Raw genomic sequence first — 142,396 nt, forward strand, 5'->3', positions numbered from 1 at the left:
CAAGTAGAGCTGTTTGGGTCCAAGAGTCTTCTGCATGACACGTGGCAGCTTCCGATGCCGCTATGACCAACGAATATGTGAAGGGACCCTTCTTTAAGAGTTCCTTTTCTAACTTGGGATGATTGGTGTTTTTCAGGGTAAGTTTTTGTAAGGGAGGAAAGGAGGGAGGGAAGGGGGGAGTAGGGGGAGAGAAGGAAGCCAGAGGAGTAAGTAGAAGGAATACTCAAGAAGAGAGACTGACTGAGGGATTTGGTACACTACCAATCTAATCTTGCCTTCAATATGCCCTCATAGTTGTGTGGACCCCTTCTAAAAAACCTTTTTTTTTTTTTTTTTCAAACAAATTCTCCCACATATCCCCGGCTGACCTTGAAACTGTAATCCTCCTAGTGGCTTCAAAAATTATCTGGGCCCCAATACTTAAGGAGCATCTGTGACACGAGCCCAGGCCAAGCTCTGCCCACACTTCCTGCACTTCCTCTGCTCATGGCCCTGCTTAGCCTGACCTTTACCCCCACGCTTTCCCGCGGACCTCTGACACCTCAGCCTCCAGATGAGCTTAATCTATAGACTCTGCCCCCCGTTGAGCTTAATCTATAGACTCTGCCCCCGCTGGTTCCAGCAGAGTTGCATTATTTGTTAAAGCCCTGGGAGTCTTTAGTCAACCTAGGACCTGGGGTGCAAGAAGAAAGAAACTGATCTCGGTCAGGCTGTGCAACTGGTGGGCGGGAGCGGTGCGGGGGAGGGGAGGCGGCATTTCGGAGCCTCCTGGTTCTGCACTAAGAGATGCTGCACGCTCTCCCCTCCAGCTCGCTGTGCAGAGGAACTAGGGAGGTGTTCTCCAATAGGCCTGGCTTGAATCTGGTACGGTGGACCCTGAACTTTGGTGTTTGTTTTTTTATCGGCCAACCCTTGGCCTTAGGAGGGCAGGTTCAGTTGTGAATTTGGAGTCTCAAGGCGCTTCTGTCCCTGGTTGAGACAGAAAGGGTTGAAACTTGAGGATCCCTGGGGCTGCCGGAGCCCGAGACTCCCGGCCTGTTTCGGTCTGTTTATGGCTGGACCCGCCCCACTCACATTGACCAACTGCCAAGGCCCTGGTTGCAGCTGGACCTGGTAGGGATTGGCTGGCTCAGTCCAGCCCCAATTCTCCACGCAGCTTAGCTTCCGGCAGGTCAGACGCCAGGGACAAAGACAGTTCAGAGAAGACAGGAGGTCCTGGAAGAATCGCTGCTCTTGAGAGAAGGTGCCAGGCTGGGAGGCCGCAAAAAGGGTTCTGGTCCTGAACAGGGAGAACTCTGCCCAGGGCTGGGAGGGCTGCAGGGTGTCTGCTGGCCTTGGAGATATCTGGTTTCCTGGTCATCGCACCCAGGGCCTGTGCTTCAGGCTGAGCTATTCTACAATGCAAACAGTTCCTGTCTGCTGTCCCTCCCTCTCCTGTCGTTCCTCTTCTCTCCCACCGTGTGGTCTTTGCATTTCTTCCCGCTCTGCCCGCCCCCCCCCCCCCCCCCCAGTCATTCCAGTCTACATGGCTATAACCCTCTCCAGGGCCGCAGAAGCTCACTCTCTGCCCATCTGCCCTGCAGGATGCTACAGCTGAGCCTGTCCTGGCTGGGACTGGGGTCCACGGCTGCCTTCCCATGGCATCTCCTGTTGCTGGGTGGGGCCTCCTGGATTCTGGCCCGAATTCTGGCCTGCATCTATGTCTTCTATGATAACTGCTGCCGCCTTCGTTGCTTCCCTCAGCCTCCTAAACCAAACTGGTTTTGGGGTCATTTGGGCATGGTGAGTGTGGCAGAAGGTGGGTCTCGGGGTGTCAGGATAGATGTGTTCCCAAGGACTGAGGAAAGGCGCTTATAGAGAAGTCTAGAACACAGGACTTTAGAGTAGTGAGGGAGGGCCTAGGGAGCACCTCTCTCCTCAATCCCAGCATCCCTTGGCTCCTATCCACTCCAAGCTATGAGGCCCTTCTCTCTCTCTCTCCCTTCCCTGCCCCCATTCTACTTTAGGTCACATTATGACCAGGACTCATGGTTTGAGGTCTCTTTTATATAAATAAATATATACATTTATATATTTATACAAATCTGTCCTCCATAGGAGCTCCCAGGGAGGGGAGCACACAGCATGAACATCCCTGGTCCACTCAGTTTCCACTGATGGATTTGAGGCAGCGGTGCCAAAAGTCTGGCCCCTGCCTGGCCCATCCTTGTCCTTAGGCCAGTACCTCTCTGAACTGCCATTTGCCCTTTAGTAATAAGCTGCAATCCCCATGTCCACCTCCAGGGACTCTGGGCGGGGGTGGGGGGGTGGGGGTGGAAGAGAGATGTGAATAGATCTTCAACTCCTCAGGCCCTGTCCTTTCTGATCTTCCCCTCCCCTCTCAGGATGTATCAGTGGACTCCATTGTCCAACCTGAGCACTTTGTTTGTTTGTGGTACTGGGATGAAGCAAGCTTTTCCTTAAGGACCACCCTGGCCACCCCCATAATAGCTACCCTTCCTAGGAGGGCTCCTTCCTCTGCATGCCCCCTCATTCCCAGCACTCCTTGCTCCATGCTGCACGGTGACTATTACAGAGTCACACATTTCTATGTCACCTGTAATTACGGGCACCATCTCCATTGTCATTGATTCACGTGATGCTTTCTCTCCATACAGACAAATCTCCATCCAAAATCCTTCTTCACCCTTGGCTTTCCAGGCTCCCCCATGACCCTCTTCCTTTCTGCATTGCAGTCCAGCTGCTTCCTTCCAATCCTCCTAAGTCGAGTCCTGTAGGAGAACAAACCCGGAAATATATGCATATACACACATATGATATATACATACACATATACACACATGCATATACATACACACATGCATATACATACATACACACATGCATGTACATACACACATGCATATACATACATTTATACACATACATACACATATACATAATACACATGCATATACACAAACATACATATACATATGCATATATATCATATAAATCATATACACATATGCATACATACACATATATGCAATGCATGTATTCATATACACATACATATAATGTGCACATACATTTACAAACATATACACACATATACATGCATATACATATATACACAATACATATATACATACACACACACATGATTTGCTAGAGTGGTTCCCAATCAACAGTGGCCATCCGCACACTGGAGAGAACACAACAGTTACACATCTATAAAACTGAAGGCCTCCGCAGTCCCAGTCTCATGCTCAAAGGTCTGAAAGTCTCAGAAAATTTCTGCTCTTCAGTTCACAAGGGAAGGTCCAAGAAGCAGAAGTTAATGTCGTTAAAGATGGATGCACTCATGTGAAAGAGGCAAAAGGCAGGCAGGCAACACCTTTTTCCTCAAACATTTTTTAATAATTTATTTTTATTTTATGTGCATTGGTGTTTTGCCTGCTTGTATGCCTGGGTGAGGTTGTCCATTCCCCTAGAACTGGAGGTACAGTTGTGAGCCTCTGTGTGGTTGCTGGGAATTGAACCCAGATCCCCTGAAAGACAGTCAGCGCTCTTAACCACTGAGCCAATTCTCTAGCCCTCCCTCTAGCCCCTCTTCAATAATTTTATATTCAGGCTATCCATCAGAAAGTGCCACCCACTCAAGATCTTCTCCCCTCAGTGTGTGTGTTTCTGGAAACATCCTCACAGACTCACCTTGATGTTTGCCTCTTAGTTTCAGATCTTATCATATTTATAATCAAGATTAAATATCACAAGTCCACTCCTTGTTATCTTGACCCCAACCACATATCCTTCTATCATGGTTAATTTATCTAAAACAATACAATAATAAAGTCATAATTCCACCTGATGTAACTATCCTACACACAGCCAATGATACGCTAATTCTTTCCCCTCCCCCAAATAGGTGGAAAAACCTCTTGAGGAATACTTAGCCTTTTAGTAGAGTCTTTAAGGTAAAAACGATAGTACAGGTTTGCAATTCTTAATTACTGATATTTCTTTTCTTGTTTTTTGTTTGTTTGTGGTTTTTTTTTTTTTTTTTTTTTTTTTGAGTTTTTCGAGACAGGGTTTCTCCGTAGTTTTTGGTTCCTGTCCTAGAACTAGCTCTTGTAGACCAGGCTGGCCTCAAACTCACAGAGATCCACCTGCCTCTGCCTCCCGAGTGCTGGGATTAAAGGCGTGCGCCACCACCGCCCGGCCTGTTTGTGGTTTTTGAGGCACAGATTCTCTTTGTGTAGCCCTAGCTGTCCTAGAACTTGCTCTGTAGACCAGGCTGGCCTCAAACTCACCGAGATCCGCCTGCTTCTGTCTCCCAAGAGCTGGGATTAAAGGTGTGTGCCACCACTGCCTGGCTATAAATCTGTTCTTCACAAAGTAAGAACGACCTACTCATAACAACTGTAATCCTTGATTTTTTTTTTTTTTTTACCTGTGACACAGCATTGGCTATGTTTTAAAAGATTTATTTTTAATTATATGTGGGAGGGAACAGGCATGCATGCAGGGGCCTGCAGAGTCCAGCAGAGGGTGTCAGATCTAGAATAAGAGTTACAGAGGGGTGAGAGGGGCATAACATAGCTGTCTTGTTATGAGGCAGAAGGCAGGATTAACTATTGTGCTCCCCTGAGCGTATCTAACTTAAGTTCCCGCAGGACTCATGGTCTTCAGTCTCCTGCCCATTAGGTTTTCCTTTATCAATATTTAGAAATCTTTACCTTGGATGAATTCAGCCAGCCATAGTTTTCCAGGTCTTCTTCACAGCAATGTTGGAGAATATGATAAAACTGGAGACTCCCCCATCCCTGCCCCACCTCCAGCATGTCTCCTTCTGTGCGAAACCTCCCATCTGCTTGCTCTGTCATCCCCTTGTGGACATCATCTTCACTGGTTGTCTCCTGTTCCCTCCCTACTCTTGTGATTCCCCGAATGGCAGCCCCATGTCAACTCTCTCCCCACCGCTCTCCATGGCAATGACGTCGCCATCCTTCCAGGAGTCTCTTTTCTTGGTTCCAAGAGACACCCACACTGCTCTCCCCTGAGCTCTCTGCAGGTCCCTCTGTGTCTGCTGCTGGTTTCTCCTTTCTAAGCTGGGGATCAGGACCGGAGCTGCCACCACGTTTTTTACTGCAGTACAGGGAGGCAGCTGGTGGCAGGAAGGTGTGCTGGGATTGGAATAAAATTAACCGTGAGAGCACTCTGAATGGCAACAAGTGATAAGGTGTTGAATGTGGCGGTGGGAGAGATGAATTGGGAAGAATTCGGTGGAAAGAATCCAATAGAAACAAAAAAACAAATAGTAGAACAATGCATAATACATTATTTTAATTAATAATTTACTAAGTGAAACGTCTTCAAATAACATTTTCATACACACTTCATTTTGGTTGATTCTCCCCCACCTCCCCACAGTCTCTTACTCTTCCCACTTGGTTCTATTGTCTTCCCCATTCCCTCCATTAAAGCCTTTCCCCCATCCTCATGGGCCTCTTTCCCGTTTCCCAGCCTTTTCTTAGATTTACTCCTATTTAAGCACATTTATTTAATAGTGAAAGGCTAGGATCCACAGAGAACACACGTTATTTATCTGAGCCTGGGCTACTTCACCTAATACAGTGTTTCTCGGTTAGATTCATTTCCTGGCAAATTGTACAGCTGAATAAAATTTGGTTGTGTGTATTCCACATCTTCATTAGCCAGTCATCTGTTGATGAGTGTCTAAGCTGGTTTGTAGCAACAGGTCGCTTGTTCAACTCAGCCACCCAGAACCAAAATAACCACACAGAAACTGTATTAATTAAATCACTGCTTGTCCCATTAGCTCTAGCTTCTTATTGGCTAATGCTTACATATTAATTTAACCCATTTCTATTCATCTTTATATCGCCACATGGCTGTGGCTTTCCAGGTAAAGTTCCATATGGCACCAGCAGGCTCCATAGCTTCTCTCTGACTCTGCCCTTCTTTCTCCCAGTATTCAGTTTAGTTTTCCCCGCTTCCTATGTTTTCCTCTATTCCCTATGCAGGCCCAAGACAGTTTCTTTATTAACCAATGGTATTCACAGCGTACGGAGGGGAATCCCACATCACTGGTTCCATTTCCTTGCTATTGTGAAAAAGACCAGAGATAAATGTGGATGAGCAAGTGTCCCTGTAACAGACTATAGAGTCCTTTGGGTACGTGCCCAGGAGTGATATAGTTTTATCATAGGGCACTTCTACTTTTAGTTTCTATGAAAAGGCCCTACATTGATTTACACAGTGGATACATTAGTTTATAATTGTGCCAGTGGATAAGGGTTCTTGTTCTTCTACATTCTCGCTGGCATTTATTCTCACAATTTTTCTTTTTTCTTTATGTGTGTGGTGTTTTGTCTGTGCACCTCATGTGTACAGTCCTCCAGAACCCAGAACAGGACATTGGATCCCCTTGAACTGGAGTTGAAGGCATTTGTGACCCACCATGTGGGTGCTGGGCATTGAACCAGGTGCTTTGGGAGGGCAACCAGTACTCTAAACCACTGAGTCATCCCTCCAACCCCAGTCGCTTGTTTTCTTGGTGGTAACCATTCTGACGAGGTTGAGGTAGAATCTCAAAGTGAATTTCTTTGGTGAACAGAAGCATTTAAAAAACACTTTAAGATGTTTACTGGCAATTTTCATTTTTTTTTTTTTTTTTTTTTGGTTTTTCGAGACAGGGTTTCTCTGTGGCTTTGGAGCCTGTCCTGGAACTAGCTCTTGTAGACCAGGCTGGTCTCGAACTCACAGAGATTCACCTGCCTCTGCCTCCCAAGTGCTGGGATTAAAGGCGTGCGCCACCACCGCCCGGCCCAATTTTCATTTCTTATTTTGAGAGTTGTCCAGTTTGTTGGTCCATTTATTGATTGGCAGAGTGTGGGTATTTAACTTTTTTTCAGTTTCTATATTTTAGATATTGAATTCTTGACTCCTATAGCTGGCAAATATCTTCTCCAGTTCTGTGCACTATGTCAATAGTTTCTTTTGCTCTATAGAGCTTTTTACCTTCATGTAACCTAATTTTTCAGTTCTTGGGAATGTTTTTTTTTCCTTCTTTCTTTTTCTTTATTCTGAGACAGTGTTTCTCTGTGTAGCTTTGGAGCCTGTCCTGGAACTCACTGTGTAGACCAAGCTGGCCTCAGATTCACAGAGATTCGCCTGCCTCTGCCTCCCAAGTGCTAGGATTAAAGACGTGTGCCACCACTGCCCGGTGGGGATGTTTCTTGTACTTCTAGGGTTCCATTCAGAAATTTCTTATACCCGCATTATCTGAATTTCAGTTCTAGATACTATTTTTTTAGCCCGTTACCATTTACCCATCACATGTCCTTGTAACAACTTTGTTATCTATCAAGTGTCGTATCTATAAATCATTTGTGTGTATTTTCCTATTGATTCATCGAGGCACTGTTTAAGGTAAGAAACATAAAAATAGAGAGAGTGAGATGTTGGAAAGAGGCATGTAGATTGAAAGTTGAATATTGTAAGAGAAACATGGATGAACTTGAGGTGGCTCAGCAAGAACCATAGATTAGTGTTGCGAGTAGAAGGGATGAGAGAGGTTGGGAGTGATTGGCAGAGACCCTTCCAGGACTACCCTCTGATTTCTCATTTCCTAGATGAAGAGCAATGAGGAAGGCATGCAGTTTGCAGCACACTTGGGCCACTACTTCCGTGACATCCACCTCTGCTGGATTGGACCTGTCTACCCTGTCCTGAGGCTCATCCACCCAAAGTTCATTGCTCCCCTGCTCCAGGCCTCAGGTATCTCTCCCAGGATCCCAAGCCCTGGCCTCTCCCCGGCTTCTTCTCCCAGTCCTCCTCACATGTACACAGACCAAGCTGAGCAGGGGGTGAAGCCATAGGGAACAGATGTCATGACTCTGTCACCCGTCTTCTGGATGACCGTGGACCCGGTCCTGGGTCTCCTGGGGTGTTGAGGTCTGTCTAAGTTGTGAGTGATGGACATCCAATCTTATTCAACAAAGGGAATCTACTGTCTGGGGCTGTAGCTCAGAGACAGAGCACTTACCTGCCATGTACAAGACCTGAGGTTCACGTGTAGTACAGAAAAGGAAAGTAAAGGCTTCTATTGTTGTTGGGGTCAAGGAGGGAGATCTTCAAGCACGACTATGCAAAGGGAGTAAACAGCGGCTCCAGGAACCTTCATTTCTTAGCTCTGTTTTTGTGGTGGCTTCACAGATAACTCTTAGAAACTCAGCACCCTTCAGAAAGTCTGTGTAGTACTGGGCAGCGTTCTAGCGGCCTTCCAATTGATTTTGGTGGTAGGACTGGCGACTTCCTCTAATCACTGGCTTGATCACTGAGGCTCTGGGCAGCATGGCCACCTTTCCAAATAGTGGCATCAAGATGGGGAAGGTGTGGTGAGGTTGTTGACCTGAGAGAACAGAAATGTGGAGGCAGACACCACGAGTTGTCCATCTGTTACAGAACACTGATGCTATTTTTGTTCATCGGTGTAAACGACGACGACGGTGCGCAGAGTTGCTCGTTTGAGTTGCTCTTTATTTGGGTACCTGGTGACCTGAGGAGGCACTAGTTTAACATGCTTAATTAGCTGCTTTTCTATTGCTGGGTTAAAACACTATGACCAGGACAACTTGCAAAAAGAGGGCTTTATTTTGGGCTCACGGTTCCAGAGGGATGGGGCTGTGACCGTGATGTTGCGGAAGTACAGCAGCAGGCCCGCACGGTGACCTACGCTGAAAACTGAGCGCTGTTACGTCACACCACTAACAAGAAGCAGAGAGAGAAAACTGGGGGTGGTGAGAGACTTGTACCCCCAGTGACTCACTTCCTCCAGCAAGGACACATCTAACTTAACCTGCCCCAAACAGTGCCACCAACTGGGAACCAAGAATTCTAGTGCCTAAGATATGAGGGACATCTCACATAAAACACCGCCTTGCTAAAAAGCTGGGTGTGGTGGTGCGTGCACCTGAATTCCCTGTACAGGGGAGGCGCATCCTGGAGCGCCCTGGCTGGCCCTGTCAAATTGGTGAGCCCTAGATCCCAGTGAGAGACGTTGTCTCAAAAACAAACAAACAAACCCAAGGTAGATGCCTCCTCCTGAGATTGACTTTTGGTATCCACATGCACAGACAGGAGCCCCTCACTCCCACGCATACATCTTTCAAGCGAGCAGCTTATATAGGGAAAGAGAGAAACAAGACAGTCAATATTTCCAAATCTCAGGTTTGCCCCTTTGGCCTGGGGTTCAGGATATTAAGCCCTGTATAGCTAGGCCAAGACATTCACTTGGATGTTGAGTTTTGTCAGTGTCTGTGGTCTGTGTTGCATTCTTTTTTACTGTTCCCTAGGCTGAGAGCATGTTACTTCAGATAACATACCATTGACTGTGTGTGTGTACAGCTCTGTTTACAATGTGTAGATTTTTTTCCTCAATATGGAGTGAAAATACTTCCTTATAATATAAAATATAAAGTCCCCCTAACCAGCCCTTTTATCTGTACCACTTTTCACTACTATTAAAAATTGTTACATCTTAGCTGGGTGGCGGTGGCATACGCCTGTAGTCCCAGCACTCAGTAGGCAGGTAAATCTCTGAGTCTAAGCCCAGTCTGGTCTACAACCAGGGCTCCACAAAAAACAAAACAAACAAACAAAAATCCCACCAACTAGTTTGTGCTGCCCATATATTCTTGAATGGTGAATGGTCCACTGGAGACCATCATCTGGCCAAGGTGCAGAGGATGAGGGCTGTGGAATAACCTGCCCTAGGAGACATCTACGTTACATCTCTTCCTCCCAAGGCTCAGGGATCATTGCAGAACAAAGAGCAGAGAGAGTGGAAGAGGCAGTGGATGATTGTAAGAAACACTGTTTTTTCAGACACGGCAGGGCGTTTGCACAGATGGACTCACAGCATTTGTGACACCTTTCATATGTGCAAGCTCAAGCCGAACAAAATCCCAGCCTGCAGAGGGGAGGAGAGGGGAGGTGGGCACAAAGTCCCACCCTAGCCGAGGAGCTACTGCTAACTGATAGCTGTTGGGAGTTAGGGGGATCAGTCTTCTTCTTTTTTTGATTTTTTTCTCTGTGTAACAGCTCTGGTTGTCCTGAAACTCTTTTTATAGACCAAGTACGCTGGCCTCAAAGTCACAGAGATCTGCCTGCCTCTGCCCCCCAAGTGCTAGGATTAAAGTCATGGGCCACCACTGCCCAGCTAGAAACCTTTCTTAAGAGTGGTTGTAAATCTGTTTATTTAGACAGCTGCTCAAACATCCTGGCTGACTTCTATTTGGTGAAGATAACCTTGAGCTCCTGATGCTCCTACTTCCAGCTCCTGAATGCTGAGACTACAAGCATTCACAGCCACACTTGCTTTATGTGGTTAAAGGGTGGACCTTGGGCTCCACGCATGCTAGGCAAACACACGATCATCTGAACTACACACTGATTTTGAGTTTTAAATTTTATAAAGTCTAGAACTATGGGAAACAAAAGAATTAGAGTAGTCCTGGTTAGACTTTTGCAAAAAAAAAAAAAAAAATTCACAATCAGAAGAATAATCTAGTTATCTTCTGCTAGAACCATCTTAAAATAAACTTGCCTGTAAAGTTGAAAACAGAGTTGCAGAGATGGCTCACTGGTGAAAATCACTCACTGCTCTTGCAGAGGACCTGAGTCCAATACCCAGCACCCACATCAGGCAGCGCACAACTGCCTGTAACTCCAGATTCCAGGGATCTGATGCCTCCTTCTGGCCTCTGTGAGCACCTGCACACATGTGACACACACACACATACACACACACACACACAAATAAAAATAACAACAAATATTCTTTTTTTTAGAAATTGTAAATAGATACTTTTAGATAAGTCTTGAATTTAACTCAGTTTTTTTTAAAGACTTATTTATTAATTATGTATACAGGGTTCTTCCTGCTTGTATGCCTTCAGGCCAGAAGAGGGCACCATACCTCATTACTGATGGTTGTGAGCCACCATGTGGTTGCTGGGAATTGAACTCAGGACCTCTAGAAGAGTAGTCAGTGCTCTTAACCTCTGAGCCATCTCTCCAGCCCTTAACTCAGTTTTCTAAGTAGTTAAGAGCCTGACAAAGTTAATAGAAAACTTACTTTGATTAAACACAAATTTTTGTGTTTTTAAATTGGTTTTGTAAATGTTACAAAGAACAAATCATTATCTTTAGAGAATCTCATTGATTTATCTTGTGGCTTGAGGTGCCGCAGTAGAGAGAGAAGCTCACCAAGGTGCTAAGCCTTCATTTTCTGAAGGAGCAGAGGGGTTCTGTCTTCTTTGAAAAGACCAACACCCAGCTAGCTCACTCCAGTTACTTTATTCAAACACATACAAGGTTAATAGAGGCTGGGAAACGTTCCAGCTACCAACATTATCTTGCTCTTGCTACCCATGAGAGCAGACAACCCACACACATTTCAGGCTTGATCAAAAGAAAGAGCTCCAGCTCTTAGGACCAAGATCAGTGCAGTCGAAAGCGCTCAGGTGGCACTCTCCAGAACAACATCTCTTCAAGGTTCAAACAGTCTCAGAACAATTCCTCAGCCTCTAATGATTTCACCCAAACAAGCATAGGCTTTGCTGAAACATTCCTCTCAGTGCCTCCAAAGGCTTTGCTATACATTTCCCTTAAAGCCAGATATGGAGCCTTAATTTACCTACTTCTACAACCCCTCTGTGATTTGCTCAGATCTTCTGTGATGTGTTTAATTCCCCTGGTTTTATCTTTTACCATTTTGAGAAAATCCAGTCATTTTATCTTCAGGCAAAATCTTATTTTTCCATGCAAAAAAAACCTATTTTCTTTAGAAATACTTTTTAAATTTTCTTACCAAAATATGCATTTTTATTTTCTCTTGTGTTTCTATCTCCCATTAAACTGTTTTGTGGTCGTTACATTTTGTAGTTTTATTTCTTTTCTCAGTATCATGAGACCCAGAAACATAACAAACAAATTTATCAGCTTCTTAGGAAACTATTCAATCTAAATCACATTTATTACATAATGTAACAGATTAAGGTCACTCACCCACATTTTATTGAGCTATAAAGTTCCTGACTGTGCAAGACCCAAGCAGATGTCACTGCTACTCAAATTTTTTTTTAAAGTCTGTTTTGCACGTTTTTCTTTTGTCTCACAAATGTTTGAGGGTTACAGAATCTTACATTCCAGCAGAGGCTTGCAAGCTAACAGAGCCTTCAATGATCTTGGATAGGGAATCATATTGTATAAGCAAGAAGGCATAAGGGAGGGGGCCCGAAAATCTTTATGCCAACCCTGTAATTTCAGTATGAGATACAAAAGGCATCTGTTACCCTGAACAGTGTGGGAGAGGGAGAGCAAACATCTGGCTTTTTACTGAAGAAATAAAAGGCAGTGGGTATCCAGTAGTGCAGACTGGGCTGTTGGGTCTACCCACCACAGGTCGTACTCAGAGAGTTTGTGTATTCATTGTAAAATATAACGTATAAAATAGAGGCTGTAAATCTGCCGCTCATTCAGAATCAGAGTCTCGAAGGCCAGATTAAATTTTATCGCAAACTGTTAAAGATACAAAATGATACATAGAAACGATTACTTTAGGATGCATGAGGTAACTTGGTGACTAAAAACACTTATTGCACAATCCTGATGACCTAGTTTGACCCCGGCATCCACTAACAGTAAAATAGCAAAACTGACTGTACAGATTTGTCCTCTGACCTCCATGGGGCTGTCACGCATGCACACACCCACACATCGCACTCACAATAAAAATAAAATAAATTTTGTAAACAATTCCACTAATTCAAAGCACACTCTTTAATGGAAACAAGGCAGGAAATTTACATCTCTTGCATAGAACTTCCTGAAATGAAAGCAAAATAGTGAGACTGTAAACTCATTATGTGTACTTAAGGTAATATCTTTCCCTTTGCTGGTTAAATTGTAAAGTAGTATATGATAATGAGAGAAACAGCTAATGGTCACCACCAACCCCCGGAATGTAATACATACAGTGGTCATAACTTTTACAATAAAATACCATTTTCCTTTTATTATAAGATAGCAAACTTAATCAGGCCAGTTGTCAAGATGCTCCTCCCTGAGTGGTTCCCACCAGGAGTGGGGTCCATGTAACCCATTATCACAGACAGAACTGTGAAGTAGATCAGAACAGTAGAACAGAACAGTGCCTTTAAACCAGGTGCCTCATGGGCCATAACCTGGGAGAGGGAAGAAACTGCACTAGAACACACTTTTAAACCAGAAGCCAAGCGAGCTGTCACCCAGGAACAAAGCTGGAAGCACAGCAGTTCAGTAATTCAGTTCACTAAGTGACAGTGACGAGGAGTGCAGAAGCTGGGACAGCATCTAGGCCGTCATTGAGATTTCTGACGAGTCAGTGACTACCTGGAGAGGCCTGAGCCATCCAGGCAGAGCTACCACAGGAGGTAACCAGAACACCGAGGTTCATACGGCCTGTCATTGTGAATGCCAATGATTGGAAATTATAATTTAATCTTTAAATCGTACTTTATTCACAGAGTCTGCAATCAGAGAAGGCAGGGAGTCCTAATATTCTAAAGACAAACAAAAACCTGCCTCACAGCTCAGCTCCAACCATCACATTATATAGCAGGGGTAGGGAGATGACGGACAACAAAAGACTGGGAGAGCTCAGCCTTTCCCCTCTGGCGGTGAACAACCCTCGTTTTCAAGGGTGGTAGGAGAAATCCCCCAGTCTCAATAATTTAGGCAAACAGATGTAATCAGCAAGAGGTGTCTTTATTGATTACAAAGGCGCCTGTGGATGCTGCAGCAACTAAGTTACAATTAAGTTACTGAGCATGCCAGGCTGATGGCACATCATGTATTTATAAGGATTTAGGAGTTACATAAGGGGCTTGTCTAGCAACAGCATTTCATTGGTTCTCAAATTGGCGGGCTTAGCTCACCCTGGGGATGGCCCCGTGTCTATTTCCGAATTTCCCCGAAAAACCCTGTAACAGGTTGACAATTTAGATAGGATGTCTTGGAGGGGGTGGAGTAGTCCCGAAAAACCACAAAGCTAGATAGAGCACTCTGCAGCAAGTTTGACAATCTAGATAGACTGCCTTGGGGGGTGGAGGATTCCCTCTTCTTAGCCTAGTCAGTGAGTCTGCAACCCATAGATATCCAGTTTTAGCATCGGCTGAGCTGAGGGGCCCAGCTAAATTTCAGCAAAGTTTAACATAGTACATGGGCATGGGGGTCTTTCAAGTATGGGGGTCTTTCAGCCATATGCTCTGTCGTTCCCCTGAGGCTCATGATGGCAATGCTGCTTTCCTTGTCGTGCCCTACACTTCTCCCTTGTTGTTCATCTGGACCCAGATGTTTCCAAGGATGTGACAAGGACTTAGGGCCAAGGACTCCCCATCCTCAAAGATACCATAGGATGCTTGCCCATGTGCCCTCCACTTAGAGCTGCCACTGCCCCCTCCAGCCCCAGGGTCAATGAGACAGAGCTGGACCCATAGAAGCTATGGTGGAGCTTCCCCTGCAATGCTCTGCACGTTGTCTTCCTCTCAATCACCCCCCAGCTGGGAGTACCTTCCATTTCAGCTGGTTGAAACAATGAGGAGTCACTGAATAGTGAGGAGTCCTTCATATGCCATTGTCTTCTCTTAACCTCAGCCTTCTCCTTCAAGAATTCTCCATCTTGCTAGAATGCTATTGAATGTGATGGGAGACAGGGAATGTCTGCGAGATATCTGAGTCACACCGGAGACATTCATAGGACTGTATTTAAATCTTGTCTGAGGTGTATCCGAAGGGCACCTTTGCTCTACCTGTTGCTACAGCCTGGTCTGGTCCCTTCCTGTGCCCCCACCCCTGTCCTGCATCCTTATTTACTTTGTCTTCATCCCCTTCTTGTTATGCTGAGCTTGAAGGAGAAATGCGCAGCCCTTGCTGAGAGTTCCCACCCCTCCTAAAGTCCATTGCCATGGGCCCTGATTGTTCTCCTTTGTGTCAGCTGCTGTTGCGCCCAAGGAAATGACTTTATATGGCCTCCTGAAGCCCTGGCTGGGTGAGTAACTGAAGGCGAAGGGTCAGGGGACTCCCTTGAGTGTTAAAGGGGGGCACTACTCTTGCCTATTGTCATGGCTTCCCTACCAGGGGATGGGCTCCTGCTGAGTTCAGGTGACAAGTGGAGCCACCACCGCCGCCTGCTGACGCCCGCCTTCCACTTTGACATCCTGAAGCCCTATGTGAAGATTTTTAACAAGAGTGTGAACATCATGCATGTGAGTTTCTTGAGCATGGGGTCCTCCTGGAGCCTTGTAGAAAGCAATTTGCTTTCCGATGTAATCTGCAGGCATGGGTACTACAAAATCCCTTTCCAAACTTCAGTTTTCTTTTTCTTTCTTTCTTTTTAGTTTTTTCGAGACATGGTTTCTCTGTGTTGCCTTGGCTATCCTGGGACGTGCTCTGCTGACCAGGCTTGTAGTGGGAGCTGCGGGCTGTGTTCCTGCCGCCCCAGCTCCTGGTCGCCTGGCTAGCTTATGCCCCAAAATAACAACACACAAACTGTATTCTTTTAAACACTGCTTGGCCCATTATATCTAGTCTCTTCTTGGCTAATTCTCACGTATTAATTTAGCCCATTTCTAATAATCTGTGTAGCACCCCAAGGTGGGCTTACCGGGAAGATTCTAGCCTATGTCCATCCTGGGTTGGAGCTTCATCGCATCTGCCCCAGAGAGGAGAGCTATCGAGTCTGAGCTTACTTCCTCTTCCTCCCAGCATTCTGTTATGTTTACTCCACCCACCTATTTTCTAACCTATGAGGGCCAAGCAGTTTCTTTATTTTTTAACCAATGACCTTCCTCCATCACAGGCTGGCCAGGATCTCAGAGGAACTCCCCCCTGCCTCTGCCTCCTGAGCTCTGGGATTAAAGGGATGCGGCACCACTGCCTGGCAATTTTCTATCTGTAATGGGGAACTAATAATCCATTCTTTTTTTAAAAAAAAAATATTTATTTATTTATTTATTTATTTATTTATTTATTTATTTATTTATTTATTATGTATACAACATTCCTTCCATGTATGCTTGCAGGCCAGAAGAGGGCACCAGATCTCATTACAGATGGCTGTGAGCCACCATGTGGTTGCTGGGAATTGAACTCAGGACCTCAGGAAGAGCAGTCAATGCTCTTAACCTCTGAGCCATCTCTCCAGCCCCTAATAATCCATTCTTAAAGGGTAGCCAAGATGACACCAGGGAGTCATGCTCCTAGCATACGAAAGGGGCTGCGAAGGACCTGTATCTACTTAGTCACAGGAGCTTTGGAAAGTCAGCACGTTCATCTGGCTGTTGCTCAGTAGGTCTTTCTACAAACTGCACTGTAACAGGCTTTTTCTTTGAGGCCACCAAACAGCTCCCACATCAAGACACAGAGACTTATTGTTAGTTTTGAATGCTTGTCATAGCTTTGACGCTTTTTTGGCTAGCTCCTTTAACTTAATCTGTTTCTCTCTATCCACCTTTTGCCTTGGGCCTTTCTTACTTCTGTATAACTTACTTTCACTGCTTTTGTGTGTCTGACTGGCTGGTGTCTGCCTGCCTTCTTACCCTAGGCATCACTCTTATTCTCTCCTCCTTCTCTTGTTCCTTTAGAGCCTAGATTTCTCCTCCTATTTATTCTCTCTCCCTGCAAGCCCTACCTGTCCATTTCTCCTGCCCAGCTATTGGCCATTCAGATCTTTATTAGGCAGGCAAGGTGAAACAAATGCAACATATCTTCATAATTAAACAAATGCAGCACAAGCAAGCGTAATACATCCTTGCATCATTAAACAAATGCAGCATAAACAGATGTAACACACCTTTACACAGTTAGAGTAATATACAGCCACATAAACAGGTGTAACACATCTTTGCCTATTTAAAATAACATTCTACAACAACATACCACTCTAAACTCACTGGCCTTAGACTCTACACAGTGACAGATATCTTTATCCCAGCACTTGGGAGACTGGGGCAGAAGTATAGTGAGTTCATGGCTATATAGCAAGACCCTGCATTAAAACAACCAGTTCTTGTGCTAGACGGTCTTCTGAGCATGCGCAAAGCCCTGGTTTCCATCCCAGTATTTAAAAAAATTAGAAAACATGGTTTGGGGGAGTGTTTGTTTTTATGTGTGTGTGTTTTGGATTGGATTTTTGTTGTTGTTATTTTGGTTTTGGTTTTGGTTTTTTTTTTTTTTTTTTTTTTTTTTTTGCTTTCTAGGGGGCAGTTTTAGACAGGGTCTCTCTCTATATCTCTGGCTGTCCTAGAACTTACTGTGTAGGCCAGGCTGGCCTCAAACTCACTGAAATCTGCCTGCCGTCTCCCTCCCAAATGTTGAGATTAAAGGTGTGTGCCAGCATGCCTGGCTAAATAAAAGAAAAAAAAATTACAACTTCACTGGCTATTCCTTAAGGAAGTCTGGGTTTTCTAGCATGGAGAGACTGGGTTCTAGAAGAGAGAACGAGGAGAAAAGCTCAGTAACTCTCCAAGCTTAGCGTCAGGGATAGCACACCATCATTTTAAAAACACTCCTCAAGTCAGAGCAAACAAGCCCTGAGTTCAGCTCAGATTCAAGACATGGAGAAACAGGCCTACGTCCCAATGGAAATGCTACAAGGGCTTGTTGCAAAGACTGAGGGTGGAGGAATTATGAAAAAAATGAAGACATTTCTGAACCTCCTGCCACTATGCTAACAAGTATGGCAATGACAACAGACATTTATCGATCACCTACTAGCTACAGAAATATTATGGCAGTTCCATGGTCTAAGTCATCTGATATAATTTCCACATTGCTCTATGACTACAACATTATAGATGGTGAAACTGGGGGCCAGAGAGGTCAGGGAGAATGTCAAATTTCACCAGCAGTAAGAGAGTAGAAGCAGTGAAGCAAGATATTTAAGTATGAAAATCAAGTCAATTTAGTTATTACTAAAGGTTTAAATGGTGAGACTGAGGAGAGGGTGATAAGCTGAACAAAGGTGCGCAGAGGTGTACTTGAACTCAGGGATCCTGACTTCCAGGCTTGCATGTTTGTCTCATACAGTAACACCGCTGTTCTCACCCAAGCCTGTCGTACCCTGGGATGGAGTGCCCAGGGCCAAAGACCAGAAGACTGGCTCAGAGCAGGGTGGGGGACTCTATTCAAGTTTTGGAAGATTCAGCCCATCTCAGTTTACTTTTCTGGCCAGGCCAAGTGGAAGCACCTGACCGCCAAGGGCAATGCCCGTCTGGACATGTTTGAACATATCAGCCTCATGACCTTGGACAGTCTGCAGAAATGCATCTTCAGCTTCGACAGCAACTGTCAGGAGTGAGTCACTGTCTTTGTTGGGGAACCTGAGCATGGACCAAGGCAGGAGGCTGGGGATGGAGGGACTGGCCAGAGGGAGAAAAGGTGGGCTATAGCTGACATTTAAGGACAGTGAAAAGAAAGAGTGACCCTTTCAGATAGGTGGGGTTGTTTAGATAAAGCAGGGAGCTGGAGACAAGCATTGCCATTAACAGGCAGTTTGGAAAAAAGACATCTGAAAATGAAGTTGGGGGGTTCAATTTGTTGTTGTTGTTGTTGTGACGAAATACCTGAGCAGAACAGCTTAAAGGAGAAGAGATATGTTTGAGCTCCTGGTGTCGGAGGTTTCAGTGCTTCCTGGTGGGGAAGGGGGTGGGAGAGCACCTCCCATCATGATGGCGAAGAAGAAAAAAGTGAAGATTGCTTCTGCTTGCAACCAACCTTCCCCCTCCTTCCCCTGTTGTCTCTGTGGGGCCCCAGCCAATGGGATATGCTGCCCACATGCTGAGCAGGCTTTGACCCACTTAGTCTGCCCTGAAATAGCCCTATAGATTCACACAGAAATGTGCTTCCCTCAACTCCTCGATGCGTCTTAATTGAGATTTAACTGTTCTGATCCCCATAAGAAGAAGGGAAATGGGCACAAAGTCCCACCCTAGCTAAGAAGCTATTTCCATTGGTATCTTCTGGGAAAGGGAAAAATCAGTTTTCTTCAATGGAGTGACACTGGGTATATCTGCCACACTCCAATGCAGACCTCATGCTCAGCACAAATCAGACACCATTTGTGTGTGTGTGTGTCCTTTGGTTTCATTTGAAGTTTTTTTGTTTTATTTTAAGAGAGAGAGAAAAAAAAAACAAAGTTGGATGGGTGGGACTATTCAAGAAGAAATTGGCAGAATTGGAAAGAATATGATCAAAGGTTAAAAAATTATTTTTAAAAAAGATTTGTCACCAGGCAGTGGTAACCAATTCCTTTAGTCCCAGCACTCAGAAGGCAGAGGCAGGCAGATCTCTGAGTTCCAGGATGGCCAATTCTACACAGAGAAATCCTGTCTCAAAAAAAAAGGCGTGCGCCACCACCGCCAAGCAAGAGGGGGCTAATCTTAGTCCTGGGTCTCTGCCTGGGCAGGGGGTTTATGTGTCCTAAGAGTTTGCTTTCTCTCTGGCCTACCCTGCAGGACTCCTAGTGAATACATTGCTGCCATTTTGGAGCTCAGCTCCCTCATAATGAAACGGCAGCGCCAGCTCTTCCTGCGCATGGACTTCCTGTACTACCTCACTGCTGACGGGCGGCGCTTCCGCAAGGCCTGTGACCTGGTGCACGACTTCACAGATGCTGTCATCAGGGAGAGACACCGCACCCTCCATAGCCAGGGTGTTGATGAGTTCGTGAAGGCCAAGGCTAAGTCTAAGACTTTAGACTTCATTGATGTGCTCTTGCTGGCCAAGGTGGGCTTTTCTGGGGTCTGAGTTGCATGGATCCTAATGTCCGATGTTAGCTAGAAGTTGAACTTAATCTAGAGCGTACTAGGGAGGCATAAACAGTGGTTGTAAAAAGGAGGAAAAGGTTAGAGATAAGTTTTAGAGGTGACTGCTGGATGCTGTGTAGAAGAAGCAAAGAACAGTAAAAAGCCAAGGACGAACTTATATGGAAGGCCCGGAGATAATACAAGGGAATCCTGTGTGCACAGTGAGTGTCAGGCCTTGTCTCAAGACAGGCTTATAAGTGTTCAGTCGCTGTATGAGCTGTGGTCTTGCTTTGTCTACAGGATGAACATGGAGAGGAGCTGTCTGATGAGGACATTCGGGCAGAGGCTGACACCTTCATGTTTGGAGGTGAGAGTTCCTATGTAGGGCTACAGAAAGGGAGGATCTGTTAGTCCCAGAGTCATCTGTCAGGGGAAACCCAGGATCTCTCCATTCCTTGCATCCACCGGTTCCCCAGCCTTCCTGCGGACCTTGCTGCCTAGACACTACCCAGCCTGTGGTATGGATGCAGCCCAGAGACATAAGTCTTCCTGTTGATCCTGCAGGTCATGACACCACCGCCAGTGGGCTCTCCTGGACCCTGTACAACCTTGCGAGGCACCCGGAGTACCAGGAGCGCTGCCGGCAGGAAGTGCAGGAGCTGCTGAGGGACCGTGACCCAGAGGAGATTGAATGGTGAGCGTAGGTCCTTGTGATCTGTACTATAACCCTTCTCTTTGGCTCTGCTCCCCAGATGGGGAAGAGAATCTCCTTTGGTTGATTCTTCCATTATTGCTTGGTGTACATAGAAGCTGAGCTCAGGGAGATGGCTAGCGAGAGAAAGACTGTATGCTTAGTGACAGAGACCTCTCAAAGCCCACATTTAGCCGGGCGGTGGTGGCACATGCCTTTAATCCCAGCACTCGGGAGGCAGAGGCAGGTGGATCTCTGTGAGTTCGAGGCCAGCCTGGTCTACAAAGTGAGTTCCAGGACAGGCTCCAAAGCTACAGAGAAACCCTGTTTCGAACCCCTCCCCCCCAAAAAAGAGCCCACATTTACCACCTCACTAATTTGCTAGTCAAAATTAGCAAACTTTTATAAATCATCTGAGTGCACTGTAGACAGGGGATCCTGATGGGCAGGCACTGGGAAGTGAGCTGCCTTGAGCTTCTGAGACCTCAAAGCTCTCAGCTCCTTCTCCAACACCATGTCTGCCTGCACACCACCATGCTTCCTATCATGATGATAATGGACTAAACTTCTGAAACTGTAAGCCAGCCCCATTGAAATATCTTCCTTTATAAGAGTTGCCGTGGTCATGGTGGCTCTTCACAGTGGTAGCTACCTTAAGACACTAGGGTGACCTCAGATCCATCTGTTGGACCCTGAAGTCTAATCACTGAGGAGGAGTTGCCCCAAGAGACCACCTCTCACACCATGATCTGTACTTTAGTTGATGTAAAAGCATGAGGATTTTATTAATTCTGTCACAACAAGGTCTTTCAGCCTTCAAGAAGCCAGAAAGACCCTGAATAGCTGGTACAGGCTACTTTGGGGGTTGTTTTCCAACTATTGGGATTGGCTTATTCAAATGGCTATTAGCAACGATTGGTCTGAGCCACGACGAGAGAGTGGTTGCTAGATCAGGCGGGGTAAAGGGGAATATCTGTGAGTCATTCTAACCGTATCTGAGGAAATGAGTCAACATCTAAGGGTTATCTTGCCCCAGTTCTAATAACTGAGTTCTATCTGGAGAACATCCACAAGGACACGGGTAGATGGACAATCCCCAACATTCCAGTATGTGCATGTGTAGTTGTTAGGTCCTTGGTTCCCGGGGGGGGGGGAGGGGGAGAGCACTAGTGCTGAGAGGCCTCAGCTTAAAGTTCTACACATCCTCATGCCCCTTCTTGAGTGCTGGAATTATAAAATCATGTCACTGTGCCCATTCCTAGATGCGTTTTTAAGTTGGTCCGTTTGTGGTGGGATATTTGCTATACTGCCCAGGCTGGTACCAAACTGACGGACTCAAGTGATCATCCTGCTTCAGTATGCAGAACAGCTGATCTTAACTGATGAAGCAAAAAAATAAAGGAAGCCAAGCTGCTTGATAGCACAGTGAACGAGGCACTCAGAACTTCTTCAGGTTAAAGGAGACATTTCTGCTATACCAGAAGGGAAGCATGCATCAGACAGTTTGACATGCTTAGGGGTCAGGGAGAGTAATGTGCCTGGATGCTTGGAAAATGCATGTGAGGACTAGGGAGGTTCCTCATGAGACTGGAGCTGGGAATACAACATTTAAAAACTATTACGAGTTTGAGCTTCCCAGTGGGTGGTGGCACACACCTTTAATCACAGCACTTGGGAGGCAGGAGGGGGCAGGCAGATTTCTGTGAGTTTGAGGCCAGCCTGGTCTACAGATTGAGTTCCAGGACAGCCAGGGTTACACAGAGAAACTCTGTCTCAATAAATCAACAAATAACTTGAGCTTTAATCAAAGGTGTGTCCACTGAAGACCTTTGGAAGTCAATGTAAGATCCAAGATAAACATGAGTGGGAAAGCCTTGTGTGGAAATTCAGGCTGCAATGTCAGAACTATGGAGACTGCTGCAGATTATAGTGCGTAGACTGGGCTACAAATAAGACTTTACTCAAGATGAAAAAAAGAAAAAGAAAAATGTGTGCTGTGCTTTTTAGGGCAGCCAGAATGTATCATGATTTTATCAAAACATTCCCAACTTAATGAACATTTGCCTAGCTTCCCATCTTTTTCTCTTATTTATTTATCTATTTATTTATTACTGTGTACTTGTGGGTTGTGCCTTTACCCTCTGAGCTTTCTTGCTGGTCCTTCAGCCTTTTCATCTAACAAACACAATGTAGCGAGTATCTGTGTACTTCAATTCAACCCTTTGTATCACGTGTGATGTGAATACCTGTGCAGAACAAGTTCCAAGACTTCGGTTGCTAAAGTCAGACCTTTAGAATATGAGCTGTTAAACTGTGTATTTAAAAATGCCTTGGGATTAGAGAAGTGGGATCAGCATCTAAGAGCACTTGCTGTTCCTGCAGAGGACCAGATTTTAGTTCCTAGCACCCACGCTGGGTGATTCACAACTGCCTGAAACTCCAACTCCAGGGAATCTGTTGCCTTCTCTGGTCTCTGCAGGTACCTTCATGCACACACACACATACATACACAACTACACATACACATAAATAATTTTAAAACATCACTCATGAGTTCTATAACATAGTAGCTCTTGGAAAATCCCCTTCCACACAGAGACCTGGAGAGTGCTCACTTCTTTGTGTCTTCAGTATATGTGTGGAACTTGGAAATGTTTGTGAATCTGAAAAGTTGTAGCTCACTCTGCTATGTGAATAAATACCACTGTACGTGCTAATGGTGTTGGACATGGCATTCATCTTTTGATCAGCCATGCATATGTCTTTTTCTTTGACAAATTACTTTGTTTTCCTATCTCTGGAATTTTTATGGTTTTTATTTTTCTTACTGATCAATACATTTTAAAAATGTTTTTAATTTTTGTTTTGAGACAAGCTGTCACTATGTAGCTTTGGCAGTCCTAGAACTCACTTATAGACCAGGCTGGAATCTAGCTCAGACAGATCTGCCTGCCTCTGTGTGAAATCACAAGCACATACCAATACATCTAGTGTTGGAGGAGGCTGCTTGTTTGTTTCCCCGCCGCTCAGACTCAAAATAACCACACAGAAACTATATTATTTACAATACTGTTTGGCCAAAAGCTTAAGTGTATTTCTAGCTAGCTCTTACTTCCTAAACTAATCTATTTCCATTAATCTGTGCATCACTACAAGGTCGTGGCATACCAGCAAAGATTCAGCAGGCTCCAGCAGAGGTTTCTGTCTCCTGTGGCAGCTACATGGATTCTCACTGACTTTACCTACTTTCTCCTAGCATTCAGCTTGGTTCTTAAAACATTTTAAATGCCGTATTCTGTAGTTTTTGAAAGATCTGAAGAATATCTATCAATCTGAAAATACCTCTCTGTACATCTAGAAAACCTAACTAACATTACTACAAGCTTGACTATTATAGATGACTCTCTATGGACCGATATTTCTTAATTACACATTATATTTTTAAATGAGCTGCACAAGCACAATACCTTAATCAATAGCAGAAATATACATATAACCAAATTGACCTTAAATTTATGTCAGTAAACCAAGATCCATACCAATGCAAAGTATTCTCTATAACATATCCCCCTTTAAATGTAAACAAACATTTATTTTAGTTGGGCAAAGTAATTTTGGGGGATGTTCACAGCGACCTTTCTGGGGGGGTTTTAGTCCATAAAACCACATTAGTCTAGAAGGAATCCACAGGTTCTAATCCTCTGTGGAAATAAAAAAAGCAACAAATCCTTAGACAAAATTTTGAAGTCAAGATACCTTTAAAAAATATATATTTAGCCGGGCGGTGGTGGTGCATGCCTTTAATCCCAACATTCGGGAGGCAGAGGCAGGCGGATCTCTGTGAGTTTGAGGCCAGCCTGGTCTAGAAGAGCTAGTTCCAGGACAGGAACCAAAAAGCTATGGAGAAACCCTGTCTCAAAAATCAATATATATATGTATATATATAGCCTATACAATGAAATGTCTCTCTGTACTTAGTTCATTCACAGTCAAAAAACTCAAAGAAAACACAATAATATACATAATCTAGACTCTCTGTGTATTTTTCATCTTTATGTGGCTTATTTTTCTTATGCTATTACTTTTTCTACAAGTTTAATATCTTTTTTATAATCTTTACTCCTTTAACCTATGACTGTCTGTGATCTTTTATAACTGTCTATACTCTTTTTTCTTTCTCTCTCAAGCCTACATACATTTATTCAACACTGTGACCCATTTATAGGTTTTTTTCATCTGAATCTGTCTTTATATCTGTAATTATATTCTGACCAGAAGCACCCTTTTTCTTTATTATTGCTAAGCAGGCATGTCTAGGACCAACTCCATGGTCCTGCCTGCTTGCTCTGCCCAGTCCAACATGGTCAAAGTCCATTCACTGCTTTGAGACTGCTGAGTGGGACCCACACTTACCACCTCAACTCTGGTAACCAGTTGACCCATGCTGCCACCAAGTAACTTGCAGCATGCTGCCCACAAACCCCATTCAAGTGCTTGGCCTTCTAAAAACCAGGTTGTGCTGGGAAGCTGCCATTTTAGAACCGCATGTTTTGGGGGTATTTGGGTTTTTTTTTCTGCTACCACTGAATCAGAAAGACCTCTCTTAAAGAAGCCATGGTGCTCTTACTTGCCACAAGCAAACAGAGCCCATCCAAGGGAAAAAAGAAATGCTCTCTCAGGTTTTATGGATGTAGTCACCCACATTGGCACCAATTTGTTGGGGGGCTGCTTGTTTGTTTCCTGGCCACTTGGACTCCCAAAATTGTCACACAGAAACATTACTATTTGCAACCCTGTTTGGCCAATAGCTTAAGCGTATTTCTAGCTAACTCTTACTTCCTAAACTAACCCATCTCCATTAATCTGTGCATCACCACAAGGTCATGGCCTACCAGCAAAGTTTCAGCAGCTCCATCAGAGACATCTGTCTCCTGTGGCAGCTACATGGCTTTTTACTGACTCTGCCTACTTTCTCCTAGCATTAGGTTTAGTTTTCCTGCCTAGCTGTATTCTACCCATCAAAGACTAGAGCAGCTTCTTTATTCATTAATCAATAAAAGCAACACATATACAGAAGAACTTCCCACACCAATCTAGCAATTATTTAACCTTTAATTTTTATACATTTTCATATATGTGTATGGCTGCATGAGTGTCTGCCCTGTGTGTGTCAGAGATGACAGAAGAGGGCATCAGATACCTTGGAACTTGAGTTAAATACCACCGTGAACCAGTTAACGTGGGTTCTGAGGACCACACTCAGGTCATCTGGAGGAACAGTAAGTGCTATTAACTATTGAGCAATCCTTCCAGCTTGAGAGCTTTAAAAGTATGTGTATGATATGTGTAAGAGGGTGGACATGTGTGTATGGGTGTTTGCATGTATGCAGACAAATGCATGTACATGTGTATGTGCATGTGTATGGAGGACGGGTGCTGACATCCGATGTCTTGGTTTTTCTCTACTTCCTTTACCTACGGTCCCTCTCTGAACAGAGCTTGCCTGATCTGCCTCTGGGTCAGCTATGACCTCCTGGTTGGAGATCCAAACTTCACTCTTCATGCTTGCATGGCAAGCATTTTATCTAATGAGCCATTTTCCCAGCCCCCAAGAACTCATGACATATTCAAAGTCTCTTTCTGGTTCTTCTTTATTAGAGATAGAAAAATCATTCTGGTCTTATCAACCATCTATAACCCTAAGAATGTTTAGTTTACTGCTTTCTATTTTCAGTGCCAGGGATGGAACCCTGGGCCTTGGACACAGTAGGAAGTGCTATTGCTTGAGCTTCATCCCCAGCCCTAGTTCATCGTACAGACCTTGTTTTTCAGGTACCCTAGTATTGGGTCCCTGGGCTACCATCTGTCCACTATAGGTAGCCTCTGTACATGTCTACATCCCCAGGATCAATGCATGAGTCCCCTCTACCACCTCACACCTGAGCCAGTCTTCATATCTTGTTAATTCTTACCTGGAATAGACGTGATGTAACACCCCTCCCACTGCCAGAAGTCTTTCATCTTTGTTAACTCATAATCTAGTGTATTTACCCCTTCCTCCTCCCCTTCCTTCCTTCCTTCCTTCCTTCCTTCCTTCCTTCCTTCCTTCCTTCTTCCTTCCTTCCTTCCTTCCTTCCTTCCTTCCTTCCTTCCTTCCTTCCTTCCTGTTTGTTTTTTGAGACGGGGTTTCTCTATGGAGCCCTGGCTCTCCTTGAGGTCACTCTGTAGACCAGGCTGGCTTCAGACTCACAGAGATCTGCCTCCCTCTGCCTCCCCAGTGCTGGCATTCCCCATTTTCTTTAGTCACCACCTTGCTCATCTTCTTGACAAGCTCTTATTCTGTTGACCTATTAGCAATTGCATAGCCTATGCTGGGCTTGGCCTCCTTCTGCCTCAGCTTCTCAAGTCCTACAGTTATAGATGTGAGCCACAACATCTGGGATGCTGTTTGATCTTTAAAAAAAATTTTTTTTTTTGAGATAGTCTCTTTCTACTTAGCCCTGGATGTCCTGGTACTCATTATGTAGACCAGGCTGACTTGGAACTCACAGAGTTTCACCCGCCTCTGCTTCCTAAATGTTGGGATTAAGAATGTATGCCACTAAGCCAGTCTTCCTTTGGTTTTTATAGACTTGTCTATCTATGTAGCCCAGGCTAGCCTGGAATTTACCACCTTTGTCCTTTTATCTGCAGGAATAATAGACCCAACTTGGACATCTCTTTTTAGATATCTTATGCTTGCTCCCCGCCCCCCCCCCCGAATTCTTAGTTTATACCCTTTCTCTACTTTTCTCCTGGGTCATATGTTCTTTATCTGTTGATTTTCAAGATTTCCTGAGTGTGTGTATGCACGCGCACCCTCTTTATTTTACCAAATATTAACTTCTCATGTATTCATGAGCATATCTGGAGTGTACTAATATCCCTTTTATTCCAGCACTTAGAAAGTAGAAGCAAGGGAATCAAGGTTAAAGGTCATCCTTCATTACATAACTAGTTCAAGGTGAACATCAGACCTGAAAAAAACCAAAGCCAAGGAGATACAGAGAGGGCTCAACAATTAAGAGCACTTAACTATTTTTCCAGAGAAATCTAGTTTAGATCCCAACACCAACATCAGACAGGCCACAACAACCTATAATTCCACCTCCAGGGAATCTGACACCCTCTTTTGGCCTCCACAGACATATGTGGGAGACACATGCACACTCATAATTTAAAAAAAAAATAGTTATTTTTTAAGAACAATAGTTTTGGTACAGAACTGTGTATGGATCAGTCTCACCGAGTGGCAGAGAGGCTGGGCAGGACTTTTTGGTCTTGCTCCTGGTTAACTATGTGGCATGTTCCTTAGGGACGACCTGGCCCAGCTGCCCTTCCTGACCATGTGCATCAAGGAGAGTCTGCGGCTGCATCCCCCGGTCACAATGATCTCCCGCTGCTGCACCAAGGACGTTGTGCTGCCAGATGGTCGGGTCATCCCCAAAGGTGCCCTACATATCAGTGGGAAGAGGGGTCTGGTTAGGATGGAGGTCCCCAGAAACAAAGTGGACCTTTTCATCGTTGTCCCCTTACTCGACAGGGAATGTCTGTGTCATCAGCATTTTCGGGGTTCATCACAACCCTTCCGTCTGGCCAGATCCTGAGGTGTGACCCTGCCCTTTCCCCAACTCTGGGACCTGGGGAAGAGGCCTACCTGGGAAATCATCCGGCTTTTTCTATGTTTGTCTTTTCTGCGGCCAGCAGAATGTGGTGGGAGACACGACCCTTTAGCATAGTCTTGCCTGGCTTGCAGGTCTATGACCCCTTCAGATTTGACCCAGAAACTCCACAGAAGAGGTCACCTCTGGCTTTTATTCCCTTCTCTGCGGGGCCCAGGTGAGATCGGTGATCTTGGGGTAAAGGGGGCAGGAATCTGGGTCCGATGGTGGGGACAGGGGAAAATTGGGTCAAGATTCCTTACCGACCTTTGCTTGGGTTGTGGGCAAAAGCCTGCAAAACGCAGGGCTGCAAGGTCAAAGGCTCTGTACTCAGTGTCCTGCCCTGGTCTGAGTTGGCACTGAAGCTATGGTAGGCCCCAGTAATACAGAAGGCCATGCAGGGTCCCAGGCACATCAGTGCCCTTCTGCCCCTCAGACTGACCAGGCGCATCAGAGACCCGGTCAGATTGGGTCCGAGGGTGTGTCTGGCTTGGGAATGACTGCACGGGTCCCGGTGCAATCCCCACCCTGTCCTCCCGCAGGAACTGCATAGGACAGACTTTCGCCATGAGCGAGATGAAGGTGGCGCTGGCGCTCACACTGCTGCGCTTCCGTGTCCTGCCTGACGACAAGGAGCCGCGCAGGCAGCCAGAGCTGATCCTGAGAGCGGAGGGCGGGCTGTGGTTGCGGGTAGAGCCGCTAAGCACGGGTACACAGTGACCTCCACACCTGGCCTGGTTCCACCACACCCACCCGCTTACCTCTTTAGATTTCTGAATAAGTAGAACTGTCTTTTATGCCTGGGCGGCGAGCACCAATTGAGAATTTGACGCCAAGATCCTCACTGCCTCTTGCTGATGAGTGTTCTCCTGGAGCTCAAGCCTAGACTTCATCCTATGAGAGCTACCACAGGTGTTTTGAGTAGGAGAGAGGAACAGTCTTTCCGGCAGAATTGAGTCTCTGTGGTCATTGAGGCAAACCCTTAAATTCACCACTATTTGCCGCCCCTGGCATCCGTATACCCAAAGAGTCTGGAATGTTCACATGGAAGCTCCAAGCCCCCTTCTCTGTTGCTGCCTCAGTCCAGACTCCACTCCTGAGAAAGTCCGCCAAACAATGACCCCCTCCCCAGGGATGTTCAAAACTACTCCCACAGGGTATTAAAATGCCCCCGCCTCCCCCCCCCCCCCGGAACAAACACATGGGTTTTCAGTCTTCCTTTCCTATCTCCTCTCTGCAGGGCTAGAAAGCCATCCCGGAGAGTGATATGTATTAAACCTGGGCTTTTTCTAATTTGGTCTGATTTGGATTATTGCATCTGCGGAGAGGCTTATTGGGATGCAGAAACTTTCCAACTACGTTTCCACCTTTTTATCCTCTTTCGTCAAACTTAGAGCGATCCTCCTGCTTCTTCTGTCTTCTTGATGCTGCACTTACAGAAGTGGGTCGCTACGCGAGACCCGACTTGATAAGGGATAGTTGTAGAATCTGAAAACAATTGTTCCTCAAGCTTGGAACACTGGAGGATGGTGTTAAATAATTTTCAGGGCTTGAGATAGCTAACGCAGCTAAAATTTAAATGAAATCATACTGACAGGCTCCCCTGCTTTCTTTTGTCTTTTCAGCAACCTTGCTGAAATAGCGAGTCTCTCACTGTTTGCAGGAGGCTCTGGCAAGCTTACCTTATCGAATCATTTCTGGGCTTTGACTTCTCTTTTCCCCGTCACAAGACCATTAAAATTGAAGTTCAGGGGCTAGAGTGATGGCTCAAAGGTTAAGAGCACTGGTGGCTCTTCCAGAGGTCCTGAGTTCAATTCCCAGCAACTATATACATGGTGGCTCACAACCATCTGTAATGAGATCTGATGCACTCTTCTGGTGCGCAGGCAAACATGGAAACAGAACCTTGTATACATAATAAATAAATTAAGTCTTAGAAAAAAATTAAGCCTTGGCTTTTGCTGTAGGCATGCTTAGTTTAAAAAATAATTGAGTTTCAGTTGGGCATGGTGGCACATGCCTATCCTTCCCCTACTCAGGAGGCTGAAGGAAAGGATCATTAGAGACTAATGATTGAAGTCAGCCTGGGCTATACAGTGAAATACTGTCTCAAAGCCGGGCTCAGGTCTATTGGTAGGATGGTTGCCTAGCATGCAGGAAGTCCTGGGTTCCAACCACAGCATCCCATAATCGGACATGGTGTTACTAGACTAAAATTTAGTACTTGGGAGCTGGAGGTAGGAAGGTGAGAAATTCAAGGTCATTCTTGGCTACACAACAAGTTCCAAGCCAACCTGGGATACACAAGCACTGCCTCAAAAAAAAAAAAGTTATTGAAAATAAATAGTTTTACCACACAGTGGTTGCACACACCTTTAATCCCAGCACTTGAGAAGCAGAGGTAGGCCTGGTCTACAGAGCAAGTTCCAGGACAGCCAGGCTGTTACACAGAGAAACCCTGTGCCGAAAAACAAAGATAGATAGATAGATAGATAGATAGATAGATAGATAGATAGATAGATAGACAGCTTTTTCTTTCTTTTCTAATGTGAGAAATGGCTTTAAAGCAAAATTCTATTTCAAGTCCATTTAACTTTAGGTTTCTGCCCTCTTCTAAATTGTCTTTGTTTTTTGTTTGTTTGTTTGTATTTTGTTTGTGTTTTGTTTTTTAGGGGGTCAGTGATGGGGTTGGGCCCAGAACCTAACACATTCTCCCCTACTGAGCTACACTCCTAGCTGACTCTGTATTTTATTACCTTTTCATGTCATATATTCACTTAAAGAATTGGAAAAGTATTCACGTTTGAGAGTTACAAACAGCCAGAAACATAACCGAAATAATTTACCATGAACGGAAACAAGTCTCGCATGAGGTTATTTATTTGTTTACAATCATTTGAGACAGAGCCTCACTGTGGAACCCTGGCTCACCTGGTACTTGCTAGGGAGACCAGGCTAGCCTCAAACTCACAGAGTTCACCTATGTCTGCTTCCTTGGTGTGCTGGGATTAAGTTATGTGCCTCCACATGCCGCCATTATTGCTTTATGTTAAAGTACATTTACATGTTCATTTTTTTTGTGTGTGGGGGGGGTACACATGCCACCATGCATATGTGGAGGTCAGAGAACAGCTTAAGGGAATCAGAGTCACTGCCTAGAACCCTGAACTGATGCAAGCCAGCAGGTTTGGAACATACTGCCTTCCCTACTGACTCACTCCACATCCCGCAAATGAAATTTTAAATGGTCTTACTACATTGGTGACTCTACTCTTTGGTGTATTGAAGTGATAATTACCTTTGACTTTATACCTTTCAGACCACACTCACCCACATCTGAACCTGAGGGAGCATCGCACAACAAGGAAGATCTTAGACTTTGAGCAAATAAAGGGAATTGGTGAACTCTGGGTAAAATTCCCTTGGGAGTGTTGCTGTGTGCCCTTTGTCTGGGAGAAGAATAGAAAATGGGTATTTTGGTAGTCACTGGGTGGACTGTTTCAAGTGACTGTAATTGCTAGCTTTTGGCCACCATACTCAGTATTCCCATAATATTTATTTATTTATTTGAGATTATAATGTAGTTATAACACTTCTCCCTTCCCTTTTTTCCTTCCAAACTCTCCCATATATCCTTCCCCACCCTCCTTCAAATTCATGACCTCTTTTTCATTAATTGCTACTATATGCATATATGTATATACATATATATTCCTAAATATATCCTGCTAAGTCTGGATAGTTCCTTGTGTGTATGTTTTCAAGGCTGCCTGTTTATTTATGACAGGTGTAGTGGTGCAAGCCTTTATCTTATCACCCAGGAAACTGAGGCAAGTGAATTCTGTGAATTCAAGGCTAGTCTACACAGCAAGTTCCAGAACAGCCAGGACTATATAGAGATATCCTGTCTCAAAGGAAAATTTTTATTTTTATTTTATATGCTTGAGTACACTGAATGCAGAAGCATAGGTGCCAACAGAATCCAGAATTGGGCATTGCGACCCCCAGACCTAGAGTTACAGACAGTTGTAAGCTGCCTTGTGGTCCTGAGGACAGAACCCTGATCCTCTTTCATATCAGCAAGTGCTCTTAACATCTGAGCTGTCTCTCCAGCCCCATGATTCTCATAAGTGTATAGTGTGTTACTTTTATTTTCAAATAAATTTTGGCAATTCTGTGCCCTTTGAGTTTTCACATAAATGTCATAATCAACTGAACACGGTAGTGCACACCTTTAATCCTAGCACTCAGAAGGCAGAGGCAGGTGGATATAGGGAGTTTCAGGACATTTTGACCTACATGGTGAGACCCAGTCTCAAAATTAATTAATTTCAAAATGGAAGTGTCTACCTCTACAAAGAATGCTGCTTGGATTTTAAGATTTCTTTAAATCAATAGGTCAATTTGAAGAGAATCAGCATTTTAACATTGTTGAGTTATCCTATCCATGAACATTGTATGTCTCTCCATTTATTTGGTTCTCCTTGAATTTCTCGCACCAGTGCCTTGAGGTTTTCATTATAGATGTCTTGCACATATTTTGAACAACCGAGTGCATTTTTTATGGTGCCCATCATTTTTAAAAGATGGTTCTTTTCACCAGGAAATACTCCATTCTTTGCTATATGGTGGAGCAAACTGTTTCTTAGAGTAATTGCTCCATTTCATTTCCTGCTCTGAACAGGCTTTGAAGATTCTGCCTAGCATAGCAATGCTCATGACGAGTTGGGGGACCGGGATTTGCCGATCCCTGAACTCTTACAGATACCTGTGTAAATCTTGGAAGACTCCGCAGGGCTAGTGTGGGTCCTGTTTGTCTCCTGACCTTGGAGAATGCTCCCTCTATAGGACAGTTTGAGAACAGCAGGCTCGAAAGAGATGGGTTCAACGTGTCCCTGACTGCGGTGGGGATTTGGGGAAGGCGCACAAACCACCCTTCTGAGGGCTCTAGAGGCAGCCTCCTGATGCTCTTGCTAACTGAATTGAGATGGCGATGAGCAGGTAGAGGGAGATGAGGCCGTTCCTAACATCCTACAGCGTCAGGAAGCCTGACTCTACCCACATGCCGTCTCTCGTAGCCGTTCTGCTAGGAGTCTGACTCTTGGAGCACTTGCTCTCTGGAACCAATCACAAAGTCTGGACAGGGTCCAGGGTGGTTCAAGTGGGATCATGTGATCTGGGCAGGGACTTGTTAGTTCTTCTATTAAATAAATGTCTTTTCTCCTCTGGATGCCATCACTTGCGTCTCCCCCTGTGACATCAGGACTCTGGTCCAGGCTGCTGAGGAGTGCATGGTTCCTTTAGAGGAACAGCCAATACAATGAGAATACAATGAGGTGCAGCATGTCTTCCACAATTCTGGCTGAATCTGTGTGGTGCAGAGGCTGAGAAGTCTGTATGGTGAAGTTGAGAACCTTGTACTTGCTCAGTCCGTGAAGCTGTATGCCTCAGCAGTTCAAAACCTGGAGGGTACCTGAAGAACCATCGGTCTTCAGTCCACATTGGAAGAATGGCAAATCTAGATTCCAGTGTCCACAAACAGCAGCAGATTCCGAGTGGATCCATTCGCCATCAAGGCTTGAAGGTGGGCAGGAAAAGGCAACACTGCTTGTTTTCCTTCAGGTTTCTTTATATCGGGGCTGCAGTCAGAAAGTGCTGCCTTCTAGGGGAGGATCTTCCTCTCCAGTTCATCTTTCCAGGAAGTAGCCTCATAAGCCTGTCCAGAGGAATGCACCACGGTCGTCCAATATACAGTAAGCGCATTTTATGGAGAAGATGCTGCATAATGTAGTACTTTCCTGTACCGGTTGGTTTATGTGTGTCAACTTGAGACAAGCTAAAATCACCAGAGAGGAAGGAGCCTCGGTCAAGGAAATGCCTCCATGAGAGCCAGCTAAAAGGCATTTTCTCAACTGGTGATCAATGAGGAGGGCCCAGCCCATTGTGGGTGGTGCCATCTCTGGGCTGATGGTCCTGGGTTCTATAAGAGAGCAGGCTGAGCAAGCCATGGGAAGCAAGCCAGTAAGCAGCACCTCTCTGAGGTCTCTCAGCAGCTCCCATCTCCAGGATCCTGCCCTGTTTGAGTTCCTGTCCTGGCTTCCTTCAATAATGAAAAGCAATGTGGAAGTGTAAGCCAAATAAATGCTTTTTCCCCAACTTGCTTTTTGGTCATAGTATTTTGTCGCAGCAATAGAAACCCTAACTAAGACATTTCCCTACACGCTCCACTTTCTGCACATAGGACTTGCCCACAGCAGGTCCTGTAGGAATCACCAGGCTCTTCCTTCACTCCCTCTTCTTGGCCCTCCTTTCTCCTCCTCAAAGACTCTGCATGGACAGCTGCGTCCCCAGCTGTGAGATCTGCAGTCAAGAGAGCTGGCCATCCCACAGTCAGATGTAGAAAGAGGACTCAGTGGACGCCCATCTCCTCAGAAGTCTTTTCAGTTCCACCCCACATGTCCCTCTACCCCTTGCCCCGCAGCTCAGCCCAGCCCCAGCCATGTTCTGGCAGCTGGGCTCATTATCTTTGCAATCTGACCTGGGTAATCTCCAGCAGGGCTGGATTCTTTATTCCTGATCCTTTTCACCTGGACCCTAGTCTTCTTAGACTCCAAGCCTTGGAGGAAGAACGTGAATTTTCCCAGGCTGTGAGGCTGTCAGGCAAGAGCATCACAGAACCTTAGTTCCACACCAAGAAATGTTGCACAGATCCTTCCACCTTGCAAGCTGCTCTGGCACCAGGATTACCTGATCCTGGTCCCCTGGGCCTCTGAAATTCTATTCTTTTGCCTAATATGTTCTGTCCTTACAAGGGCATGGGTGTTGGGCACATGGCAACTCTGAATCACCATTGCCCACGCCTCCATTCGTGTCCCTCATCCCAGAAGGGAGTGTCCAGGTTCTAAGGATCAAGTGCTTTACAACCCCAATTGCCTTACCTTTAAACAAGGCCAGCCCTACCCCCATATCTTGGCCACCTTCCCAGGCCAGGAGCAGGCAGTTAGGGTTGGCAGCGATTGGCTGGTCCAGTCCAACCTAGCCAGCCCCTCATAAACCCCTCCAGGTCAGAAGTCAGGGACATCTCTACCAAGCTGCTGCTGGTGGGTCTATAGGATCCTCTCAGGGTGGGGTGAACACAGCTGCAGGGAGCAGGTGGTCCAGGAGATGGGGATCGCTCTGCAACTGAGTCAAGAGTCATGCCCATTTGATTGACAGGTCTGAATCCATCTGTCTTTTCCATGGCGTCACAGTCTGATCTCCCTCTCTTCCTCTTCCTTCTCCTCATTATCGCCTGCTCCCCTCTTACCCCTTCCCATGCATTTCTGTGAGTAGCCCTCCTCCTCTCTGCTCTGTCTCTAAAGCCTAAGCGGTAACTGCTCCTGTCCACTGTCCCTTTAAGTCCTTGTTCCTCTCCTGAGCTTTTTTTAAAAATATAAATTAGAAGCCTGGACTGTAGCCCAGTGTGTAGAGTGCTTACCTAACATAGAAGAGGCCTGGGGGAGAGGGTACTACAGAGATAGTGGCATGGTTAAGTGCACTGGCTGTTCTTCCAGAGGATGGGGATTCAGTTCCCAGTACACACATAGCAGCTCACACTTGTCTGTAACTCCAGTTTCAGGGTTTCTGACCTCCTCACACAGACTTACCTGCAGGCAAAACACTAATAAATATAAAATAAAAATAGATTAAAAAAAAAAGAGGGCCCTGGGTTTGGTCTCCAATTCTGCAAAAACTGAGCACTCTGGAGCACACCTGTAATTCTGGCACTCAGGGCTGGATTAGGAGGTTTAGAAGCATAAGTCATCTTTAACTACATAAAATAAAACACTGCCTCAAAATAACAAAATGCACAAGTTATGATCATACAGGAGAGTAGATACAGCTACAGTGTTATTTGGGCTCCAATTTAGAAACAGAAGTTGGTCTGGGTTCGGGAGTGCATATCTTGTAACCCCATCACTCAGGAAGCAGAGGCAGGTGGATCTCTTTGGGTTCAAGGCTAGCCTGGTCTATAGAACAAGTTCCAGGACAGCCAGGACTACACAGAGAAACTGTCTCCAAAAGATCAGAAAGAAAGAAAAAGGGAGAAGGGAAGGAAGGGGTGGAGGGGAAAGGAGGGAAGAAGAAAAAGAAAGGAAGAAAGAAAGAAAGAAAGAAAGAGAAAGAAAGAAGAAAGAAAGAAAAAAGGAGGAAGGGAGAGAGGGAGGGAGGGAGGAAAGAAGGAAGGAAGGGAGAGAGAGAGAGAGAGAGAGAGAGAGAGAGAAAAAGGGAACCAGAGAGATGACTCAGCAGTTAAGAATGTTTCCTGCTCTTCCAGAGGGCCAGCGCCAAGCACCCATGTCAGGTGTCTTACCACCATCTGTAACTCAAGCTATAGGGGAGCAGATGCCTTCTTCTGGCTTCTGCTGGTATTCACGCGTGTGAATTCACACTTACCTTTCCCTGGATCCCATATCTGCTCAAGATCTCTCTCACTCCACACGGGATACCATACTCTGTGCGCTGCCCAGTTCTAACCACCCCAGTCTCAGCTGTATTCTTGATCCCTAGCTTTGGACCCGGAAACCCCAATTGGGATTTCTTTGTGCGCCAGAAAGTCTTGTTTCTGCGAGAAGACAGGACTTGCGATCCACCAGGCTGAGCAACTGGTGGGCAGACTCTTCAGTCCCACAGCCTTCTCACTGGAAAACAGTGCCTGCTATCTATCCTCACAGTCCTTTGGGCGGAAGCTCAGGAGATGATGGGGACCAGGCTGGTCAGATTCTGATTGTGGATTCCCAAATTCACCCTTTTACTTAGTGTACCACATCCACAGAGGAGCTGGAATGCTGGGAGTACGTAGCTCAGCATCAACCTTGTCCCACAAGAGTCCTAAGATTCATGTTTTGCCGGTCTATGATGATTCCTCTCTGCACCAAGCTAACTCTACCCCCATCTTGGCCACTTTCCCAGGCAAGGAGGAGGCATCCAGGCTTGACAGGGATTGGCTGATTTAGAATGGCCCAGCCTCCCAGCCTCCAGAAGCCAGGGAGAAAGGAGTCTCAGAAGAGGAGTGGAAAGGTATGGTAGATTGCTGTTCCTGAGAGGAAGTGTCAGGCTGGGGGCGGTGAACTAGTCCGGGGTAGGGAATGTACAACCCAAGGTCAGGTCAGGTCAGGGCAGGGCAGGGCAGGGCAGAAAGCCAGCTGGCCACACACAAATGCCACAGGGAGCCAGCTGGCCTTGGGCATGGTAGCTTCTGAATAACCAAACCCCTGGTTAGTTTTGCATAATTTAGGGAGGTCTTAACTCCTGATCAATCTCTCTCCTCCCTTGTTTTGCTAGCCCTGCCCCCCCCCCACACACACCGTGCTCCTCCTTCCGTTCCTCATCTTCTTCACTTTTATAGCCCCTTCCCCTGCACTTCCCTGGATCTTACTCCTCCTCCTCCCTGCTTTGTACTCTGTCCAGTGTCTCTGGAGATTCCTGCCTCTTTCCTGGACCTCTGTTCTTCACTGTGCTGTTGATCCTCCCAGCAGGATGTCACAACTGAGCCTGTCCTGGCTGGCACTGGGGCCTGAGTGGGCCTCCCCATGGCAGCTCCTGCTGCTCATTGGTGCCCTCTGGCTCCTGGCCCGAATTCTGACCCAGATCTATGCTGTGTATGGGAGCTATCGTCGCCTCTGTGGCTTCCCTCAGCCTCCCAAACAGAACTGGCTTCTGGGCCATGTGGGCATGGTAAGTGTGGCATCAGGATGGGGAATGTCAGAGTGGATAGTCTTTTAAGGGGCCAGAAATGGGGCTCAGACTGATGGAGTGGGTTAGCTGATGATCTTGGGTATGCCTTCCCTTCTTGTCTCTCTGGGCTCCCACTCCAGTCTCCCGTGGCATTTCCAACTGTCTTCCTCACACTGGGGGACACTGAGAAGTTCTCAGGATGGGATCTACAGAGTGAAGACCCACGACATTTCCTCAGTGTCTCCTGGGGGACTGTGGCTGTTCCTTTGTGTGAGCCCATCTCTGTCCTACAGTTCTGTAGTATCGATCTTTGATCTCTCTCCCTAACTGCACAGGTGGGGCACAGCTGGGCTATAGCAGAGTGCAGGCTGACTCCCCATCTCCCTCCCTGGGCCATTTCCTCCTTATCATGTTCTTCCATAAGATAGACCAGCGAGCCTTGTTGTATTACCTGGATAAAATCTGTCCACTCATCCTCCATGAACCTTCCTTGACCCCGCCCTTTACCCCACACTTTGGACTTTGAGTTCCATCTGCTCTACCATTTAGATGGCTTAGCTGCCGTAGTTTGGCTTGCAAATGGCCAGTGTGGGCTGTGCACAGAGGTTCCAGGTGCTCTGAGACTGGTGGTCAACCAGTGGGTGCTGGTGGGTGGCAGTTGCTATCAATTCTACTCCCCCGGAGCCTGGAATGTACACTTGGGCCTTGGGCACGTCCCTGGGAAGAACAAAACAGAAAGAGACAAGGGTTCCCTTCATCACTTCAAAATTAAGACACAGGTTCACTTATGACAGAAGCTGTGTCACTTTCAGAGGCTGCAGAAGGGGCCTGCTGATGCTCCTGGAAAAGTGACTTAGTTATGGTTTTTCTGAAGAAGGGGGACAAGTAGTACACACACACACACACACACACACACTCATGCGCGGGGGGAGAGAGAGAGAGAGAAAATGAACCATCAGGAGTGATGGGGACATTCTGAGAAATTTGTCCAAAACTGGTATTGTCATTGTGCTGACATCAGAGCCTACTAACACAAACCTGCTATGTGTGGTTTTCTGTGCACCTAGGCTATCTGGTACCACTTGTTGTACAAATCTGTACATCATGGTGCTTTCCTTAACATTGTAGGCAATTTGTTATATCATGGTACTTATGTATCTGAATGTATCTAAACATAGAAAAGTATAAGAAAAATAATAAGCAACAGAGATACTTTAGCTTCATTGCAGTCATAAGAGATAAATTCACCTGTGTAGTCTGTCTTTGACACAGGATCATGCATCTACAGTCATGTGTACACACATACATATGTATCATATATGTAAAGCAGGGTAGAAGAGAGGAGGTCCATTGCATTATGTCTTTGTGGAGATGGAGGAATACCTCAATATGCCATCTGCAAATAGAAATCCAGGCTACGACAACTCAGCCTTGGAACAACAGTGTGAAAACCCAGGGGTGTGAAGGGGCTCAGGTGTAAATACTCGAGAGTTGTAATCTTTTTGTACACTGTGAAGATGTGTCACTCCCAGATAGGTTTAATAAAAAGCTGAATGGCTGCTGAGCAGTGGTGGTGCATGCCTTTAATCTCAGAACTTGGGAGGCAAAGACAGGTGGATCTCTGAGAGTTCGAGGACAGATAGGTCTATAGAGTGAGTTCCAGGACAGCCAGAGCTGCAACACAGAGAAATCCTGTCTTGAAAAACAATAAATAAAAAAAAAGAAAAGAAAAACAATAAATAAATAAATAACTGAATGGCCAATACCTAGGCAGGATTTGGGGGGCAGAGAAGACACTGGGAAGAAGGCAAAGACGTGAAAGGACACAGAGCAAGAAGGTGGGCACTACGGAGATGAGGCCATAAAGTCACAAAACAGAAAGTAAATAATAGAAATGGGTTGATTTAAGTTATAAGAGCTAGTTAGAAACAAGCCTGGGCTATTGGTCGAACTTTCGTAATTAATAATAAGTCTCTGTGTCATGATTTGGAAGCTGGCAGGTGGGACAGAGAAAGACACAACACCAGAGCTCAACATCACCTCAAGGACCTGAATTTTGATATCTGATGCCAGGAGAAGATGGATGTACCAGCTTTGGAAAAGGGATCAAATTTTCTCCTTCTCTGGGTTGGATGGTGTTGTCCACACTGCCTACCAATGCAAAGAATAATTCTTTTTGAAACACCATCGCAGATGCACCCAGAGATCATGAGCATCCCTACCTGGGCATCTCTCAACCCAGCCAACTTGATCCCCGAGATAAACCACCTCGGGAGATGACTGTGCCTGTGTTGCTTGCAGATAACTCCTACAGAGCAGGGCATGAAGACATTGACTCAGCTAGTAGCCACCTACCCTCAGGGCTTCATGCTGTGGATCGGCCCAATGTTCCCCACTATCACTCTGTGCCACACTGACATCGTCCGATCTGTCCTCAATGCCTCAGGTACCCAGGGGAGCTGGCGGTGGTGGGAATCAGAGGGGTCCAGTTCCTAACCACATATTTCAGCATGGCTACTATAGTGGTCCAGTCCCTCCTTTCTCCCATCAGCCTCTCTGCCCTCTTCGTAGTTTTACCAGCTCCCACACGACAGTCCTTTCTGGACCTACCTAGAGCTTGGTGTTCGGGGATGTTCCAGGTTCCCAGGTGTCTTCCTCCTAAGATCCTGTCCTAGAGGAAGTCAGTTCTTGAGACAGAACTTGACGAGGATGCCAGGCGGTGGTGGTGGCGCACGCCTTTAATCCCTGCACTCAGGAGAAACGGGCAGGCAGATCTCTGTGAGTTCGAAGCCAGCCTGATCTACAGAGTTCCAGGACAGGCTCCAAAGCTATAGAGAAACACTGTGTCGAACTCCCCTCCCAAAAAAGAAAAGCACTTGACAGGAACAACCCTAACCTTGTGTTGTCAGAGGGAGTGGGGCCCTGATAGCTAAGTGGAAGGGTGTGGTCTCTGCTAGAATATGTGCAAAGGCTTCCTGGGAAAGGAGGTGTTCAAGCCATGTCTGTGGGCATGAGTAAGAATATTGAAGGTAAGTCCAGGTGTCCCCATAGGCATCAGAAATATCTGAGATCAAGGCCCAGAACCAGAAAAGAACCTCCCCAGGTTCAGAGCAAAGAGAGCAAAGAGGCTATTATTTCTATACCATCCAACTCTGCTGAGTTGATCTTTCCTCCCCGTCCAGTTGGTTGATTGCCTTATGTTGACTGGTGTCTTGTCAGGGTCCAGAAATCACCCCGCAAGACACCCATCACAGCCTAGCCCCTTTCTTCTGCATTCTCATCTTCCCATCTTGGGATAGATCAGGCTGAGAAGGGAAAGAAAAGCAGCACCACAGCTCTGTCCCTTGCCAGGCATGAGCCTGACACCCTCTGGCTGCCAAATTATTTCAATTATTCCCTGGAACTTGAGCACCTGAATCGACCACCCCACTTTACTTTTTAAAATATTCATAGGAGGGCATGTCTGTGTGTGCACGTGCAGGCATGCATTTGCCGTGGCACATGTGTGGAGGTTAGAGGGCACCTTGGGTGTTTACCCTTGCCTTGCATCTTGCTTGAGACACAGTTCCTCATTGTCTGTTCCTGTATATACACACCACTTGGATAGACCTCAGACTTCAGGGGCAAGTGGACAACCCTCTTGTATCTGGCTCCTATCTTACCATGATAACACTGAGATTGCAGGCATGTGCTGTCTCATCTGGTTCAGGGGATTCATGCTCTGGTCCTCAGTTTTGTACAAGTGCTTTTATCCACCGAGTCACCTCCCCTGTCCAGACCACCCCACTTTCACGAAGCCCATGCTCTTTACTCCAGGTGGACACTGGGCTGCTGGATCCAGCTTGCCCACAACTGAGGTCTCTAGCTGATAATGTAATTTGTATCAGGCAAACAGTCTGGGCTATGAAAATGATGTTCCTACATCTTTCTAACCTGGACATGCCCTGTCTCGTGTCTGATTGTGTTGCTTATCTGGGACTCAGGGTCCTTCTGAGAAATGATAGATGCTTTATCTAGCTTGTATTCAAGGCAAATTTTTAAGAATCTCCAGGTGAGATCAGTGGGTCACAATCTGGGCCACACCTGGTTTATTAATTGAGCTTTTGCTGTTTTGAAGACAGTGTTTCGCTGGTTTTGCTATTCAGTTCAGGCTAGCTTCATACTCTGGATTTTCTTGCTTTAACCTCTTGAGTGCTGGAAATTACAAGAGCCACAATTTCTTAGTTATTTTTCTGTTTCTGTGATAAAACACCATGAACAAGGGAACTCACAGAGTGCAGAGTTTATTTTAGATTATGGTTTCGGAGGGAGAATTTATAATGGTGATGGAGGCACGGTGACAAGGGCAGGAAACCAAGAGATCACGTACTCTACCTTAAACTCAAAGAAGAAGGAGAAACCTAGAAGTAGCTAGAGTCTATGGACTCTTAAAAACCCAATGCAACTGAAGTATTTCATCCAGCAAAGCAACACCTGCTAAATCTCCCTAAACAGTGCCACTAGCTGGGGAACAAGTAGTCACGTACATTGGCCTCTGGGAGACATTCTCATTCAAAACACTATACATAATCATTCTCAGATCTTGTCAGCAGCTTGTCTGAGGTATACACAGAGGTCTGTCAGGTAGTCTCTGGTCATATAGCCTGAGGCATCATGATGCCAATGTGGTTACGTGTGTTAAGGCTATGCCATGTCATGTTAACCCTTTTGTGTCAATGTGATGTGTTCTGTATCTGTTCAAGAGATGTCAGCTACCTAGGGTGCTTAGATGGCAAGGACATGGGTTCCAATAAATGTCACAGAGTGTTGGAATGGGATTAGGTACGGCAGACATGTTAGACTATGCAGAAGCCGTGGGAAGCAGTGCTGCAGCATAATGTAGCATGTCAAGTTGTACCTTTGACTTACCTGCTGCTACTACTGCTGCCTGGTCTTCTCTTACTTTCAACTTCATTTTGCTTCCTCTGTCCTTGGGTCTTTTCATGGCTTGTGGACTTTGGAGGGCAAGGGCAGACTCCTGGAAAGTATCACAACCCATCATCTGTGGTCTGCTCTTACTCACTCCATGACCCCTGACTGTCTTTGTTCATGTTAGCTGCAGTTGCCCTCAAGGATGTGGTACTCTACAGCTTTCTGAAGCCTTGGCTTGGTGAGTATCTGCAGATGAGGGACAAAGGGATCCTTGGGGGTCAGGGAAAGGTGCTAAGTCTTGCCTAATACTATGGCCGCTCCTTCAGGGGATGGGCTCTTGGTGAGTGCTGGTGACAAGTGGAGCCGCCACCGTCGTATGCTGACCCCTGCCTTTCATTTCAACATCCTGAAGCCCTATGTGAAGATTTTCAATGAAAGCACCAACATCATGCATGTGAGTCCCTGGAACCCAGCTTCATAACATTCCCCTCTTTCCCAAACCATGGCTATTCCTGCGTCTGTGTGGCTGGAATCTAAGATAAGGAGGCTGGTTCTGGGTCACAACTTGAGATTAGGCAGGGTCTCAAGGAGTCAAGGTCCAATTCCAGTCCTCTGTCTTTCTGTCCAGGCCAAGTGGCAGCATTTGATCTCCAAAGGCAACACCCGTCTGGACATGTTTGAGCACGTCAGCCTCATGACTCTGGACAGTCTGCAGAAATGTGTCTTCAGCTTTGACAGCCACTGTCAGGAGTGAGTCCGTGTTCTGGGTCTCAGAATCCAAAGGAGGGAGGACTGGTCAGGGGATCAGAGTGGCCTCCCAAAAATGTTTCAGAACCAACACTGGAAGACCTGGGAAAGGAGAAAGTGATCCTTCCTTCCAGGAAGTGCGATTGTTTCAATAAAGCCACAAAGATGGGGACAAGCAGAACTTGTGGGGTAGGAAGTGGGAGGCACCTTGGAAGTGAAACTCAAGAGCTAAGCAGTGGCTAGATTGTAAGACCAGTGTAAGACCGGGAAAGGTGTACTTTTAGCCTGTGGTCCCTGGGAGATGATGAAGGCGTCAGTGCTTGTGTTAGTCCTATTTCCAACAATGTGGCAAAGGACTTGAGAGAGCTTGAAATGAGGCTTATTCTGGCTCAGGGTTTCAGAAGCCTTAGTCAATGGTCCATCGTCTCCACTGCATTTGAGCCAGTATAATAGCACACCACAGCCAGACACACCGGTTAAAAGAGTCTGATGCCCCATGGCATCCAGAAACAGACAGACAGACAAAGAGGCAGACTGATAAACTATCCACATTGAGAGCATACCTAATGCCCTAATTCCTCCCTAGATGCCACATCTTGAAGTTCTATGGCCTTGAATGTTCTATAGGGGCCTTGGAGAGAAGGCTCTTGCAGGGGACCTGGGTTTGATTCCTAGCACCCCTAAGGAAGTTTACAACTATCTGTAACTACGGTTTCAGGTGACCCAACACACTCTTCTGCCCTTCAAAGGCACCAGGGTCCATATATACATCAGGCAAAACACATAAAATAAAAATAAATAAATAAATTTTTGAGACAAGTTCTCATTTTATGAGTTTCAGCTGTCCAGAAACTCATTATGTAGACTAGGCTGGCCTCAAAATCTACCTGCCTCTACCTCCAGGGTGCTGGGATTAAAGGCTTGTGTCATCATGCCCAATGAAATAAATAATAAATAAATATGTGAATTTTAAGTATATAAATATATGAATAAATAAATATATAATATATGCATAAGCTTAAGAATACACACACACACACACACACACATACCTTAGGGAGATAATTCTAAGTTTCAGCAGAGCTGATGATACCTCCATCCTTAAGTTTGGACCTCCTCATTCTTTTCCAATATGGCCCATGGTTCAGCTCACCTATCAATATCAGTGCTTCCATGGTTGATTTATCTAGTCTCTTCATGAAGTCAGTATTGAGAACTGTCTGCACTGTGGTTTGGGGGCATAGGGTGTGGTGGCAGCTCACAGACATGTGATGAATTCATTGAGAGTTGAATCTCAGGGCTCATTCCACTCTGCCTCGATGGCCAACTGTTCCTGGCTACTCCATTCACAGTGGCTCATGGCTGCTGGTAAGAAGCACAAGATCCAAGTATTTTAAATTGCTGTCTCCTTTGTCCGAATCCTGCAGGAAGCCCAGTGAGTATATTGCTGCCATCTTGGAGCTCAGTGCTCTAGTGGCCAAAAGGCACCAGCAGCCTCTGATGTATGTGGACCTGCTGTACCGTCTCACCCGTGATGGGATGCGCTTCCATAAGGCCTGCAACTTGGTGCATGAATTCACTGATGCTGTCATCCAGAAACGGCGCCACACCCTCCCCAGTCAGGGTTTGGATGACTTCCTTAAGTCCAAGGCTGAGTCCAAGACTCTGGACTTCATTGATGTGCTGCTGCTGATCAAGGTGGGCTTCTCAAGAAGCAGGATGGATATTGATGCCAAATGTTAAGTCAAATAACCTAAACTTAATGCAGGGGGCACTGTGGGTACAGGGTGTGTGGGGTTGGGAAAGTCATGGCCTGCATAGGCAGGTTTTAGAGATGATCCTGGAAAGCAGGCTTCACGAGACTGCCAAGATGAAACTTTGAAGAGCCTGAGCATTTTACAGGTCAATACATCACTGTATGACATTTATATCTGTACACACACACACATACACACACACATGTTGAAGGAGCTTCGGGATGCGTTCCTGCCACCCAGCTCCCTGTCGCCTGGCTAGCTTATGCCCCTAAATAACAACACACAAACTCTATCCTTTTAAATACTGCCTGGCCCATTATATCTAGCCTCTTCTAGGCTAATTCTCACGTATTAATTTAGCCCATTTCTAATAATCTGCATAGCACCACTAGGTGCGCTTACCAGGAAAGATTCAGCATGTCTGACGTGGCGGCTGGCTGCATCGCGTCTGGCTCTGAGAGGAGCTGCCCTGCATCTGAGCTCACTTCCTCTTCCTCCCAGCATTCTGTTCGGTTTACTCCACCCACCTATGTTCTAACCTATGAGGCCAAGCAGTTTTTTTATTAATTAGCCAATGACCTTTTTCTATCACACACATACACACACACATACACACACACACACACACACACACACACACACACTGGCAACTTCACCAAATCAATGATCACAGCAGTCCTTAATTAGTCACGGCAACAGGCAAAACCAGAATAGGCGGTAGCAATGGTTTTTCCATTTCCCACCTTTCCAGGGGATGAAGTATTTAACCTGTATGTGTAGCAAGGTTTACACTGCAAAGAAAGGGCTGTGCATTATCATCTGTGGTTCATGAAGAATAACAAGTACTCCTGAGTCCAGTTCCCCTCAAGATGGTACATAGTGAGCCAAGAGAAAGGGAGGAAGGAAGGGGAGAGAAAACTTTCTTCTGGAGTTGAATGGGTTCTCTCCAGAGCAAAATGCATAGATTTGCAAACCATGTTTCAACAGGTAAGATAAGAATCCCTGGATCTAGCTCTTTTGAATATGAGTAAAAGTCTTTGGAGTAAAGCTTTACTTCTGATTTCCAAGGCAAGTTGCCCTACAGTCATCCTTCATATCAAGTTGTTGTCCATTCCTCAGAAATTCCTCATTGAGCAGAAACATAGTGTGGAGCACAATTAATAGAAACTCAGAGACAAAAATTGGGATTCAACCTGAAGGTCAGAAAAGTAAAACAGACAGTCACTGGCTCTTATCTGTACCTCAGTCTGAAATGGTGATCCTGCCTCTAGGAATCTCAGAATGAGACTGAGCCTCTACTTCTGGGATTAAAGGTGTGCACCACTATCGCTTAGTTTCTATGGCAAACTAGTGTGGCTACTGAGATTAAAGGTGTGTGTCATTGTGGCTACTGGGATTAAAGATGTGTGTCATTGTGGTTACTGGGATTAAAGGTGTGTGTCATTGTGATTACTGGGATTAAAGGTGTATGTCATTGTGGTTACTGGGATTAAAGGTGTGTGTCATTGCTGCCTGGGCTGTAAGGCTAGCCAGTGTGGCTGTTTTACTTTTCTGATCTTCAGGCAAGCTTTATTTATTAAAATACAAATGAAATGCCACTACAATGGTGACATTTTTATGTATAAGTTCCTGACCCTTTCAATTGTGAACAACAAAAGGAACAGGATAACCAGCAAAAAGCCTGGGAAGTTCAAATTGTACCAATAGTAACAGCCAAGAGATATGCAATGGTGGGTGCCCTTTGGTTTCTGGCTGAACAACATATCATTTAAGAATATCATAATTTGGGGCTGGAGAGATGGCTCAGAGGTTAAAAGCATTGCCTGCTCTTCTAAACATCCTGACTTCAATTCCCAGCAACCACATGGTGGCTCACAACCATCTGTAATGAGGTCTGGTGCCCTCTTCCAACCTGCAGGTAGAATATTGTGTACATTATGAATAAATAAATAAATAAATACTAAAAAAAGAATATCATAGTTTAAGCTGGGCAGTGGTGGCACATGTCTTTAATCCCAGCACTCGGGAGGCAGAGGCAGGAAGATTTCTATGAGTTCAAAGCCAGCCTGGTCTACAAGAGCTATTTCTAAGACAGGCTCCAGGCTCCAGAAAAACCATGTCTCAAGCCTCTTCCCCCCAAAAAAAGAATGTCACAGTTTAACTGAGCAGTGGTGGCACACGCCTTTAATCCCAGCACTTGGGAGGCAGAGGCAGGAGGATCTCAGTGAGTTCAAGGCTAACCTAGTCTACAAAGTGTGTTCCAGGACAGCCAGGACTGTTATACAGAGAAACTTAAAAAATAAAAAATAAAATAAAAAGAAGAATGTCATAGTTTAAACAGAAATTTTCAGAACTACTGAGTTTTGCGTTGTCTCCAGGATGAAGATGGAAAGCAGCTGTCAGATGAGGACATCAGAGCAGAGGCTGACACCTTCATGTTTGAGGGTAAGGGTCCTATTGTGGGACTAGGGAGCAGGCAGGGGTTTCTCCATCTTGAGACTTGTAAGGGAGGACCTGGAATCCTTCCATTCTACCCTTCTTTCCCCTTTCCATCCTTTCCTGGGCGTCTTTACCTGGGTGCTGTCCACCCGGTAGTGCTGAAGCAGTTCATGCCTGTCTGTCTGTTCCTCAGGCCATGACACCACTGCCAGTGGACTCTCTTGGATCCTGTATAACCTAGCGAGGCACCCAGAATACCAGGAGCGCTGCCGGCAGGAGGTGCAGGAGCTGCTGAGGGGCCGAGAACCTGAGGAGATTGAATGGTGAGTGTAGGTCTTCCTGGCTCATTCCTCTCTCCTTGGCTCTCCTCCCTCTTTTGAATTACTCTCCTATATTTGCTCATGGACACAGAATGTAGGACCAGAGGTTAGACCTGGTATAAAGCCTGGCTAACAAGAAAGGGCTTTTTTCTTTGGAGTAGAAAACTTGTGTTGCTGAGAAAGCAGAGATAAGTATAAGGAAAAAATGGCAACATTTTCCACGAGTTCAGTGAAAGTTCTTGCCCTAGTCTCTTCTCTTTTCTCTCCAACTGATGCTTTCTTCCACGACTGTTTATTCTTCTCCTGTACCCTAGACCTTTCTTTAGTTCTGTGTTCAGAGATTTCTAGGTGACATTTGGGCATTAAAGTGTCCTGGAGCTAGAGAGATGGCTCAGCTCAGAGAACTTTCTGCTCTTAACTTTCCAGCATCCACATCTGGTAGCTCACAGCCACCAGGAACTCAGTTCTACTGGATCTGGAGCCCTGGCCTGCACACACACACATACACACCACACACACACACACACACACACACACATTTACAAATAAAATAGCCAGGTACAGTAGGGAACACAGCTTTAACCCCAGCACTTGAGAGGACCTCTGAGTCCCTGATCAGTCTAGTCTACATAGCAAGTTCCAAGATAGCGAAGGCTATGTAGAGAGCCTCTGTCTCAATAAACTAAACTAAACTAAAATGGCAATCTATGTACTGCCCAGGGCCCCTGAGTCATCCATCCATCTTCCCTAAGGAAACCCTCCTATGTTTTGTGTTCAGCTCAATTTTGGTTCCAGGAACCAGGGAGGGAGCAGGCCAAGGACTGGTCTGAAGGTTCCAACTTGGCAGGAGATCAGTCCTAATTTAGAATACTTCTTAATTCTCTGTTGTTCCAGTTATCACATATTTGGTTCACCTTGGATTTATTTAAGCACAGTGAGAAAATATTTCATTGATCTACATGGGTTTCCAGCCTCTCCTTGAGTAATAGTTCAAAGAGTTTCTTTAGGGACGACTTGAACCAGCTGCCCTTCCTGACCATGTGCATCAAGGAGAGTCTGCGGCTGCATCCTCCGGTCCCTGTCATCTCTCGATGCTGCACCCAGGACATTGGGCTCCCAGATGGCCGGATCATCCCTAAAGGTGCCCAAGGGACAGGGAAAGAGGGTTCTGGATAGGTGGCACAGTCTTTACAACTCTCTCTTCTCCCTCAGGTGTCACCTGTCTCATCAGCATCTTTGGGATTCATCACAACCCATCTGTGTGGCCGGACCCTGAGGTGCTGCCTGTCTTACTACCTATTCTCCTATATTATGGGGAGGGGGCAGGGCTTCGACCTAAGAAATCAGACCTCACCTTCCTCAGAACACTCAGGGCTGTGTCCCTGTTTATACTGAGAGGTTACTCATCCACCTTGGCTCAATGTCTTCTGCAGGTCTATAACCCCTTCCGCTTTGATCCTGAAAACATGAAAGACAGATCACCGCTGGCATTTATTCCCTTCTCAGCAGGGTCCAGGTGAGGGCAGAGGCTTGGGTTAACGGAGTGGGGTCTGGGGCTGACATTAGGAATGGGGGGGAATTGAGATGGTCGGGTTCTGGGTCTCCTCCCTGCTCTCTACTCAACTTATTCACAAAGGTCTGGAGAGTAGGGGTTGCGGGGTGAAGGGCTGCTGCTCTGTGCTCAGAGCCCTGCTCTGGTCTGAATTGGGCGCAGAGGCTGCAAGAGCTTTGGGGCTACAGATGCCCAAGTGCTGTCCCAGGCGCGACACGGTCCCTCCTGCACCTCTGGCTGATCAGGCTTTGTAGGGACCGGTCAGATTGGGTTCTACGGTGCCTGGTTGGGTCCCAGTGTATTCAGAGTCCCTACCCCGCTCTCCCGCAGGAACTGCATAGGACAGACTTTTGCCATGAGCGAGATGAAGGTGGCGCTGGCGCTCACACTGTTGCGCTTCCGCCTCCTGCCAGACGACAAAGAGCCGCGCAGGCAGCCGGAGCTGATCCTGCGCGCGGAGGGCGGGCTGTGGCTGCGGGTGGAGCCACTGAGCACGGGCACACAGTGACCTGGGGCCACCCCACCCACCCAGCTACCTCCGTGGATCCCAGAATAATCAGAGCTGTCACCCATATCTAAACCTTGCCAAATGCCAGAAGGGGGATGCTATGTATGGTTCCTGTGTATGGATTGAGGGAGGCCGGCTGGTACCCTTGACTTCCTCTAATTAACAAGAAGTCTTTAGAGTGAAGGTGTATTCTCCTCCAGGAAAGCCGAACTACTCTCTAGACATAGAAAGCCAAGGGAAGGTAGGTCTGTGCAAGAGAGGGTCCAGGATAAAGGGCAAGTCTGAGCTCTGTTTCTCACGGCAAATCCTTTATTTCAGCTCCATTTCCACTACATTAATCTCCATTCTAACCACTCGATAGACCCGTCTTCACTCACCTAGGAATTATTTAATTATTTTTCTTAGAGGGGGAAAGGGAGGGGAGGAGGCACTAAATTACTGTGCTTAGTAAACCTAAAGCCTGGAATTTTTTTAATTGTCTTTTTTTTTGTATGTTAGGTTTTTGTTTGTTTGTTTGTTTGTTTGTTTTGTCATGTCACCATGAGCGGTCCCAAACTCATGATCTTAAAGTAAGCTCTGCCTCAGCCTTGCAAACTGGCAGTACAAATCTATGCGTCACCATGTTAGGCTCTTCCGGGGTGTTATGTAGTGATGTCTTCAGGTTTTTCCCCAGTATGAAAGAGAGCTAAGGGTTGAGGGGATGGGTACTGGGGTGTTGAAAACCACTCCCTTAGCCCTATGGACAAGGGCTGTATCTGGAAATGCCCCTCATAATGTGACTAACTTAATGATGAAGCCCTTGCTGAGCGTGTGGGGAGATGTGTTCCATCTCTTCATTCCAATGCCCCTGTATTGAAAACAAAACAATACAGAGAAACAAATAAAAAGTGAGATGCTGGCCAAGTCATGGTGGGGCATGCCTTTAATCCCAGGCAGAGGCAGGTGGATCACTGTGAGTTCGAGGCCAGCCCAGTCTACAGAGGGAGTTACACCACCACTGCACGGCGTAAATACAACTTTTAAATGTGATACAGATAGTCTCCTCGGGTGCAAAGGAGTCTGTTGAAGAGATTCCAATGGGCTTGGGATTGCTGCAAAGGTGAGGAACCATCAACAGTGAGCAGAGGACAAGGCTCAGTTGGTTTATCTTGAGTTCCATGACTGAAATCTGTAAGGAGAGGAAGTTGCAGCTGTCTGGATCCTGCTTAGGGTTTTCAACAGAACTGTAATGTGAGAGTGACTTTAGGGGATGTGGCCTTGAGCTGCCGATTAGCGTGCTCTTCACTGTCCATTTAGAGGGTAGGAGACCCTAGGGGACACAGACACAAACTGCTTTTCTTTTTTTGTTGTAGTCGTTGTTGGTTTTTGTCTGTGTGTTGTTGTTGTTTGATTTTTTGAGACAGGGTTTCTCTGTGTAACAGCCCTCGTTCTGTAAGTCAGGCTAGTCTTGAACTCAGAGATCTGCATTCTTCTGCCTCTACCTCCTGAGAGCTGGAATTAAAGGCATGGTACCACCATGCCCAGCATCTCTGTGGTTTTTCAAAGAACCAACTATGATGGGCAACAGGTTGTCATTGAGGGGAAGTCTTCAGGGTTAGAAACCCCATCCTGACTACCTGGTGGGGTCTAACTTCTAACCTCAAAAAGAGATGAAGAAAAGTATATTTTTCTCTTCTGAGAGTCATAGCTCTGGTTTTTGCCTCTAGGCTTTTCACTTCAAATACTTTGTTATTGAAATACACTCCCATCAAAGAAGGAAGATGCAGAACAGAAATATATCACACATGAATCTAATATACTAGGTAATCATTATTAATATTTTCTCAGACACATCTTTAGTATTTATTTATAACAGTATCTTAAATTAATTTTTTGTTATTGTATCATATGGATGTTTTGCCTGCATGTATGTCCGTACACCACATCTCTGCAGTGTCCACAGAAGCCAGAAGTGAGTGTTAGGTGTACTGGAATTGGGTATGGGTACTGGGAATTGAACCTGGGTCCTTGGAAGAGCATCTAGTGTTCTTAACTGCTGAGCCGTCTCTCCAGGTCCTATAATCATATTTGTCATGTGTATTTTTATTTGCCTCTAATAAACATGACATACATACAATTACAATGCAATACATACATACAATACAATGTCCTATTCTAAGATGTTATTTCATTGGCTACAGAGTACCTGGAAAGATATTCAATACCGTTAATAATTGTGAGAATGTAGAGAAACTCATATAACGTAGAGAAAAACTGCTGTGATAGGAGTGGCGGGCTGCTTCCCACCACCCGGCTAGCTTTACCTGAAATAATTACACAGAAACTGTATTCTTTTAAATACTGTTTGGCCCATTAGTTCTAGCCTCTTACTGGCTAATTCTCACATCTTTGATTAACCCATTTCTAATAATCTGTGTAGCACCACGAGCTGGTGGCTTACCAGGGAGGATCTTAACCTGAGTCTGTGTCCGGCGGGAGAATCATGGCGACTGACTTGACTTGGCTTTCTTTCTCCCAGAATTCTGTTTTGTCTACTCCACCCACCTAATTTTCTGTCCTATCAAAGGCCAAGAAGTTTCTTTCTTTTTTTTTTTTCCCCGAGACAGGGTTTCTCCGTAGCTTTTGGTTCCTGTCCTGGAACTAGCTCTTGTAGACCAGGCTGGCCTCGAACTCACAGAGATCCGCCTGCCTCTGCCTCCCAAGTGCTGGGATTAAAGGCGTGCGCCACCACCGCCCAGCCAAGAAGTTTCTTTATTAATTAACCAATGAAAGCAACAGATTAGAAATAAATCACTCCCACATCAAAAAACACAAAGTCAATTTACACTGCCAGGAAGGTTAGCATCCAGAAAGTGGAAGCAACAAGTGTTGGTTGGGGTGGATGTGGAGTAATTGGGAACCCTATAGCTTTCCGGAAGGAATGCAGATTGTTGCAGCTGTTTATGAAAAACAGTTTGTCAGATCAAGGAGAATGAAACAGAATTTCTATTTTATCCTGAAGGTCTACTGGTTGTGTACACAACACAGTGAAAACAAGTGTTTCAAGGCAGCCCCATGACCAGACAGGTGACAAAAGCAAAGTAAAGGGGAAGACTTCATTTAGTGTGTGATCTCAGAGAACTAACTAGGCTCCTCTCTCAGAGCTCTAAGTCTCATTAATAAAAGAATATAAAGAAAGCATGCAAATTGAGGTGGAGGATAATTTGACTGAAGTTTAGCAGAAGAACTGCAGGGCAGGCAAGCTCTGAAACTCCGCACAGACTGGAAGAAGAAGAATAGAGAGGATAAGCAGGGTGAGGTGGTTTGAATAAGAATGGCCTTCGGGCAGCACAGTAAGGGCTCTTGCACTCACAGAAACAGATAGATCTCTGTGAGTTCAAGACCAGTCTGGCCTGTGTAGTGAGTTCCAGACAGCCAGGACTGTAGAGAGAGACCATTTCAATCACCATCATGCCTCTACCCCCTCAAAGGAAAAAAAAAAAAAAGAGACTTAAAAGCCGCCGGTGAACTGAGAAACTCTGAACAGGAAAGGTGACTGATAACACCTGAGGAAGTTTCTGTACTCCCCCTCCCGTTGGCATCTATCACTCTGAGAGGTGAGGCGAACTGACCTGCAAATGTAATCTTCCACACCATGCCTTTCCACCTCAAAAAACTCCAAGCCCCTGTACTATGTGTAATGGATTAAATAAAAAATGCTGCAGGATCCCAGTGGCTGCAGTGGCAGAAACACTGTAGGTCCTCGAGTAGTGGCAGCAGGTATCGGGTAGAGGGTCCCGAGAGCAGCCAGTCCCAGGCAGGGACAGCGCAGTTCCCAGAGTGGCTACAACAGGTCACGAGGAGAGACAGACAGATGGGCACGCCAGGAGACCATGTGGCAGGTCTCTGAAGGCAGCTGGTCTGGGGCAGGGAGACACACGGCAGCGGGCGAGAGACAGAGACATGGATAGGCATGCCATGCAGAGTGAGGCTGGATATTTTTTATTCAGTGGGTTATGGAAGGGAAGAAGGGGAGAAGAGCAGAGAGGCAAGGGGAGGGGAGAAGACCTTTCTTATTGTTGACCTTTTTGTCTCTACACAAGTGTCTGTGTGTAGAACAGGAAAGGGAAGCAGGGACACAGGAAACTGGTGCAGATGTGACTGAAGGGGTGGTTACTGGGGAGGTGGCATTTTCTGGGTGGTGTTTTAATTTGAAATGCACAGTTACTGTGAAGGCCCGGCTTAGGGAAAGCCTTCAACAGTGTGAGTCTTGTGGAGAAAAGGTTTCTGTATTCCCAAGGTTAGGTGAAAATGTTCAAAGGAAACCCTTACCCCAAACCAGGGCCACTTGACAGGCCCAAGTCTTCAAGAAATGTGCTGCCCATGGAGTTCCTGCAAAGCAACTAGCAGCTAACCCCTATTGTTATGATCTGCTGGCCCGGGTACCCAGTCCCTTTAAGAGACAAGCCCTGCCTACTCTCCAACCCCACCACCTTCCACCAAGGCAAGCAGATCTCCTGCCTCCTCCAGCCTGAGCTCTCTTTCTCTTTCAGTCCCTCTTCTGAAGAGGTAACTACTGTCTCTCTCCCTCCACCTTTCTCCTCCATCTCTGTCTGTCTGTCTGTCTGTCTGTCTGTCTGTCTGTCTCCCTCTCTCTCCTCTTCCTCTTTCTCCCCTTTCCTTTCCCCTCCATAACCCACTAAATAAACTCTATACCCAAACTCTCTCTGCATGGCGTATCTGTCTGTCTCTCACCCACTGCGGTTCCGCTGCTGCTCTGCTGAGGCCTCTCGTGGGACTGACTGCCCTCCTTGCGGGATTGGCCTTACCGCATTAACCATCTTTAAAAAAGAATAACACCTATTACGTGCCCTGAATCCAGAGAGTCAACTCCCCCCCATATATACTTATCTCTCACTTTGTAGTTTAAATAAGGAGTAGTTTCTGTGTCAGGTAAAGCCAGGCCCTCCCCCTCTCTGCTCTCTACCACCTACACTGATCTCAGGCCCAGCTAAGCTCACTCTCCTGAACCCTGGGATACTAATTTGGGCTGCCCGCTCTCAGAATTATAAAAGTCTGTTCTTTTTAATTTGAGGTTGAACTGAGTATAATCTTTTTTTTCCTCTCTGCTGACTTTTTTTCCTCTTTTGTTTGTTTTATTTTGTTGTTGTTTGTTGTTGTTGTTTTCAAGACAGGGTTTCTCTGTGTAGCTCTGACTGTCTTAGAACTTGCTCTGTAGACCAGCCTGGTCTCGAACTCAGAGATCCACCTGTCTTTGCCTCCTGAGTGCTGGGATTAACAGTGTGAACTGCCCCACTGGGTTTGGTGACTTTTTCTTACAATGAGAAGGTTCCTTTGATAGTTATGTAGGCTTGGAGAGTCAGAGATCCACCTCTGGTACAGGAGACGTGAATGGGTTGCAGGCTTTTAGAATCCCATCCTTTTTTTTTTTTTTAAGACTTATTTATTTTTTATGTACACAACATTCTGTCTCCATGTATACCCACACGCCGGAAAAGGGCACCAGATCTCATTACAGGTGGTTGTGAGCCACCATGTGGTTGCTGGGAATTGAACTCAGACCTCTGCAAGAGCAGCCAGTGCTCTTAACCACTGAGCCATCTCTCCAGCCCAGAATCCCATCCTTGCTTTTGGCCATTCACGGGTGATCCTCCCTAGGGCTTCATTTCAGTGTTAATATGTTCCTTCAGTTTGGGAGGAGGACCTTTTGTGTGTGTGGGGGGGGGGGTTCCTTTCTTTTTAATAGCCTACTTATCTAGGTGATATCAGGTATTTCCTTCTTTTCTCTCTGGATTCATTTTTTAATGCTGGCACCTTTTATTTGACCAGTGGTGGACAATACTGACAAGCTAGGAACAATGCAAACTGAATTTAGCAAAAAGATTGCAAGTCTGGGTGCAGTGAAACCACTCCATGGGTAGAAAGAAAGCTTTATTGATGCTCCCACTACTAAGATCGTCTCACAGGGTTAGGGGAAGATGGGAAGACAGATTCAAAATGGAGTGAGAGAAAGCAGATATTAGACAGTCAACAGGTGGGGGTCTAAGTTGTTAGGATTGACTAGGATCTAGATGTTCCTGCCCAAGGTAGTTGATCTTCGGGATGGATTAAGAGATGTTCCTGACAAACAGAATCCTGCCTTAGGAGATCTGTTCCTCTGGTAAATAGAAACAAGCCTAGTTTACCCAATAAAACTCCTTCTGTTTATTCAGCCAAAGTCTTTCTGTTTAGAAAATTGTCACCACCACTGACATTTTGGGGAGCTGACTTGAACCTAACAAAGATAAAATTAGAATATTAGACAATTTACTAAACATACTGCCATGGGGTCTCAGCTGACTGCCAGAGCAAAGAACTCACTGCTTCACTGAGAGGATAGGGAAGACTTTTAGAGCAGTTGACTGAGAGGATATTTATTGTTACTGCCGGACCATTTGTATGGGGTCTATGTTCTTTAAATTATTTATTATTTATGAATGTTCAGTTTGCATTTATGCCTTTATGCCAGAAGAGGACATCAGATCCCTCTGGGACAGTTGTGAGTCACCATGTGGTTCCTGGGAATTGAATTCAGGACATCTGAAAGAGTTGCCAATGCTCTTAACCACTGAGCCGTCTCTCCATGCCTAGGGTCTATATTTGAGAGGGAGAAGCTGGATTTTCTAGCAGCCATTAGTCTGTTTACACTGGCCATTTAGGGTTAGGTGCCATGTGTCATCCTTGGGAAGGTCAGTTGTACATGCTCACAGTGGACACCGTTGTAGGGTATCCACCAGAGAAGACTGCTCAGACATAGTTTTAAGCTAACAGAATCTTTATTTGTCAGTCAATGACTACACTGGGTGTTTCAGATCCCAGGTGAGCTTTTCTGCATAAAAACCATGTCCTGTGTGGCCATACTTCACTTAACAAGAACAGTTAGCCTAAAAGCAAGGATAGTGCATTTAGAGACTTTCCCACTGATGGACTTTGGTGGTACTGTGTACATGCTGAGTTTTACAGCATCAATGGTGTTTCCATCATGAACTCAGTTGTGAAAAGGTCTAGGGACCAACTAAAGTCTGGAGACCTGTTACATCATCATGAATCATGCGGTCAAGCTGAGCAGTCAGGGTCTACTTTTTTTATTGTTATTTTTTTGAGACAAGGTCTAACTAGGTAGCTCTGGCTGACCCAGATAGACCAGGTTGACCTTGAACTCAGAGCTCAGGACTGTCCCAAGTATTCACAAGTCCAAATCCATGGCCTGTACCACAACATCTAATATCTAATTTTAAATGTGTGGGGATTTTATGCTGTTATTTTGAGCCAGTTTTTCACTATAAACTCTACTTTCTCTCTGACTGGAATAATTGTCATTGCTTGTGTGTTTTTATGTTATTGGTTGAATATGGGATTGAGAAAACCTTGGGAATCTCATTCTAAATTCTGAGGTGGAAAAAGACCAGTGTAATAAGAAATAAGTCAGTAAAGGAAAACAAACAAAAACATAGATTCAGTTAGTTTGAAACAGCATATGATTGCTGTCAACTTGACTACATCTAATCTGCATCTTTTGGGTGGGAAAACATATCTATAATCTAGTTTTTTTTTGTTTGTTTCTGTTTTGTTTGAGTTGAGAAGAAGCACACCTTTAATCCAGATCTTTAACCCAGATCTAAACTGGGTTGTGCTTCTGCTAGAAGCCTATATAAGGACGTGGAAGAAGAAAGCGTTTGCTCTTTGCCTGCTTCCTCTTGCCTTGCTAGCAAGTCCATTCCTTCACTGGCATTGGAGCCTGCCTCTTGGGATTCCAGTATCTACTGAAGACCAGCTGAGACTTTCAGCCTGTGTACTAAACAACTACTGGATTCTTGAACTTTCTGTTCATAGCTAGCCACTGTTGGATTGGATTAGCTAGACCATAGCCAAAAAATGATTCTAATAAATCCCCTAATATACATATGTCCACACACATTGCTGCAGAATATTTGTTTAACGATGAAACGATGTGTTATTCTTTTGTGTTGCATTTGTTTAACTCTGTGAAGCTGTGTTACTTTGCTTGTCTAAAACACCTGATGTTCTAATAAAGAGTTGAATGTTGAGGAAAGGTGGGCTGGGTCCCGCCACCCGGCTAGCTTTACCCGAAATAACTACACGGAAACTGTATTCTTTTAAACACTGCTTGGCCCCTTAGTTCCAGCCTCTTATTGGCTAACTCTCACATCTCGATTAACCCATTTTTAATAATCTGTGTAGCCCCACGAGGTGTGGCTTACCAGGAAAGATCTTAACCTGCGTCTGTGTGGGGGAGAATCATGGCGACTGACTGACTTGGCTTTCTTTCTCCCAGCATTCTGTCTGTCTACTCCACCTACCTAATTTTCTGTCCTATTAGGGACAAGGCAGTCTCTTTATTTAATCAATGAAATTAACACAAAACAGAAGACTCTCCCCCATCATTTCCCCTTTTTCTGTTTAAACAAAAAAGAAAGGTTTTAACTTTAACATAGTAATTACATATAACAAAACAGTTATCAAGCAAGAATTACAGTTACAATATTTATATCTATTTTATCTTTTATCATAGCTAAGGAAAACTATAACTATAACTAACCATTCTTCAATTCCATCAAAGACTCCAGAAGGATATAATATTACCTAAGTAAACAAGAAGTAAGTAACTTCTAAAATTTTAGAAATGACAGAGACATCTCGCTGTCTGGACAGTCTTCCAAAGTTCTTTTGTACTTTGGGGCATCTATTTTTAGCCTACAGGCCCATAGTATCCAGCAGACTCTTTCATGAAGCAGGAAATTTTAAAGACAGTTTAGTGACTTTGTGCTGTGTCCTGTAGAATGTCTCGTAGACTCTTTCATAGATCAGGAGCCCCGAAAGACCATCTCACCTTTTGGCAGAGAACACCTCTGCGGGTTCTCTGTGTCCAGTTTATGTAACAATCCAGGCAAGGGTAGTTTCTTGCCCAAATGGCTAACCAACTCCATAAAGAGCCTCTTCGATGCCCATCTTCCTCTTGAAGTAGCTGGTGCTGCCAAGAGCAGACGTGTCTCATTGCCATGAAAAGCCCTAAGTTATTAAAACATTAAATGCCATGTTCTGTAGTCTTTGAAAGATACGAAGAATGTCTATCCAACTGAAATATATCTCTATATATCTAGAAAATCTAACTAACATGACTACAAACTTGACTATTATTGATGATTATCTATCAGCAACCTACATTTCCTAATTATACATTACATTCTTAAATGAACTACACAATCACAATACCTTAATCAATATCAGAAATACATATAATCAAACTGACCTTAAAACCATACCAATGCAAATTATTTATACCTATATCATTTCCCCCTTTAAATGTAAAAGAACATAAACAATATTTGGGAATATGGGAGCAGTTTTTTCTCTCCAAACTGCTTCTCTCCCCCATCAGTTGAACAGTCAATAGTGAGGCAGGAGAAAGGATAGGCAGGGCTGGCAGACAGAGAGAATAAATAGAAGAAGAAATCTGGAAAAGAAACAAGAGAGATCAAGGGGCAAGGAAAGAAGGGGCCTGCCACCAAACCAGCCACCAAACCAGAGTGAGAGTGAGAGTAAGATTACAGAAGTAAGAAAAGAAGAAAGTCCGGAGGCAGAAGGTAAGATGGGATAACCTAAGAAAAGCTGGCAAGAAACAAGCCAAGCTAGGGCTGGACATTCGTAAGAAAGAATAAGACTCCCTGTGTGATTTGTTTGGGAACTGGGTGATGGGCCCTCAAGAGAGTAAAAAAACAAACATGTTGACATTCCAACGTGGGACTAGAGTAAAAGAAAATCCAACAACAACATATACATATGTGTGTGTTCTGTTACACTAAAGAACCCTGACTATCACTCAGTGAGAGTAGACATTTATTGGTCTGAGAAACTGAGACCTCAAAACCTGAACACACCGTCCACGGGCTGAGAATCAATTTTTGCAGTAGAGCAGGGAAGGGGAGGTCCTGGCTTCAAGATGCTCGGAAACTGGTTTTCTGGGCAAACTGCTTTTCCTTCCCTTCCCCCCCTTCCTCCTCCTCCTCCTCCTCCTCCTCCTCCTCCTCCTCCTCCTTCTCTCTCTCTCTCTCTCTCTCTCTCTCTCTCTCTCTCTCTCTCTCTCTCTCTCTCTCTCTCTCTCTCCCTGTCTCCCTGTTAATCGCAAGGTGAAAGGTAAACCAGATTGCCTGTTTTTGTAAATTCCATGGCAGGAAGGTTTGCTGAAGTCTTGGGCAGGTTGGTGGTGAAGAGGTGGTGAAAAGGTGATGGGGGCAGGGCATTTCTTTTAATGAGGCCCGCCCTCCTTCTCCAGCAGGACCAGCCTATTCAAGGCGGCCCTTTGAGTTGTCTCCATGGTCACCGAGTCTGGAATTCTTTAAACTCTTGCTGTCATAGCACTTTGAGGGGGAAGAAGTAGGAATTGTACCGAGCAAGTGGAGGCCAGGACAAATTATGTTTAAGCAATAGTAATTATTTCCCCCCGACATGGACAGAAAGCTAGAACCTAGAGTGTGTGATTTGCGCACTATTTCGCCTAGGAAAACTTGTGTCTCCTGTCACTAGAGCTCCTGAGCCAAGGGCTTGCTGGCCTATCAGAATAAAGGTTATTACTTTAGTGCCTGAAGTGTCCAATGAGGAGTATGCTTCTTAGGTGAGGGAATTTGCCTAACCTAGGTCTGTTTCCTTAACCCCCCAACATTAGGCATGTTTGTGTTCTTAGCAAGTACGTCCTAGGTCCCGGGGCTAGAAATCAGAGTCGTCTTCACTGACAACAGGAGCGGCAGGAGGATACCAGGACACTCCTTGGCTGGAAATGGTACGTTCGGCCCGAATCTTGGATGTGGGGCGGAGGGATGCTGAATATGGAAGCTGCTTTGGGAATCGGCCTTCCAAGGCAGCTGAGTCTTCAACTGAGTCTCCGTCTTCAACTGAGTCTCCTCTGGCTCCGGGTCCGATTGGGTGGTGCTGTGTCCACAGGCAGAACCGCGGTCCTGTCCGTTGCTGAGCGCTCCGTGCTGCGGCGTGTCGGGTCAGTGGGACGCCCGCAGCCTTTCCTGCAGTCTGGGCAGTGTCGCTAGAAGGCTGTGCGGGACCAGCCTGGGAGTTGGACCGGGGCTCAGGTGCGGGTAGGTGGAGGTGGAGTTGCTTAGATGGTGAAGGTTAGGACACTGGTTCTGTAGCTGCCGTCTCCTTCCCCTAAAATCTCGCCACGCTACATGCAGTGTCCCAGAGCATCAGTGACTCTCGAAGTAAAGAAAAAAAAAAGGAAAGGAAAAATGAAAAGGAGGCAGACTCTTATCTCAACTGACAGAGACCAATATTTTTGAGCATCGAGTGGGACCAATCTTTCCAGAACAAAGATTGAATGTCCTTAGAGCAGTGGTTCTCAACCTTCCTAAGGCTGCAACCCTTTAATAGCCTTCCTCATGTTGTGGTGACCGCCCCTCCCACACACACACCACACAACTATTTTCGTTGATACTTCATTACTGTAATTTTGCTACTGTTATGACTCCTAAGGTAAATATCTGATATGCAGGATATCTGATAGGGGAACCCTGCCCCATTGGACCCCTAGGGGTTCCAGACCAAGGTTGAGAAAGGCTGCCTGAGAGGATGTGGGGGACATGTACATACACAAAGGTAGCCACCAGGAAGTTAGAGATATTTTTCTTTCTGGTTTGACTGGGAGCAGAGGGAGTTGTTTTCTACAAAGATATATTGTATCTGCAGGACAAGAGGAATGGTCAAGCCAGGGTTGAGCAATTCTTTATGGCTAGGGGCTGTTGGCCAGCACAGCCTGACTCAGTTACTCATGGCAAGAGACTTTTACCCACCCAAAGAGCAGCTGCATTTAAAATGGGAAAACCAAACCTTTGTAGACTCTTGAATTTTGCCTTCCCTTCTGTAATGACTAAATGCAGGATGGCTTAGAGTCATAGCTCTAATCTTTGTTATTGGTTGGTTGGTTGGTTTCTCCAGACAGAGTTTCTCTGTGTAGCCCTGGCTGTCCTGGAACCCGTGTTGTAGACTAGGCTGGCCTAGGTCTCAGACATACACCTGCCTCTGCTTCCCAAAGCTGGATTTAAAGGGGTGCACCGCCAGACCCTACTCCTGGGCTCAAGTCTCTGTCAACCCCACTACTCTTTCACACTGCCAGTTCTTCGGTTAGGTCTGGGGACACTGCATATTCCTGCACCCACCCTAAACCTTTTTGAGCAGGTAAATTCCCGCACTCCTTCAGAACTGAAGGTTGTTTCTCCCTTCAGGACTTCAACATGGCTGCCTGTGGCAGATTCCCAAAATATCTCTCCTTGGCTCCCTTTCTGCCAAACCTGTAACTACTCCTTTGTGTTCTTGAACTTGGCATCCCCAACCTGTGCCCCAAGTCAGGTCCACCCAATAAAATGAGCCAAATTATTAATGAAAAGCAGAAAAAGACAAGTTCAGAGTTTGTGAATAAAAGTGTTGCAATAAAGAAACCAGAATAGCTGCTCTGTGGGGGAAGGAGGGAAATGTTTATTAGAAACTGCCCAGGCAGAAAAGCAGAGAGAACCTAAGGGGGGAAATTTCCAATGTTTTAAGGGAAGATGTGTCTGGAGGGAGGGGAGGCCCTGAGCTGGGATAGTCTGCTGTTAAAGGTATAACTGGTGTCTGTGTGTAGGAATAGGAGGAGCCTAGAGGCCAGCATAGACGTTGGCATGCTAAGAGGCACCAAAGGCATATGTGAATGGAAAAGCCATAGGTCCCTGTTGCCAGCCATAATGAGGATTTCATGTTTAAGCAGGTGAGAACTACTTTCTCAAGTTCCCGAGGGAATGTTGGCTTTTGTCAAAATGCCAAACTTTTGGAAAGTGAATTTCATAGGACTAGTCAATATGGACATTGGGAGAGGAGCAGAGAGGTCTAGGGAGGCCCCTAAGTCAGTCTTCAGGGCCCTGAAGTGAGAAAGTTTAAAGAGGACCAAGGACTTGCATAAATAATGCAGGTCCTGCAGTGCAGGTCAAGGTGAGGTTCCCCCTCTCATTGACCCATCTTGGCTGGGCTTCAATCTCTTCCCGGCAGGGGTCTGACAAGTGTTAGAAGGGTGTGAAATCTTTCTGAGAGACAAGCTCCCCTTTCTGATTGGCACCTTGTCCTTCTTTCAACTTGAGATTCCTGAGAAAACTCCCATGGGGCTGGGGAAGGGGTGTCCATTGTTTCAGAGTCTTTAGAATATCCTCAGTTCTGCCAGGCAGGTTACAGTCAGAATTTATTGACCACTTATATTCACCAGCATTGGTGGTGGTGGTGGTGGTGGTGGTGGCAATTTACCAAATAAGCTAGACTTTGCTTTCTAGCTGGGCAGTGGCAATCCAAGTTCTTTTATTCCAATCTTTTAACTTGTTTGTGTTGTGAGACTGAGTCTCACAATGTAGTCTTGCCTGATCTGAAATTCATGATAGAGACCAGACTGACTTGAAACTTAAAGATCTGCCAGCCTGGCCTCCAGAGTACTGGGGTAAAAGGTATGTGCCACCGTGTTTGGCCTTTTGTCCTAAATTTGTTGTTGTCTGTTTGTTTGTTTGTTTTAAGACAGCATCAGCTCACTATGTGCCCCTGGCTGGCCTGCTACTCCCTATGTAGGTAGAGGAGGCTGGCATTGAACTCACAGGGCTGCCTGCCTGCCTGCCTCTCCCTCCCAAGTGCTGGGGTGAAAGATGTGCACAGCCACACCTGGCCCTTTTATCCCAGTTTGAATCACTAACACTAACCAGCAGATCACACATTGGCAGTTCACACAGTGACAGACAGCTCAGGTCACAGAATGGCTAAGAAATGGTTAAGAGGCTGCAGGGACCAGAGTCTGTGCTGAAGTCCTGGGTGGGGAGCTGAGGGAGGCCTAAGGGGAAGACTGGAGGGACCAGAATTCTCAGCAGTGCAGGTGTGGAGGTGTCTATTGCCCACTGGGAAGGCAGGCTGTGGGATGGGGAGTTGGAAGTGGGCTGAGTGTTTGGCCATGAAGAAACTGCTGGAGCAAGGTTGGGGTGGGGGACATGGTTAGCAAGGAGTTGAGAAGTTTCCTGGCTTTTGACAGCTGTCCCTGTCCTGACTCATGCCTGCCACACTTTGGTGTTTTACAGTCTCAGGTTAGGGGGTTCCATCCGTTGTGGATCAAAAGGGCCCGTGTCTGGCGTTCTGGTATGATTTGGTATATTTTCCGGCGTTGTTACTTATTGGTGTAGTTAATGTCTCTTGGCGTGCTGGCAGATGGTGGTGTTTGCTTAGGTAAACAAGTTGTTCTTCTGTAAAGATCCCTCTTTCTGGGCCCTGATACTCTGTGTGTCACAAATCAGGTCAAGACTGCAGGCCCTGTCACTAAGGTGTTGTTCAGCACAGTAGTAACCAAGAGCAGTCCCTGCCCACTTCCCTCCTTGTCTCTAGGAGAGTCACAGATTCAAGGGTTGTTTCCTCTAATTCTGTAATCTGTGCCCTTGGGCCCAGAATTCTCAGGACTGGGAATCAATCTCTAACTTTCCAAGTGTTTCTGACATTTCCAAACTCACTGAAAAGGGATGGGTGAATGGACTTTGCCTCTGTCATAATTGTCACTGTCCTTGGAGTCTTTCCAACTCTTGTTTTAAAAAGCAAGTTTGTGATGGAGCTAGGCGATGACAGCATGTGGAAAGAGAGTTGCAGTAAGGAGTAGGCCCCAGTGGTAGGTCTGCAAGCTTCTCTACAGTTTGGCTGAAGAGGTCTGTTCTCTCTTAGGGAGGAGAAAACAGAGCTAAATATGGGTAAACAGAAGGAAGGAGAAGGGGAGGGTGTCACAGTCAGTGGCTAGATCAGACAGCAGTTTTCTCTGAGGTCATCCTGTCTTTGGGATTACAAGAGGAATGGGCAATCAGAGTGGGTGTTGGTCAGCAGTCACTAGCATGAAGAGGACAAAAAGAAATCTACTTAAGTGTTGTCTGTTTTCTGTTGAGTTTAGTGTTTATTATTGAAGCTAAAAGTTTGGATTTTCAAGCCCTGTTGGGGTGAAAACAATATTGTTAGGGTGATTGCAATGTTTGTTGTCCCACGTTAGAAGCACAGTGAGGCAAATCATAACACATGGAGTTGGCACCTGTAGGGGTTCTGGTATTTGAACCTGGGTCCTCCAGAAGAGCAGCAAGCCCTCTTCATCACTGAGCCATCTTCAGCCCAAAGACCTCTCTCTTAGAACAGTGATTTCTCTTTGTTTTCCCCAACAACATTGAGAGGAGACCAAGCACAACCCCTCTGTTTCTCTTTCCCTGATGGTCTCTGAGTTAACAGGGGAGTAACTTATTATTCAACTTTAGAGATACCTTCGTCCCTTGTCTATAATCACTTCCCATGATCCTGTTGGAATATCCTTCTTTTTTTTTTTTCTTGTAACAATGTTCTTCAAGGCTGAGTCTCTCACTCACTGTACGGCTGTCCACTATTCCTGAACATGGGGGATGCCCTGTAGTTCTCCGACCCAGAGTCGCTCCATTGGAAATCGGCAGCTTTCCCTCTGCTAGCTGCCTGGTTAGGACTGGGACATCGTGCCCACCTCTTCCCCATGCCATGACCTCTCCTGTCTTGGTCGTGTGCATGCTGTCAGTCTCTGAGTTCTTATGTGCTCAGCCCTGTTGTGTTTGGAGGATGTCGGTCCCTTGAAGTCACTCACTACCCTTGGCTCTTAGAAAAAGTATTTTTCCAACTCCTCTTCTGCATAGATCTCTGAGCCTTGAGAAGGAGGGATTTGAGTCCATGTTCTCGGTGTGGTTTTGATAGTTTCCCCTTTTCGTTTAAAAGAGAGAGAGACAGATTTAAAACTGGAGGGATAGGGAAGTGGAGATGATCAGGGAAGAGGGAGTAGGGAGGGAAAAAGAATATGGTCAAAATATTTTGTATGAAAAATTAAGATTTATTTTTATTTGTGTATATGTTTGTCGTGTTTGTGTGTGTGTGTGTGTGTCTGTGTGTGTGCCTGTCTACATGTCTGTCTGCGCATGTGTATGGGAACCCAAGAAGGCCAGAAGAAGGTCTTGTTGGATGCCTATCATTAGAGTTGGTGCTGGGAAACCAATCTTGTCTGTTAGAAAAGCACCAAGCTCTTTTACCCAGTAAGCCATGTTCCCCATCCCTGAAATATTATTGTTCTTTATTTTTTTCAAGATTTATTTTTGCCTGTTTATTTGTTTGTTTGTTAGTGTGTGTGCGTGTGTGTGTGTTTTTTCAAGACAGGGTTTCTCTGTAATGGCCTTGGCTATCCTGAAACTCACTTTGTAGACTAGTATTGCCTTGAGCTCACAAAGCTCACAAAGCTCTGCCTGCCACTGTCTCCGTATTGCGAGGTTTAAAGGTATTTGCTACCACACCCAGCAATTTATTTTAATTTTTAACGACATATATGTTTGTATCTTTGTGTGAGCATGTACAGACGAGTGTGGTTGCCCAGAGAGGGACAGGCGTTTTATCCCTTTGGAGCTGGAGTTTTAGGCAGTGATGAGTTGCCTAATACGGGTGCAGGAATTGATCTCGGGTCCTTCAATAGAGCAACATGGCTTCTTATCCATTGGACTCCCCCTCGAGCTCCTATTTGTCCTCTTTTGTACCTATAAAACAGAAATTTTAAAAATGCTTTAAAATATTTTGTTTTCTCTGTGGGTGCTTTACCTGTATAAATGTGTTTGCGGCACATGGCTTTTGCAACCCTCTTGGGGCCAGGAGAGGGCATTGGAAATGGCGTTGGGTGCTGTGAGTGCCAGAAAGGATGCAGATCCACTGGAAGGGTAGCCCGTGCTCTTAACCACGGAGCCCCTCACCAGCCCCTTGCCGCTTTTTTGCATTGCAAAGATTGTTATGTTTTTTTAAAAATGTAATAGCGGTTATATTCAGCTCCTCCTGGTGTAGCTTTTTCTTAATCAGCACATTGACTGATATCATAAGCATCTATTAATATGGACTCTGGGAAATTTGGAGATGACATATATAATATATATATTTGTAATAAACTTAATCATATGTATTTTATTCCCTTCTTTGTTTTTCAAGACGGGGATTCTCAGTGTTAACAGCCTTGGCTGTCCTGGAATTCACCTTGTAGACCAGGCTGGCCTCAAACTCACAGAAATCCAAATACCCCTGCCTGCCAAGGGCTGGGATTAAAGGCATGAGCCACCACTGCCTGGTTGAGTATTTTGCTTTAATATGTGTTCCAGAAATTTTAGAGATGACGTGTTGCCATGCTGATGAGTTAGAACTCTAAGAAGATGTAACATCTTTCCGTTGTTTTGTTATCCATCAGATTTCTCAAATAAAAATGGTGTCATAAGCTAGTAAGATGGCTCAATTGGTTGGCAAACTGGCACACCCGAAAAAATAGGAATCTCAGTTGAGGAATTGGTTCCAACAATTTGTCCCGTGCACTTGTCTTCATGTCATTTCCTTGGTTGTTAATTGATGTAGGAGGGCCTGCTCCAATGTGGGTGTTGCCATCCCAGGTCATGGGGGCCTGATTTGGACAGAGGATAGCACAGCAAGCCAGTGAGCAATGTTCATCTCTGCTCTCTGCCTCAGTTCTTGCCTTCGCGTTCCTTCTTTGAGCCTTCTGCCTTGGCTTCCCTCAATGATCAATTGTGAACTGTAATCCATACAATCACTTTCTTGCACAAGTTGCATTTGATCATGGTGATACAGCAACAAAAAGTAAAATAGGACACTGATAAATGAATTACTTGTCAGGGGGCTATTGGGTGTTTAACTAAGGATGAACCAAAGAACCCAGCTATATATTTTGTAATCCTGGCTTTTAGTTTAGTGCAAAGACAGACCATGTATTTAAGTTCCTAACAAGTTGTAAGAAGAAGATTAACTAGAGGCCTGCTGAGATGGCTCAGTAGGGAAAGGCACTTGCTATGCAACCCTGATGGGCAGCAGTCAATCTCTAGAACCCTTGCTACAATAGAGAGAACCAAGTCCCACAAGTTGTTGCTGATCTTCACTAGAGCACTGTGGTGTGCGCTCGCCGTGCTCACGCTCTCCAAGCACAGCACACTAAGTCAAGGTTTTAGAAAGATGTACAGATACTGTCCACCAAATCAAGTGATATATCCTTTTCATCTAGAGAGGATGCTGGGTTTTAAACAAATTACATCCCTCTGATAATCCCGTGAAATTGTTGCTAGACTCTTAGGGAGAAGATGGTGTTGTTTTTAACTTGGGGTACAGTTGCCATCTACTATTTGAGAAATCTCCCTAATTCTTCACAGCTATGGAGGAAGGGATCATTCTAGATCTCACTTCCCATTCAGTGGGAGAATTGTTTTGTCCAGCATTTCAAAGCACACATCTTTTTTGAAAATTCATCATTTTTTATTTATTTATTTATTTATATTTTCTTTCTTTCTTTCTTTCTTTCTTTCTTTATTTATTTATTTATTTATTTTGTGGCAGGGTTTCTCTGTATAGCCCTGGATGTCCTGGAACTCCCTCTGTGGATCAGGCTGGCATCAAACTCAGAGATCCACCTGCCCCTGCTTCCCAAGTGCTGGTATTAAAGGTGTGTGCCACCACCGCCTAACAAGCACACACATTCTAAGGACAGTTGCTATTGAGTCCCTGGTGAGTAGTAGACAATCAGATTTTGTGATGAGAGTAGTTAGGAAGATGAGATGCAGAAAGAGAAACTAACAAAATTACCTGCACCAGAGCTCGTGCTATCCTGATGTCTCTTTCCCAGAAAGCTCCAGTTTACTTGTAGCATTTGTGTTTGGGGAATCTTAGTCTGTATGAACAGTGTGATGACCGAGACAACTTGAACACTTGTGGAACATAATGTCATGTCAACTTCTTATTAATCCTGTGTGCATCTCCAGGACCATGAGGCTGACTGTCCTGGAAATATATGTGTGTGCTTTTAGGAGCCAGTGACCTTTGAGGATGTGACTGTGAAGTTCACCCGGGAGGAGTGGGCTCTGCTGGATCCATCCCAGAAGAAACTGTACAAAGATGTGATGCAGGAAACCTTGAGGAACCTGGCTTCTATAGGTACCTGAGCATTGCCTTTTCTAGTCCATCACAGGACAAGTGTTTCTAGTTTATCCATGCTGATGTATGAATTGGATTATGGAAGGGGGGTAGAGGTGAATGTGTCAGATGGGATCACTTATACCTTCAATTTAGCTGTTGTCTAATTTTTTCTGTTATTAATATTTCTTAACGATTTCTCTCGCTTTGCATTTTAGGAAACAACCTGGTAAACAAGAAGGTTGTAAATGAGTATGAAAATCTCTGCAGGAAATTAAGGTAATTTGTTTCCCAAGCCACATTTTATAGTTCTGTTGTGCTAGGACATTTTATGAAGAAGTAAAAGATGTGTGTGATATCCAGCATCAAACTAATTTTGTCTCAGGAATTTTTTTCCAAAAATTAAAATGTGTTAAATATCAGCAATAGTCCATTGCAAACATTCTAATTTGAGAACTAGAATATGGTGATGTCCCGTATGATGTGCTGTTGTAGTTCATATACTTGATGCCATACACAGTATCTTAGTTTGGTTTTGTATTGTTGGGATGAAGACTATGAACCAAAGCAACTTGGAGAGGAAATGGTGAATTTTACCTTGCAGTTTGAAGTCCATGATCTAGGGATATCAGTGCATAAAGTCAAGCAGGACATGGCCTGAAGGCAGAGGCCGTGGAGGAATGCTGGTTACTGTCTTGCTCCCTGTAGCTTGCTCAGTTTGTTTTCTCATACACTTCCTGACCCCCTTCCCAGGAGTGGCACTGCCCACGGTGAACCACACACCTTCACATTGATCATTAATTCAGAAAATGCTCCACGGGCTTGCTTACAGGCCAATTCGATGGGGGCATTTTCTCAACTAAAGTTCCCTAGGTTTTGTCAAGTTGACAAAATACTAACCAGCAAAATGTAGCCAGAGACTGTGTGTTCATTTCCTGGCCGCCCAGACCCAAATAATCACAGAGAAACTATATTAGTTAAAATGCTGTTTGGCCTATTAGGCTTCTTATTAACTAACATCCTAAATTAACCCATTTCTATTAATCTGTGTGTCAGCATGAGGCTGTGACTTACTGGTAAGGGTCTGGCATCCCTCTCCTTCAACAGCTACATGGAGTCTCTCATACTTTGCCTTCTCTTTATATCTTTTCCACCCTGTCTATATTCTGCCCTGCTATAGGCCAAAACAGCTTCTTTATTAGCCAATAGTAATAAAACATATTCATAGCATAAGAGGGGAATCCCACATCAGCAAAATTGACTCCTTGTCTTCATTACACACACAGACCTCAATGTTAAACCCTAACCTGCCCTTTCTGTTTGTCCACAAGATGTCATGTTATATTGATATCACAATTTAAAACATAAAAAACAGTCTTAATAAATGTCAACAGTTTAAGTCCAAGTTCTCCTTAAAAATTCAGTGTTTCTTATAAATGTCGAAAGTTACCAAACTGTGGGCCCCTACAATATCCAAACAAAAATTTAATCAGCTACATACTTTTTTATTCTAGGAGGAAAGAACCAGGGCATAGTCAAAATCAAGGCAAATCAAAACCAGTTTCCAGCAGTACAACAATCAGTGTGCCACATCCGGAGCTGAAACACCAGCTTCAGGTCCCCACCTCCGTTACTGTCAGCACAAATAGATGGTCTGTCAGGCTCAGGCCAGTTCCACATCATCACCTATGGTCCTGAATGGTTGTCCATCCTACTGGTATCACCAATATGCTAAGGTGTCCACTGTACCTGAGGCCCCACCTTTTCCTATGTAGACAGAGCAAAGGCTTTATTTGGCTTATGTGTCCCGATCATAGTCCGTCTTTAAGGGATGTAAAAGCAGGAGCTCAGGGCAGGGGCCCAGAGATAGGGACTGAGACTGAGACGGTGGAGGAAACTCCTTCCTCACTTGCTCTCCTGGGCTTGCTCAGACTGTTTCCTTTCCTTTTCTTTTCTTTGTTTTTTTTTTCCCGTTTTCTTATGTAATCAGGACCACCTGGTGCCCAGGGCCAATACCACCCTCAGTTGGCTAGTCTCTCCCACAATGTTGATTGATCACAAAAATGCTCCCACAGATTTGCCTAAACACAATCTAATGGAGACATTTTCTCAGCTGAGATTTCCCCTCAGTGATGATTCTACACTGTGATAAGTTGACAGAAAACTAAGCAGGGAACACTTCAGTATTTCAAATGGGATATAGAGGGACCAAAAGATTGCCTAGCCAGTATTAAGGCTGTTCATGCAATCATAATTGCCAGAACCCATATAAAGTGACACATATCTGTAATCCCTATACTTCTAAGAGAGACCCTCCTTCAGCGACATGGAAGGAAACAGTACTCCCAAAAGATGTTGTGACCTCCTCCCTTGTACTGTAGCATACATGCATAGCCACAAACACAATAAATGGACACATTGTTTAAACTTAATGTTGTATTGATTTATCACCCAGTCATGGAACCAAATGGGGAATGGCTAATTGTCAGTTTATTTCATGCACATGCAAGTATTTAAAAAGAAAAAAAAAAGATGATTTTGACTTATACCATTGCACATCCAAAACGTGCATAAGATTTGGTTTGAAATTTGTATTGAAATGCTATGTAAATATTTAATGTTCTCAAGAAGACATACCCCACCATGCATGAATAGCATTGTTTCTGTTATAGCTGTCCTCAAGTGATCTTTGAAAGCATTGCAGTCCAAACATGTTACAAACTTTTCCAAGCATGAAACCAACATTTCTTTCCTTCAGTCATTAGTAAACAAAGTCTTAGTCATGTGCTTTTCACCTGTTTTGCAGCAGTCAACTGGTAGAGAAATTCCGTGACTATAAAGAAAGTCTTCAGTGTCCAGAAATCCTCAGCTGTATTCCAGAGCCTTCTGTGAACCTGAAATCTTGTCCAGGACTTGCCACATGTGAAAAGCATGTGTGCGAAGAAGGAAGCATTGGCCGTTCATCTCTAGGTGTGCCCCTGAACCATCAGGAAGGACAGAAACCTCACGAAGACCAGAACTATGGACAGAAGTTGTATAAACATAAGGGGTTTAAAGGCAGCTCCAGTTCTCCTCTGTCCCTTCAGACACATAAAGGTGCTCACACTGGAGCGAACCCTTCTAAAAATAAGGAGTGCAAAGAAGACCTTCTTTGTCTCCGGTCTGGTCAAAGGAATGAAGAACAAGCCCATGCAAAAATATCTTACACTCACAAGCAATGTGGGAAAGCCTTCACCCATCCCAACCCTTTACAAAGGCATGAGAAGATTCACAGTGTTAAGAAGCCCTACGTGTGTGAACAGTGTGGGAAAGGCTTTGCTCGGTTAGGTAACCTTTTAAGACATCAGAAAACTGATACGGGTGAGAATCCTTTTCTGCCTAATCATTATAGCAGAACTTTTCCTCGTTCTGCTTGCCTTCGAAGACGTATGGGAATTCGCAGTGGTGACAAACCCTATGCGTGTGATCAGTGTGGGAAAACTTTCCTTGATTCTACTTACTTTCGAATACATAGAAGGATTCACACTGGTGTAAAACCGTATGTCTGTCAGCAGTGTGGGAAAGCCTTCACTGCTTCTCGTTACCTTAAATCACATGAACTAACTCACACTCGGGAAAAATCTCATGTGTGTAAGCAGTGTGGAAATTCCTTTACATTTTGGTATCAGTTCCAGAAGCATAAAGTAATTCACAGTGGTGTGAATCCCTATGTTTGTAAACAATGTGGAAAGGGCTTTACCTATTCCAGTTCCCTAAAAACACATGAAAGAATTCACACTGGTCAGAAGCCCTATGTATGTGATCACTGTGGGAAAACCTTTGGTAGTTCTGGTAACCTTAAAAGACATGGAAGTACTCACACTGGAGAGAGACTCTATGTATGCAAGCAATGTGGGAAATCTTTCAATAATCACAGTTCCTTTCAGTTCCATAAAAGAATGCATGCTGGGGATAACCCCTACAAGTGTAAGCAGTGTGGGAAGGATTTAGCGTCTTCGTCTTCCCTTCAGAGCCATGAAAGGAATCACTCTGGAGAGAAGCCCTTTGTGTGTTTGCAGTGTGGGAAAGGTTTCAGTTCTGACAGTTCTCTTCGAAAACATAAAATAATGCACAGTGAGGAAAAGCCCTATGTGTGCAAGCAGTGTGGGAAAGCTTTTCGGCGCTTCTTTGAGGTTCGAGTACATGAACGAATCCACAGCAGCGAGAGACCCTATCAGTGTGAGACGTGTGGTAGAGGCTTTTCCAGTGCAACTCATCTGCGAAGACATGCACCAATTCATGGCAGAACCAATAAAGATTCTTGTAAATAACCCGAGGAAGTCTTCCCTTTGCTTAGCTCTCACAGAAATCAAACGACATGAAACAGCCTATGCTATCAGTGTGGGAAAATGCCCAACAGTTTCTAGAGAAGCTATTCTTTTGAATCGATGTAGCTTTAGTCTAGAAGTTCCCTTCAAATACATGGACATAGACACACTGGAGAAAAGCTGCAAGGGATGTGATAAAGTCTTCTGTCTTCTTTTCATTTTGGAGAACATCCAAAATAGCTGACACTGAAAAAAAAAAAAAAAAAAAACCTTATGCACACAATGTAGACAGCCTTTAGTTCTTAAGGGGACCTCAAAAGACATTGTAGTAATTTTGGAGAGAAACCCTTCATGTATAATGTGGTGGCCTGAATAAGAATATTCCAGACTTGTTTATATATTTGAATGCTCAAGTACCAGGGAGTGGCACTGTTGGAAAGAATTAGATGTAGCCTTGTTGGAGTAGATGTGAACTTTCTAGGAAGATGTGATACTGGAGGTGGACTTTGAGCTTTCAAAAGCCAGTGCCAGATCCACTCACTCTTCCTCTGCACCTGTGGTTCAGGATGTAGCTCTCAGCTACTGCTAAAGTACCATGGTCCCAGCCATGATAATCATGGACTAAGTCTCTGAAGCTGTAAGCAAGCCCCCAATTAAATGGTTTGTCTTATAAGAGTTGCCTTTGTCATGATGTCTCTTCACAGCAATAGAACAGTGACTAAGACATAGGAAATCTTACAAATCTTTCAGTTATCCTTCTGTAGAAATGAAAGAACTCTCTTAGGGTAGCCTAAAGGACAGAATTTGTGAGGTCTCCTTTATCACTTTGGTAGCGTTTGAAAGAATGTATTGAGAGAACTCCTGGCATTGGAAAGCTTGTGGGAACATTTCTTGGTCCAACTCAAAATTTAAGAAATAGCAAGGTTTGGGAAATAAGTTCCATTAAAAGAGATACTTGATTTTAATGTGACAATCTGGTCAGCCATGCAGGGTGGGCTGAGATTCACTATGAAAGTCACCTCTAGGTGTGGTGGCACAAGCATGTAGTCCTACTTGGGAAACTAGTAAGAAGGATCCCAAGTTTCCAGAACTGTCTGGACTATATTTTGAGTTTCTGGTATTCCCAGGAAAACTGGGTTCCCCTTTCAGAAATTGTATCTTGTTAATCATAGAATTTAACCATTGAACCCAGAAGAAATCTCCAGGACTATTTTTTAAACTTGGAGTGAGTGGCAACCTACCAGGCAAGCTATAGGTAGTTGTATTGTTTCCCCAAACTCTTTGCCTCCCTCCCCCCCACCTCTGTGTGTGTGTGTCTGTGTGTGTGTGTGTGTCTGTCTTGTCTATCTGTCTCATCATCCTTCTTCCCTTTCTAACTTTTTTTTTATTTATTTATTATGTGTACAACATTCTGCTTCCCACACACCAGAAGAGGGCGCCAGATCTCATTACAGATGGTTGTGAGCCATCATGTGGTTGCTGGGAATTGAACTCAGGACCTCTGGAAGAGCAGTCAGTGCTCTTAACCTCTGAGCCATCTCTCTAGCCCCCCTTTCTAACTTTTAAAAAATCATGAGTAGTGTTTTGCCTGTATCCATGTCTGTCCTGCATAAGTGTACTTGATGCCTGATGAGGCATTGGGCCCCCTGGAACTGGACTTACAGATAGTTTTGAGCCTCCCTGTTGGGGTTCTGGGAATTAAACCTAGATCCTCTAAAGAGCAGTCTATGCTCCTAACCATTGAGCCATCGTCTTCCCATCCCCTCTTGGCTTCTTTGAAGTAGGCAATAGCTAGGTAGTAGCTGCTAGCTTAATTTTTATTGTAGCCCAGAATTGCCACGGACTGACTCTCTTGGAGATCGAAGACCGAGGGAGAACAGGGGTGAAGGCTTAGGAGAACCCAGGATTCGGCGAATGACAGATAGACACAACTCTAATGAGATTTGAATCTGCTGCAACTTTACTAAAATTCAAGCATCACTTTTAAGAGATTACAGAAGGAAGTTGGCAGACATAAAAGTTTCCATAGAAAAATGATTACAAACAATTAATTATTCTCAGCAAGTCTTGTGGTCAGGGCCAGATGGGCAGAGCTTTTCTTTGAAATTCGTCTCACACCACAAACCAACTGTGCTTTCTCATGGCCCTAAATCATATCTGCCCTCAAGGTAACCAAGGTGACCCAAACACCATTCTTCAGGATTCCACCCCCAGGGTTTGCTCCAATATTGAATGGCTGGCTTCATATTGTCAAGAATAGACTGCCTTTCTTTCCTATCTAAAATGCACCAGGGGTTTCTCATTCTGGCTAGCCTCTCCATAAATGGTAATTCATGCCATTCCATAGATTTTCCTTCATAATTTACCCATCTTCTACCAACTCCTATCATGGGCTCTTTCTGTTCTAGGGTATCTGTAAATTCCCCCAGAGCGAGCCAGAGTCTTAATCATAACATTAATGGCCTGAATCAAGGGAGGGAGCTGACGCATCAGTTCCTCCGTATTCAAGGAGCCGTTGGGAATGTTTCCTGGTTCCTTGAACAGATTAAGTTTTTGTCAAGAGAAAAGTAGAACAGAAGAAAAGATAGCAGAGCCAATGCAAGAAACCATCGCCAGGAACAAAGTGAATGAGATGATTGAGGCTAATCAGGTACTTCAACTCTAGCAGACTGCCAGGGAACCGCCAGGGGGCCAAGCTCCAGGAAGCACGAGCCCCTCATTTTGAGACAGCCACCACCTGAGAGGCATTTTGTCACACAGGCGAGACAGCCGTGGATGTGGCACAGAATGACTTCACATTCGCTTACAATGCTCCTGTCTTATTCTATAATCACATTTTGAAGTAGTAATTTTGACAGGAAGTATAGGTCCTCATTAAAAAAATACAGAGCAAAAAATATATATATTTTCCCATTACTTCATTTTAGGCAAACACTTTTCCCCTATATTATTGTCTAGTCTACTTAAGAAGTTATATGAATATAGTAACCTTTTCTTCCACCCTATTACACATATTTTATTAGTTTTTGATAGTAAAATGCCTAAGTGCAGCTTCAGGTTTATTTAGCCATCAATGGGCATTCGACCATCAGACACTGCTGCAGTTTGACTTGGTTATCTCCTTGCCTGTTGTTTTGGGAAGGTATAGGCTTTTTAAAGCAATCTGGATGACAAACACGATCCCATCCACTAGCCTCTGGGGACACTGCTCTCCCTTGCTCATACCCACACAGACATACGCGTGTAGACGTAATTAAAAATAAATATTTGTCCAAAGTATTTCGTTTTTAGTTTTTTTCTTGTCTTATTTTTAATGCAGGTGCGGTGGGGTCTTGGGCAGGGCCCAGGCCTTCACGCATGCTCAGCAAAGTCTCTACCACTAAGATGCCTATTTAGCCCTGTGGTCCTCCTGGAAAGGTGCTTGGCTTTTGAGGGAGACCACAAGAGCCACGGAGCAGAAAGGCAGATGCAGCCGCTGATTCTAGTTCTGAAAGGGGTTTTCCACTCAACCCCAAGGTCTACAGTTGCCTTAACGCCCTCAGGGTTTCTTCAGCACCCTGTACTAGCCCTCCATGGGGCTCAGACACGGGAGACAGCAGGATTCAGGGATTTGGAGAGGCCTAGAGTCTGTAATTTGATCTCTATCTTGCTTAGTAAAAGTTGTTTCTCTTGTCCCTCGAGCTCCAGGAGAAGGGCCTAGGGTTCGCTGGCCTATCATGGTCTTATTTGAATGTGTGGACTACCCAACGAGGAGTTTGCTCCATAGGTGAGGCTATCCGTGGTTATCAGTTTGGTTACTTTCCTTCCTGAATCCCCTCCCTGCCCCCTACCCCAACTCCCCCCCCCCCCCCGACATTAAGCACGTTTGTGTTCTTTGGAGGTAGATCCTAGATCCCAGACCTGGGTATCCAGGTCGCCCTCACTGACTTCAGGAGCCTCAGAAGGAAACCAGGTCACCCAAGGCTGGAAATGATGCGTGCTAAAGCGTCCCAGGTATGCGGAGGAGGCAGCCACAATCTCAGGCGGTAACGGGTACATGACCTCTTGCACGCAAATTATCTCATCTGGCTCTGATGTGCCACACTGCCCAGATCCCGCATGGTGGAGCTGGACCAGCAGGCAAAGCCGCGGTCCTGTCCTTACCTGAGCTCTCAGTTAGCTTAGTGGCCGCAGCCTACGGACACCGTAGAGGGTCGTGAGTGGGCAGACTTAGGAGTCGAACCGGAGCTCATGATCCGAGGTCAGGGAGTGCAATCTGCGTGGGTGGTTATCTGTTAGGTCACTGGCCCGCTCTCCCTAAAACTTCTCCGCACCCCATGCAGTGTCTCAGGGCGCAGCTATCCAGAGCACCTGTAAGTCTGAATGTAAAAATAAATGAAGCAGAGAAGCAGCCAAACGTGATTACAACGGACTGAGACCACTTTATCGGAACAGCGAGACACCCTAACTTTTCCAGGAAGATTGAGTGCACTTTAGAGGGTCTGGGGAACATGTATTTATACGTAGGTAGCCACCGGGAAGTTAAACTAATTTTTTTGTGGTTTGGCGGGGAGCAGAGTATACACAGGCGTACTGCTTCTGTAGGCGACGCGGAATGAATGGGATCGGGCTACACAGTTCTTTGTGTCTAGGACACAGCCTGACTCAATTCTTCACGGCCTGAGACTTTTATCCATTCAAGGAGCACCTCTTTTCAAAGTGGGGAACCAGCCTTTGTGGACTCCTAGTTTTGTCCTCCCTTCCGGCTCTAGTCTTTGGTTGCTCTTTGTTTTTGTTTTGTTGGTTGGTTTGCTGGTTTGCCCACCAGAGCTGAAGGTTGTTTCTCCCTTCGGGACTTCAGCATGGTCACCTGTGACTTGAGGTACAACTCTCCCAAAGAATCGCTCCTCGGCTCCCTTTCTGCTTATCCTGTAACATTATTTATCTAACAGTAACCCCAAGAGCCTTGAGGCTGGTATATGAACAACAAACAGACATGCTTGTGTTCTTGAACTTGGCGTTCCCAACCTAGGCTCCAAGTCAGGCCCGCTCACCTGTTCTCAGTAAGCCAATAAAAAGAGCCAAGTTATTAGTGAAAAGCAGAAAAATATTAATTTCTTAAATGCACATTGGAAGAGGGACAGAGAGATCTAGTGAGGCCCCTAAGTCTGTCTTCAGGACCCTGAAGTGGGAAAGTTTAAGGAGGACCAAGGACATGAATAAGCAATGCAGGTCAAGGTGAGGTCCCCACCCTCTGCTCACCACCAGTGCTGGGCTTCAGTCTCTTCCTGGCAGGGGGTCTGACAAGTGTTAGGAGGGTGTGAAATCCCTTTCTGAGAGACAAGCTCCCCCCTCTGATTGGCACCTTTTCCTTCTTTCAACTTGAGATTCCTAAGAAAACTCCATGGGGGGGGGGGTGTCCATTGTTTCAGGGTCTTTAGAATATCCTCAGTTCTGCCAGGCAGGTTACAGTCAGAATTTATTGACCACTCATATTCACCAGCAGTGGTGGTGGTGGTGGTGGTGGTGGTGCTGGTGCTGGTGCTGGTGCTGGTGGTGGTAATTTACCAAATAAGTCTGACTTTGCTTTCTACCTGGGCAGTGGCAATTCAAGTGCTTTTATTCCAATCCTGGTATTTTTGAACTTGACAAAACCGAGAGTCGTCACAGAGAACTTCAGCTGAGAAAATGTCCCCATCATATTGACCTATAAGCAAGCCTATGGAGCTTTTCTTGTTTGATAATCAATGTGGAAGTGTTTAGCTCTCGGTGAGCGGTACCATTCCCACGCAGTTTGTCATAAAGTTTATAAGAAAACAAACTGAGCAAGCCATGGGGAGCAAGACAGTAAGTAGTATTCCTCCATGGCCTCTGCTTGCAGTTCATGCCTAGAGGTTCCTGCTTGAGTCCATGCCCTGACTTCCCTTGATCATGGACTTCAAACTGCAAGGTAAAGTTAATGCTCTTCACTTTAAGTTGCTTTGACTCAGTCTTCATCCCAGTAATACAAAATCAAACTAAGACACTGGGTATGGCAAAAGGTTTGTATATATGAGCTATGACAGCACATCATACATGACATCATCATATTCTGTTTCTCAAATTAGAATGTTTGCGATGGACTATTGCTGATATTTAGCACATTTTAATTTTTGGAAAAAAATTCCTGAGACAAAATTAGTTTGATGCTGGATATCACACACATCTTTTACTTCTTCATAAAATGTCCTAGCACAACAGAACTATAAAATGTGGCTTGGGAAACAAATTACCTTAATTTCCTGCAGAGATTTTCATACTCATTTACAACCTCCTGGTTTACCAGGTTGTTTCCTAAAATGTAGAACAAGAGAAATCGTTAAGAAATATTAATAACAGAAAAAATTAGACAACAGCTAAATTGAAGGTATAAGTGATCCCATCTGACACATTCACCCCCATCACCCTTCCATAATCCAATTCATACATCAGCACGGATAAACTAGAAACACTTGTCCTGTGATGGACTAGAAAAGGCAATGCTCAGGTACCTATAGAAGCCAGGTTCCTCAAGGTTTCCTGCATCACATCTTTGTACAGTTTCTTCTGGGATGGATCCAGCAGAGCCCACTCCTCCCGGGTGAACTTCACAGTCACATCCTCAAAGGTCACTGGCTCCTAAAAGCACACACATATATTTCCAGGACAGTCAGCCTCATGATCCTGGAGATGCACACAGGATTAATAAGAAGTTGACATGACACTATGTTCCACAAGTGTTCACGTTGTCTTGATCATCACACTGTACTGTTCATACGGACTGAGATTCCCCAAACACAAATGCTACAAGTAAACTGGAGCTTTCTGGGAAAGAGACATCAGGATAGCACGAGCTCTGGTGCAGGTAATTTTGTTAGTTTCTCTTTCTGCGTCTCATCTTCCTAACTACTCTCATCACAAAATCTGATTGTCTACTACTCACCAGGGACTCAAGAACAACTGTCCTTAGAATGTGTGTGCTTTTAGAAATGTTGGAGAAAACAGTCACCTGGTATCTGGGGACTGAGATCTACAGTGAGTCCCTCCCCTCATAGCTGTGAAGAATGAGGGAGAGTTCTCAGACCGTTGATGACAACTATATCCTAAGTTTAAAACCCTAGGAACAGCAACAAAAGCACAAGAACAACACCTCTTCTCCCTTAGAAGCTTTGCAATAATTTCACAGGCATCAGATAAATGTTATCTGGTTAATCCTGAATATTTTCTCTAGCTGATGAATCTAGTTTGGTAGACATTGCTTGCAATGTTTTTATGCCTTAATTTTAGTTGTGTATGCATGGGGGTGAACAAGCATACCATAGTGCTCTTGTGGAGGTCAGTGACAACTTGTGGGAGCAGGGAGCCAGTTTTCTCTTTCTAGCTTAACATACCAGCAGCTTGCATAGCAAGTGCCTTTACCTGCTGAGCCATCTCAGCAGGCCTCTAGTTAATACTTCTTAAAATTTGTTAGGAAGCTGAGCACATCTCCTGTGGTTGCACTAGAGGCCAGTATTAGAAAGTACATAGCTGGGTTCTCTGTCCTATTCTTCAGCAAACAACAACACAGGACTCATGATGAATAATTCATTTCATTTGTATCCTTATTTGCTCTCTGTTGCTGTGCTAAAACATGATCAAATGTCACTTGGGGGGGCTGGAGAGATGGCTCAGAGGTTAAGAGCATTGCCTGCTCTTCCAAAGGTCCTGAGTTCAATTCCCAGCAACCACATGGTGGCTCACAACCATCTGTAATGAGGTCTGGTGCCCTCTTCTGGCCTGCAGACATACACACACACACAGAACATTGTATACATAATAAATAAATAAATAAATAATCTTTAAAAAAAAATGTCACTTGGGCAGGAAAGTGGTTATATGGACCACAGGTTACAGCCAATCACTGAGGGAAGTCAAGACAGGAGACTCAGGAAGGACATGCCAGAGGGCTGGAGAGATGGTTCAGCTGTTAAGAGTGTTGCCTGCTCTTCCAAAGGTCCTGAGCAACCACGTGGTGGCTCAGAACCATCTGTAATAGGGTCTGGTGCCCTCTTCTGGCCTGCAGGAATAAGGAAGAGTCTTTGACCTGTAGACTCAAAAAGTCAGTTACATAATTTTATACTCAGAGAGGAAAGAACCAGGGCATAGTGATAACGACATCAAGGCAAACTCAGCTTCTAACAGTGCAAACAATCCAGTGTCCCATCTCTAGTGTAGATTCATCATTTCTGGGCTCCCAAGGTCTTAGCCCCACTTCTCCAGGTCTGCTGCTGATAGCACACATAGATTTTTCTAAACTCAAGCCCGAATCACACCACATCTGCTACTGTCCCCAGTGGTCATTCTACTCTGCTGGCATCTCCAATATGCTGGTGGGTCTACTCTATTTGAAGCTCATTTAGAATGTGCATAATATTGTGGATTCAAATTTTTGTTGAACAGTTATGGGAATATCTAACGCTCTCAAGGAGACATGCTCCATCATACATGAATACCATTATTTCATTTGTAGTACTCCTCAAGAGGTCTTGGAAAGCATTGCAGTCCAAACATGTTACAGGCAATTTCTCAGCATGAAACCAACATTTCTTTCCTTCAGTCATTAGTAAACAAAGTCTTAGTCATGTGCTCTTCACCTGTTTTGCAGCAGTCAACTGGTAGAGAAATTCCGTGACTATAAAGTAAGTCTTCAGTGTCCAGAAATCCTCAGCTGGTATTCCAGAGTCTTCCATGAACTTGAAATCTTCTTCAGAACTTGCCACAAGTGAAAAGCATGTGTGTGAAGAAGGAAGCATTGGCCGTTCATCTCTAGGTGTGCCCCTGAACCATCAGGAAGAACAGAAACCTCACGAAGACCAGGAATATGGTCAGAAGTTGTATAAACATAAGGGGTTCGAAGGCAGCTCCAGTTCTCCTCTGTCCCTTCAGACACATAAAGGTGCTCACACTGGAGAGAAACCTTCTAAAAATAAGGAGTGCAAAGAAGACCTTCTTTGTCTCCGATCTGGTCAAAGGAATGACAGTCATACTCATGCAAAGAAGTCTTACGTATGTAAATAGTGTGGGAAATGCTTTTCATATCTCAATTTCTTAAAAACACATGAAAAGATTTGTTGTGGTAAAAATACCTGTGTATGTGAACTGTGTGGGAAAGGCTTCGTTAGGTTAGGTTACCTTATAAGGCATAAAATAATAATTCACACTGTTGACATGTCTTCTATATGTAATCATGGTGCAAAGTCCTATGTGTGTAATCGGTGTAGGAAAACTTTTTCTCGTTCTGCTTCCCTTCGAAGACACACAAGAATTCACACTGGAGAGAAACCGTATGTATGTAAGCAACGTGGGAAAGCCTTCACTACTTCTAGTAACCTTCAAGTACATGAACGAACTCACACTGGGGAAAAACCGTATGTATGTAAAGATTGTGGGGATGCCTTCAGGCTTTTCATTCAGTTGCAAAAGCAGGAAGTAAGTCACAGTGGCGTGAATCCCTTTGTTTGCAAGCTATGTGGGAAAAGCTTTACTTGTTCCGGCTCCCTAAAAACACATGAAAGAATTCACACTGGTGAGAAGCCCTATGTGTGTGATCACTGTGGGAAAACCTTTGCTTATTCTAGTACCCTTAAAACACATGAAAGAATTCATACAGGAGAGAGACCCTACAAATGTAAGAAGTGTGGGAAAGGATTTATATCTTCTAATCAGCTGGAAATACACGGAAGAACTCACACTGGAGAGAGACCTTATGTAAGGAGTGTGGGAAGGGCTTCTTAACATCATATCGTTTGGGAAGACATGCACTAATTCATAGGAAAAAATAAAGATATTTGTAAGTAACATGAGACAGTCTTCTCTTTTTTATTGCACTTTTTTAAAGGATTTATTTACTAGTGATGTATACTAGTGTCCTGTCTGCATGTATCCCTGCCCACCAGAAGAGGGCACCAGATCTCACTACAGATGGTTGTGAGCCATCATGTGGTTGCTGGGAATCGAACTCAGGACCTCTGGGAGAGCAGCCAGTGTGCTTAACCTCTGAGCCATCTCTCCAGCCCAAAACAGCCTCCACTTAATCTGCTCTCACAGAAATCAAACTACACGAGAGTGAAAGTTTATGTTTAAAATGTGGGAAAATGTCATAGTGGAGAGAAAGAAGTGGGGTTTTGTTGTTGGTTTTTTTGTTTGTTTGTTTGTTTGTTTGTTTTGGTTTGGGGTTTTTGGTTTTTGAAAACCGGGTTTTGTTGTATAGCCCTGATTGTCCTGGAACTTATTCTGTAGACCAGGTTGGTCTTGAACTCAGAGAGATCCACTTGCTTCTGCTTCCCAGGTGCTGGGATTAAATGCGCATGCCATCACAGTAAGGCTTGAGAAGCTATATATTTTTTTTAATCCGATGTGGCTTTTAGTATTAGAAAGGCTACAAGTAATGAGGGAAAGTCGGCTTCATTCTTTTAATTGTGAAAAGGAAGTAAAATAGCTCACACTGGAGAGAAACCTTATGCACGCAATGTAGAAGGCCTTCTACATTGTAGTTCTCTCAGGGCCCTCAAAAGATATTCAAGTTAATATTTGGGAGAGAAATTGTTCATACATGGGAAATCTTCCAAATTTTTCAATTATCCCAGGTTCTTTTACAGACATGAATATACTCACTGTAGGTTAATAAAGGATTTGTAAAATATTCATTACCAGTTTTATAACATTTAAAAGAATGTATCTTGAGAACTCATTGTTGCAAAATATGTGAGAAAATTTCTTAGATCAACTTAAAAATTAAGAAATAACAAGGTTAGGGAAACAAGGTTGATTAAAAGAGACAATTAAAAATGCTCATTTTTAATTCCAGCACTCAGTAGGCAGAGGCAGGCTTATCTCCAGGACAGCCAGGGCTACACAGAGAAACTTGAAAAACATGAATTGGGTCCAGGAGGTTGTGCAAAGATGGGGACAGATCACCGAAGTCTAATAAATCAGAAGCAAACTTTATTCCAGAAACCAGAATCCAAGAAAAAATAAAAAATAAAATAAAAAACCTCCATGGAGCACAAAAAGCTTATCAGCTAGCTGAGACCACAGCCAGAGATGGATTTTGTAAGGCTGTGGCAATGGCTGGCTTCTGAACCCATCTTTTTTTTTTTCTACTAGGGGCACCAGGCATTAGGTCTGAACAAAGGAATTTTTACAATCTCAAGGTAAAACTCAGATACAGATTGCCTTACTTTACAATCTTCATTTACAGAGTTTTTCAATTAAACTAGTGTTTGTACTTAATCTATTGTCTTCCTTGGCACTTCCAGGTGGTGTTTACTGAGCCCTGTGCTCTCCCCTTTGATGCTGCCGGTTTCCCATAGCAGGGATAATGCGTAACCTACAGGTCATATATCCATCTCCTAAAAGTTGACTCAGCTCATATCCGTAGGCTAGCCTCAGTTTGCAGAGAGATGCTTTGGCCTTGTAAATAGAGCTATGGGTTATTAAGCGGAATAACCCACTGTTAATAGTTAACCCTCAAGCTGCTGAGAAAGCTGCAGACAGTCTGTTCTTCTTCTCCTAGGCTTACAACTTTCTTTATTTTTTATTTTAATATTTTTAATTTTTATTTTTATTTTATTTTATATTTTTATTTCCTGTTTCCGGAATCTACATTTTTATATTCTTATTCTTGGATTCTTCAATTGACACACATGTGCAGTCACTTCAGATCTAATTTTCTGCTATAAGAATGACAAAAATCTGTGCCATATCAGGTGTAAAAGCAAATACTGGAGAAGTCCCTTGAAAATCCCTCAGGCTCATTCTGACAAATGCCAGCAATACAAAGGACTGAACACTTTTTTGGGTGGGTGGGTGTTTCTTTGCTTTATCCAGAAAATACATACTGTGAATGAAACGTCCTATTTTGCTATTCTAAGTTGACCCTGAATTGGCCATCTTCTGGCGTTAGCTTTCCCGATGTTCCCAGGCAAGGTGTCAGCCTCCACATCCAGCAATATAGTTCATTTTTAAAGATCCATGTCTGGGGTCCAGATTAGCACTAATCCATCCATGTAGGTGAAGTGGAACAATCACTTTCACCCACCACGGTAGACCTTCATCTCAAAAGAAAATCATGAGAATAAAGCGAAGTATAATGAAATCATCTTGTTTGCTGAAGAGCTAGTGTGTAAGTTTAATGAATGATGTGTTTTTATACATGAGTTAGTTTTATCTTTCATTTGGTTTTGTTTTACTTAGCAGCCCGTTGATATTTTAATATGGAAGTATTTATTAATGCTATTTTATTATTCCAGGCAGTGATGGCGTGTGCCTTTTATGCCAGCACTTGGGATGCAGAGGTAGGAGAATCTCTGTGAGTTCAAGGATGCCTGCTCGACAAAGCAAGTTCCTGGACATCCAGAGCTACATAGAGAAACCTTGTCTCAAGAAAAATAAATACATACATACATACAACAAAAAAGTATTTTGTTTCATCACTTTAGTTAGTAAGCCATTGATTTTTTAAAAATGAATATTGAGATTATGCTACTGGTTTCATGGGGCAAAGTCTGACATTCTTGGCTATAGCCTCATTCATTTTTGCTTTTGTTGGTATTGGGTTTTTCGGTTTTGTTTTTGAGACAGGCTCGCACTGTCTAGCACGGGATAACCTAAAATTCACAACATAGAGGAGGCTAGCCTTGAGCTCCCAGAGATCCAACTACGTATGCTTCATGAATGTCTAAGTCATTATTTTCCATGAATTAAAAAACCATTTAAAGATTATACGTGGTGTGTGTGTTAGTGAGTTATGAACATGTTTCCTTGTTCTATAACACCACTTTCTCTCTTGAAAAGGTTTCGGAGTTGGACTGTAGTCAGGAAGATGTGATTTATTACCTATCTGTACCAATATAGCTCTGAAGATAAAAGCAGGCTTGTGATGAAAACCCGCCTTCTGGCCGGGCGGTGGTGGCGCGCGCCTTTAATCCCAGCACTTGGGAGGCAGAGGCAGGCGGATCTCTGTGAGTTCGAGACCAGCCTGGTCTACAAGAGCTAGTTCCAGGACAGGCTCCAAAACCACAGAGAAACCCTGTCTCGAAAAACCAAAAAAAAAAAGAAAAGAAAAAAAAAAAAAGAAAACCCGCCTTCTATGTACGTACTAGGGATTCAGGCTCAGTTCCTTGTGCCTGCACAGCAAATTCTCCTAACCCACTTGAGTCATCTCCTGAGCCATAGCCACTTTTATTTCCTTATTGATTTACATCCATTCTTTTATGTGTATGCTTATTTTTCTCTTTGATGACTCTGATGTTTTCTATTTGCCTACCTGTCTTCAGTTTTGATTGATTTTCCATTCACTTTTAGAATAACAAATGTTAACCTTCCCATCTAATCAGATGGTAGGGTTAAATACATTATACATACACATACATACATACATATATACATACATGCACACATATACACACACAGATATACATACATACACACATACATACATACATACACACATTTGAGGGGATTGGTTCCTTTTGAATTTTACAACACGATCTTTCTTTTATGTAGCTGTGGCTCTCTTGGAACTTGCTGTGTAGACCAGGCTGGACTCAAACTCATAGAAATCTACCTGTCTGTTTCTCCCCAGTGCTGAGATTAAAGGTGAGCACCACCAAGCTAAATCATAAGTCAGATCATGTTTACAAGTTTGCTATTTTTTCTTTTCTTTTATGTGGCTAGCTACCTGTGTTATATACATCTAATTACAGAGTTTTTCTTTTGTAAATTTGTGTTTACAATGATTTTTATCCTTTTTATTGTCATTTCTTCAATCATTCTAAAAGATAAGTTGATATTTGTGTCCTCTTGGTAAAGATCGTGTGCACCATAGACTTGGTAATTTCCACTAAATGTGTTCATATACAGTGAGTGAGCCATGTCTTCTCAGAAGCATTAGTTTTTTGGCAGAGGACTAACAGGAGTTGAATATAATTCTATATTTGTGAAATCATACTTGTGAATTTTTTTCAAAGGCTTCAATAATGAAGTGAAGAGAAATTTAGTATCTTAGAAATAATAGGCAGATTGGTAAGGAGAGGGGACTGTGTTTACTGCCATGACTCAACATGTTTTATGCTTACCAGATTTTACAAATAACCTAACAGGAAGCCCCATATCTTTTGCTGTAGTCTGTAAAGAGCAGTGGTCAGATGACAGTGGTATGGCACATGTAATTTCTGCAGCTTTGCCCCTGCTGTGTGAGATGAAGACCAGGGCTCTAGTGCCTTATGAACACTAAAATATTTCCCATGATATATTGGATACTGTTCTTTAGAAATACAAATTTTCTATGGTTTTTCAATAAGATACATGATCGTAGCCTCTTGGTAAGGTGAAAATATGTTGAAAAATGCATTTTACACTTAATTCTATGATGGTTACATCTCTAACCGTTTTCAGATTATTTACCTTATCTTGTGATGTGGGAGGACATTTTTGCATTTTATTTTTTGACACATGGTCTCACTGTATAACCAACCCCTAATGGCCTGGAACTTGCTATATAGACCAAACTAGTCTCAGACCACAGAAATTTGCCTGCCTCTGCCTCCTGAGTGCTGGAATTAACAGTCATGTGCCACAGTGCCTGGCAAGACAGGTCTCCTTTGATGACCTGTCTCTTTTTGAAAAAGTTTTTAAACCATTAGCAAGCATTATTGTATGTAAATTAATGGTGAACTAGCTTGCTTTAGGTTGCTGGGATAAACATCAGGGCCCAAGGAAGGAGAAAGGAACATGGAGGACGAAAAGGTTTATTTCATCAAAGTGGGAATCAGTGTAGGCACCTAGAGGCAAGAACTGAAGCACAGGCTATGGAGAAATGCCGCTTACTGGCTTGTTCCTCATAGCTCCCTCAACCTTCTTTATTATACAGCCTTGGGCCATTTTCCCAGGGGTAGCACTATCCACCATGGACTGGGGCTCCCACATAGTATTGAAAATGCCACACAGTTGTCCTTATAGGACAATCTGATACCGGAATCTTCTCAGTTGAGTTCTCTTTTCTCAGGTGACTCTACTTTATGTCAAGTTGATAAAATCAGAACCAGCACAAATGGGTTTGTTGTCGTGGTATGTTTATGTGTTTCTTAGCTTCTCTGATATGTTCACTTTTCTGTATCTATCTATCTATCTATCTATCTATCTATCTATCTATCTATCTATCTATCTATCTATCTATCTATCTTATTGAGATAGGGTCCCTCTATATAGCCCTGGCTTTCCTGGAAGTACTGAGATCAGGTTGGCTTCAAACTCACAGTGATCTTCCTGCCTCTACCTCCTCTGTACTGGGATAAAAGATCTGACTTTTGGTACCTCATTCTTTTTTTTGTTTGTTTGTTTTGTTTTGTTTTGTTTTTCGAGACAGGGTTTCTCTGTGGCTTTGGAGCCTGTCCTGGAACTAGCTCTGTAGACCAGGCTGGTCTCGAACTCACAGAGATCCGCCTGCCTCTGCGTGCACCACCATCGCCCGGCTTGGTACCTCATTCTTAAAAGTACATTTTGGAAGTTGGAACAATGACTCAGCAGATAAGAGCACTGGCTGCTCCTTCAGAGGACCCAGGTTCAATACCCATCATCTGCATGGTGGCTCACAACCACCTGGAACTCCAGTCTCTGGGAATCCAACGCCCTCTTCTGCTCTCCAGGAGCCCAGACATAATGCAAGCTAAGCACCACATGTCAAAATCATAACAGTCGGAAGATTTTAAAGTAAAACTCTGGACTCCTCACTTCTAATTTCTCTAGAAAATAAGCATTAAGCTGAAAAGTAAACCAGGCACAGCTGTCAGCCTCCTCCGCTTGTCTTCCCATCCCACTGCAACTGTCTAAGGTCCAAAGTCTCCTTAATCTCAGGAGCTAGAGACCAGTGAGATTGAACAAACAACTCCAAAACTACAAAGAAAGTGCACTGACTTAATTCTGAAAGGTTTATTGAAGCAATGTTCATTGCTCATGTATGCATGTTAGTGCATGCCTGAGTGTATGTGTGTGTGCCACACGCATGCAGGAGCCTTCCAGAGTTGCGAAGAGGTGCCAGGTCGCTTGAAACTGGAATTACAGATGGTTGTTAGCCACTGAGACCATCTCTCCAGCACCTTGTGTTGGTTTTAAATTAGAACAAATGCTGAAGAAAAGTGAGAAAGAACTTCTGACAGTGAAAGTTGCTCCAAGGGAGAAATATCAATAGTTACATGTACTTGGTGATGTCTTTTTTTATGTCAAATCAGGTAGTAATTTCTCCTTTTATTTTATTTTATTGGTTTTTTTTTGAGTTATACATTTTTCCCACTCCTCTTCCTCCTCTCCCCCTCTACCCTCTCCCGTGACCCCCATGCTACGTGTTTACTCAGGAGATCTTGTCTTTTTCTCCTACCTATGTGGATCCACGTATGTCTCTCTTAGGGTCCTCATTGTTTTCTATGTTCTCTGGGGCTATGGCGTGTAGGCTGGTTTTTCTTTGCTTTATGTCTAAAAGCCATGTATGAGTGAATACTTCTCCCTTTATTTTAAATCTGAGTCATTGATGTTTATAACATACCCATCTACCAAATGATGTTTTCAAGTCGGAAGGGTGAAAAGGGCTTTTTGTCAATCTTGGATTTTCCTACTGGTCTCAGTGTTAGGTTTCACCGTTGTATGAAAACACTAATTCTTTTTTGTGAATAAAAAAGAAAATACTTTTGGATGCTCTCCCCCTTCCTCCCCCCCCCGTGTGTGTGTGTGTGTGTGTGTGCATGCGCCCACGTGTATATCTGTGTGTGATGTACATGACTCACCTTTGCAGAGGTCAGAAGAAGACATGTGGAACTCTGCTCTCATCACTCTCTACTTTCCCCCCTTGAAGCAGGGTTTCTCACTGAACTTGCAGCTAGATCGGCAGCCAGGTGCAGCTATCAGCCTTCTCCTCTCCTCTTCCCATCCCATGGCAAATCACTAGGGTAACAACAGGCTCACATGTACCTCCTGCAGCTTTGTGTGTGGGTGCTGGGTACTAGAACTCAGGGCCTCACACTTATGTAACAAGAACTCTTACTCATTGAGCCTTCTCCTGAGCCTTAAAATCACTTATATGTTGATATTAAATTATCCATTGTATGTTAGTTTTTCTTGTAACATTATTTTTCTGTATATCTTCTTAGAATTTGACTTCTGTTCAAACTACTTGCACCTGAGCATATGTTAGCCTTCCCTTGCTCCTAGGATAGTTATAAGTGCCATATTCTAACAGTAGATCTGATCACATTTACAAATTTCCCTAGTTTTGTTTTCTGTGTCACAGCCATTATTATATGCTTCATTTTTTTTGTTTGTCTGAAGCCAGGAATTGAATTTGTTTAGATTTTATTTATGCGTGTATGTCTGCATGCGTGCATGCATGTGTGTGCATGCATGTGTGTGTGTTTGTATGTGTGAATGAAGTTAGTTTATGCTAAAATAGTAACAACACCTGAATCCCACTTGATAGGCTAAGAATCTGGTAGCTGCTTGGTCCTCTAGACTGGATGCCTTAGTGGTCCTTACACCTTTAAGGATGGCCAAGAACAAAGACACTAATGACAACTTATGATGGAGAGGATGTGGGGTAAAGGGAACACTCCTCCATTGCTGGGTGGAAGCGCTAGCTAGTACAGCTGCTTTGGATATCAGTATGGCAATTTCTCAAAAAATTAGGAGACAACCTACGTCAAGACCCAGAAATACTACTTTTAAGTACATACCCAAAGGATGCTCAATAGTACCACAAGGACATGTACTCAACTATGTTCATGGCAGCATTGTTTGTCATAGCCAGAACCTGGAAACAACCTAAATGCCTCTCAACTGAAAAATGGATAAGGAAAATGTGGTACATGTACACAGCAGAAAAAAATACTGACATCTTGAAATTTGCGGGCAAATGGATGAATCTAGAAAACATCACATAGAGTGAGGTAATCCAAACCCAGAAAGACAAGTATAATATGTACTTACTCCTAAGTAGCTTTTATACATAAAGCAAAGAAAAAACAACCTACAATTCACAATCCCAGAGAAGTAGACAACAAAGAGGACCCTAAGAGAGACATACACGGATCTAATGTACATGGGAAGTAGAAAAAGACAAGATCTCCTGAGTAAATTGGGAGCATGGGGATCGTGGGGATTAGGGAAGAGTGCAGAAGGGGAGGGAAAAGTGAGAGAGGGGACAGAGGAAAATATATAGCTCAATAAAAACAATTAAAAAAATAAAAATCAACCATACACACGTTAGATTAAAATTTATTAAGACTATAAATCATAAGCAATTAACAGGCTAGCATAAATACTGACAAATTATAGTCTAAGTAAAAGTATCTTACTTAAAATACTTTAAATTTTTACTTCATCGTAAAAGCTTTGAGAGTTTTTTTTTTTTTTTTTTTTTTTTTTTTGATTTTCGAGGCAGGGTTTCTCCGTAGCTTTTGGTTCCTGTTCTGGAACTAGCTGGAACTAGACCAGGCTGGCCTCGAACTCACAGAGATCCCCCTGCCTCTGCCTCCCAAATGTTGGGATTAAAGGTGTGCGTCACCACCGCCCGGCGAGAGTTATCTTTATGGGATGTATGGTACATAAATATTGTCTACCTGTGTTCATATCTTTATATTGTAAGCACAGTGCCAAATCTGCTTGTAAGATGAGTGAGCCTCAGCTGGAGAGATGGTTCAATAGCATTCGCTGCCCTTGCAGAGAACCTGAAGTTTGAATCTCAGCACCTACATTGCATGGTGATCTACTACCTGTAACTCAGTACCTCCAGGAACTCCAACACCTCTGGCTTTACATACATTTTTAAAGACTAAAAATTATAGATCAAAATAGCTAGACAAAGAATAGTGAGTCCTCCAAAAATTACAACTCTGAAATTAGTCCAAAGGCCTTGTACTTTACAATATAATTAAAATTTTAAGACAAAACTTTCTGATTGTGGTTAAGCTTGGCCACCAGCTGTTAAATTGGAGAAACAGCATTAACAAGAGGCATACTTCTTTTCCGTTTTAAAGAGTTTCGTTTTATTTCTAATGTGTGTGCACACGAGTGTAGTGTACTCAGAGGCCAGAAGAGGGATCTGGATTTACAAGCATCTGTGAGTCACCTGATGTGGAAATGGGGAAAAGAGCCTTGGTCCTCTGTAAGAACAGTATGAATTCAGAAATGCTTAGTTATCTCTCCAAACCTAGTAAATAAAACTTCAAAACCATAATGTTGCCACCTCCAGAGAAACAAAAAAAAAAGTGTGTGGGGGGGTCTCATGTCCTTGGGTTCACGTTGGAGATTGATGTGGTCTTCACATTATGAAATTCAACACAGCTGGCCAGACGTAACACTCACCTTTAATCTCAGCACTCATGAGACAGAAGCAGGAGGATCTCTGTGTTCGAGGCCAGCCTGGTCTACCGACAAGTTCCAGGTCAGCCAGGACTAAGATAAATGCTGTCTCAAACACAAACAGCAGAAATGAATATAAAACTGAAACAGAAGGCAAGAAGTGCACACACTTGAATGTGGTGGCATCTTTTTGTTTCTTTGTTTTTCATGACAGGGTTTCTTTGTGTAACACAACTCTGATTGTCCTGGAATTAATCTGTAGACCCGGTTAGTCTGAACTCACAGAGACCCACTTGCCTCTGCTTCCCAAATGCCCTCATAAAAGGCTTGTGCCACCATCAGCTGGCAATAGTGGCATCTTTTGATTATTATTACATTGGTTCTTGTCATAGTGTTGATGCTATGATGGTCAAAACATCTTTATTATTAAAAAAATATCTCCTGGTGGCACATTCTTCCAAATTGAAATGTTTGCTCCAAGAAAGTAAACAAAAAGGTCACATATACAGAAAGAATGGAAATTTTGGGGATGGCTGAGTGGAGAGATCACCCAGAAGTTAAGAGCACTTCCTGCTTTTGCAGAGAACCCCGGTTCAATTCCCAGTACGGACATGGTGATTTACAACCATCTGTAATGCCACTTCTAAGGTATCCAATACCATCTTCTGACATTCCTGGACACCAGGAACACATGTGGTACACATAGATATGCAAGCAAAACTCAACCACAGAAAATAAAATAAATGAATCTTAAAAGAAAAAAGACATGAGAATTTTAAAAAGTACAGAAATTTGGAAGACTATTGAGCACCCCTATCAACAGAGTAAAATGGAGTAAACAGCTTCTGGGGGTGTCACCTCTGTCCAACCAAAGTGCTGGAAGAGATGTTGGCAGTGTGGCTGCATAGAAGCTGAGTAGAAGAGATCAAGGGGCCAGGAGTCTTCACCCATGCTGGGACAGGCTTTCTGCTGATGTAACTGCTTTTGAGTTGTCTCTGCTGTTTGTAAGCACCCCCCAAATAAACATGCATTAGTTCACCAGTGGACTCTGGTTTAATAATATTTTGAACTATTCTGAGCTACTTTCTGGGGTGAATAGATGTGTGCTTTCTTGTGATTCGCAGAAAACACTGTCATACACAACAACTCTAAGCCCAATCTGGGATGGTTCTGCGAGGCCGTGGATCCCTTATATTGTAAGATAGTGATAGATTTAACACATGGACTATATGCTTTTAACTTCCTACCTCATTTTCCCAGGTTCCCACCTTCTCTTTCCTTGTTTACCCATATTTAGCTCTGTTTTCTCCTCCCTCAGGGAGAACAGGCCTCTTCAGCCAAACTGTAGAGAAGCTTGCAGACCTACCACTGGGGCCTACTCCTTACTGCAACTCTCTTTCCACATGCTGTCATCACCTAGCTCCATCACAAACTTGCTTTTTAAAACAAGAGTTGGAAAGACTCCAAAGACAATGACAATTATGACAGAGGCAAAGTCCACTCACCCATCCCTTTTCAGTGAGTTTGGAAATGTCAGAAACACTTGGAAAGTTAGAGATTGATTCCCAGTCCTGAGAATTCTGGGCCCAAGGGCACAGATCACAGAATTAGAGGAAACAGCCCTTGAATCTGTGACTCTCCTAGAGACAAGGAGGGAAGTGGGCGGGGACTGCTCTTGGTTACTACTGTGCTGAACAACACCTTAGTGACAGGGCCTGCAGTCTTGACCTGATTTGTGACACACAGAGTATCAGGGCCCAGAAAGAGGGATCTTTACAGAAGAACAACTTGTTTACCTAAGCAAACACCACCATCTGCCAGCACGCCAAGAGACATTAACTACACCAATAAGTAACAACGCCGGAAAATATACCAAATCATACCAGAACGCCAGACACGGGCCCTTTTGATCCACAACGGATGGAATTCCCTAACCTGAGACTGTAAAACACCAAAGTGTGGCAGGCATGAGTCAGGACAGGGACAGCTGTCAAAAGCCAGGAAACTTCTCAACTCCTTGCTAACCATGTCCCCTACCCCAACCTTGCTCCAGCAGTTTCTTCATGGCCAAACACTCAGCCCACTTCCAACTCCCCATCCCACAGCCTGCCTTCCCAGCGGGCAATAGACACCTCCACACCTGCACTGCTGAGAATTCTGGTCCCTCCAGTCTTCCCCTTAGGCCTCCCTCAGCTCCCCACCCAGGACTTCAGCACAGACTCTGGTCCCTGCAGCCTCTTAACCATTTCTTAGCCATTCTGTGACCTGAGCTGTCTGTCACTGTGTGAACTGCCAATGTGTGATCTGCTGGTTAGTGTTAGTGATTCAAACTGGAATAAAAGGGCCAGGTGTGGCTGTGCACATCTTTCACCCCAGCACTTGGGAGGGAGAGGCAGGCAGTCCTGTGAGTTCAATGCCAGCCTCCTCTACCTACATAGGTGCAGGCCAGCGAGCGGCATGTAGTGAGCCAATGCTGTCTTAAAACAAACAAACAAAAACAACAACAAATTCAGGGAAAAGGCCAAGCATGGTGGCACATACCTTTTACCCCAGTACTCTGGAGGCCAGGCTGGCAGATCTTTAAGTTTCAAGTCAGTCTGGTCTCTATCATGAATTCCAGATCAGGCAAGACTACATTGTGAGACTCAGTCTCAAAACACAAACAAGTTAAAAGATTGGAATAAAAGCTCTACTGCCCAGGTAGAAAGCAAAGTCAGGCTTATTTGGTAAATTGCCACCACCACCACCACCAATGCTGGTGAATATAAGTGGTCAATAAATTCTGACTGTAACCTGCCTGGCAGAACTGAGGATATTCTAAAGACTGTGAATTAATAGACATCTTCCCTCTCCCAGCCCATGGGAGTTTTCTCAGGAATCTCAAGTTGAAAGAAGGACAAGGTGCCAATCAGAGAGGGGAGCTTGTCTCTCAGAAAGATTTCACACCCTTCTAACACTTGTCAGACCCCCTGCCGGGAAGAGATTGAAGCCCAGCCAAGATGGGTCAATGAGAGGGGGACCTCACCTTGACCTGCACTGCAGGACCTGCATTATTTATTCATGTCCTTGGCCCATTAACTCAAGCTTTTATTGGCTAACTCTTATCTCTTAATTTAACCCATTTCTTTTTTTTTTTTTTGGTTTTCGAGACAGGGTTTCTCTGTGGTTTTGGAGCCTGTCCTGGAACTAGCTCTTGTAGACCAGGCTGGTCTCGAACTCACAGAGATCTGCCTGCCTCTGCCTCCCGAGTGCTGGGATTAAAGGCATGTGCCACAACCGCCCGGCTCCCATTTCTTTTTTTTAAATATATATTTATTTATTATGTATACAATATTCTGTGTGTATGTGTGCAGGCCAGAAGAGGGCACCAGACCCCATTACAGATGGTTGTGAGTCACCATGTGGTTGCTGGAATTGAACTCAGGACCTTTGGAAGAGCAGGCAATGCTCTTAACCTCTGAGCCATCTCTCTAGCCCCTTAACCCATTTCTTGTAATCTGTTTATGTTCACGAGGCTGTGGCTTACCGGGTAAAGTCCTGCTGTCTATGTCCAGTGGGGCTACATGGCTTCTCTCTTGCCCTGCATCCTTCCTCCCAGCATTCAGTTTAGTTTTCCCCACTTACCTCTATTTCCTGTGCAGGCCCAAGACAGTTTCTTTATTCAGCAATGGTATTCACAGCATATGGAGGGGAATCCCACATCACATATTGATTAGTCTCATGAAATTCGTTTTCCCAAAGTTTGGTAAAAGCCAACATTCCCTCGGGAACTTGAGAAAGTAGTTCTCACCTGCTTAAAGTTTGGCAAAAGCCAACATTCCCTCGGGAACTTGAAAAAGTAGTTCTCACCTGCTTAAATTTGATATTCTCATTATGGCTGGCAACAGGGACCTATGGCTTTTCCATTCACATATGCCTTTGGTGCCAACGTCTATGCTGGCCTCTAGGCTCCTCCTATTCTTACATGTCGCGGCCACCCTCGTCCAGCAAGGATGACGCGACCACCGGAGCTCTTCTCACTGCAGTTTTATTTCAGGACCTTTTGACAATTGTAAAATCTCTCTCTCTCTCCCCCCGGGCAAACCTCTCCCAGCCCTTAAGTAGGCCTGGGCTTCCAATCCTGGATTGCCAGGTGGGCATTGCTCATAGGTCCACGCATATGCAAGCAGCTGACAATCATTGTGTGATAATAGCATAAGTCAGGCCTTAGCCATAGGAGTTGATTATCACAGAGAGCACTCGCTTTCGGGATCGCGGAGGGCGGGAGCCAGCATCATCAGGTGCTACTCCACGCAGCTCTCTACACATAGCCATCAGGTGTGGCTTCACGCAGCTCGCAACAGTTCCCCCTTTTTGTTTTGTAAAGCAACAGGCAAGAGTAGAGGTCTGATCTCTGTTAAAAATGGAACATCTACTAGTGTCTGTCCAGGTGTCATTCACCCAGAGAACACTAGACCTGTCCGGTGTCTTTTTACAGAGGTGGGAGTTAGACACCAACCCACATGCAATCAGACTTGCTCTTCTTGAGGTTGATGTATGCTTACCTCAAGTGCAGTGCGCAAGCCTCGCATCCTGTGCTCGCTTCTATCTCTTTTAAGATAGATAGCCAAACTTGGGGAAACTGTCCTGCTTCAATGGCCGTGAAGGCCTGAATGATCATAACTGCATTGCGATGCTGTGAAACCCTTATGTGACAAATGCACCACAGGCATACCAGGGAGGCAAGCACCATTAAGCCTGTTAGGGCTCCTACTCCCGCCCACTCCTTCAGATGATCCATGGAGTGATCCAGGAGGATAGTCCTTCTGCCAGGCTGGTATCCATGCGTGTGGAATCTGCAGTCGCAATCGTCATCCGCAGCTTTTCCAGTTGTTTTTGAATTCACCAGACCAATTACCTAAAAGATATCTAGACAATTCTTTAGACAGATTAGCTGCATGGGTTAATGTTTCATACTGAATGCTGGTCACACACAGCCCTGGATGGATAGAAATGTCTGACAGACTAGGGTATGGACTTGCCTCTCTTAACATACCCCAGCTGCCATACCCCCGTGGCACATTCATTCTTGTCAGCTGAGTGCATGGAAGACACCTTCTCCTTGTGCACCTCTTTGGCTTCCCTAGCAGCTCAGCTGATCCTGCTTCTGCTAAGTGACCATATGCTGCATTCTCATGAGTTGTCTGATCTTACACAGGATTTAAAGATAAATGCCCATGACAACAGGTGTTGAGATTGCCAGCAGTAAGGTTCCCAATCACCACTAGACCCAACCTCCCATTTGGGCTATGGTATTCTACCAACCCTTTGGCTAAAACAGTACCCACAGGTACCTGCTCTTACAATAGGGCAGTCTCTTGATTTAAATTCTCTCTGTTGCAGACTCTTCAGTGGTGTGCAGAGCCTGAAACTGCCATTGCCTTTTCCTTGTCCCGCAGCTACGCTGCGTTCTCGGGCAGCCCTGTGGCGTCTGTGCTCCAGCTTGTCTCAGCTCCAGCACTTGTTGCTTTGCTGATACTCTTAGCACTGCTGTGGCATCCGCCAGGCTAGGCACCGACTGCTGAGGCAATGTGCCTTCCACCACAGCCACCTAGCAAAGCTCTGCTCCAGCTGCCTTCTAGCCCCAGCTGCATTCGTTCTGGGTCCAGACTGGTGCATGGAGTGGAGCAGAACTCAGGGAAGCAGGCTTGCTGCTCTGCAACCATTGAAGGGTCCCCACTTACACGTTTTAGGGAATTTGGGCGTTGTCAGTCTGTCTGGCTACTTCCTGCTGAGCGGGGACGTTGCATTCTTAAGGGTATTTACTGCAATTTACTGCCATTTTCCAGCTGCGCTCAGACGCAGGTCGCAGCAGCGACTGGAGAGAGGAGGGGACTCTACCTCCCAACCAAGCTGGAAGGTGGAGGCGTGGCAGCGCAGAACAGCCCTGGTTGTGCTGCACTTCTATGTGGGAGTGGCCTAGCGTTCTGGCCTTGTTGGTCCTCAAGGCAGGTCCTGGGTGTTTGCAGGTTTGCAGACCCTCAGCGCTGCTTGGCCTTGGAGCCGCAGCTGCTCACTCTCCACTGCAAACTCAGGAGGCCTCGGTAATTCAAACCACATGAATCTAACTCCCTTCCTTAGCGTACCTTGTTCTGCAGCAAAATTCAGATCTCTACCAAGCTTGTCCCAGGATGACACATTAAGATTGCCAGAGACGACAAACCAAGGAGCAATTGTGTCACATTTAGTCAAAAACTTTTCCAATGCGCTCCTTAACAGCTCATTAAGAGCCAGAAAAATCAAGTGTGATGTTGAAGCGCCCATTCTAAAATCCCATTCTTTCTTTTATTTTCATTTTAAACCGTCCACTTTGGTCGTGGCTCTCACTTTGATCCGTCTGCTATAGTCGCAGCCCTATTACCCCCACTCTCCCTTCTACTGGCGAGAGCGGGAAAACCCGCTTTTTTCGCGGATCCCCAGTCTTTACCTGAGGATTATCCGGTGCACCCCCTGACTGCAGCAAGTTCTGGGCTCCACGGAGAGAGGTTTGGAGGTTCCCCGTACGCGGCACCACTTGTCTTGTCCCCGTACGGGCCACCAACTGTCACGGTCCCCCTCGTCCAGCAAGGAAGACGTGCAACACTGGAGCTCTTCTTGCTAAGCAGTTTATTCAGGACCTTTATTCACAGCAATCTTTTCCCTTCTCTCTCCCTCCTTCTCTCTTCCTCTCTCCCCCGGGCCAACCTCTCCCAGCCCTTAAGTAGGCCTGGGCTTCCAATCCTGGATTGCCAGGTGGGCATTGCTCATAGGTCCACGCATATGCAAGCAGCTGACAATCATTGTGTGATAATAGCATAAGTCAGACCTTAGCCATAGGAGTTGATTATCACAGAGAGCACTCGCTTTCGGGATCGCGGAGGGCGGGATCCAGCATCATCAGGTGCTACTCCACGCAGCTCTCTACACATAGCCATCAGGTGTGGCTTCACGCAGCTCGCTACACTTACACACAGACATCTCTTCTACTTTTAACAGCAGACTATCCCAGGTCAGGGGCTCCCCTCTTCCCAGACACTTCTTCCCTTAAAACATTGGAAAATTTCCCCCATAGGTTCTCTCTGCTTTCCCGCCTGGGCAGTTTGTGATAAACATTTCCCTCGTTCCCCCAGAGAGCAGCTATTCTGGTTTCTTTACTGCATCCATTTTATTCACATACACTGAATGTGTCTTTTTCTGCTTTTCGCTAATAACTTGGCTCTTTGCATTGGTTTACTGATAACAAGTGGCTGTGTGTGACTTGGGGCACAAGTTCAGAATGCCACGTTTACATAAACATGCCTGTTTCCATGACAGTCTCAAAACTTATGGGTTCACTGCAAGATAAACGACATTACTGTTTTGGCAGAGAAGAAATTCACTGGGTGAGTTAGAGATAGCATCAGGGCACAGGCAGCCACGTTGGAGCCCTGAAGGGAGAAACAGCCTTCAGTTCTGGAATGAGGGGAGTTACTTGCTCAGTAAGGTTTGGAGTGAGGGTGGTAAGATTCAGTGTAATGAGACCTAACGTGTGGGAAAGAAATGAGGAAGAAACAGATGAAGACTACAGCCATGACTCTAAACCGTCCTACATCTAGACATTACAGAAGGGAAGGAACATGAGAGTCCACAGAGACTTGGATTTCCCCACCTTAATGGCAGCTGTTCTTAGCAGTGGGTAAAACCCTCGGGTCCAGAAGAATTGAGTCAAGCCATGCCTCTAGCCATAAAGAATTGTGCAGTTGCAGCTCGACCTGCAGAATCAATAAACCTGGGTATCGAAAACAACCCTCTCTGCTTCCAGTCAAACTACAAAAAAATAACTGAAACGTCTGGTGGCCACACACACACACTCATGCACGCGCACACACAATTTACATAAACATGTACGTACTCCCAGCCCTGTAAGTGCACGCAACTTTCTTCTGGAAAAGATTGGGGTCCCTCACTATTCCAATAAAGTGGACTCACCCTGTTGCAATCGAATCTGGCTGTTTCTCTGCCTCGTCTTTTTTGTTTGTTTGTTTGTTTGTTTTTTCTTTTCTTTTTTTTACACTGAGAGTCACAGGTAGGTGTTCTGGGTACCTGCTCCCTGAAACATTCATTGCATGAGATGTGCTGAGATTTAGGGTGAGAAAGGGACAGTGATCATCCACGCAGATTCCACTCCCCCACACCCACGCACTGTTATGCCCAAGTTTCTGGTCCCCAAATGAATTCATGGAGCTGGATTTCCGATGAATATTATATATTTCCTGTTAAAATACTACTTAAACATGTCATGATAGAAGAAAACAGGAGGGTTGTAGTGAGCTTAAGGCCACCCTGGGCTACATGATAACTATCAAGGTAGCTGGCAATGGCTTCCTAGCTAGAGACTGCTTCAAAGAAGCAGAAGGAGATGCTGGAGAGATTGCTCAGAGGGTAGGAAAAAAGGCTGCAGTTTAGAGGACCTGGGCTTAATTCCTGACACCCCAACATGAAGGCTTAAAACCATCTGTAATCCATTTCTGGGGAGTCTAATGACCTCTTCTGGTCTCATCAGGCATCAGTCACACAAATGAACATCCCCAGAAAGAAAGGAGGGAGGGCACACAGACTCAGTGGGTGACATTGTCTGACTAAATCAAACCCCGCTCTCTCTCTCTCTCTCTCTCTCTCTCTCTCTCTCTCTCTCTCTGTTTTTTGAAGACAGAGTTTCTCTGTAGCTTTGGAGTCTGTCCTTGACCTCCATCTGTAGACCAGACTGAGATCTCGAACTCACAGAGATCCGCCTGTCTCTGCTTCCCAAGTGCTGGAATTAAAGGCATGTGCCACCACCACTCAGCCAAATATCTCTTTTAATGAAACTTGTTTCCCAAACCTTGATATCTCTTAATTTTTGAGTTGAATCAAGAAATGCTCCCACATACTTTCCAATGTCAGGAATTCTTTTAATACATTCAGTGTTACCAGTGTGAAAATGGAGACTTTACAAATTTTGTGCTTTAGGCTTCCTTTGATGAGTTCGTTCATGTCTATAAAAACCTTGGTATAACAAAGATTTCTAAAATTCCTTATAAATGAAGGATTTATCCCCAAAATGACTACTACAATGTCTTTTGAGAGCTCCCTAAGAACTAAAGGCTTTCCACACTGCACACATAAGGCTTCTCTCCAGTGTGAGCTATTTCCCATCTTGTCCAAAATGAAAAAAAAAAAAAAACCAAAACCAGAAGACTTTATCGTGTTATTTGTAGCTTTTCCCCAAAGGGCTTTTCTCCAGTGTCTCTGCTTCCATGTATTTGAAGGGCTTTTCTCCAGTGTGTCTGCTTCCATATATTTGAAGGACTTTTCTCCAGTGTGTCTGCTTCCATGTATTTGAAGGGATCTTCTAGTACTAAAAGCTGTATTGACTCAAAAGAACAACTTCTATTAAGACTTGACATTTCCCCATATGTTAGCAGAAGCACTCTCTTGTGGTTTGATTTCTGTGGGAGCTAACAAAGAGAAGACATTCTCATGTTACTTATTAATTCTACTACAAGTTAGTGCCAAATGAGATGTCTTCAAATAACCTCTCCCAAATGTCTTAAATTCATAAAGTCTTTGGCTGCTGTGGTTTCTTTCACATTCTGGAGCCTCAAATAAACAACTGTAGGATTTCCCACGCTGCTTACGTTCAAAGGATTTTGCTGCACTGAGTTATTGAGAACTCTCAGAACTGAAAGCTTTTGCATGTTTCAAACACACATAGGGTTTCTTTCCATAGTGATTTCTTCCATGGCTTCAAAATGAAAAAGGAAGAAGCAAAAGCCTTCTCAGATGACTTACACTTGCAGGTTTTCTCTCCTGTATGCATTTTATTATGGAATTCAAAGGAGCTGTACTCATTGAGCATCTTCGCACATGGCTTCCATATGTAGGATCTCTATCAAGTGTGGATTTTTTCATGCCTTTTATGGTTTCCAAAATGAGCAAAAGTTTTTCCACAGTACTTACACACATAGGGCTTCTCACCAGTGTGGATTCTCTCATGTGTTTTTAAAGAACCGGAACAAGTGAAGTTTTTGCCACATTGCTTACAAACATAGGGATTCACACCACTGTGAGTTACTTTATGTTTTTGAAATTGATTCCAAAATGAGAAGGCATTCCCACACTCCTTACATATATAACGCTTTTCCCCAGTGTGATGTTGTTCATGTATATGAAGGTAACGAGAAGCAGTGAAGGCTTTCCCACATTGCTTACATACATAGGGTTTCTCTCCAGTGTGAATACGTCTATGAATTTGAAAGTAAACAGAATGAAGAAAAGTTTTCCCACACTGCTCACACACATAGGGTTTCTCACCACTGTGAATTCTTGCATGTCTTCGAAGGCAAGCAGAACGAGAAAAAGTTTTCCCACAATGATTACACAGCAAAGCCTTCTCACAATTCGGATTCATCTGATGTCTCAGAAGGTTACCTAACCGAGCAAAGCCTTTCCCACACTGTTTACACACGTAGGGCTTCTTAACACTGTGAATCTTCTCATGCCTTTGTAAAGTACGGGGATGGGAGAAGCCTTTCCCACACTGCTTGCAAACATGAGAGTTTTTTGCATGGTCATGTTCTTCATTCCTTTGACCAGATCGTGGACAAGGAAGACCTTTGCGGTCCTTATTTTTTGAAGGCTTCCCTCCAGTGTGAGCACTTTTATGTGTTTGAAGGGACAGAGGAGAACTAACGCTGCCTTTAAACCCTTTATGTTTATACAATTTCTGTGGATAGTTCTGGTCTTCACGAGGTTTCTGTCCTTCCTGATGGTTCAGGGGCACACCTAGAGATGAACGGCCAATGCTTCCTTCTTCACACACATGCTTTTCACGTGTGGCAAGTTCTGGACAAGATTTCAGGTTCACAGAAGGTTCTGGAATACAACTGAGGATTTTTGCAGAATGGCGAGTTTCTTTATACTTAAAATATTTCTCTTCCAGTTGGCTGCTGCAAAACAGGTGGAGAGCACAGGAATAAGACTTGGTTTACTAATGACCGAACAAAGGAAATCTTGGTTTCATGCTGGGAAAAGACTGTAACATGTTTGGACTGCATGCTTTCCAAGACTATTGAGGGCAGCTACAATAGAAACAATGCTATTCATGTATGATGGGGTATGTCTCTTTGAGAACATCAAATATTTATGTAACATTTCAACACAAATTTCAATCCAAATCTTATGCACATTTTGGATGTTTGGATGTGCAGTAGTATCAATCAAAATCATGATTGTCTTTGTGTGTGTGTTTCAAAACAGGGCTTCATTTGTGTGTCAAGTTGTGTGTCAAGTTGACAAGGGGTCAATTGTACTGGTCAATATTTTGCGAGCTTGCTGAAATGTAGAGTAATCTGAGTGAGCGTCAATTGAGAAAAGTGTCCCCTCCAGATTTGGCATGTAAGGAAGCCTCTGCAGTTCTTCATAATGGATGATTGATGTGGAAGCCACCAGCCTACAGAATCAGTCTGGGGTTAATGGCCACATGATATACAAGACACCAAACTGAGTAACTCAAGGGGAGCAAGACAGTAAATAAAATCCCTCTACAGCCTTTGACTTCAGTTCACACCTATAGGCTCCTGCTTGAGGTCATGCCCTGACTTCTCTAGATCATGGACTGCGGACTACAAGGTATAGTTAACCCTTTCCTCCCTGTGTTGCTTTGGTTCATGGTCTTCGGCACAGCGATACAAAGCCAAACAAAGACACTCTGTATGGCATAAAGTTTGTATAAAGGAACTATGAGAACAAATCAACATTGTACCATTTTCAATATTGCAGTATTTGACAACTTCTAGTGCTGATGTTTAAGACACAAATTTTGAGAGAAATTTTCTTGAGATGAAATTGGTCTGATGCTGGATATCAAATACATCTTTTATGTCTTAGTAAACTGCTCTGGTGTACCAGCACTCTGAAATATGGCTATCTCTTTGGAAACAAATTACCTTAGTTTTCTCCAGAGATTTTCATACTCTTTTACAACCTTCTGTTTGCCCAACTTCTTTCCTAAAATGCAGACCCAGAAAAAAATTACCAATTATTAATTATAGAGAAAATATTGGATGCCAGCTACAGTCATGATTTAAGTGACACATTCACCCCCATCCCCCTTCCATAATCCAATTCATACATCAGCACGGATAAACTAGAAACACTTGTCCTGTGGTGGACTAGAAAAGGCAATGCTCAGGTACCTATAGAAGCCAGGTTCCTCAAGGTTTCCTGCATCACATCTTTGTACAGCTTCTTCTGGGATGGATCCAGCAGAGCCCACTCCTCCTGGGTGAACTTCACAGTCACATCCTCAAAGGTCACTGGCTCCTAAAAGCACACACATATATTTCCAGGACAGTCAGCCTCATGGTCCTGGAGATGCACACAGGATTAATAAGAAGTTGACATGACACTATGTTCCACAAGTGTTCAAGTTGTCTCGATCATCATACTGTACTGCTCATACAGACTGAGATTCCCCAAACACAAATGCTACAAGTAAACTGGAGCTTTCTGGGAAAGAGACATCAGGATAGCACGAGCTCTGGTGCAGATAATTTTGTTAGTTTCTCTTTCTGCGTCTCATCTTCCTAACTACTCTCATCACAAATTCCGACTTCTACTACCCACCAGCTGTCCTTAAAAAAAAATGTGCTTAGAAAAATGCTAGACAAAGCAGTTCTCCTGGTATCTCAGAAATGAGATCTGGAGTGATTCCTTCACCCCATACCTGTAAAGAGTAAGATAGATTTCTCAGATAGTTGATGACAACTATACCCCAAGTTAAAAATATCAATACCTGATCTCCCTAGGAATCTTAGCAATAATTTTGCATGGTAATCAGAGGATTGCAATCTGGTTAGAACCCAGTATATTCTTTAGATTATGATTCTGCATTGCCTGGTTTGGTAGACCGTATTTGTTTTTTTGTTTTTAAGATTTTTTAAAAAATTTATTGTGTATAGAGCATTCTGCATGCATGTATGCCTGCAGGCAAGAAGAGGGCACCAGACCCCATTACATATGGTTGTGAGCCACCATGTGGTTGCCAGGAATTGAACCCAGGACTTCTGGAAAGGCAGTCAGAACTCTTAACTCCTAAGCTATCTCTCCAGACCCAGAAAGACAGTATGTGTACATCGTTTTAAAACCTTGATCTGGTGTATCGTGTGTGGAGAGCATGAGCGGAGTGAACGAGTGTGAGCGAGTGTGAGCACGGTGAGTGTGAGCATGCCACAGCGCTCTAGTGAAGATCAGCAACAACTTGTGGGACTTGGTCTCTTCCTATCTTAGCAAGGGTTCTAGAGATTGACTGCTGCCCATCATGGTTGCATAGAAAGTGCCTTTCCCTACTGAGGTGGTTAATACTTCTTCTTACAACTAGTTAGAAACCTGAATACTTGTTCTGTGATTGCACTAAAGGCCAGCATTACAAAGTATGTATCTGGGTTCTTTAGTTTGTCCTTAGTCAAACACCAAATAGGCCCCTGAGAACTAATTCCTTTTGCTAGTGTCCTATTTCACTTGCTGTTGCTGTATCACCATGACCAAGTGCAACTTGGGCAGGAAAGGGATTGTATGGATTACAGCTCACAATCAGCCAAGGCAGAAGACGCGAGTAAGCAGCATGCACGCGAGAACTGAGGCAGAGAGCAGAGATGAACACTGCTTACTGGCTTGCTCTGTTATCCTCCCTGTACAAGTCAGGCCCCATTGATCTGGGATGGCAACACCCACATTGGAGCAGGCTCTCCTCCATCAATTAACAACCAAGGAAGGGCTGGCGAGATGGCTCAGAGGTTAAGAGCATTGCCTGCTCTTCCAAAGTTCCTGAGTTCAATTCCCGGCAACCACATGGTGGCTCACAACCATCGGTAATGAGGTCTGGTGCCCTCTTCTGGCCTGCAGAGATACACACAGACAGAATATTGTATACATAATAAATAAATAAATAAATAAATAAATAAAACCAAGGAAATGCCCTGAAGACATGTGCACAGGCCAAATTGGTGGAGCCAATTCCGCAGCTGAGATTCCTCTTCTCAAGTGTTCAGTCTTACTAGCCCACCACTCTGTTACTTTGTGTTTTGTTGTTGCTTTGAGAAAGTCACTGGAAAATGAAACCCTCAAAATATGGCACATATTCTTAGACAAAGGTCTAGTTCACCAACATCTCACCTCTAAAATTTCTAAAACACACTCAAAGTAAAATGTTTACCAAAGCCATTGACTACACTGAATGCCTGTAATAAATGTCTAAAACCAGTTCCCTCCACAGGGCACTATGCTCACTCCCGGAAGCCACAGGTCGTCAACTAATGGGTAACAGATCGCATTCTGCATGGATTTAAGGCCCACTTCACAAGAGGAAAACCAAATCTGAACCTGTAAATCTGACCAAGAACTGAAGAGGTCATAGACCTGAGAAGTAAATCTACTATTTTACTGTGTCCTAACACTTCCAAAATAGCTATCTTAGTCTCATGAGAGATGTTTCTGTGTGCAGTGGACATGGCTTACCGCAGGAACCCACAACTGGTCAATGTGAACTGAATGACTGTGTGTGTATGGTGTGCTCAGCCAAGAATGGGTATCCGCAACACACCTCTATCCCCATCCTGCTCCCTCAGGCTCAGGAAACATTGAAGAGGAAGGGGCAGAATGACTGTAAAACTGTGCCTACTGGGCATGACTGGACTACACTCTAAAATAACAGCACCTGGGTTTGTCCGCACAAGATCAAGCAAGTAAACATTCCAGTATTATTTGAGGAGCTATCGTCAATTAAAGGCTGCAAGTAGGGGAGAGTCAGTTTGCTTGAAAGGTATGGCCCTCTGTAAATCAACTATACTCTAGTGCATGGCCTTGCAAGCATGCATAAAAGACCAACAGAAACTGAACAGTAGATTTTAGCAGTAGATTAAAAATAAATAAATAAAAAGATAAAACGTTTAGTGGAGTATGGAGGGATGGAGAAGTTAGGAGAAAGAGTGAGGTTTGTGTGAATATGTTCAAATGTATTGTCTACATGTATATAATCCTAAAAGCATAAATAAAAAAATAGTACCTTTAAAAATAAAAAAGCCAGGTGGTGGTGGCACATTAATCCCAGCCCTCGGGGCCAGAGGCAGATGGATCTCTGTTAGTTTGAGGCCAGCCTGGTCTACAAAGCAAGTTTCAGGACAGTCAGAACAGTTGCACAGAGAAAAACCTTGTCTCAAAGAACAAAACAAAATAATAACAAAATAAATAAAACCAAACTGTTGCTCCAAGCTTTTAGGGATCAGGGTAGTATCCATGTCCTTGCATCTTAGTTTTCTGCATTGTTCCTATTCAAACTCATGCCCTTAACTGGACTCATTTTAGATTAAGACTCATTAAGACAATAAATAATAATCAATTAACAGGCTAGCATAAAAACTGACAAATCATACTCTAAGTAAAAGCCATAAAAACTTTGAGAGTTTTCTTTATAGCACCTACGTGTACATAAATATTGTCCACGTGTGCTCACATCTTTATATTGTAAACACAGTACCAAACCCACTTGTAAGATGAGTGAGTCTCAACTGGAGAGATGGTTCAATAGCATTTGCTGCCTTTGCAGAGGACCTCAGTTCGAATCTCAACACCTGTATTGCGTGGCCTGTAACTCATTACCTCCAGGAACCCCAAGATCTCTAACCTTGCCTACATATTTAAAAGATAATAATTGTAATTCAAAATAGCTAGACAAAGACTAGTGAGTCCTCACATAAATTACAACTCTGAAATTAGCCCAGAGTCCTTCTATTTTACCATGTAAAGTCGTTATGATAGGCTAATTGGAGAAACAGCATTGACAAGGGGCATAGGGTGTCATTTTCTTTTTCTTTTTTACAAGACTTTAGTTTTATTTTGTGTGTGTGTGTGTGTGTGTGTGTATGGATGAGAGTGCAGTGTTTGTTATGCCCTAATTACTGATCCCCACAAAGAAACTCCACAGAACCAGATTCTGATGTAAAGCACACCAATGCAATGCACACCAGTGCAGTACACACCAAGGCAGTGCACACCAATGCAGTGCACACCAAGGCAGTGCACACTAATGCAGTGCACAACAATGCAGTACACACCAATGCAGTGCACACCAAGGCAGTGCACACCAATGCAGTACATACTAATGCAGTGCACACTAATGCAGTGGGTGAGAAAAGTGCAGTGGCAAGCCTGGGGAAGGGGGGAACTTTTAAAGGAGAAATGCCATAACTAGGGGAGTTCATGTCTTTTTGTCTTGGGATTGTGTAAGGAGGGCACAAGGTAAGGTAGTTTCTGAAATCATTGGGCATTTTTGGGCAAGAAAACCCTAACAAAGAGACATTAATAACTGACAAGGTATCTTCAAGTACAAGATGCCTCCTAGGAACATCTGGACCTCTTTAAATTTTATAACCCTGCTCCCTAACTCCTTACTTGGCTATTTTCAGGGTATCTGTTTAAATTTTGCTATCACAGCACATTTCTGGAGCTGGGATCAGCTCCCGTTCATTATATGGCTTAAGATGAAGTCCTTTCTTTAAAACCAAGATTGCAAAGTCAGGCCCTCACATGTTCTCAGAGGCCAGGAAAGAGTGTCCAGAGTTTCAGCAATTTTGAGTTACTAGATATGTGTGCTTCAAAAAGAACCTGGGACCTCTGACAGAGCAGTATGAGCTCCAAAATGCTCATTATCTCTCCAGGCTTAGAAAACATGAATTTTTAAACTCAATGTTGTAATGGTCTGTCCTGTCCCTTTAAGAGACAAGCCCCGCCCACTCCCTCTCCCCCTCCTCCACAGAGAAAAGTGGTCTTCCTTTGAGCCCCTTTTCTTTTCATCCCTCTCCTGAAGAGGTAATGTCTCCTCTCCTCTCCCTGCCACTCTCCCCTTTCTCTCTTGTTTCTCTCTCTCTCTCTCCTCCCTCTTCTTCTCCCCTTCCCCCTTTCCCTTTCCTGTCCATAACCCACTAAATAAATATCCAACCTCACTCTGCATGGCATGCCTATCCGTCTCTGTCTCTCCCCTGCTATGTGGCTCCCTGCCAGGGACCTTCTGGTCCTTGTGGCCTGCTGCTGCATACCTCAGGGAATCGGAACTGCAGCATTTTAACTAAACCATAACAAATGTGACCATCTTGGGAGTTACAAAAATGAAATATCTTGGGATGTTAGGAACTGATATGGTTTCTGTTAAGTTAGGAGTGTAGCCCACAGCCCCTCGCAGTCATTCCAGTCCCCAGGCCTGGGAGTTGTATTGGTCTGGACTCCAAATCCCAGCATGCTGGGTCAGGACCACTCCCAGCACTTGGGAGGCAGAGGCAAGCAGATCTCTGTGAGTTCAAGGCCAGCCTGGTCTACAAGAGCTAGTTCCAGGACAGGCACCAAAGCTACAGAGAAACAGTGTCTCAAAAAACCAAATAAATAAAAAAAAATAATATTAAAATAAATAAACAAACAACAAACTAGCTTTTGTATGGTGTGTTCCTTCAAACATAAAATGTTATCCCCAAGCAGGTAAACAAAAGGTCACAAATCCAGAAAGAACAGAAATTTGGAAGGCTCTGGAGCATCCCAAGCAGCTGTATAAAAGAGAGTAAACAACCCCTGGGGTGAAACCTCTGTCCAGCCAAACTGCAGGAAGAGATGTTGGTCCTGTGGCTGCATGGAAGTTGAGAGGAACTGAAGAGATTAAGGGTGGCGGCAACAGGGTGTGTGTGGGGGTGGGGTGTGTCTCCCCCCAGGCTGGGACGGGCTTTCTGCTGAAGCAGCTGCTTTTGAGTTGTCTCTGCTGTTTGCAAGGCCCCTCCATAATTCTGTTAGTGGCCCCAAAATAAACACACATTGCCTCACCAACTGGACTCTGGTTCAATAATATTTTGGACTATTCTGGGCTCCTTTCTAGGGTGAGTAGATGTGCACTGGATTGAGTATTCCCAGAAAAATTCTGGCACATAGCAGCTCTAAGCCCAGCCTGGGTGGTTCTGTGAGGCTCCACCACCCCTACATTCCAAGGCAGTGAGAGATTTAGCACATGGACTCCGTGCTTTCAACTTCCCAGAAGGAAGAAACCACAACATGAACAAGACAGAGACACTAAATGCTATGTGCTTTTGTTGCCTTCCAAGTCAAAAGAAAAAGATTTTTGTTTGCTTTTTTTTAAAAGCTCAAGGACAATTTTATTCATGTTTAAGTGAAAACCTGCAGGGCAAGCAAGCTGTAAACTATCAGTACAACACAGAGGAAGAGAATGGAGGAGAGAAGGAAGAAGGCCAAACCACCATTCTAAATTGTCAAGGAGGTCCCCCACATGGTGGACAATAAGCTACATAGCAGAGATGGAGGCTTCAGAGAAAGAATCAGGAAGCCAAAATCATAGGAGGAAAGCCCGGAGCATTAAAGAAAGCTTGTTTAGCAGAGTCAGAAAGAAAAACGGGAAATATCACCCTCCTCCGAACCATTCCGAAATGTGCATAGTCTTGAAATGTTCTGTGTCTGGGATGCGTGAACTACTCCAGTGTTTCTCAACCTGTGATCTGAACCTTTTGGGGATTGAACGACCCTCTCACAGGGGTTGAATATCAGATATCCTGAATATCAGATATTTACATTACGATTCATAACAGTAGCAAAATTATAGTCCTGAAGTAGCATCGAAAATAATTTTATGCTTGGGGGGTCACTACAGCATGAGGAACTGTATTAAAGGGTCACAGCATTGGGAAGGTTGAGAATCAGTGAGCTACTGTCAAAGAGGATTCCATCAGCAAAGTTCCTAAGTGCCTGGTTTGTTCTTTTCTTTTCTTTTCTTTTCTTTTCTTTTCTTTTCTTTTCTTTTCTTTTCTTTTTAAAGCAAAATGGGGCTTAAGTCTCTAACGTATCAGTTAAGTTGCTTGAGAATAAGGCCCTGGAGAGTGCGTGTGCTTCACGTGTAGAAACAATATTGTCCGGGTATCAAAAACACCCTCCCCCAAACACAGACACAGACAGACAAATCACAAAAATAGGTGTAACTTCCTGGTGGCTACCTATGTGTATACACGTCCCTCAGACCCTCAGGCACTCAAGCTTCCTACTGGAAAGGTTCCTCACTTTTCCAATAAATTGGTCCCAGTCCATGGAGATCATGTCTGCCTCATTTTTTCACACCGAGAGTCACAGGCGCTCTGGGTATCTGCGCCCTGAGACACTCACTGCAAGGGGTGTGGCGAGGTTTTTAGAAGAGCGCAGCAGATCCAGTGTCCTAATCTTCGCCATCCACGCAGGTCCTCCACTCCCTACACACACACACACCCTACACATGAGCCCCAGTCCGAATCCCACGGTTCCCCACGACTCTTTGCCCTGTGGGTGCCCAGCTGACCCGACAGGCAGCAGCACTGAGCGCTCAACAAGGGACAGGACCGCAACTCTACTTGATCACCCAGCTCCACCCAGCGGGACCCGGGCAGCGCGGCCCAGCGGAGTCCAAAGTTGCAGACTCAGCTGCTTTGGAAGGCCAGGTCTCCTTGAGGTCTCTGTATGCAGTATCCATCTTCCCTACATCCAAGATGCACATGGGCCAAACTTACCATTTCCAGTCACGGAGTGTTCTGGTGTCCTCCTCCCGCTCCTGTCAGTGAAGGCGACTTTGATATATAGGCCTGGGATCTAGGATCTGCTTACAAAGAATACACAAGTGCCTAATGTGAGGTGAGGGAGGTGGGGGATGGGCGAGGAAACTAACGGACCTTGGTCAAGCAGCTTCCCGCACCTAAGAAGCACACTCTTCATTGGCCAGTTCATGCACTCCAATAATTTTCTGATAGGCCAATGAGTTCTTGCTTCAGGTCCTGGAACTCTTGGGACAGAAGACACAAGCTTTTTCTAGGCCCTAGCTTTTTATCCCTGTCTGGGGGAATAATTCCTATTATTCAAGCATAATTTGTCCTGACCTCCACTTGCTCGGAACAATTCCTACTTCTTCCCCCTCAGAGTGCCATGACAGCAAGAGTTTAAAGAATTCCAGACTCGGTGACCATGGAGACAACTCAAAGGGCTGCCTTGAATAGGCTGGTCCTGCTGGAGAAGGAGGGCAGGCCTCATTAAAAGAAATGCCCTGCCCCCATCACCTCACAACCCCACCACCAATCTGCCCAAGACTTCAGCAAACCTTCTATCCATGGAATTGACAAAAACAGGCAATCTGGTTTACCTTTCACCCTGCAATTAACAGGGAGAAAGAGAGAAAGGAAGGAAGGGAGGGAGGGAGGGAGGGAGGGAGGGAGGGAGGGAGGGAGGGAGGGAGGGAGGGAGGGAGGGAGGGAAAAGAAGAAAAGAGAAAGAAAATCAGCTTGTCCAGAAAACCAGTTTCTGAGCCTCTTGAAGCCAGGACGCCCCTCCCCCACACCTCTATTGCAAAAATTAATTCTCAGCCCCTGCACAGTGTGTTCAGGTTTGGAGGTCTCAGTTTCTCAGGCTAGTAAAAGTCTGCACTCACCTGAGCAGTGGCAGCACAAGTCTTTAATCCCAGCACTCTGGAGGCAGGATGTTTTTTGTTTGAGGCCAACCTGCTTTACAGACTGAGTCCAGGACAGCCAGGGCTACACAGAGAAAGCCTGTCTTGGGGTGGGGGTGAGGGGGCAGTCTGCTCTTGCTGTTTCTAGCTTATTATTCATTTTAATTTGCTGATTTCTTCTTACACTGGTATTTTCTTACCTCAGAATTTAAATGAGTCAGGTGCCCAGGGCTTTCTCAATCCCATATTCAATCAATAACTCAAAAACACACAAGCAAGTGATGACAATTATTCAAGTCAGGGAAAAAGTGGAATTTATAGTAAAAAACTGGCCTCAAATAAAAACAAGAATCCCTATTAGGTATCAAACCCAGAACAAAAGGCTAACTGAGGTGCCTGTTAATGTACTAAAACAGTCACTGCTAGGTTTTCTCAGCATCTCTCAGTAGCTGTTAGAGTCTTTCTGGCTGGCATACACATGTGCCAACCTAAACTACACCCCAAGGACTGACGTGGCTTTGGCCTTCCCCCAGTTTCTCTGACTCCTGTAAAGGTTTTCCCAGAACTGTGGCTTTCCATGGATTATGTCTTTGCTTTCCTTTTTGGCTAGTGGTGCTGTCTATGTGCTGAGTTTTACAGGTGGATGGCACTTCCATCATGGAGTCAGTTGTGCTAAGATCTGGAGGCCTACTAAAGTCTGGGGCCCTGTTACAAATGCCCCCTCCAAACCCTAGGGCTTAGTGTCCTGGGGTACAGGAGATTGAGCTTAGTTGGTCCTGAGAGTCAGTGTATATGGAGAAGAGAGAGGGAGAGGGCCTGGCTTCACCTGACACAGACACTACTTCTTATTTTTTTTAACTGCAAAGTGAGAGATAAGCCAGATTTCAGGGGTTTTTGAATTGCCAGGTGTTGGAGAAGGGCTGCTTGTTGGCTCCCAGGTACCTCGCTAGCCTAGACACAAAATAATCACACAGAAACTGTATTAATTAAATCACTGCTTGGCTCATTAGCTCTAGCTTCTTATTGGCTAACTCTTATATTAATTTACCCATTTCTATTAATCTGTATATCGCCACATGGCTTGCCAGGAAAAATTCTCAGCTTCCCAGTGTCTGTCTCCATCAATTCCATGGCTTCTCTCTGACTCCGGCCTCTTTCTCCCAACATACTGCCTAGCATTTCCCACCTAGTTCTGTTCTGCCCTTGCCATAGGCTCAAAGCAGTTCTTTATTCATTAACCAATAAAAGCAACACATAGACAGAAGGACCTCCCACACCAGCCAGGTTCCAGGCACATCTTAGGGGCTAGCTGATTTCTAGGAACTCCATGGGCAGCACATTTTTTGAGAACTTGGGCCTGTAAAGTAGCCTTGGTTTGGGGTAAGGGTTTCCTTTGAACATTCTACCCTAACCTTGGGAATACAAAAACCTTTTCTCCACAAGACTCACACTGTTGAAGGCTTTCCCTAAGCCGGGCCTTCACAGAAACTGTGCATTTCAAATCAAAACACTATCCAGAAAATGCCACCTCCCCAGTAACCACCCCTTCAGTCACATCTGCACCAGTTTCCTGTGTCCCTGCTTCCCTTTCCTGTTCTACACACAGCCACTTGTGTAGGGACAAAAAGGTCAACATAAAAAAGGCCAAACCAAGAAGCAAAATTTCCCCTGTAATAGCAGACAAGCCCTAAGGACTCAGAGGCTGATCCAGTGGGTTGTGATAACTTGGGTTTTGTTTGTTTATTTCAAGACAGAATTTCTCTGTGTAACCCTGGCTGTCCCAGAACTTGTTCTGTAGACCAGGCTGGCTTCAACTCACAGAGATCTGCTTGTCTTTGTCTCTGAAGTGCTGGGATTAAAAGTGTGAGCCACCACGGCCCAACCATATCTTAAATAAGTAATTAGTGCCTAACTCCTAAGGCTTTTACCTTAGTTCAAATACTCAGGGTAGACAAGTGTCATTGTAAATTTACTCCCTCAGGAGAGTAGTGTCATGGACCAGCCTTGACAAAAATACCTCTTACCATGGTAGGGGCATGGGAATCTTGAAATATTAGTAAAGAATGTGAAGACACATGAAAAATAATAGGACAGAAACTATAGAATAATACTGGGAGGACATTCCAGTGATTACTGAAAATTGCTGCATTTATTTTTCACAGCTTTTATGCCAGATGTAAAATGGGGGAAGAGGGGAGACGATAGCAAAAGACTTTATTAACATGATTCAAAGGATAACTCAAACAATCAATCGCTTTATCACTCTGAGACATCAAATCATTAGCATTTTGTTGTCTAGGTAGTGAAGCTGCTCTAGATCATGTATCCTGAAGGCTGCCCTTCCCTAGATGACCTCACAGTTACAAAAGAAGGAGCAGAAGTACATTTGCATATCCTGATCACCTGTCGGGATCGCATGGACCTACTCAAATGAGCTATTTTAGTGTTCAAAGAACCAAACATTCACATCCTGAGTTGGGATGTGAAACTATGCTTGTTGATTATTTGAGCAACGTCCAACTCTCTGACCATCAGACAAGGTGAAAATGGGCCTACATTTTTGGTCCTCCACAGAGTAGACCCCTTTCTTTTGCTCTAGTCAAGTATGTGGACATATCATGGACCATGTATGTGGTCCATGAGGCAAAGCCAGGTAACTTTGCCCACTTCCTGTAAAGGATCCATGTCTTCTCATGGGCAGAATTTTCCCTTTCTCTTTCTCTGAGTATTTGTCTGCAATGCTTTTGTTCACTGTTTTACTGTCTGGAGATCTGGCCCCACACTCACAGAGATCCTCCTAGTGTTGAGATTAAAGGCATGTACCACCACTGCTTGACTTTATACAGCCTATGACATATGGACTGGCCCCTCCTCTATAAATTAATAATCAAGACCCCAAGTCTATATCCACTGGCAAATCTGACCTGGATGATCATTTGGGGCTGTCATCTCAGATAACCCTAGTCTGTGATGAGCTGATAATGTTAATTAGGACACAGTCTCTCTCTGCACGCTGGCCTGTACATGCTCCATTGTTTTGTATGCTGCCTAGGTAGAGGAAGGGATTTCACTCTTTTCTCTGCCAACCGGATTCTTTTTTGTAATAAGATTGATGTTTCAGCCGGCCGGTGGTGGCGCATGCCTTTAATCCCAGCACTTGGGAGGCAGAGGCAGGCGGATCTCTGTGAGTTCGAGACCAGCCTGGTCTACAAGAGCTAGTTCCAGGACAGGCTCCAAAACCACAGAGAAACCCTGTCTCAAAAAACCAAAAAAAAAAAAAAAAAAAAAAAAAGAGAGAGAGATTGATGTTTCAGTCTCCAATCCTTATTCTCTGGCCAAAGTCACGCTGGGGAGAAAAAAAAATCTCTTTTTTCTGCTTTTCATCATTACTTGTCTCCTTAATTGGTCTACCCAGGGCTAGTGGCTCAGGCTCTAACCACAATAAGTCTAGAAACCACTCAAAGGCGGAGGTAACTCCTGCAAATACTAACCACAAGCTGCTGCCCTAAGCCACTTCCGGTCCTGCTCAAGGATACAGAGGCATCTGTCTGGCCTGGAGTTGGGACAGGGCCTCAGGCGCCTGCAGGTGGCAGGGGTGGGGAGCACTGGTCACACAAGCAGACCACAGGCTGGTCCAAAAGGCTATGACAGAAGCCCCACACAGAGACAGACGCAGGAAACCACGAGCAAGTATCCACAGCCTGAGTCGAGCTACACATTTGATTGTCCAGCATGTGCAGCTGCTGGGCATGATGGAGCGAGGAATGGGAAGTAAAAGTTTTCGTAAACACATTCCAGGATAAGAGAGATGACGAGAAATGCCTGTTGGTAGCTTCGGTTTCAGCAAGGAGAAGCAGAAGATGTGAAATACCCTTCTACCCAAGCTCCTGGCATCGTAGATTTTAATTCCATCTTGTTCTGTTTACTGAGGCAGAGACTGTGGGGTGTGATCCATCCCTGCTGCCAGAAAATGGAGACAGAGACATCATCTCTTTCTGTTCTAACAACTCTGTGCAGTTAAGCCCTGTAGATTTTGTTTTATTTTATTGTTTCAGGTGGCTCACGGATGGAATGGAAGGCGTCCACATCTTGGAGAGTTTGGCAAACTTTACTGATGCTTCAGGAATCTGAGAAACCAGGAGAGATCAGGAGGTGCTGAAGATGCTCTACACTGTCTGGAGGGAGTTTGCTATATAAGTTTTTCTTTCTTTCTTTTCTTTTTTTTCTGTAATGGTCCGGAAGGACGTAATGTTTCTCTGTGCAGATATGTCTCCACATATTATGTCATGACATTGTGGCATATATCCTACAATCTATTGTTTGTCCATCTACCCAGAAGGTTTTCCTTTGTGAGTCTAGTCATTGAAAAGAAGACCAGAAACAAATTAAAACAAACAACCCAACTGACACTGGGTTTAGTGGTCCAGGTCTTTAAACACAGCTCTCAGGAGGCTGAGGCAGCCGAATCTCTGAGATCAAGGCCAGCCTAGTCTACTGAGGGAGTTCCAGGACGACAGCCAGGGCTGGAAACCTGTCTTAAACAAACAAACAAATGGAGCTGGAGAAGTGGTTCAGCAGTTAAGATCACTGGCTGCTCTTCCAAAACTCACAGCTGCCTGTAACTACAGTTCCGAGGGGTCAAAGACAGACAGAACACCAATGCACATAAAATAAAAATTAGAACAAAAAATTCTAGCTCTGGGCTTTCTAAGTAAATTCTATTCTTAAAAAAATCTTGGCATGAAGTCTGATGACTTGAGTTTCATCCCTGACACCCACAGGGAATTGGAAAAAGAGAGCCAGGATCTGAACTCCACACACATGCTATAACATGCATGACTGCACACATGTATCATACACAGTCACACAAAAATAATAATAACCTTTTTGATTTGTTTGTTTTTTTAATAAAATAAAAATTTAAGGAGAGATGCTGAATTAAGAGATAGGAAGTTTGCCTGAGTCATAGAATTATGGTCTCCTAGGGGCTGGAGGGGTGGTTCAGTGGTTAGAGCACTGACTGTTCTTCCAGAAGACTCGGGGTCAGTCCCCAGCACCCTCACAGACAGGTAGCTTACACCTGTCTGTAACTCTAGTTCCAGGGATCTGGCATCCTCACATAGACATACATGCATGAAAAACAATAAATAATAATAAAGAGACTCATTTTAAAAAAAAGAATGGGCGATGGTGGTGCATACCTTTAAACCCAGTACTTAGGAGGCAAAGGCAGGAGGATCTAAGTAAATCTGAGGTCAACCTTGTCTACAAACTGAGTTCCAGGACAGCCAGGACTGTTACTGGTTTCCTGTTCTGTGTTTGAAAGCAGTTCCTTTAATTTATAATCTATAGTTAGTAAGGGATTCCTGAGGGGGAGATATTCAAATAATGTTATAAAGGGATAAAAAGGAAATTAGAATTAGAAGCTAAGATGAGGTGAGGAGGCAGAGAGAGGGATCGAATATGGGAAGGGAACACTAACACTGAAGATCTTTTTAAAAGCCAAATCGAAACTACTATTATAGATGCTTCCTAAAATATATAAATATATAAGAGGCACTTAAATGCAGTTAGCACATAAAAGACAATGTCCCAACGTGACATCATACTCTATCAAATAAAACCCCAGGACTAAGAATGAGTTACATCTTTTTGAGCCATTTGCCAAAGAGGACCCATAGACCCTGTTGGAACATGGTCCAAGGATGAAATCAATTCTGCGTGCTTGTGAGAAAACTCTAAAAAACAAGAGTCTTGTGACCTTAGTTTCTTCAAAAACACAGAATTGTTATTGGAATTGTTTTTGTGTCCCTCCCAGGTGTAGCAAAAAGGAGTGAAGTTTACTTAAGATTATTCACTACAATTGGCTGTTATTATTTGTTTAAATGATCCTATGGAAAATGTGCTTTGCCATGTGCAGCTTGTCCTTGTGATTATACACAGCTAGAATGCATGAGAACTTCACTCACGTGACCGTTCTAAATCCCCAGAGTATGAATTGTCTGATGATCTGAATAAAGCTGGCTATTGCATGGACTTTAGTTTGACTCATTTTTAGGCTCCTTTCTCTCAGGTTCCACTATTTTTAGAGCAATAAACAGATCTCTAAATAGTACAGGCTACTGCTAGTGCTACTGGTTACCCTCCACAACCTGATAAGACCTTATTGCTAAAGACGTCACATACCATGTCAAGGAATATGAAGAAATAAAGCCGCTACTCACCCAGAAGCTTCGCCCCACTGGCTAGTGTTCATAGTGCTGGAAGATGCATTTATGCTACTAAAGAAGAAAGTCATTATTCATCTCACCCAGCTCTGGACCCTTGGAGTCACAATAGTGCCCTGCCAACAAGATGTGTCTACTGGTACAATAGTAGCATGAATGTTATAGGGGTAACCAACCAGTTTTTGGTTGGATTTAAATCATGCCTCATGAGATGGAGCTCTTACTTAATACCTTTAATAAGGCCAAGAACCTGATACTAGATAGGTCATAGGCTGTAGGGGAAAACCTACTACCATTATTTTGATAAATGAACATAGCATAAGACATATTGCTATACCCATAAATCAGCTATACCCATAGCTCAACTCTCATCAGAGAAGATGGTGATTAACATAGATACCCACAACTAGAGAGTGTACAGAAAATAAAAGCCTTGGACCCCTCAGCTCTAGGTGCAATGTTTTTGTTACACTCCTCCCCTAAAGATTATGGTGGTATGAATAAGAATACCCCATTTGTTTGACTACTTGGTCTCCAGCTTGTGGAAACTGCTTAGGAAGGATTAGGAGGAGTGGCCTTGTTGGATGAGGTGTGGCACTGGAGGTAGGCTTTGAGTTTCAAAAGACATGCCCATTCCCAATGACTCTCTGCCTTAGTTCCATCTTCCTTGATGATACTCCCAAGCCATGAGAAGAAACTGGAGAAGGAAACAAATGTGCAGGCTGAAGCACAAGAGAAGATGAGGCAAGAGGTCCAAGTAATTTAGCTTTTGTTTCCACAAAGACTGAAGGAGCTAAGGGATATTGAAGGCTGGAATGCTGGTACAAGTTGTTAGAATGTGTGACACTGTTGACAATAAGTTTTAGTGGATCTGAAATATTTCCATCTCTCAGAGACCATCTGAAAGACTAAAACAGTCCCTGCTAGCCTTCTGCCCTGGATCTGTGGCATTCTGAACTAGTTCTGTTCTCACTTGTGGTCAAGTATGACTTATGTACAGCAAATCATCTTTCTTACTGTCTCGGCTGAAAAATCAAAAAAGGAAAAGAAAAGTAATTAAGGTAGAGATGTATACAGAAGAGGCAGTGGGATGGTTGTAAGAGTCTGAGGTGGTGGATGACTTCAAGGAAACGGTCTTTTTCAGACACAGCAGAGCTGACACACATTTGAACTCAGACTGAGACAGCATGCATAAAACCTGCATAAACTCAATCAAGACAGAGAAAAATCCCAAAAGAGAAGGGGAAGTCCTCACAAAGTCCCACCCCATGCCAAGAAGCTATTTGCAACTAACAATTGCTGGGAGAGGGAAAATCATATTTCTTTAATTTCTTCTATTTCTTTAATTTAAATCATATTTCTTTAATATTTTTTACACTGGGAACATCAATCACACTCCAGAACAGGCCCCAGCAGTTGACCAACACAAACTGGACTCCATAGTTGTTTTTTCTTGGATGTACTTATGGGGGGCATGTTGGAAGAGGTGTGCTTTTTGGGAGGAGGTTCGTTACTTTTATTTTTTTTTTCATTTTATTATTTTGTGTGGTGGTTTGAATGAAAATGATTCCCAAAGGGATGGCACTATTAGGAGATGTGACTTTGTTGAAGAAGGAGTGGCCTTGTTGGAAGAAGTGCATCACTGTGGAGGTAGGCTTTGGGGGAGTCTCACATATAGTTAAGTCATGCCCAGTGTCTCAGATCACTTCCTGTTGCCTGTGAGTCAAGATGTAAGAACACTCAGCTTCTTCGCTAGCACCATGTCTGACTGCAAACTTCCTTGCTTCCCACCATGACTGTAATAAACTAAATCTCTGAACTATAAGCAAGGCACCCCAATTAAACAGTTTCCCTTATAAGAGTCATCGTGGTCATGGTGTCTCTTCACAGCAAAAGAAACTCTAGCTAAGATAGTGTGGGTATTTTGCCTGAATACACGTCTTGGTTCCCTTGCAGGTCAGAAGAGGGCATAGGCATTATATCTCCTGAAACTGGAGTTACAGACAATTGCGAACTACCACATGGTTCTAGAAATTGAATCTGACTAACTTAAATGAGTATCAAATGCTCTTAACTACTGAGCCATCTCCCCAGCCTCAAAACTTTAATATTTATCCTTCTAGGGCCATCAAAGTATCTTTTGAGGTGACATCGAAACATGGGCTGTAAATAAATTTACCAAAAGGGAAAGACAAAAGTAGGAAGTTTATTAAATACACTGTATGACAGCTACAGCTATTTGATAAATGCAGACTCCATAAAATGACTGACAGATGATGGGTATCGTTTATAGCAAGTGAAAGGGGAGATTGTTTCATCCCATCTTATAGGTAATTTGTGGCGTTCATATCTGACGGGCCAGTATGACATTATTTATTTATTTATTTTTATTTTATGTGCATTGGTGTTTTGTTTACATGTATGTCTGTGTGAGGGTGACAGATCTTGGAGTTACAGACACCTGTGCGTTGCCATGTGGGTTCTGGGAATTGAACCCCAGTCCTTCTGGAAGAGCAGTCAGTGCACTTAACCACTGAGCCATCTCTCCAGCCCCCCAGAATGGCTTCCTAATAGCTTATTGAATACTAAGTCTTTCATGCCCACTATTTTCTCTTGAGACTGCCCATTTGGGCCAGTTGCTATAGGTTGTTGTAAGTGAGGCTTTAGATCAGTGGTTCTCATCCTTCCTAATGTAGGGGCCCTTTAATATAGTTCCTCATGTCGTGGTGACCCCCAACCATAAAATTATTTCCGTTGCTACTTCATAACTGTAATTTTGATACTTTTATGAATTGAAATGGAAATATCTGCTATGCAGGATATCTGATATGCGACCTACAAAGAGGTCTCGACCCACAAATTGAGAACCACTGCTCTGGATGTTCGGATTCATGGATCATGAGTCCTTGGTTTAGGTTGTAAGCACTGAAAAATCAATTGTTAAGGAGTAGGAATTTTTCATTTTCTTTTTGGATTTTTGCCTTCACAAATTTCACTTATCTCTGTGTCTTGAATATTGTCACCCCTTTGTTCATATTTATTGATTGAGAAATTATTTGTAAGAAAGTCTTGACTCTCTGCTCCTTTCCCCCGTTTCTGAGATGTGATATTAGCCCCTCCCTGTTATCCCAGGGATTTCTAAACTGCCTTCGTCAGTTTTCTATGAGGACGTGGGTGGTCGCCAGAGACAGTGTGAGATTGTCTAAGGTCACCGGTAACCTCACTTTGAGGAAAAAGCGGCAGGAATTACCCACTAAATAAGTATCTGCAAAGCCAGGTTAGCCTGCGCTTTAAATGCACGTTTTCTTCCCAGGTGGGGCCCGGAGCTCTCCAGAGTAAAAAACGGGGCCAGTTGTGAAGTCTTCAGCCAGGACTCTGTCAATGACTAACCTGCGTGGAAGGAGATGCTTCCCCTGTCACTCAGGATCCAGGAGGCGGGCCCACGGATTTTTGCCCAATCAGGGAGAACGTTTGGTGGCTTTGTGAACTGTCCAATGAGGAGTTTTGGTCTTCGGTGACGGAGGCTGCACAACATTTGGGGTGCCATTGTGTGTCCCCGCCATATTGTCGTCCTGTGTCTTTGGCCGAGGCCCCCAGATCTCTCCCCTAGGTATCTGCGTCTTCTTCACTGACTGCAGGAGTCTCCGGAGGGCATCAGGACTCCGGTCTCTGGAAATGGTGCGTGTCGCTGGGCGTGAGGAGGAAGCTGCTACAAGCCGAGGCGACAGTGGGGACTCATCGGGCTCCGCTGGGCCGCGCTGCCCGGGTCCCGCTGGGTGGACCTGGGTCAGCAGGCGGAGTCGCGGTCCTGGCCCTCGCCGAGCGCTCGGTGCTGCAGCTTCTCGGGTTTCCTGGGCTCCCGCGCCTTTGCAGTCTGGGCAGTGTAGGAGGACTTGGTTTAGGGCTCCTGTGCCGGGAGGGAGGGAGGAGAGCCGCGGGGTGTGGTGATCCTGGGTTCTGTGCACGTTATCTGGAAAATAGGAGACCATTATGTCTCCACAATATCCCAAATTACTTAATAGCCAATTATTTCTCAGCCTTTGTGGGCTTCTTTGGCTCCGATTTGACGAGTACATCTGGTTATCCTTGCGAGATGGCCATTGGCAACCACGATTCTTTTATCTCAGTAGTCTTGAACACTAATATCAACAGGCAGGCAGTTTACACACGAACACTTCACACTATGGCATACAAATGTACAGGTTGCTGAATGTCTCGGATACAGTTAAAGAGGCTGAAGATAAGGGAGGTTCTCTTCAAATTTGAGGCAGAGAACTGATAAGATTTAACAATGAGGATTCAGAGATGTCCAAAGCTCCTCCTCAGCGGAGGCCCTAGACCGGCTGTTTGAAGAGAGCTAGGACCGGTGGCAGGAGACTTTGCACTGGGTCTGGAGTCCTGAGGCAGAGAGACAGGGGTCCTTTCCTGTGATATGTTTCCTGTCACTTAATAGTTGAACCTCTGATCATTCAGTAGACCAGTTACACTTTCTGTAGTCTCAGGCAGGGGTGACATCTGATTAGGTTGATGAATTAGTTTTAGTAGGGCTTTATTTTAATGATCTGATATATTTTCCGGTGTCATTATTGAGATACATTTGTTCCTTATGTGTTTTGTTGACACTGATACGCAGAATAAACCAGTGCGGAGTTGTCACTTAACAAAATAGAGTCGTATTAGGCTTGGCACGGCCAGAAAGCTGGTAATCCCCACAGTAGTGAATAACGCAGAGCAACCCCAGCCAACTTCTTTTCTTCTTCTTCTTCTTCTTCTTCTTCTTCTTCTTCTTCTTCTTCTTCTTCTTCTTCTTCTTCTTCTTCTTCTTCTTCATTCTTATTCTTATTCTTATTCTTCTTTTTTAGGGGGGAGGGGTGTTTTGAGACAGGGTTTCTCTGTATAGCTCTAGCTGTCCTGGAACTTACTCCTGTACACCAAGCTGGCCTCGAACTCACAGGGATCTGCCTGCCTCTGCCTCCCTGAGTGCTGGGATTAAAGGAGTGCTTCATCCTGTTCTCTCTCTCTCTCTCTCTCTCTCTCTCTCTCTCTATTTCTCTCTCTCTCATTTCAATGGCATCTGCTTTCCTATAACCCTCAAGTTTCCTCTAAATTCCATGACCTCTATCCTTGGCCTAAAGATTCTCGTAACTCTGAACAAAAGCCTAACTTTCCAAGTCCTTCTGCCATTGCCAGACCTCCTTGCGAGGAAAATTTTGATCCATGTGCATATGTGGCTCAAATTGATGCCTGCATGGCAGGAGAGGGCACTGGATCTCATTATAGATGGTTGTGAGCCACCATGTGGTTGCTGGGAATTGAGCTCGGGTCCTCTGGAAGAGCAGCCAGTGCTCTTAACCTCTGAGCCATCTCTCCAGCCCCTCTAGACATCGTTTTAACATGAACTTGTTTCATCAAGTAAAGCTGTGACTGTGTGTGAATGGAGCATTGCAATAGGATAAAGTCCTGCGTGGTTGGCTCTCAAGCTTGCCAATGGTTAGGCTGGGGAGGAGTGTCTCTTGTGGGGAGTAAAAACGTTGTGAATATGGACAAACGAGAGCAAATGGAGGGTTCCACAGTCGGCTACTAGAGAAAGGTTTTTCTCTGACGTCATCATGTCTTTAGGGAACTGGTGTATGCCGGCCCAGCCTGGGGTGGCTGAAGGATCAGAGCGAGGAGAATCTTAAGGAAAATCTACCCAGACATTTCTACTGATAAATTCAGATCTTCAGTGCTGAAACAAAAAGTGGGCATTTGGAGGCTTTATTGGGGTTAAAACTTAAAAAGGATGTTTTCAGTAATGGAGTTCCTTAGATCACGAACACAACTGGCCCTGCAGTAATAATCCTAATCACAGTAATAATGATGATAGATGATAGTAATAAGCAGAGTTATGCGAATATATCCCTTAGCTAGGATTGCAGCACTGTCCAATTCAGCCTTTTCGTGTGTTCGGTTTTGCACCCACAGTGTTGTGGTCAGAATATAATGAAGAAGAGATCTCAGCATCTGTGGTTCATGTGGGCGTGCAGTATAATGGACTCTGTGGGCTTTGTCCTGTATTTCGGAATAGAACCTCAAGAACTCTTGGAGGTTCCTGTGTAATCAGAGTGTCTTTGTTTCTGATAAGCCCTTTTCAGGCAATTGCCGAATTTCTGTGGTGGATGAGCATGTATTTAATGAGCTTAATATTTAACTTTTTTTTTTCTTCTATTAATGTGTACGGGTGTTTTGCCTGCCTGTGTGTTTGTGCACCACATGTGTTGTTGGTGTCTATGGAGTCCAGAAGAGGGCATCAGATCCCCTGGGGTTGGCGTTGCCTTGTAGGTGTTGAGAATTGAATCTGGGTCCTTTGCAAGAGCAACCAATGCTCTTGACCACCGAGCCATTTCTCCAGACCCAGTATCTAACTTTCTGACTGAGGGTTTCTTTGTGTAACTGTGAGCAATGCAGGCTGCTTTGCCTGGATGCTTCCCTTATTATATAATTTTTAAAAATAAAATAATTGGGTTATTTCAGCATTTTAGAATTTTCTTTCATGATTAAGTAGGTCGTAGCAATTTCTGCGGTTGTAGGTGAGTAGCTAGAACGATGAGGCCTGTGAAAGCCAAGAGAAAGGTTGCAGTAAACTGTTTGTTTCCATTTGTTTCACACTAAAATTCACTGTACGTGTGCGGACCAGAGGAGCCACGTGCAGGTGAGTGAATGTGTTGGGCTCCGTGGCATTCTCGTCTCCTTTGGCTTTGTATCTGGAGGAACAGAGTGGAGTGTGTGTGTGTGTGTGTGTGTGTGTGTGCATGTACACATTGCTTTTAGCCTTCATGTGTTTTATCACTAAGCAGAGTATTGCCCACTTTTAATTATGAGTGAATTAACATGCCCTCTATACAACACTTGTACAAGGCTGAAACTTGTGTGCTTGTGAGTTGTGGGTTCTTTGCCTTAATCTCTTGTGTATATGGTGGAAGATAAAGTGAGCTGGGAAACTGATCCATGCTACCCATCACTTTTGGGAGCCAGTGGACAGAGCTAGGGATTGAATCCTAATACTGTGTCTTATTCAGAGAGCCACCAATCTGAGAAGACAGTGGAGTAACATCCCAAAGATCTGTTCTACCCAGCAGGTTAGATAGGGCAGGGAAAGAAAGCCCGGGAGTGGTTTTGTAGTTTTACTCTTGCCCTTCCGGGCAAGGAGATCAGTGATGTCTCGGATTTATGGCGTTGGTGCTTTTTCCTCCATCACCTCCTCTCTCTGTATCAGGTTGTCTTTTACATGAAGGTCACCCGGTCTTGAGTCACCCTTTGGATTACATCTAAATCAGAGGTTAACTCAGAATACAGACACAGTTGGCAGTGTGTGCAGTGTGTATATTCTAGGCGACCTACCACTGCGCATACACAGATTCCTTTTTGTAAAATGAAGTACAGGTGTGCTCTTCTAACGCACTATAGAGTGTTCCAATACTCCCTCACTGTTCGTCATAATCCTTGCATCCCTAACAGCTGTTTCGTGTGGAAGATAGTTTCCTATTGCTGTGAATCAAGCCAGCCGTCTTTGGCAGAAAGCTGACCACATCCGAGCATACTGTATACACCAGCAGCCAAGAAGGATAAGAAACAGGAAGACTTGGAAGGCCTCGCGGAGGCAAATAATACTCTAGAGATAGGAAAGGATAAGTCAACAGTGAAAAAACTCTCTCTTCTTTATATTAGAGCCCAATAATTTCATTATTAATATATTAGAGTCAATTAGCGGATTAATATGTAAGAGTTAATTCATATGTTAGAGTCTAATAAATAGTCTAAAGACTGCTTTAACTTTTGGGTTAATCAGTTAAGTATTTATTGTCTGTCAAGCTAAAAGATTCTTTAAATTCTTCCTGTGTGTGGTATGTCTTAGGAAGAAATAATCTCTCATAGTCTGCTTTTTAGGCATTTACTACTCATAAAAGCAGTCTCTCTAATATGTGATTAAGCTTTAGATAAGTTTAAAGTCTGCCCAAGTTGGTCATTTAATTCCAGCACTCCGGAAGCAGAGGCAGGTGGATCGATGTGAGTTCCAGGACAGTCTCATCTACAAAGTGAGTTTCAGGCCAGCCAGAGCTACATAGTAAGATCCTGACTCAAAATAAATAAACTCTGCCATACAGAGCAATCGTATTTTTTCTAAAGCAGTTTATTATTTATTGTGCATGGGAGGAGGTCTGTGTGTCATGGCATGTATATGTAAGTTAAAGGACAGCTCTCTGGAGTTAATTCTCTCCTCACAGAGGTTTCCAGGAACTAACTCAAATGCTCAGTGTTTACCCAGTGATGCATCTCACTGGCCCATGTCCAGATTTTTAACTTTCTTTTTTATTGCTTTTATTGAGTTATACATTTTCTTTGCTCCCCTTCCTTCCTCTCCCTTCCCCTTCAGCCCTCTCCCGTGGTCCCCACGCTCCCAGTTTACTCAGGAGATCTTGTCTTTTTCTACTTCCTATGTAATTAGATCAGATTTTTAACTTTTAATTCCTGCTCTGTGACAGTAAGGACCGTCTGTTTAAGGATAGCTGTGAGGGCTCAGGTTAAGCCCATGGGGGTAACCACTGCTACTCTTAGCAGGACAGTGTGCGGGACTCGATTCTAATGAAGATCTCTCTCTTGGCACAGTGTAGCTCTGTGTTTGATAAAGTGTGTTCTTCCTTTATACATTGTCTAAGCCTTGAGCCTGCCACGCCCTGTGGAAGCGTGAAACTGGAGGCAAGACCTGAAACAGAGGCCACAGAGTGCTGCTAAGCGAACTGGCTTGTTCGCCATGGCTTCCTCAGCCTGTGTTCTTATACCTACCCGTGGTGGCATTTCCCACAGTGAGCTGGACCCCACCGTGCAATCAGTAATGAAAATGCCCTCAGACTTGCCATTAGGCAAATTTTGTTGAGGCATTATCTCAATTAAGAGTCTCCTTCTGTGAGAGTCAAAGTTACATTTTAAGTTTTAATTACTATGCCTTAGAGATCCATGAAACAAAAATGCAAGCCCCTTGCCCAAGGACAGGTAGTTCCTGAAATACTGGAGGCCACATGTATTCACTCTCTTAAGCAAGTTTGTTTGGCCCATCTGTACCGTTGTGCTAGATCACATGCAGGCAGGAGGCAGTGTAGGCAAGAAATATGTCAGGATGTATGCTTGCTCCAGATTGGACCTGATGGGAAATGCAGTGAATTATGGGTTTTCCTCCTTAAGCCCTTGCCATACTTAATTCTGGGCCATTTCCCAGGATCCATCTGCCTCTGTCTCCCAAGTGCTGGGTTAAAGGCACACACTATAACACCCAATTGGAGATTTATTTTTTTTAAAGATTTATTTATTTATTATGTATACAAACTTCTGCCTGCATGCTTACCTGTACGCCAGAGGAGGACATCAGATCCCATTACAGATGGTTGTGAGCCACCATGTGGTTGCTGGGAATTGTATTCAGAACCCCTGGAAGAAGAGCCAGTACTTTTCTTAACCTCTAAGCCATCTCTTCAGCCCTGGAAATTTATTAAGAGACATCTAAAAAATATAGTACAGGGTTTATTAGAAAAGAGGGTCTCCAGGGAAAGAATAAGACATAGCTAACTGTAGATACAGGCATCTTAAAGAAGAATGTCAATTAATTGCCTTTACAGTGGGTATATGTAGAATTTACCTCCTCTATTTTTTTTCTTTATTCTTCTCCTGTTCTGTAAAGTTTCCAGTTTATATACACTTGCAAAAAAAAAAAAAAAAAAACAAACCAAGCTCCATTTTTAAAATACATTTAATCTTTGACAATTTCATGCACATAAATTAAGTATTCTGGTTGTTTTCCCCATACCATCTCTTGTTCCTTTTCATCCTGCCATCCTTATTCCCGCCTTTCAGATCTCTTTTCCATAGGCATCGTTATTCGTTTACTGCCCCTCAGAGTTTAATCGAGGCACCTGTGTGATTCTGAACTTGGAAATAGCCATCTGGGTTTGGTGGGCTTACCAGTGGGTATACAAGTAGATACGAGTGTTCCTCTCCTGAGAGTTTACGGTTACTATGAACCACCTCTTTTTAAATTTTATTTCTTATTTGTGTGTACTTATGTTGTTGTGCCCAGACTTCTTCCCCCACCCCCCCAAAGAGACCACCATGGAACTGGAACTTGGAATGTGTGTTTGCTTGTTCTTATGTGCATGAAGGTGGGTGCAGATATCCATGGAGGTCAGAGATCCCCTGAAATGAGAGTTACTGATGGTTCTGAGCTGTCTGATGTGGGTGTTGGACCCTGTGCAAGAACAGCAAGTGCTCTTGACCACTGAGCTATTTCTCCTGCTTCCAATCCCCTCCCCCATTTTAACATTCCTAAACAAATGTAGTTTACAACAAGGTTGAAAGTTTAAGGAAATTTTCTCTAAATAAACTTGTAAGGTGGTTGTATGAAGGGTAATTTTTAGAATTGGGAACAAGAAAGAAGTACTGAAATCTGAAATTTATATATAATTGTTATTGTTTTTACACAAGTAAGCCCAATATATTTATTGTCTTTGAGAAGATTATTTTTAGAAAAACATATATTGCCTCTGCAAGCAAGTATGGCTTTATTAGCATTGCCTCTAGTTTCTTGTTTGTTTACTTGTACTGTAGATTATTCTTAATGCGTTCCATTCAATTTTTATTTTACTTGTTTTTTTTTTTACAGTTTATTTATTTTTATGTTTGTTTGCTTTGAGACAAGGTCTCACTATGTAGCTCTAGCTATCCTGGAACTCATTACATAGACGACAATGGCCTTGAACCCACAGAAATACACCTCTGCCTCCCATGTGCTGGACCACCATGCCCCGCTTTCAGTGTTTTTCATTAAGAGTGAGCTATAAGAAACCAGGTACATGCTTCCAAATATTTTTCAGTACATTCATTGAGAATGTACTAAGGTCCCTAATAAGTTGTGACAAGAGATGAAATTGTATCCACTAAGCCAGCTTCTTTGAAACTCATCATGCAAAGAAAGTGTTATCCGATCACTAATTTCTGATGACCATGCAAAAATACTGCAAAGATACTGAAGTTATAACAGTGGCATATAGGGGCTAGAGAGATGGTTCAGAGATTAAGAGCATTGAATGCTCTTCCAGAGGTCCTGAGTTTAATTCCCAGCAACCACATGGCAGCTCATTAACCATCTATAATAAGATCCGATGGGCTGGAGAGATGACTCAGAGGTTAAGAGCATTGACTGCTCTTCCAGAGGTCCTGAGTTCAATTCCCAGCAACCACATGGTGGCTCACAACCATCTGTAATGAGATCTGGTCCCCTCTTCTGGCCTGCAGGTATATATGCAGGCAGAACACTGTATACACAATAAATAAATTAAAAAAAAAAAAGATTCGATGCCCTCTTTTGGTGTACAGGCAAACATGCAGACAGAATACTGTGTACATGCAATAAATAAATTTAAAAAAGCATATGGTTGGCGTCAACGGTTTGGAAAAGCCATACCATTCTTTAGAATTAGATGGAAGAGGAATTCTTCCCAGTGCCAGTTTCCATTCTGCAGGAGAGGTAGAACATTTTCTCCAGCATGCATAAGATCATATAGTCTCATGACAGTCAGTGTTGTCTCTCTTATGGGTATTAAGTAATCCTAAGTTGCTACAAAAAGTTTAGGGCTCTCTGTGTAGTAGAAATTTTCAGTACAAGGGGTGATCTCATTCTGCTTTTGTTTTAGCAGAGCTTCCCATTCTGCTGTTAGAATTGCTGTGTGAAAAATCAGCATGTGTATCAAATTGTATGTATGGAATAAGGGCATGATTTGAACACCTGTGGAACATAGCATCATCTCAAGTTCTTATGAATTAAGTCTAGATCTCCAGTCCTGTAAAGCTCACCCTTTCTCCTGGAAATATATATGGGTTTTTTCTTAGGAGTCAGTGACCTTTGAGGATGTGGCTGTGAACTTCACCCTGGAGGAGTGGACTATGCTGGATCCATCCCAGAAGAACCTCTACAAAGATGTGATGCAGGAAACCTTGAGGAACCTGGCTTCTATAGGTGAAGATGCTATTATTTTCTTATTTAGTCAATGAAAGAATAAGTAGTTTTTGCTCATTTAAGCCTACTACATGAATAAGATTCTGGAAAAAAAAAAAACCACTGTGGGTGAATATGTCAGGTGGGAATCATTTTATACTGTGAATTTAGCTAGAATCTCTTTTTTCCCTGTAGCAGTTAATTCATTTTTCTTGGTCTGTATTTTAGGAAACAAATGGGAACACCAAAACATTGAAAATGAGTATGAAAATCTCTGGAGAAAGCTAAGGTAATTTGTACCCTAGGAGACAGTAATGTTCCTCGGAACTCTTTGTGTGCTAGCACATTTTATAAACAAGTGACACAAATAAACCCAGCTCCACACGGTTTTAATTTTAACAAATCTGCTCCAGATCTGCTTACACATTAACCTTCGGCAATCAGAACTAGCATTAGTAACAACTGGAGCATTGTGATGCCACAAGAAATGCTTTATCATGGTTCATATATACTGTCTTTCTTTGTACATAATATTATTCAAAATGTTGTGTTGACTCATCTTCAGACTTTGTGTATACATTATATACAAAGTAAAAATAAAATTTCTTTTTAGAATAGAATGAATTATCAAGATAACTCATAATGGATATACAAGTATGTCAGAATCCAATATTATTTTAGTCACTAGCACATCAAAAAGGTATACAGTATTAGCAATTGAAAATGTATGTATATATTTATTTACTTATTATGTATACAATATTCTGTCTGCTTGTATGCCTTCAGGCCAGAAGAGGGCACCAGACCTCATTACAGATGATTGTGAGCCACCATGTGGTGGCCGGGAATTGAACTCAGGACCTTTGGAAGAGCAGGCAATGCTCTTAACCACTGAGCCATCTTTCCAGCCCCTTGAAAGTGTATTTAAATGTAATGCAGACATTCAGCTTTTGCCTGTGGTGAAGACAATGTAACACAACTACTCACGAATATCTCTGTTTTTATTCTAAATATCCTTAACCCATATGGCAGAGCATTCAATTCAAACATTTAAAAAATTATTGCAGGGGATATTACTAACACTCCTTGTGATAAATCATTAATAAACAATTTTTTAGTAACACTTTTTATTTTTTGCAGTAGCCAGTTGTTGGGGAGACTCTGTGAATATACAGAAGGTCACCAGTATGCAGAGATCATTAACTGGACTCCAGAGTGTGTTGTGGACCAGAAATCATGTCCAGGAGTTCCCACATACGAAAGCCGTGTGTATGGAGAAGTGGTTATTGGCCATTTGTCTCTAAATGTCCCTCCTCATCCTCACCCAGGACACAAACCATATGACACTCAGGAATATGGAAAAGAATTGAATAAACATAAGGAACCGGAGAATGCCTCCCGTTCTTCCACAGCCTTCCAGAAGAATAAAAGAATTCCCACTAGGGAGAAAGTTGAAACTAGTCACGGTAATGAAGATGTTAAATGTCTCATGTCCAGTCAAAATGACGAAAAGACTTCTAATGGAGAAAAGCAGTATGAATGTAAGCAATGTGGGAAAGTATTTACTTCTTCCAGTTCTTTTAGAAGGCATGAGGAATATCACAGCCGAGAAAAATCTTACGTTTGTAAGCAGTGTGGGAAAGCCTTCCCTTTTCCTAGTTCCCTACAAATACATGAAAGAATTCACACTGGTGAGAAGCCCTATATGTGTAAACAGTGTGGGAAAACCTTTGCCCGTTCGAGTTCCCTTCTGACACACGAAAGAATTCACACTGGAGAAAAGCCCTATGTGTGCAAGCTGTGTGGGAAAGCCTTCACTGACCGTAGTTCACTTCGGTTCCATGAGATGATGCACAGTGGAGAGAAGCCGTACAAGTGCACGAAATGTGGTAAGGCTTTTGCTTCTTCGGGTGCCTTTCGCAAACATGAACGGACTCACACAGGAGAGCAGCTCTTTGTGTGTTTGCAGTGTGAGAAAGTTTTCAGTTGTGAAAGTGCTTTTCGAACACATAAAATAATCCATTCTGGAGAATGTGTATGTAAGCAATGTGGTAAAGCATTTACTAGTCACAGTTCGGTCAAATACCATGAACTGATGCATAGTGGGGAGAAACCCTATGTATGTAAGCAGTGTGGAAAAACCTTTAGGTCTCCTAAGCAAGTTCAAATTCATAAACGAACTCACACTGGAGAAAAACCGTATGTGTGCAAGGAATGCGGGAAAGCTTTTACTTTTCTTGGTTCCCTTCAGTACCATGAACTGATTCATACTGGAGAGAAGCCCTATCTGTGTAAACAGTGTGGGAAAGCCTTTAGGTCTTCTCGTCAGGTTCAGATACATGAACGAACTCACACCGGAGAGAAACCGTATGTATGTAAGCAATGTGGAAAAGCCTTCTTTTCTCTGTATCATTTAAGAAGGCATGAAGTAATTCACAGTGGCATGAACCCCTATGTTTGTAAGCAGTGTGGGAAAGCCTTCAGTTGGTTCAGTACCTTTCACAGTCATAAGCAGACTCATACTGGAGAAAAGCCCTATTTATGCAAGCAATGTGGGAAAGCCTTCTGTAGTCGCATATCATGGAGAAGACACGAGAAAGCTCACACTACAGTGAAGCCTTACGCGTGTGTGCAATGTGGAAAAGCCTTTCGTTCTCCCAGTTACCTCAAAATACATGAAAGAATCCACACTGGAGAGAAACCCTTTATATGTTCACAATGTGGGAAACCCTTCCGTTCTTTTCGTTATGTCAAGTCCCATGAAAGAAGCCACACTGGAGAGAAGCCCTTCGTCTGTACGGAATGTGGGAAAGCCTTCAGTTACTATAGTTCTTTCCACAGACACAGAAGAACTCACCAGACAGTACCCTTGAATACAGAACTTGAAAAGTCTTCATAACATAGGACTGCATTCAGAGAGAACTATAAAGGTTAAGCATGTGGAACACCTTTTGGTCTTATTCTTGGATTAAGAAAGAATGTTTGGCCCAGACGTGTGTACCATACCTTTAATCCCTAAACTTGAGAGGCAGAGTCAGGGAATCTCAGAGTTCAAGGCCAACCTGATCTACGTACTGATTTCCCAGCTACCCAAGGCTACATAATAAGACTATTTCAGAGAGAGAGAGAGAGAGAGAGAGAGAGAGAGAGAGAGAGAGAGAGAGAGAGAGAAGAAAAGTATGTTTGTATGTTTGACTAGAAAAGATGTCCAATAGCTTCCCCAGTGAGAATCTTTCCTTGTCAAAGCACAAGAAACTCAAATAGTGGCTCCGTCCTATGAAAACTTCTCATATGTTAATTTCCATAAATGTGAATAATGTGAAGAACTGGATACAAATTTTTGTCTGTTTTTGAAAATCCAAAATCTGAAGAAAACTTTGTAAAGATATTGTATTTACTGAAATTTATTAGGGATTTGTTTCTGTCTTTCAGAAATAGTCTTACCATGTAACCGTGGCTGGTCTTGATCAAATTATCTTCCTGTTTCAATCTCTAGAATGTTTGGTCAAAAGATGTCTGCTTCCACATCCAGCATCAGTGTTCATTCCTGCTTTGTTTTGGTTTTTCGAGAAAGGGTTTCTCAGTGCAACAGCCCTGTCTGTCCTGGAACTAGCTCTATAGACCAGGCTGGCCTCGAACTCACAGAGATCTGCCTGCTTCTGTCTCCCAAGTGTTAGGATGAAAGGCATGCACCAACACTGCCCAACTCAGTATTTCCTTCTTAAAAGAACCTTTCTGATCTCCATGCTTTACATTTTTGCTCTAGAAAAATTTATCTTTTTAAATTAATTTGAAAGATTATCTGTATATGCATGTGTCTGTGTGTGAATTTGTGCACATTCATGCACTGCCTGCAGAGAACAGAAGGAGATCCTCTGGGGCTGGAATTATAGGCAATCGTGAGCACCATGTGGGTGCTGGAAACTGAATCCAGTCCTCTGCAAGACTATTATACACTCCTAACCACTGGGCCATTTCTCCAGCCCCTGGAAAATTATCTTTAAACTGAGTATGTCTGGTAGAAGATTGCTTGAGTACAGGAGATGGAAACTAAAATTAAAAAAAAAAAAAGAAAGGAAAAAAGGTACATTATCTTTACATTAATTTAGTAAGGTTTCTTAATGCAATGGTGCATACAAGTTTAATGGTGAATCATTTTGCATTGAATTAATTAGTTTTTTCTTTTAATTTCTGAACATTGATGAGTTGATAGTTACCTGAAATGCCAGAAGGCATAAAGAAAAGTCTTGCTTTCAAGTTCTTGAGATTAATGCATCATGGAAAAATGACTTTTTGTGAATATTGAGATTTTCCCTCTTAATTCATATGGCAATTTTGTAGGCTGTCATTCTCTTCCATGAACAAAACCCACTGTTGTATATTTTTGTTTGTTAACTTTCTCTCTGCCTGATTTTTTCCCTAACATTTCTTGTCTCTATGTCCTTTAAACTATTTTCAAGCCATTTGTAGATTAACAAGTGTTAATTCTTAGTCGGCTGGGAAGGTGGGTGTAAATGTCACTCTGTAACTGTAGATCTCTCACATTTCCAGGCGTTCCTAGCTTTTTCATGTCACCAACCATTTCAATTGTACATATATAAATGATTTTTTTCTTCTGTAAATGTTGTTTTGATGCTTATATTGTTGTATCATTGATTTTTTTTTATTGTAATTTCTCCTCCAATCCTTATACTAAGAGGTATGTTGGTGTCAGTGGCCCCTTCCAAAGACTATGAGTACCATGTAATAAATTGTACTAAATCTGTTCGTACACAGTAAGCAACATTTCGTAGACCTTCTGGCAGGATTGGTGTTTAGCTTCCAGGGATTTATGGGGTTGGCTAGATCATAGTTAGGTGCCTCTGTGTTGAATGTAATGGGATTTGAGTATAATTCTATATTTGGTAAGCATAGAAATTGTTCCAGAAATTTGAATTCATGAGAATTACTACTCATATTAGTGAAGTGAAGGTGCTTTTGTTCATTTTCACAATTCAGGATGTTTTATACTTTGTTGGTTTTACAAACACGTTTTCTTTTGTCACAGTTATCAAGGAGCAGTGCCCTGTGGTGTGAGCATGGGACATTTGCCTTTACAGCGGCAGGTTTGTCTTGTTCTGGTCCAGTTTTTACTTTTCTGAGTTACTATACCAACATAACAGTATTTCCTCCAATATACTGTTCTTCACAAATACAGATGTTCCCAACTACCCATTTGATTATAGGAAGGGGTAAACATAGCAAGAAGTTATACTCAACCTAGTGAACATTGAACCTTTTCAGGATGCTTACATTAGGTCCAGATTGGTAAAAGAAATTTCTTCTGCATATTATTTTTTCCTCTAAATTAAAAAAAAAATGGCATGTATTATTGTGCAAAATAATGGGTTTTGTCATGATGTTTTTGACACATGCACACTATGTGTTTTTTTATCTTTTCTCACCCATTTTTTTTTCTCTGTCCCTCTGCCCAATGGTCTTCATCTCGTCCCAAATGAACTTTTTTTTTCCCATACAGGGTTTCTCTGTGTAGCCCTGGCTCTCCTGGAACCTGCTCTGTAGACTAGGCTGGCCTTGAACTTAGAGACACACCTGCGTTTGCCTTTGAAGTGCTAGTATTAAAGGTGTGCGCCACCACACCTGGCTTTAAATAGACCTATAGTTTCATGTCTCTTGCTAAAATCTAGAGTCTGTATATGCTAAAACATACAAACTGTTGACTTGTGGAGTTCAAAAGCACTTTGGTCTATAGAGTGAGTTCCAGGACAGCCAGTGCCATGCAGAGAAACCCTGTCTTCAAATACAAATAAACAAAAATCCAAAAATAAAAAGCAATTTAAGGAAGGAAGCCAGTGTTTTGAGTCAAGATTTAAGAAGGCCTATAGTCCCTCATGGAAGGGAACGCGTGGTGAGAAGAGAAGCTTAGCTGTTTGAATCAACGAGACAACTGGTTGACCATATTGCCTCCACAGTCAGATTGGGGCTCATCTCGTGTCTCTCACCCTCCACCCCTCTATTCAGTCCTGAATCCCAGTGCTCGAAATGGTGCCACCCATATTGAGAGTCGGTCTCCCTGAAACACCCTTCATAGACCACGTGGTGTGTTTCTATGGTGATTCTGTATGCACTCAAACTAATAACTATTCATCATCACCCTGTGCCAAAGGATAGGAACTCATCTGTTTATTTCTGGCCCCAAATTCCTCTTACACCATCCACTATCCATATAAAGGAGCCTTCAAGATCTAATGGCCTGGTGGGTATCTTGCCTCCCTCTAGCAGGCTCCCCTACTCTGTCACCAGGAGGCTCTTGCCTGTCTCCTGATTCTGCACTGGCCCTGAACAATGCCTTCATCTCCCAGACTGCCTTTCAAGCAGACAGAACAGGTTCCTTATACCAGTGACTCTGATGCCTACACACCCCTCCTGCTATACCTTTCATGTAGGACCTACTGCTTGTCAGGAAGGGTCATCCTAGAATGCTCCATGGAGTTTTCCGGGTGTCTTCAGGGTCCCAGAGCTACCTGGAGACCTGCCATCCCTGGTGCTTCCTAATAACACTGTCTGGAGGGTTAACAGTGACTATAGAAATGGCTGAGAAACCAGGAGTGGAGGCAAGAGAATTGAGGATCAAGGGTTCAAGGTCATCTTCCATTACAAAGTAAGCTCTGTTTCAAACCCAAATGACCATGTGAGTCAGGAGTGGTGGTGGATCAAGAGATGCTTGCAAAGGGGTAAGCAGAGTATCTAGACCCTCAGGCCCAGAGACCTCTCTGACAACCACCAGCTGGGGAAAAGGAAAACTAGAAGCTGAGCAGAACGGAGAGTTCCTATCAGTTTTGTCCTTTTCCATGCTGGTGTGTTTACCTAGAAGCAACTACCAACTTTGCATTGCCAAAGAATAGGCTGCTGCCCCATCTTTAAATCCATATGAACAGTGTCTCAGAGCTTTCTCCACTTCATAAGTGAACATAGAAGTAGAATGTGGGAGCATCCTAGCATTTAGCTAAAATATTTTGAGTCAACATCCTTGTCCCATGACCCCATGTTGGCATGAAGCAGGTCACTAAGCGAGTGGGCAGAAGACAGGCCCCCTCACTGAAAGCATGTAACTTCTGCTGGTTAGAATTGCTACCCTAGAAGGGCTGGTTGTGAGGAGCTGCAGGTTGCGAGGAGGAAAGAAGCAGGAGGCCAGAGGTAGGTGTAGCTCCTGGTTCCCATGGGGCGGTAACAGGCTTAAGGGTGGTGTTTTGTGAAAAGTATTTTTAGCGTGCAGAGTCTCTGGGGTCATCTGTAACTTGTCTGCATGAAGAAAAATCTGTGAAGATTAGACTTAAAGAAAGACTCTTTTAGGGTTTTTTTTTGGTTTTGGTTTTTTTTTTTTTTTTTTTTTTTTTTTTTTTTTTTTTTTTTTGGTTTTTCGAGACAGGGTTTCTCTGTAGCTTTGGTGCCCGTCCTGGAACTAGCTCTTGTAGACCAGGCTGGCCTCGAACTCACAGAGATCCGCCTGCCTCTGCCTCCCTAGTGCTGGGATTAAAGGCGTGCGCCACCACTGCCCGGCAGAAAGACTTTTAGGATAGGTAGTTCCTCGGATAAGGGGTTCCTGTGAGTATCCATTTAGGTGATGTACATAAGAACGTCCCTTTGGAAAATTTGAAGGTTTGGGGAGGCACCGGTTCAAGTCTGGGGTTGCGCATGGCAGAGGATTGCATGCTCCCCCAGTTACTTATTTATGTGTCCTTGACCATTCTCCAGTGATCTGCTCTGGGTCTCGATTTCAATGTTAAGTCTGGTGTTTGAACTTGAGAATGTACGAGATCTTGAATTTCAACAACTGCTTATATGAGTGTGTTTAAATGTTTCCTTTGCTTCCACTCAATTCATTTTTTTAATGCAGGTACCTTATAATTCTGACGAAGGTAGACAGTGCTGACAGGCTAGTAACATGCAGGCTGCAAATGAACTTTAAAAAAAAAAAAAGACAAAAGTAGAAAATGTTTTAAGAATGCAATGTTTCAGTCGCAGCTGGCTCCCTGATTTCATTGTATTTGTGAAGGAATGCACCCCCAACCTCAAAAAAAAAGAGGAGGAAAAGGAAAGAATAAGGGAGAATGAAAGAGGAAAGAAGGGAGGGAGGGAAAGAGGAAAGGAAGGAAGGAAGGAAGGAAGGAAGGAAGGAAGGAAGGAAGGAAGGAAGGATGAAAAACCACTTCGCCCCTTTGGGCTGCAGAGATGGCTCAGTGATTAAGAACACTTTCAGCTCTTGCAGAGGACCCAAGTTCAGATCCCAGCACCCACATCAGTCTACTCACAAACATCTGTAACTCCAGCCCCAAGGGTTTTGATACCCCCTTTGAGCCTCTGCAGATATGCACACACGTGCATACTCACGCGTGCACATACCCACATACAGAAACATGCATACACTAAATACATACATAATTTTCTGGGCCTGGTGGTGAATGCCTTTAATCCCAGCATTGTGGAGGCATAGTAAGTGGATCTCTGAGTTAGAGCCAGCCTAGTCTACATAGCAAGTTCAGGCCAGCAAGGGCTGTATAGTGAGACTACCTCAAAAATATTTTTTCAATTCAGAAGAAGAAAAGAAACCATATTGAACTTTGAATGTTCTATAAAGGTGATTACAGCTTCAGTGACTGAGGAGGTGGGGTTGTTGCAGGTTCAAAGCTTAATTTGTCTTGGGCTATCTTTAACTCTCTTACTAGCCATTTTTCCCCTCTTGAGTGTAGGGGTTAATATTGTAGTTATCAGAATCTCTTTAAGGATATTAATTTAGCACAGTTCTTTTTTGTAATATTTATTTATTATGTATACAATATTCTTTCTGCATGTATGCCTGAAGGACAGAAGAGGGCACCAGACCTCACTACAGATGGTTGTGAGCCACCATGTGGTTGCTGGGAATTGAACTCAGGACCTTTGGAAGAGCAGGCAATGCTCTTAACCACTGAGCCATCTCTCCAGCCCCTTTAACACAGTTCTTGACCAACCATAATGTCAAGGTTGTCTGGGACATATGGTAGAAATGGCCTCGGTTTCTATAATCTACATAGCCAACATTTCCACCAATATACTTCAAGTCTCTCAAGTATCTTTGCAACTATAAAACATCATGATACTGTTACTACATTGGAACATACTACTGGAGTAACATGAGTATTTTTAGGGTATTGTCACTCATACTTGACTCCAGAATAATTTATCTCTTATCTCTTTTGGGGTGAGAGTTGTATTTTTTTGCTTTCACATACTGCTAAAAGGGGTGGAATTCTTTTTTGTTTGTTGCTTGACTTTTTGGTGTTTAAGACAGGGTTTCTCTGTACAGCCCTGGGCTGTCCTGAAACTCTCTCTGTAGACCAGGCTGGCCTTGGACTCATAGAGATCTGCCTGTCTCTGCCTCTCAAGCAGTGGGTAGAAATCTTTTAATTGTTTTCTTTTATGTGCATTAGTGTTTTGCCTGCATGCATGTCTGTGAAGGTGTCAGATCCCCTGGAACTGAAGTTACAAGAAGTTGTGAGCTGCCCTGTGAGTCCTGGGAATTGAACTCAGGTCCTCTGGACAGACAGTGTTCTTAACTGCTGAGTCATGTCTCCAACCATTTTTGTTATTTTGTCTCTCCCCTGACCCCCAGCTGAGGACTGAACCCAGGGCCATGTGCTTGTAAGGCAGGTGCTCTACCACTAAACTAAATCTTCAACCCCAGATGAAGTCTTATAGCAATTAAGAGAGAATTTTGTCATCTCGCAGACCTTTTAAGTAGGGTCTGTATTGTCAGATATGGCCAGCGGTCTCTGAGGTCACATCCCTCTGCAGCAGCCTCTCTACCCTCAATGCTGATGCTGTAATTCTCACAGCTATGGAGGCTTGTTTGACAAGCACCCAACTGTGAGTCTGTGATTCGCAGTCCCTGGAAGGAGTTGAGGGAAACTGACAAGTAGCCTGGTGTGATTGTATAATTTCACTGTGAGGTGTGACTGAGGACACTGAAACAGAGATTGTTCCTTGAGACCATGAGATTGAGTGCCAGACAGTGTATGATGTGTCCCATTTCTAAGTTTCTTGGCCTGTCACATTCTAATCCGGACAGCTAGGGGGCTTGATTACAAACCCAGTCTAGCCGTTAAACTATCCCTACAACATCAGGTACCTCAGAATCAGCTCTGAGAACCAGGTTATCCAAGACAGAGTTGCTTTATCTCTATGAATTAGCACTTCCTTCCTCAAGTCTGGGTAGAGAGCCACAGACATACTCATGGTAGGGAACCTGCCAGTGTCTGAAACACTACAGGAAACTGTGGCCCAATTAGCGCCTAGCTAAAACCTAACACCCCACCACAGAAATGAGCAAGCTCCTCAGGCAACCAGATCCTAAACCACCAAGAACTTTGAATGATTCATCCCTTTCTTCCCTCACATGCTCTGAGTCACACATTAACAAGACTTCCTCCCAGTGCATCACCCTTCTTTCCCCAAAGCCTTAAAATAGATACATTGCTCTTTCTGAGTAGTCCCAAGTTATTTCCTTTCAGGTCCCACCATCTGTTTGACGTTAAATCTTGTGTCCCTGTCACTAACCTGGCAGAAAGGAGTGTTTTCTAAGGAGATGCTCTAGCTTTAACGGTATTAAAACTGAACCCCAGCTAGGCGATGGTGGT

The 142,396-nt window shown here is 44.1% G+C and overlaps 5 protein-coding genes and 2 pseudogenes across 13 annotated transcripts; 5 read left to right on the forward strand and 2 right to left on the reverse strand.

Annotated features, from left to right (window-relative positions):
* The first annotated feature begins 1,146 nt into the window (after positions 1 to 1,146).
* Positions 1,147 to 30,063, forward strand: LOC130888300 (cytochrome P450 4F6). Of its 2 annotated transcripts, XM_057791218.1 has the most exons (14): positions 1,147 to 1,243; positions 1,584 to 1,782; positions 7,641 to 7,785; positions 15,047 to 15,100; positions 15,190 to 15,317; positions 18,284 to 18,405; positions 19,566 to 19,836; positions 20,157 to 20,223; positions 20,421 to 20,550; positions 27,902 to 28,035; positions 28,130 to 28,194; positions 28,343 to 28,425; positions 28,790 to 28,956; positions 29,727 to 30,063. In XM_057791218.1, the coding sequence occupies exons 2-14, from the start codon at positions 1,585 to 1,587 to the stop codon at positions 29,804 to 29,806; spliced, it is 1,644 nt and encodes a 547-aa protein (XP_057647201.1). In that variant the 5' UTR covers positions 1,147 to 1,243; position 1,584; the 3' UTR covers positions 29,807 to 30,063. The 2 variants fall into 2 exon arrangements, with proteins under 2 accessions (XP_057647201.1, XP_057647200.1); XM_057791217.1 differs by having other exon boundaries at positions 28,790 to 30,063.
* A 7,209-nt stretch (positions 30,064 to 37,272) lies between these two features.
* On the forward strand, positions 37,273 to 52,243 carry LOC130888326 (leukotriene-B4 omega-hydroxylase 3). 4 transcript variants are annotated; one of them, XM_057791219.1, is made up of 13 exons: positions 37,279 to 37,307; positions 37,698 to 37,964; positions 40,266 to 40,410; positions 43,060 to 43,113; positions 43,202 to 43,329; positions 43,504 to 43,625; positions 45,050 to 45,320; positions 47,758 to 47,824; positions 48,012 to 48,141; positions 49,146 to 49,279; positions 49,351 to 49,415; positions 49,572 to 49,654; positions 50,021 to 52,243. In XM_057791219.1, the coding sequence occupies exons 2-13, from the start codon at positions 37,767 to 37,769 to the stop codon at positions 50,196 to 50,198; spliced, it is 1,575 nt and encodes a 524-aa protein (XP_057647202.1). In that variant the 5' UTR covers positions 37,279 to 37,307; positions 37,698 to 37,766; the 3' UTR covers positions 50,199 to 52,243. The 4 variants fall into 4 exon arrangements, with proteins under 4 accessions (XP_057647212.1, XP_057647202.1, XP_057647219.1 ...); XM_057791221.1 differs by having other exon boundaries at positions 37,286 to 37,307; positions 37,766 to 37,964; XM_057791229.1 differs by lacking the exon at positions 40,266 to 40,410 and having other exon boundaries at positions 37,273 to 37,307.
* An 8,131-nt stretch (positions 52,244 to 60,374) lies between these two features.
* LOC130876839 (zinc finger protein OZF-like) lies at positions 60,375 to 74,191 on the forward strand. Of its 4 annotated transcripts, none has more exons than XM_057773483.1 (5): positions 60,375 to 60,392; positions 60,940 to 61,035; positions 69,134 to 69,260; positions 69,458 to 69,518; positions 72,046 to 74,191. In XM_057773483.1, exons 2-5 carry the CDS (start codon positions 61,033 to 61,035, stop codon positions 73,547 to 73,549), a joined length of 1,695 nt encoding a protein of 564 aa, XP_057629466.1. In that variant the 5' UTR covers positions 60,375 to 60,392; positions 60,940 to 61,032; the 3' UTR covers positions 73,550 to 74,191. The 4 variants fall into 4 exon arrangements, with proteins under 4 accessions (XP_057629466.1, XP_057629484.1, XP_057629494.1 ...); XM_057773501.1 differs by lacking the exon at positions 60,375 to 60,392 and adding an exon at positions 61,197 to 61,345 and having other exon boundaries at positions 60,883 to 61,035; XM_057773511.1 differs by lacking the exon at positions 60,375 to 60,392 and adding an exon at positions 61,197 to 61,339 and having other exon boundaries at positions 60,883 to 61,035.
* Positions 74,192 to 79,793: 5,602 nt separating this feature from the next.
* On the reverse strand, positions 79,794 to 80,974 carry LOC130881731 (zinc finger protein 124-like). The gene is made up of 3 exons (XM_057781529.1): positions 80,963 to 80,974; positions 80,056 to 80,182; positions 79,794 to 79,858 (listed from the first exon to the last, which is right to left on the reverse strand). Exons 1-3 carry the CDS (start codon positions 80,972 to 80,974, stop codon positions 79,794 to 79,796), a joined length of 204 nt encoding a protein of 67 aa, XP_057637512.1.
* Positions 80,975 to 81,418: 444 nt separating this feature from the next.
* Positions 81,419 to 83,364, forward strand: LOC130881812 (zinc finger protein 664-like; annotated as a pseudogene).
* A 19,084-nt stretch (positions 83,365 to 102,448) lies between these two features.
* On the reverse strand, positions 102,449 to 112,231 carry LOC130881889 (zinc finger protein 709-like; annotated as a pseudogene).
* An 11,018-nt stretch (positions 112,232 to 123,249) lies between these two features.
* LOC130886186 (zinc finger protein 124-like) lies at positions 123,250 to 136,982 on the forward strand. Of its 2 annotated transcripts, XM_057788101.1 has the most exons (4): positions 123,250 to 123,376; positions 131,615 to 131,741; positions 131,949 to 132,009; positions 132,861 to 136,982. In XM_057788101.1, the coding sequence occupies exons 1-4, from the start codon at positions 123,374 to 123,376 to the stop codon at positions 134,617 to 134,619; spliced, it is 1,950 nt and encodes a 649-aa protein (XP_057644084.1). In that variant the 5' UTR covers positions 123,250 to 123,373; the 3' UTR covers positions 134,620 to 136,982. The 2 variants fall into 2 exon arrangements, with proteins under 2 accessions (XP_057644084.1, XP_057644093.1); XM_057788110.1 differs by lacking the exon at positions 132,861 to 136,982 and having other exon boundaries at positions 131,949 to 132,013.
* Positions 136,983 to 142,396: the final 5,414 nt, after the last annotated feature.

This window comes from Chionomys nivalis, chromosome 1 (genome assembly GCF_950005125.1).
Source record: "Chionomys nivalis chromosome 1, mChiNiv1.1, whole genome shotgun sequence".
NCBI lineage: Eukaryota > Metazoa > Chordata > Mammalia > Rodentia > Cricetidae > Chionomys > Chionomys nivalis.

Coding starts and splice junctions, on each gene's coding strand:
- LOC130888300 (XM_057791218.1), top strand. CDS start 1,585: ATGCTACAGCTGAGCCTGTCCTGGCTGGGACTGGGGTCCACGGCTGCC. Junction 15,101..15,189: donor CCTCCTGAAGCCCTGGCTGG/GTGAGTAACTGA, acceptor CTTCCCTACCAG/GGGATGGGCTCCTGCTGAGT. Junction 28,426..28,789: donor CCCTTCTCTGCGGGGCCCAG/GTGAGATCGGTG, acceptor GTCCTCCCGCAG/GAACTGCATAGGACAGACTT.
- LOC130888326 (XM_057791219.1), top strand. CDS start 37,767: ATGTCACAACTGAGCCTGTCCTGGCTGGCACTGGGGCCTGAGTGGGCC. Junction 43,114..43,201: donor CTTTCTGAAGCCTTGGCTTG/GTGAGTATCTGC, acceptor CCGCTCCTTCAG/GGGATGGGCTCTTGGTGAGT. Junction 49,655..50,020: donor CCCTTCTCAGCAGGGTCCAG/GTGAGGGCAGAG, acceptor GCTCTCCCGCAG/GAACTGCATAGGACAGACTT.
- LOC130876839 (XM_057773483.1), top strand. Junction 69,261..69,457: donor GAGGAACCTGGCTTCTATAG/GTACCTGAGCAT, acceptor TTTGCATTTTAG/GAAACAACCTGGTAAACAAG. Junction 69,519..72,045: donor AATCTCTGCAGGAAATTAAG/GTAATTTGTTTC, acceptor CCTGTTTTGCAG/CAGTCAACTGGTAGAGAAAT.
- LOC130881731 (XM_057781529.1), bottom strand. Junction 79,859..80,055: donor GAGGAACCTGGCTTCTATAG/GTACCTGAGCAT, acceptor TCTACATTTTAG/GAAACAACCTGGTAAACCAG.
- LOC130886186 (XM_057788101.1), top strand. Junction 131,742..131,948: donor GAGGAACCTGGCTTCTATAG/GTGAAGATGCTA, acceptor TCTGTATTTTAG/GAAACAAATGGGAACACCAA. Junction 132,010..132,860: donor AATCTCTGGAGAAAGCTAAG/GTAATTTGTACC, acceptor TATTTTTTGCAG/TAGCCAGTTGTTGGGGAGAC.